This window comes from Pinus tabuliformis, chromosome 6, assembly GCF_031772625.1.
Source record: "Pinus tabuliformis cultivar Carrire ecotype Pingquan chromosome 6, CPIR1, whole genome shotgun sequence".
In the NCBI taxonomy this organism is placed as follows: domain Eukaryota; kingdom Viridiplantae; phylum Streptophyta; class Pinopsida; order Pinales; family Pinaceae; genus Pinus; species Pinus tabuliformis.
In genome coordinates, this window is record NC_142292.1 from 1239160185 (window position 1) to 1239304363 (window position 144179).

The window sequence follows — 144179 nt, forward strand, 5'->3', positions numbered from 1 at the left end:
GACTCCGGACTTTGATCCGGAAATGGACATTCCAAATGCAGTTCCAGTATGGGTACGGCTCCCTCACTTGCCGCTTCATTGCTGGGGAGATGAATCAGTAAAGGCAATAGGAAATGCAGTAGGTAAATACATTGATAGATCTGAGCCAAGGGAGAACATGCATGCGTGCGCGAGGATCTGCGTGGAAGTAGATCTAGGGAAAGGTCTGCCGGAAGCTATCAAGATCAAGGTGGACCAATGGACGCATATCCAGCAGTTGGACTACGAGCAGCTTCCCTTCAAATGCAAGGTATGCCACGAGTATGGTCATTTTGCAAATAGATGTAGTAAGTCAAAAATAAATGAATCTGCTGATAATGAGGAAAATCCTGAGGGCTCATGGGAACCAGTAAAAAGGAAAAAGCCTTCCCCCACCCAAGGACCCAACTCCAAAACCCCTCCGGAATCCCTTCCCCCCCCTCCTCCTCCCCCCTCCAGCTCAGCTTTCCCTTCATCCTCCAACCCCTTCGAATCCTTGTCCGTCGAAGAACCTTCCTCCCCTCCCTCTTCCCCCCGTGCAGCTCCCTCTTCCCCCCGCACGATCCCTCCCCCTTCCCCCCCTCCTACCATTGAGAGAATCCTTACCAGAAACAAATCGAAAGAAGCTAGTCAATCCACAGACCCTCCGAGAAAACCTGGCCGAAAGTCAAATAAAGAGCTCAGAGATGAAACAACGGCAAAAGAGATGGCAACGGGAGCGCAGCAACCAATGGACTCATACTTAGGCAAGCTAAAAGGGAGTGGAGAAAAAGTAAAGGAGAAGAGTGGACCTCACCCAACAAATGGTAAATAATGATCTTGGTCTCTTGGAATTGTAGGGGGATGGGCTCTCCCTTAAAACTAAAAGCAATCAGGGATTTATTAAAACAGGAGCAGCCAGACCTTCTCCTCATCCAGGAGACCAAAATTACTGAACAGGACTTTCAAAAACAACTCCAAAACTCCAAAAACTTCACAGGTGTATCAATAGGTTCAGAAGGCGCCTCAGGAGGAATAGGAACAATATGGAATAAGAATAAATGGGAAATCATCAATTCTCAATTCTGCAACTGGTGGGTCAGAACAGACTTGAAAAACAAAGGAACTCAGGAAATCTACTATATCTATAATATATATGCCCCAAACCATTATAGGGACAAAGGCCGCTGTTGGGACACCATTGCCTCAGATCTTCAATCAGTGCAAAACAGGAATATAATTTTGGGAGGAGACATGAATGTAATAAGAAACGTGGATGAAAAGTTAGGAGGAAACTACATTGCAGATCCCTCAAGAGACATGCTAGAAACCATAATACAGTCTCACAATCTGATTGACATTCCCCTATCCAACGGGAAATACACATGGAGTAATAAAAGATCTGGCTACCACAACATTAAAGAGAGATTGGATAGATTTTTGCTACAGGAAGGAATTGCAGCAAGTTTTCAGTCCATTAAGAGTCAATTAATTCATGCTTCGGCCTCAGATCACAAACCTGTGATTCTAAATCTGGACAAAGGCAGAAACTTGGGGCCACTCCCCTTCAAATATAATAAAACTTGGGATCTTCAAGAAGAATTTCGCACCCTCATTCAAAACCAGTGGGCCAAGGAGGTAAACGGATCGCCCTACTATATCTGGGAAACGAAATTAAAATACCTAAGAGCAGTCATCAAACAGTGGGCAAAGGAAGCAGCGATCTTGGAAAATAAAAAAAAATCAGATCTACTCACGAAGATGGAGCAGTGGAATAAAGATAAAGAGAACATACAATACACAAGTGAAGACTTAGAGCAGGAAAAAGAAATGTATAGGGAACTCTATCGACAAAATAGAGTAGAGGAAGAGGATCAAAGACAGAAATCCCGGTGCCTTTGGCTGAAAGCCGGAGACAAAAATACATCCTTTTTCCACAACAATATCAAACTCAGGCGAGCTGGAAACCAGATAGATAAAATAGAGGCTGAGGGAAAAGAGATCATCGACCAAGAAGAAATTAAAGAAGCAGCATTCAATCACTTTAAATCCCTTCTTTCCGCTGCTCCTCAGCAAACGGACAGCTCTGAATTCCTTAGTGCAGTAGAGAGCAAAATATCAGATACTCAAAACAAAGAGTTGGACCAGGACATTACAGAAGAGGAAATTCGAGCAGCAACCTTTAGTATGCAGCAGGATAAGGCCCCGGGTCCGGATGGGTTCACGGTTGCCTTCTATCGAAATCATTGGGAAACAATCAAAAAAGACTTGGTGCGGATGGTAAAGAATGTTTTCAAAAACCATAAGATGGGAGAAAATACCAAGTCTTCCCACATAGCCCTGATCCCTAAGGAAGCGAATCCTCTCTCGTTTGACAGGTTCCGCCCCATATCCTTATGTAATGTTTCTTACAAGATTGTAACAAAAATTCTAGCCAATAGGCTAAAAAAACTCCTTCCTCTCTTAATATCTGAAAACCAGGGAGGCTTTGTTCCGAGCAGGCAAATAACCGACAATGTCATATTGATCCAAGAAGCTATCCACAACAGCCTAAATAGAGGAGAACGAGGGATGATAATCAAACTCGACATGGCAAATGCTTTTGATAGAGTTGACCACTCCTTTCTAACAGCAGCACTCAAAAAATTCGGGATTTCAAAAAACTTCATAAGCATTATCAATGGGTGCATCTCCAACCCTTGGACCGCTCCCCTGATTAATGGTCGCCCCAGCAAATACTTTAGAAGCTCCAGGGGGTTGAGACAAGGTTGTCCTCTCTCCCCATTCTTATACATTATAATGGCTGAGACTCTGAGTATTCATCTAGAACATCTTCGCAAACAAAAAGAGATCACTGGAATCTGTATCGAAAGAGGGATCAAAGAGATCAACCATTCGCTCTTCGTGGATGACACACTTCTCATTGGTGGAGCTTCCAGCTTAATGGCAAAACGATTCAAGAAAGTGTTGGATTCCTTTCTGGCAGTTTCAGGAGGGAAGTTGAACAACAGAAAATGCAAGATATATACTTGGAATGTCCCCCTTCAAATACAGCAAAGAATATCTTTGATACTGGACATTCCAGTGCAAAGGAACTGGAGCTTCTTTTCCTATTTAGGTCTGCCTCTTGCTAAAGAAACAGTCAAGGCTGAGATTTGGGTCAAACACATAGAAAAGATGAGAGGCCTCCTTCAGAGTTGGGGAGTGTCTTGGCTCAATTTGGCAGGCAGAACGATCCTTATTAAGGCCATTCTCTCAGCCCTTCCTATTTATCAATATGCGGTCATCATGGCCCCGGCCAGTACTCATAAACATATGGAACTCATCTTGCGAAGTTTTCTATGGCAGGGAGGAAAACAGGAGTCCAAGAAATTTAGCCTTGTCAAATGGGATCAGGTAACCCTACCATATGAAAAGGGAGGCCTATCCATTAAAATCCCAAGCCTCTCCAATCGGGCTTTGGGTTTTAAATTGATCTGGAGAATTCTTTCTGGCAAAGGATCGTGGTGGGTGGAGGTCATAAAAAGGAAATATCTCAGAGGCACGAACTCTAATCTTCTTACTGAATCAATAGTTGACAGATCCTGCACCCCGGTATGGAAACTCATTAAAAAAGTGCTTCCCCAATTCCGAGAAAACACATCCAAACTCCCTGGAAATGGTAAGGACACCAATATTTGGTCAGATAGAATTATGGGCTCTAAGCCGAGAAACCTTCTCCAAGCTTTTCGACCTCTGCAGATATGGATGGAAGAAAGAAATCTAACCACCTTGTTCGATATATCAATATGGAACCAAAACAAATGGCAGGACTGGAAGGATCTTCAAACCCCCATTGACCTCAGAGATCTTTGGTCCAATCTCAAGTCCTCTCTCTCTGGTTCCGCGCCTATCAATATTGGGATTGAAGACAGGTATATTTGGGACTCCAGTGGAGGGAAATTCACGGTAAAAGAGGGATACAAAACATTGCAGGCCACAACTCATTCAGCAAATTGGAACCTCTTCACAACTGTCTGGAAATCAGAGTGTCTTCCAAAGATTAAACATTTCAATTGGACCCTCCTGAAAGGCAAGATCCTTACTGCTGAGAATCTAAGGAAAAGAGGAATCTTGGGACCATCAATGTGCTGCTTCTGTCGTGCAGAGGAGGAAAACATTCAACACATTTTCTTACTCTGTCCCTTTGCTCAGAGCTGCTGGAAGCAGGTGACAAGCCCCATGGAAATTAGTGAAAGTTTTGATCAGATCTCCTCTCTTCAGAAAAATTGGGGGAAATGCTATCCCTTTCCCAGGAAAGGCAAACACAACATCAGTAGAATGTGGAAATGTATTCCAGCCACACTATGCTGGCATCTTTGGCTAGCCAGGAACAACTATGTCTTCAATAACAAAAAGCCCAACATGGCCAGTATCCTTGCTAAAACAACTGCCACCATCTCTGAAACAATAAGCACAAACTTCATAGCCCTTCCAGATCAATCAAGCTGGCATCAAGAAGAGATGGATTGGTACAATAAATTCAGCCTCAGTCACACCAAAAATCAATATTCCCAAGCAAAAGCACACAAGAAAAGGATGCACTGGAAACTCAGAGGATCCAAGGAAGAGGTTAACCAGTGGATTCTAGACCAGAAGCGCCCTACACTCCATTTTGATGGCGCCTCCAAGAATAACCCAGGGAAAGCTGGAGCAGGGGGCATCATAAAAAACCATAATGGGAAAACTATCCTAAGCTATGAATGGGGTCTGGGGAAAGTCTCCAACAACGTGGCTGAAGCGTACAGCCTCCTTCTCGGCACCTCAATTCTGAATAGATTGGGAATCAGAAATGCAATCATTCTGGGGGACTCGGCCATTGTTATCGCAGCCTTGGTTTCGGGAACAGAGTTTAATAAAGCAGCCCTAAACAATATAAAGCTTAGGATACAGGACAATCTCAGGAATATGGGAGAACCAATGTTCAAGCATGTCTTAAGAGAAAACAACACTGAAGCGGATTTTTTCGCCTCCAAGGCCGTCAGCAGACAGAGTGGACAGATCAGAGAAAATGAGCGCATATATGTCAAAGCAATCCCATAGCAGTATAAGCTGTCAGACAACTCCTCTGAACAGCAACATCAGTATACTTCTGAAAACAAGTCATATCAGCTGTCATGCACCTCTTGACTTTCTCTCCCGCAATCTCGACAAGCCAATCCCAACCCGCCCCATCGAGAACTGTGTAACATCTCCCTTCCATTATACATCCTGGCTTGCTCCAAAGACCCGATCACACCATGTTTCACGTGATCCCTTCTCTCGGAATCCTGGCAAATGTCCCCCCTCAATCCTTATCGACTGCACCAAGGATTTCACGAATGATCCGGAGTCTGCCCAAATCCATGAAAATATTTTGCACCTCCAGCACGCCCAGCCTTCCTTGATGTTATATACTCCCCCTCCTCCCCTCGCCCACCTCAGAACTCTTTCGCCCTCTCAGAAGCAGAGCAGAGAAGCAGTGCCCGGCTCCCTGCCCTCAGAAGCCCTCAACAACAGAAGCAGTAAGCAGCCTTGCTCTCCCAAGCATCCTTCGTCACACATTTGGATCCAGAAGCTCTGCAACAAGCGAGGCAGCTCCCAAAGCAACATTGAAGTGCGCTTTCCTTCTAAAGCATACAGGTATAACTTGTGTTATTTACAGGCTCATTTATCGCTGACTCTCCTCTCCTTTAAGGTTGTCTTCCTAGCCATGGCAGAGACTTCAGAAAACAGAATGCAGAACGAGACTCAGGAAGGCCGAGATCATCCGGAGAACCCGCTGGATCGTGTGCTTGGCAACAATACTTGCACACTCTGCAAACAGCATTGTTTCATGATCGCTAGGTTCATCAAGCACTTTAATGAACTTAAAGAAGACTTCCAGGCAGATAGTCGATCCAAGAGGAAAAAACTGGAAAAGCAAAGAGCCGAGATCGAGAGCCTTAAAGAGAAATGTAAGCACATGGAGGAGGCTATATCTCACATCAAGAACATCACCCAGAGCATGCAAGCTGAGGCATCAACCAAAGCAAGCATCAAAAAGGAACCTCAGGTCGAAGACTCGGTCAACCAGTTTTGGTAATCAGCCAAATGTCCAGTAAATTTTGCCTACTCGCTGGTCTTTTTGTCAGGCAATATAGCCGCTACTTATTTCAATTTATCTTTTTCAAGTTTAATCTCAAGAAGTCAGGGTCTGCGCACCCATTTTGGACTTCCTCTCTTTTTCCTTTTTCACTCTATGTAACAGCACTTGCTACTAGCAGTTTTTTTGCAATATAAAAGTATCCGACCGCGTTAAAAAAAAAAAAAAAATGCTTTACATGACTGGAATTCCTATCTTAAAAAGTTTTATGAATCTCCATATGTCATGGATAACTTTGAAACCCTGCTCACAACAAAAGAAGTTTTATCATTAGAAGACATTGATTTTGGGGTTAAACGCTTAGCAAATGGGAAAGCTAAGGACATTGAAGGTTACCAGGTGGAAATCTTAAAAATTGGAGGTCATGTCCTCATCCCCCACATCCACAAGCTTTTCAATCAAGCGGTCAATCAAGGGTTCCCCAAACCATGGACTCAAAGCCTCATTATCCCTATTTTTAAAAAGTGGGGATACAAGTAACCCCTCTAATTATCAAACAATTATGATCATCCCTCTCTTAGCCAAGTTATATGGTATTATTTTGGAAAAGAAGTTGAGCATATGGCTTGAAAGTGAAAGTAAGCAGGCTAAAGTCCAAGCGGGTTTTAGAAGGCAACACTCAACAACAGACCACCTTGTTACACTTAGGATCATTGTGGAGGAATGCCACAATGATAAATCCAATCTCTTTTTTTGCTTTGTGGACTTTAGAAAGGCTTTCGATACAGTTCCTAGAAACAACCTATGGAATAGATTAGAAGAGTTAAAGGTTCCTTTCAAGTTTAGAGTTGTCGCTATAAGGTTATACGAGAATGTAATTGTCAAGTTAAAGAGAAATGAGGGGTGGTCGAAAGATATTAAGTGTAATATCGAAGTTAAACAAGGTTGCCCCCTCTCCCCTACCCTATTTGGCATTTACATTGACAAGCTAGAAAGTTGTTTAGAGGAAGTAGGCTGTGATAGCAAGATTTTAGCTAGGATAGTCATCATCCTTCTTCTCTATGTTCACGATATTGTTCTTCTCGCGAGGTGCCCATCTGATCTTGATAAGCAACTTAGACTTCTTAAGGATTTCTACTCTACCATGGGTATCATTGTTAACACTGACAAAACAAAAGCTATGATTATCAAATCCAAGAAGGACACTTGCGCTAATTTTATGTATGACAATAGTAACTTGGAGGAAGTGTCTTCTTGCACGTACGTAGGAATTGATATTCATCACAAGCTCAACTGGAACTATAGCATTGAGAAAAGGATTAATGGGGGGTGGAAAACCTATTTTCGTCTTGAAAATAATTGTAAAATGACAAACCTCGTAATGTGGGATACAAATAAGTTCATCTTTGAAACTTTAGTCACTCTTGTTATCTTATATGGATGTGAGGTTTGGGGTTGTGGCATCTCTAGAGAATCCTGGAGAAAGATTGAACAAATCCAGAAGCGTTTTATAACATATAACCTCAAAATTAAAATCAATACACCCTATCCTATTCTTCTTATAGAAGTGTGTCTTTCCCCTATCGAGAGCCTAGCTATGACTAGGCTTCTGTTGTACAAGCACAAACTCAATAACATAAGAGACCATAGACTTCCTAAGCTAGCTTTAAATTCCAGCCAAAACCACCTAAGGCTCAAACAAGGTTGGTATAAAGACACCAGGGCCTCGCTAAACCATTGGGAGATCGACGAGAATGTTGCATTGAAAAACATTAATAACATTAAAAATATTATTACTTCTAAGTTCAAAGAAAAATGTGGTGTGAGAAAAATTTAGGAGCTAAAAGAAAATTAATATATTATAAGGAGGTCATCAACCCCACCCTAGAAGATCAAAAGTATCTCTCTGTTTTAGCTAGCTCAAAGAATAAAATTAATATAGCCAAGATTAGAATGAACTCTCATGAGTTCCATAGTGAAACGGGCCGTTGGGCAGTTCCTAAAACACCATGGATGAAAAGGATCCACCATCTCTGTGAGAATATGAATATCGAGGATGAAAATCACTTCCTCTTAGATTGCCCCATGTACAACCACATTAGATCTCAGTTTCATAATCTTTGTTGCAATAATGACCTTCCTAGCCTTTTACAATGACAAAATTATAGTGAACTCGGAAGGCTTCTCTCCATGCTTTTTGAGCATAGGAATAAAATCCTAATCAAACTAAATAATTCGTCTTCTTTTAGGTTCGATAGACCAAAGTATGGTCTCAATGGACGTTAACCATCATCATCATATTTTTGTTATGTTTTTTATTTTTTATTTTATGTTTTATTCCTTCTTATTACTATTTTTTAAATTTTGTGTTTTTGTTTTTTATTGTTTTTATTTTTTTGCAATATTTGAAATTTTGTTTTCTTGTATTATTTCTTGTGTTTTTTTTAATATTTGAATTATTTGATTTTATTTTTTACAAGTTAATTTTTATTAATTTTTTTTGTTCAAGGGTTTTAGTTATATTTTTTTTTCTCCATAATGTCATGTTTGAAATATTTTGAAAACCTATTTTTTTTTGTAGTCATAATCTTTGGTTTTAATTTCATGGTTGAAAAATTGTCAATATTTTAATGTTTTTCTAAGTCATGAATATTTTATCTTTAATGCTATGGTTGAAAACAATTATAAGTATTTTTTCTCAAGTTCATGCTTGAAAATTGTTGGAAATTTAAAGATTTTCATAGTGATGATATTTTATTTTTAACGTCATAATTAAAAAATGTTGAAAATTAACCTTGAAAAAAAAAGGCATTATTCCAACATCAACATTTTTTCAGGGAGTTTTTTGCACACAAAAATTTGGTTTTTACTGCCATTTTTAAAAAATGTTGAAAATGTACCCCAAAAAGAATAAATATGTTTCCAGCATCAACACTTTTCATTTTCAGCCTGTTTTTTCATGTTTTTTTGGGGGGGTTTTGGGCTAGAGTACCCGTTTTGAGGTAATAGTTTTCGTTTGATCAGTAACTATCTTCAAACCTCCAAGTCCGGGGATGGCCTAAAAATCGACTACTCGAACGAAGAAATGACATGTGTCATTGCGTTCTTGGAGAAAAATTGTGAAATGTGCATATAAAAATGACCCCTTTTTGCCTCGGTCAAATCTAGGCTCCCCTAGAATCTCAAAGATTTCTCAAAGATTCTCTTATGAGGGTTGAATGAAAATTTGTGGCTCAAATGAAGAAACTGATTGCACCATCACATTTCTTACGAAAAATTGAGTAAGATGAGTATAAAGTCGACCTTGTTTTGAAAATGTCAATTTTGGGTGTCATGAAATCTAAAAGATTCCCTACATATTCTTGCGTCAAGGTTCCACCTTCGTGGTTCTACTTTTGAAGGTTTGTATCTAGAAAAATTACTACTTAGATTAGAAAACTGTTTGCACCATCAAATTCTGGGCGAAATTTTGGTTAATCTGAGTATAAAGTTAACATATTTTTGCCACTGTAAAAAATAAGCTCCAAGGGAATCTAAAAGATTCCTCCAAGATTCTCTAGTTCATGGTTCCACCATTGAGGTCATGGTTCCACATCTCAGCCTCTATGCTTGTGTCGTGCCTCCTACTTGTGACTCTTTCGCAACCCTCCTGGTCGAATGGTATGAAATATGGTTTAACTATAAAATTTGCCAACGAATTAAACAAGGCCCACGTGGGGCGCACCAACTGGCCCATGGTTGGTATACTTTTGGGTGGGCAGAGGTCCCTTAGTCGACCCCCCACCGCTCTATTTTTAACACATGGCATATGATGGTTTCGTTACATTTCTTGTGGCAGTTGTTTATATCATGGTTTCATTGTTTTATTACAAGGTTTAGTGTTATATTTGGGGTTGTCGGTTGGTGGGCCAACTCGAGCTGATGTGGGTTCAACTCCCGTCAGCCTCGCACAATGCGGCATGGCCGTTGGGCCATTGACCCATAATATAATTATATATATTTAGTGATAGGGTTGGCGGGTCTGCTAGTCAGGTGGCTTGCCACCCCATTTTTTTTTTTTAACAGATTATTCAAAAAGCCGTCAACGAATTTTTAGGGTCATCGACATAATTAATTAGGCAACAATTTCGCTAGTTTCGACCACTGCGTGATGCCAATTTGTCGCTAAGTTAACAACCGTGAAATTTATCAAAACCTCTAATTTTAGTGGGCCTGCAAATTTAGTTAGTAACCCGCTAAATTTAGCTAATGTGGCCAAGTTGACCAAAACATTGACTACAAATATCTTGAGCATACGAACTTAAATTTGAGTGTTGTTCACGTTGTTGGCATCAAGAAGACGAGCTCTACATTCTAGCCCTCGTTTCGACAAAATCGAAGACTTTGAATTTTGAGCATTTCTGGAGCCACTTGGATCATTCCTCCCCACTAAGGAGCTTATGGTCCTCCCAAAGCATGAATACTATCTGCAATATGTTGTACTCCCTCGTCTGCAGAATAAGTTCCCTAACAAGCCACACTTCATTCTCCTTCACCTTTTTATTTTGGAGCCATATGTGATGAATCGACACCCTGCATTTCTGGGGCCACCTGGATCATTCCTCCCCACTGAAGAGCTTTTGGTCCTCCCAAAGCATGAACACTATCTACAATATATTGTACTCCCTCGTCTGCAGAACAAGTTCCCTAACAAGCCACACTTCATTCTCCTTCACCTTTGTACTTTGGAGCCATATGTGATGAATCGACACATGTACTTTATCCAAACCTATAGTACATCTTGCAAAATACATGTTCAATTACATGACCTATCATGACCCAAGAAAACCCCATGTTTGCCAAGAGTTTATAACACACTCTTTGGTCAAGTTTACATCAAAATCATACAGAAACCAATACTCCAACTAAAAAAAAAATACCAAAAACATCATCATGTTGCATTCATAAGCGATGACAAACACTTCATCACTTTTACAATCATTTTGCAATACATGATTTACAAATGTCGCCAAACTCGGCTACTGAAAAATACTACCCATCTCATACCCAACCAAGTTGATGGGCTCTCTTCCTATATATAGCTTTCTCATTGATTTGCTTCACTAACAGGTTCCTTCTGGTCTCCTTCGGTCACTGCTCTGGATGGATCTCCCAACATGTGGCTCTTTGATGTCAACTCTTGTTGCAATGACTGCGAAAATTCTTCATCCTGTAGATCTACCTGACCTTCTCCCTACCTTGATGCGGAGAAGGGTTTTCATGTCTTGTCCTCTTCCTTGCTGCCATTCTTTTTCAACACTTGGAAACAACATGGTTATAAAATCCACAACAAGTACATGGTTTTCTATGCCACGAGTTCTGCTCATCATTAATCTTCTTGTAATCTGTAGAAATTCTCATTGCAGATTAACCTGATAATGCAATATAACTAAAGCAAAATACTTAATCTACTTCTACAATCAAACTGGCGGAAGCTTAATCGATTTGAGGAAGATCAAGCAGAACACATATAACAAAGAAGAAGAATCAATACACATTAAACACAAAAGAATACTCTGGGGAAAGCCTCAGCTAAAAACCCTACTATCTGTATTATCATACAAGGTGGAAATACATCAATATTACATAAAGCTTTAACTCTCACAGCTAACCAGCTCTCAATACAATCCTTCTAGATGCTCATAGGTAAACAAGGCTTCTCACAAACCTTCTCCTTTGCCCTCCAAGCCTCCTATTTCCTTGCGTTGTTTCTCCTAGGTGATCCTACTGTTACTAAGTGTAACACTGATCACTCGCACTGATCTCACACCGTGTAAAACTGTGCAATCCTCAAGGAACCTTGTTCTTTCTACATGGATAAGTTTCCTTTATAGGAAAATTCCTCCAAGTGATAGTACAATGTCCCTATCTTTAATCTCAACTGGGTTTTTCTCTGAACTGACATGCATGAGTTATTTATGAGAGAATCCTCAGTTATCTGGAGTACACTAGTTTCATGCATGCATGCATTAACTGACTGAACTCACAAATAGTTCCTCAAACTGTTTGGAACTAATTTAACTGGACTTAACTCAGTTAATTGAGCTAAATTACAACTCAAATACAACTCAATCTTATCTCCTTAATTAAGGGATAATCTTCTTAATTTTAAGGGATAACTGTTGCATGACTTTAGAAAGACTTCTAGCTTAATTTCTCCAACTAATTAATCCAAGATGAATTAATTAATTATTTTTCAAGCAGTTGGTGAGACTAAATTTCTCAATTTTAATTCAAGGACAAATTAAAATTAGAATATACTGAATGTTATTTTTAGCATTTCTTGTTGTTATTCTCAACACTCCCTCTCAACAAGAAAGGAATTGAACTCAATCCCAATCCTAAACCTTTGGAATGTTCTGCATGCAACACTTCTCTCTAATGTTGTTGCTCTAGCAACTCCAAAAAAAAAAAAAAAAAACATCCAACCTGAATTAGAATGATGCATCTATCATCAAAGTATCTGACTGCTATTGCCTCTGTCGACTGAAAACTTTGTGCTTCTACTGACTCAGCCTTTCTGTATTGTTGTCAATCCTTCTCTACGCTCTTCAGTATCTGACTGCTCTAGCCTTGATCACTTTGATCTCTGACTGCATCAATCCCACTAATTCCTCTCGCTACTATGTACTTTGGGCTCCTGTAGCAAGGTACAATCCATGAGATAAAACCTCTCAATGAACCTTGCCCAATTTCAGCCTTCTTGAGACTATCACTTCACATCGCCCCACCTCACACTCAAAGGTATGGCTGCATGTGATCCCTCTGCCCACTTGGCTCGAAATTTCCCCCTACTAGAGGCCTTTGCATGACTGGATGCCTCCAATCAGTCTCCTCTTGGCTTCTCCAATTGTGGCTCCTCCACAATTGTCTAAGACTTCTTATGGGGCTGCATGTTGAGAGGTAATTTACTCTCCCTCTCAACCACCAAGTCTTTAACATTTGCCTTTCTCCTCAAGGCTTTGCATGCATCTTGAACCTCAAGAGCATACAGGTTTTGTACCCATGAACCGATATGTTTCACTTGTCCCTTGGTGATGTGTCTAAGGAACACCTTTCCTTTACTGAAGAAAACATCATAGCCTTTGTCCTCTAACATCGTGATCGATACCAAATTCTTATTCAGTCTAGGCACATACTTCACATCTATCAAGGTGATAAGAGCTCCATGCTCCCTCTGAAAAGCAACTGTGCTCACTCCTGAAACACTATACCTTTCATCGTCACCCATCTCTATGCGCATCTTGAGGTCTTTCTCCTCCAAGGTACTGAATAAACTTTTATCATCAGTCATGTGGAATGACGCTCCACTGTCAAGATACCAACCACAACCCATCATCAATGACACCATGCATGCGATGAGGGTGAAGTCCATTTTGAACTGAGAGGCTAATGCCTCACCTTCCGATCCTTCCGAGGATCCCTTCTTGGACTTCTTAGATGGGCAATTAGTCGCATAATGTCCCATCTCAATTTTTTTTAAAGTATGATATGAATTCGATTTGCACCTGCAACCTCGAACTTGAAACTTTGAATTCTCTTCTCCGTATACTATTCACAGCTCCGATAAACTTGGCTCTGATACCATGTAGAGATTCTCACTGTACATTAACCTGATAATGCAATATAACTAAAGCAAAATACTTAATCTACTTCTACAATCAAACTTGCAGAAGCTTAATCGATTTGAGCAAGATCAAGCAGAACGCATATAACAAAGAAGAAGAATCAATACACATGAAACACGGAAGAATACTCTAGGGAAAGCCTCAGTTAAAAACCCCACTATCTGTATTATCATACAAGGTGGAAATATCTCAGGATTACACAAAGCTTTAGCTCTCACAATTAACCAACTCTTAGTACAATCCTCCTTGATGCTCACAAGCAAACAAGGCTTCTCAAAAACCTTCTCCTTTGTCCTCCAAGCCTCCTATTTCCTTGTGTTGTTTGTCCTGGGTGATCCTACTGTTACTAAGTGTAACATTGATCACTCACACTGATCTCATACCCTGTAAAATTGTGCAATCCTCAAGGAACCGTGTTCCTTCTACATGGATGAGTTTCCTTTATAGGAAAATTCCTCCAAGTGATAGTACAACATCCCTGTCTTTAATCTCAACTGGGTCTTTGTTTGAACTGAAATGCGTGAGTTATTTATGAGAAAATCCTCAGTTATCCGGAGTACACTAGTTTCATGCATGCATGCATTAACTGATTGAACTCACAATTAGTTCCTCAAACTCTTTGGAACTAATTTAACTAGACTTAACTCAGTTAACTGAGCTAACTAATTACAACTCAATCTTATCTCCTTAATTAAGTGATAATCTCCTTAATTTTAAGGGATAATTGTTGCATGACTTCAGAAAGACTTCTAGCTTGAATTTATCCAACTGATTAATCCAAGATGAATTAATTAATTTTTTTCAAGCAGTTGGTGAGACTAAATTCGAATTTAATTCTCAATTTTAATTCAAGGACAAATTTAAATTAGAATATACTGAATGCTATTTTTAGAATTTCTTGTTGCTATTCTCAACATAATCAAAACTCACATTAGAATACCTAGACCTTTTATACTTTGCATGGTTGCCTCTGGTGCGAATTTTGTGAGAAGAAATTCCGTTAGCTCTTCTTCTGCAATGATCATTGTCATGGGAATATTGTGATGTGCTTACATCATCCTCTTTTCTCAATGGTTTCGGCAATGGCTTGGATTCTTTATATGAATAACCCCTTACTTTTGTTGCCTGCAAACACTCTCCTTCAATGTACCTCAATCCTGAAAATTGAGACCTTTGTACAATCTCTAATGGTTGAGTCATTCCTTGGCCATTAACACCATGTCCTCCTCCTTTTATCCTATGTTGGTAAGGAGTCTCATGCCGGTTCTTGAAATGGGTAACTCAATGCTTCTAACAGAAATAAAATCATGTGAAAATGAAACTGAAGAACTATCAACAATGTTTACCTTAGCGGTTGATTATGAAGTAGGTGATGATGGCTTTGTAAGCCTTCGTTGCACTTCATATTTTCCAAGGCCTCTTATGTGGCTCGTAATTGAAGTTGCAAACTCTTCTTCTCCTCTTCTGCTTCTTGTAGAAGTTTCCTCAACTCAAGATTCTCCGCTTGATGGCTCTCATTGATCTTTTCATTTGAAAATTGAGAAGAAGACAAAGAAGAATAATATTCACCCAAAGATGGAGATGGAGCATTGTCCTCTGCTCTCTTTTTCCTCTTTTTCCATTTTCTCCTCATAATCAGCGAACAATATATCTACCATGTTTTCCATTATGTAGAAGGCCTCGTAGAGATCTTTGTTATCCTCCATTTCCCTTCTTGTTGCACGCTCAATTCACAATCCCTGGCAAAAGGGTCAAACTGCTCTGATACCACTTGATCCGAGAATTTTTTGTGAATGCTTTCAAATAAAAATCCCCATTATATAGGACCTTTTACTGACACTTACATTTGCTTGTGAAATCATGAGCAATGCATGTTCTAAACAACTTCAACAAACCATCATCATGAAATAAGAAACAAATAATCATGAACAACCATAAACACACAATATGATAACGAATTTCACGCAGTGTGGGTTACGTCTTCAAGCTCAATATCAAGAGTGGGAAGGTCGCTTGCTTAGTTGATGCAAGAAGATGATGAGTACATGATGTAATATTTGTCAATACAAGGATGAACCCCCTTATCTATAGTGGCATGTTTTCTCCTGGGAGACACTTTTCTATAGGAACTCTCACTCATTAAATTTCTCCTTCGACATGACAAAATAACAATATCTCACATAAAGTGGCATACAATTATCCCCTCACAAAGTGGCATACATGGATCTCATAATCAAATAATCATCTCAACAAAAATCAAATGAACACATGGCAACAATGCACCTTATACTTCCAAGTCTGAGGATGACCTGACAATCAACTACTCAGATGAAGAAACAACATGCACCATCCCGTTCCTAGCAAAAAATCATGAAATATGAGTATAAACATGACCCCTTTCTGCCTCGGTCAAATTTGGGCTCCCTAAGTATCTCAAAGGTTCCTCAAAGATTCTCTTTTGAGGGTTGACTAAAAATTTGTGGCTCAAATGAAGAAACTGATTGTGTCATCACGTTCCTCGTGAAAAAATTAGTCAGATGAAAATAAAGTTGGCCTGATTATGAAATTGTCAATTTTGGGCCTCATGGAATCTAAAAGATTCCCTACAGATTCCTGTGTCAAGGTTCCACCTTCGTGGTTCCATTATTGAATGTCTATCTCTGGAAAAATGGCTTCTCATATCAGAAAACCGCCTGCACCATCAGATTCTTGGCGAAATTTCAGTTAATCTAAGTATAAAGTTGGCATATTTCTGCCACTACCAAAAAATCAATGCCAAGGGAATCTGAAATATTCCTCCAATCTAGTTCTTGGTTCCACCACTGAGGTCATTGTTCCACATCTCGGCCTCTCTTCCTATGCACATGCCTCCCACTTGTGGCTCCTCTATGACCCTGCTATTCTAAAGGTAAAGAACATGGTTTAAATACAAAATTCACGAGGGCGTATGTTGGTTCTATTACATTTGTTGTGGCAGTTGTTTATATCGCGGTTCTATGGTTTTGTTACAAGGTTTGGTGTTATATTTGGGGCTGCCAATTGGCGGGTTGGCCCTCGTTGGTGTGGGTTCAACTTCCACCGACCTCGCATAACGTGGCATGGTTGTTGGGTCGTTGATCCATAATTTATTTATATATATTAATATATATTTGGTGAGAGGGTTGGCGGGTCCGCCAGTCAGGTGGCCAACCACCCCAATATTTTTTATTTTTTTTTTAAATAAATCATTCAAAATCTCGTCGACGGATTTTTAGGGTCAACAACAAAATTAAGTAGGCGACAATTTTGCTAGTTTCGACCACCGCGCAGTGCCAATTTGTCGCTTAGTTAACAACCACCAAATTTAGCCAAACCTCCAATTTTAGTGGACCTCCAAATTTAGTTAAAGACCTACTAAATTTAGCCAGTGGGGCTAAGTTTACCAAAAATTTGACTGTGAATATCGTGAGCATACGAACTTGGATTTGAGTTCCATTCACTTTGTTAGTATCAAGACAAGGAGCTCTACATTTTGGTCCTAGTTTCGACGAAATCCAAAGACTTTGAATTTTGAGCCTTTTTGGAGCCACATGGATCAAAGGGAATCCCTTCACTACTCTATAGTCCCTTGATGATTTCCTGCCTCTTAATTGTATTCTCAATAAGCACAGATCAAATCATGACCCACTCTACCCAACTATAGTTCAAAGCTCTTTTGAAAATGTTTGATAAGAAAAAATCATTTTTAGGGAGCCCAAAACACACCAACATCATTGCAATCTGCGATTGGTACTTTTTCAAGCATATTTGGGCACCCAAAACATAGTTTAACAACCCATAATTCTTCAACCATCATTATAATCAGGATTGACAACCTTCAACTCATAATTATCACGACTCAGGAACTCGTGTGTCTCTTCACTCTGTAGGTGGCTCTCTTTATGCATGAATGATTGTTTCACTCCCTTTTCCATTCATGGATCTCTACTCTCTACCATATTTTTCCATAAATGTACTCTGTTATTGCCCAACATTTACATCAGTCCCCCAAGGAATCTGTGGCTCAACTTCAAAATCTAGGAATGTACTCAACCCATTTCTTCCATTAAATTCTATATCAGTATTGCAGTTGCCACCACAACTTCCATATTTATGAAGGTGACTATTCCAACTACCTAGTCATTCACAATCAATTGGTTCATGGGCAAGAGGGAAAAATCTCATATTTGAATTTCAATTTCATTACAAGGGTTTGGCAAGACAATTCCTCTCAACACCCTGATCGTTTTCCCACTTGTGATATTATAATCGTATTAGTACTCATATAAGCTCATATTTAAATTTCAATTTCATTACAAGGGTTTGGCAAGACAATTCCTCTCAACACCCTGATCGTTTTCCCACTTGTGATATTATAATTGTATTAGTACTCATATGTTCCTAGTCTGTTGCTCATTTTTTTAATTATTAGAGGAATATTTACATACATATTGTTCTTAAGCGTTAAATATGGTTTTTTGCAATGAAAACATTTAAATGTTGATACATGCGATATAATATCATTAACATAATTAATTACAATTTAACTTGAGGGGTTAAGATATGGATGTTATATATATGTATTACCAAATAAACTAGTGTTTTCAATTCGACCACTCCTTATACTTGTACTGTGATTATGACTATTACCAATGCCACCACTATTCCCTCCAAAAAGAGGTTGACTATTGTTTAACATCATATTATTACTAACATAATGCTATGATGGTACCTAGTGATATTTAAGATGCGCAAGGTGTACTGTTGGTGTCGGGATGGCTCCACTATTAATTTAATACATCATGTCCATTATTCTTCTTAAATAGTTGGAATACAACCATCAACACATCATTAGGTTGTGCATTTTCGTTAGTGTCCGCATCCATGGGTTCTTTGAAGGACTACTTGAGTGTAACCTTATTTTGTAGAGGATCTAAGCAATATGTTTGTATGCAACATCAATGTGCAATATACTTCAAGTTTGTCTTTCAAACCTCATAGATGTACCTCCACAACTATTCCTCCTTGTTGGACTCACATCCAACATCAACCCTCTTTCCTACAACCACTGGCTAGCTAACTCATCCTTTTTCTTCAACTTCTTCAACCCTCGCAACCTCACGTTATTGCTTACCTTCTCATTAATCTCCTTCAACAACTTCTTGCTATGTTCCACGATTGCATGCATCTAGTTAAACGACTACCATTTAGTATCTTCACTCTTTTTAAGTTTGTTTAGCTCTCCCATTATTCTTTGTGTTCTCTCTGATACTTATTCATTGAAACCATCATCAATTATCTTGACAAACCCACAATGTAAGGCTTCTAAACTACCATGTTGGTTGGGTTAAAGGATAAAATACCCTCTTCCACCAATAGCATTTTATGCGAAGTAGGAATCTTGTTTAACAACTTTCCTCGTGATTCTCATTTGAATTCCTCCTTATCTATTCAGTAACAATGGTATCCTTCTACCACAAACTCAACAATGTATGCTTTCGTCATTTTCTTCATCCAAAAATATATAGATCAACTAATTATGTGTTCAAACTATCGTAACGCTACTAGATTTGGAAGGTTCCCCTCAATAATTTTTTTCCTTTTCAATCTATAACCTTGCATCTCCTCAAGTCGTTGCATTCACTCATACAAGCTTATTAGGAACTCAACCAATAAACTATCCTATTCATTCCTTGTAGCATCTCCATACAACACCATCTCTCTACAATGATTGACATTCCATCCTTGTAATGTAGCTCCATGTAAATAAACTTCCTAATCTATGCCTCAAACCAATCTTGCAGCTTTGACTTAAAGAATCTCTACCTCAACCTGTGGAAACTCTACACTCATGATTAAGTTGGCTATCAACAAAATTATTTGTCGACACTAATTGATAGACTAGAATCCAAGTAGGAGTCCAACAAAATCAATGTAGTCTAGTGTCAACATTGTGAATCCTTGTAACATAGAAGGTATCACCCTTGGTACATTGCCAACACTTGTTATAGGTGGGTAGTGTCCTAGATTGATGTCAATGCAGCGAACCACAAATTAATTCATCAACAATCTAAGTTCACTCCATTACTCTTAGTTTCGCAACATTTAAAGTCATGTCATTGATTTATATACTAACCAGAAAAGAAAATTCAAATAATAACACATATACATCATCCAAATTAATAATACAAATTCACTCTATTACTTTTGCAATATTTAGAATCATGTCATTACTTTATACACTAACTAAAAAAAATTCAAACAATAACACAAAAATTTCATCCAAATTAACCATAAATATAAATAAACAATATTAAAAATTACCATTTTTTTTTACAAGATCGGTTAAATTTTATATTTCCAAAAGGAGAGGGAGGCGCTAGCTCCTATTACATTTGAGATTGTTTGGAATCAAGCCATAGGAGGAGATGATGGGAACGCAGTCCTTGAATCCTATATGCTTGATTCCCAAAATTCTAGAGGAGCCTAAAACTATTATGGCATATTTCCTTACAAACTGAAACAGTAACAAGATACATTTACATAACGTACTACTTAGAGACCTTTAGAAAACTTGATACCTAATTAGTATTGATTTACAGAGCGATCTTGCTAAGACCTCTACTTGTTTCCCTGATATGTTGAGTTTTCTCCCTCCTGGCTTAGTGTGGTGTTTTTGAGGAATGTAACAGCCTCCTCTAGATGAACACATTTGTTTTTGGGAGCAATAATTTCATATTTCTGACTCTCAAACTGCCTCTTTTGATAGTTGATCTCCATCTTCATTTTAGATCTAAGATCTTGGATTGTAGAAATTTCATCGTAGATCACCTGACAATGCAATATACTAAAGCAAAATACTTGATCTACTTCTACTATCAAACTTTGCGAAAAATTAATCAATTTGAGCAAGATCAATCGGAACACATCAAACAGAAAAGAAGAAATCATACACATGAAACACAAAAGAACACTATAGGGAAGCCCCAACTAAAAACCCCGCTATTTGTATTATCATACAAGTGGAAATATCTTAGGATTACACAAAGCTTTAGCTCTCAAGCTTTCCAACTCTCAGTACAATCCCTCATTGATGCTCATAGACAAAATAGAAAACACATATGTCTTCCTTCAGTCCTCCAAGCCTCCTATTTCCTTGCGCAGTTTCTCTTGGGTCCTCCAGCTGCAACCTGTGTGATTCTCACCTCACACACAACACTGACCTCTGAAATAACTGAGCAATCCTGAAGGAGATCATTCCTTCTGCATGGATGAGTTTCCTTTATAGGAAAATCCTCCAACTGATAGTACATTGTCCCTTCCTTTAATATCAATTGGGTCTCTGTCTGAACTAACATGCATGAGTTATTTATGAGAGAATATTTAGTTATTTGAAGTACACTAGTTACATGCATGCATGCATTAACTAACTGAACTCACAATTAGTTCCACAAACTGTTGGAACTAATCTATCTGGACTTAACTCAGTTAACTTAGCTAACTAGTTACATCTCAAATACAACTCATCCTTATCTCCTTAATTAAGGGATAACTTCCTCAATCAAAGGGATAAATGTTGCATGTCTTCACATAGACTTCATGTTTGATTTTCTCCAACTAATTAACTTAAGATGAATTAACTAATTATTTTTCAAATAGCTGCTAACACCAAATTCCAATTTTAATTTAGGGACTAATTAAAATTGGAATCTATCCTGAAATGCTATTTATAGCATTTCTATTTTATCATTCCTTGTTGCCATTTTCAACACTGGTACCTAAAATGCTATTTATAGCATTTCTATTTTTAGCATTTCTTGTTGCTATTTTCAACACTCCCTCTCAACAAGAAAGGCATTCAACTCGAACCCGATCCTGAACCTTTGGAATGTTCTGCATGCAACACTTCTCCCTAGTGTTGTTGCTCCAACAAATCTAGAAACAAAAATATCCAACCTGAATCAGAATGATGCCTCTGTCATCAAAGTCTCTAATTGCTATTACCTCTGTCGACTGAAAACTCTACACCTCTATGCCCTTCAGTATCTGACTGCTCTAGCCTCTGTCACTTTGATCTCTGACTACATCAATCACATTGATTCCTCCTGCTACATCCGTGCTGCTGCTGGCCCTGTCTCCCAACACTACACCTCCTCTCATCATGTTGCAGCGTGTTGCCCACTGCTGCACTGCAACTCAGTTACTGAGAAATAAGTAACTGATCTCCCAACTGACCTCCCCGTTGGGCTAGAAACACCCTTTGATGCTGAAGCTCCCTCTGTCGCTGACAAGTGCTCCCTCTCTGACATCTACGTTGCTGCAACAAATCCCTGCATCTCGCACCGTTGCACACCTCTCTGTGCCATCATGCACTGGTGCAACACTCTTGTGCCTCTCGCATTACTACAGCCTGCTAGCTCTGTGTTGTCTTGGGACTCCTGCAATGTAGCTCTCTCTGCCCCTCCATCCGCATCCATCTCTATCCACTTAGCCAGTCCTGCTACTCCTCGTCGGGGCTCCTGTAGCAAGGTCTAATCAAAGAGGCTAGGTATCTCAAGGATCCTGCCCCTATTTCAGCCTTCTTGGGACTATCACTTCACATCGCCCGACCTCACACCTGGAGGTACGGCTGCATGTGATCCCTCTGCCCACTTGGCTCGAAATTTCCCCCTACTGGAGGTCTCTGCATGAGTGGATGCCTCCACTCAGTCTCCTCTCAGCATCTCCAATTGTGGCTCCTCCAGAATTGTCTGAGACTTCTTCTGGAGCTGCATGTTGAGAGGTAATTTACTCTCCCTCTCAACCACAAAGTCTCTAACCTTTGCCTTGATTCTTAAGGCTTTTCATGCATCTTGAACCTCAAGAGTATACATGTTCTTGGCTAGCACACCAATCTATTTCATCTTTCCCGCCGTCACGAAATTTTCTAGGAAAAAGAGCTAATTTTAAATCAACGATATCTCCCTCATCTGACCTTTGGTTCAGCCAATTTTTTTTTTGAATTTGGGTCTTTTTCCGCAAGGAATCCAGATCTGCTATTTGTTTCTGAAATTTTTGCACAAAAATTTTCAGATCTGCTTTGCAAACTCGTGACCCTATATATATATATATATATATATATATATATATATATATATATATATATATTACTTCGAATTCTTTTCTTCGTATATTGTTCACTGCTCCGATAAACCTGGCTCTGATACCATATAGAAATTTCACCCTAGATCCCCTGATAATGCAATATACTAAAGCAAAATACTTGATCTACTTCTACTATCAAACTTTGCGGAAGCTTAATCAATTTGAGCAAGATCAATCGGAACACATATAAAAGAGAAAAAGAAATCATACACATGAAACACAGAAGAATACTCTGGGGAAAGCCTCAGCTAAAAACCCCATTATCTGTATTATCATACAAGTGGAAATATCTCAGGATTAAACAAAGCTTTAACTCTCAAGCTATCCAGCTCTCAGTACAATCCCTCATTGCTGCTCATAGACAAAATAGACAACACATATGCCTTCCTTCAGTCCTCCAAGCTTCCTATTTCCTTGCGTAGTTTCTCCTGGGTCCTCTAGTTGCAACCTGTGTGATTCTCACCTCACACACAACACTGACTTCTGAAATCACTGTGCAATCTTGAAGGAAATAATTCCTTCTGCATGGATGAGTTTCCTTTATAGGAAAATTCCTCCAACTGATAGTACACTGTCCCTTACTTTAATCTCAACTGGGTCTCTGTCTGAACTGGCATGCATGAGTTATTTATGAGAGAATATCCAATTATCTGAATTACACTAGTTACATGCATGCATGCATTAACTAACTGAACTCACAATCAGTTCCACAAACTGTTGGAACTAATCTAACTGGACTTAACTCAGTTCACTGAGCTAACTAATTACAACTCAAATACAACTCATCCTTATCTCCTTAATTAAGGGATAACTTCCTCAATCAAAGGGATAACTGTTAGATGTCTTCACATAAACTTCATGTTTGATTTTCTCCAACTAATTAATTCAAGATGAATTAATTAATTATTTTTTAGACAACTGCTGAGGCCAAATTTGAATTTTAATTCAGGGACTAATTAAAATTGGAATCTATCCTGGAATTCTATTTATAGCAATGCTATTTTTAGCATTTATATTTTATCATTCCTTGTTGCTATTTTCAAGACTGGTACCTAAAATGCTATCTATAGCAATGTTATTTATAACATTTCAATTTTTAGGATTTCTTGTTGCTATATTCAACATGGATTGTTTCTTTAATTTTGCCAATCATGAATTTATTTGCTTTGCAAGTGGCGCAACTGTCATTTTGGGATGCTTTCTCCATCAGGTTAAACTCCATTTCTGTAGTTTGGTTCTCTGTGGTATTGTAATGCTTCCTGAAGTTCCTACTTGTGCATAACCTTAAAAGGCTTTCACTTCCCTTGAACAAATGACACCGCTTCTGCTTTTTGTAGTATGGATGTCTTTTTTTCCTTCTTGGAGTTGTTGATAAGGACTGTAATAATCCACCAGTGTGGTGCTTGACTAAAATGTTGGCTTGTTGAAGGATTGAGATGATGACAACATATTCGGAGAAGCGCACAACCTATATATTCTTACAATACAAAGGATGTATGTCTAGCAATTTAGGCAGAACACTGACAATAGTCTGCACGCATAAGGGAGAGGAATAGTAGCACTAATAATTTGTAGATGACTTGTTAAGAGAAATGTCCAGGATTCTCAGCTAGGTTATGCGAGAGGGCCAAGGAAGTAAGTGCGAAGCAGAGGCTACAAGGTTAGCATTAAGAGATATGCATATGCGTAAGGAAATGGAGGGCTCGTAATTTAAGGAAGGTAGAAGGGTGAGATAGTGATCATGAAAATTGCTATTCATGCATATATGCAAGGGAATAAGTGGTTGTACATCCTTGAACTTCGAGCTATGACTGAGCCTTGATTTTCTTAGGATTTTTTGATAGAAGTCACGAGACCTCCATGCTATTTGAGCTATTGGTATATCTTTGCAATGATTTTCTATTTTCCTTCGAATCTGCCTCTTTTTGATCTTCAAATTTGTTTGGAAAAATGTGTTTTTTATCATGGTTGTTGGTTCGTCAGTAACTATGGAATCGAATTATGATAAACCTCCTTATTTTCTCTTACTTCTCCTTCCATTCTGGAAACTTCCATGTTAGCATAATGATCCACCAAGCTATTGTTCTCACACAAGATGTGCTTGAATGTGACATTGCCCAAACTTGCCAGATTGTTCCTAATTCTTTTAAGAATCCTGTTCATGGTTGCATTTGATGGATTTCTCTTGTTGGCCATTGCTTCAATAATGACTGTCGAATCCCCCAAAATTATTGGGTCTTTAATCTCTTTTTTTAAGGATCTTGGATCCCATTAACAAACTGTAAGCCTCTGCCCTGTTATTTGAGGTTTCCCCTAGACCCCATGTTATCAGGAAAACTAGTGTCTATGTAGAGCTGCTAGTCCCACTAAGGCTGGTAGATACCTTAGAAACAAACAAACTAAAACTACTTTCGTTTTCCCTTATGAGAAATAGATAAGAGGGGAATAAGGACACCAACCTCTGTCTTGCGCTTGGTTCCTTGCTCGATTCCTCTCCCTTCTGATAGATCTTTGCTACTCGCTTCCTTGTCTACCCAGCTTCACAGAGCACCTGTAGAATCAAAGCAGCATAACACTATCCAAGAACATAGATCTATTATCATAAACAATATAGGACTAGATATATATTGACCACACAAATGCATGTAACATCAATCATACAAGAATGTGGAGGAAAACTTGAATAACTTTATTGATAATCAAGAAAGAGCAAAGAGGATTACAACCAATTGTTCTGACCCAACATCATCCTCTCGGCAAGAAAGCCCTTCTTCACCTCATGAAAAGCTTAGATCACCCAACACTATGATATTGCACCAATAAACTAGCAGCACTTCCTTACAAGATACACAATTCCAGCCTCTAGATCTCTGGGATGAGGGATCCATATATAGATGTTTGCAAGGGGATGAGTCAGCTTTTGAGATTTTATTAGTGTCCTCTCTCTGATAGTTCTTGAAACCACTTGGAGATTGATGATCTCTTACTCATCCCTGGGCGAATGCAGAGAGGCAAGTGTCACAGGAGAAGTTTCTAGAAGATTCCTTGCTCCTCCACCTTGCAGATTGACCCTGCCATTTGTCCACTCTCGCCCATCGCACCCCATAGAAGGGATTTTCAAGATGCATCACACCTCCCGTGAGTATTTAGGTGGGATGCAGCACACTTTGACCATGGAGCAGGTGAGATGGTCCAGTTTTGACCAGTTCTGAGCAATTTTTCATGGAGAACTTCTGGGAGAAGATGTAATCAGTTGACCTTGTTCTTTTAGAGGTTGGAACAACACTTTTAGGGACTTAAGAGCCCTTGGTTTATGGACATTTATGATTGGGGTTGCAGTGCCCAAAAATGTCTATAACAGTTGCCCCCTAAAGCATGAGGTCGTTAATTTGTTGATGTCGGGTGAAATGCTTTATCATGAGGATCTGAAGTTCTTTCAAGCTGGAAGGCGACCTGTAATAAGATACAATACAATACATTATCTTCATAACATTTTCATGATCTAGTTGAGGCGGGCATTCCCATGCTCAACATTATAAATTCATTTTCATGTACATAAGACAGATAATCGTCTGAGTGTAGACTGATGATTCTGGTAGAGCCATCATCCCTTAGGTTGGATGATTATCTGTGTAGTAATGATGTACATTTGATGTCTTTATTTTCCTGAATATATATCGCAGCCCAGATGGATGAAACTAGATCCGGGGTCTTCAATCTCGTTCGATCTTCACTCAAAGTACAAGTCGATCCATGTGAGAGATGTTCTAGAGTCGAACATGGAAAGACATCGCCTGATTACCAGCCAATGATGTAAGCTGTTAACAGGCGCGAGAGGAATCACCGATAATGATGATGACCCTCAAGGTACTACAGTACAATTCACGTGGTGTGAATAAGGGACTTGGCGTCGAACACCATGCAAAATCTTTCGGTCGAAGGCCATTGATGTAAACCTGTCGCCGGAAGTGAGAAACTTGCCATTGAGGCATGCAAGCTTCAAAGTACTGAAAGGGTTGTTCCTAGAACGACTTCTTGGATAATGTGCTGATGTCGACAAGAAGCGATCCATCATAGGAGGGCCTTAATGAATCCCACATCAATGACACGGAACTGAGCAAATTATTTTAATGGAGGTGAAAACGATATGGTGATATAAGGTTCAGGGTGGCGGTCATGAAAGAATGGAGCGTGAATGTATTGTAGTGGGTGAGACACAGGTGAATTCTCTGAACGAATTCTCTTGAACATATCGGTGACACTGACATGATGGATTGGTAGCATTAACCCCAAATATGGATGTTGTGACGGAACCATGGTGATGTGACCAGTGAATGGAACAACCCAACCTGACTCGGATGCGGAGCGAAAGTGTCATGTTCAAGAGCGACTTGCTACCGATAAAGTTTCTTCAAGTTTTCTTCCCAATTTTTCCCCATTCATTACTGACCAGTACCTCTTTATTTTTGTCAAGCTTGAGGAGGATAACATATGCTTGTTCTATAATTTGCCCTTCGGGCAAACCCATCGCTATGTTTTAACGAGCCTAGCGATAGTGAAACTCGTTCTTGTCTGTATGGACAAGTTTGTCACTATTCGGTTTTAACGAGTTTAACGACAAGGATAACTCGGTCCTTTTCAATTTTAGAGAGTCTGAAAAGGGACGTAAAGAAAACTCCAATAATCCTTTTTCGTCATATAATCCCTCGAGTCCGAAAAAGTATAAAACAATACAAAAGGGATGAATTTTCGGTACTTTTAACGAGCCAAACAAAACAAGCGCTCGATCTTTTTGTGTAATAATCCCTCAAGTCCAAAAAGATTAAAATCTAAAGGAGGGATAACACTTCCGGTCCCTTTAACGAGCTGGAGAGGCCAATTGCTCGGCAATATTTTCATATTTTACGAGTCAGTTGAAAAGAGCTTAAAGGAGACTCGTTTTTTGAGGAACGAGTGATAAATTCGGGTAGCAGCTGATTCCAGGTAAGGTTTGGAATTTTCCAATCACGACAGTGTCACAAGGAAGGCTAACAAGATCACTCTTCGCAGCTGTTCCTCAAAAAGGGTAAACAATCAAATGGAGGTGAATGATCGGCCAAAACAAAGTGGAGGTGATGATGAGAACACAACCAAGGCTTCAAAGGCTGATGGTAATACATTCACGATGGTTATTTACCAGAAAATGGTTCATTTTTTAATGAGCTTAAACTTTGGGGGAACATTTGCTCATTGCTTATGTTTATTTTTTAACGAGCTTGAATTCCGCGTTAAAACTGCTCGATTAATCCAGTCGTATAATAAGGATGTCTCATATCAAAACGACATTATTTCAAAGCTTTGCCCCTCATCCTTTCTTTATGCAAGTTAGGAAACGACCAATCCTACGAGTTTAAAGGGTTAGAGGACCTATAAATTTAAAAAAAATAAATGGTCGCTCTTCGCTTGCATGCCCCCAGGTATAGCGAAGTAGAGTTTCCAGGTTACCCCTCAATTTGCAGACAAAACATTTGTTTTATTACCTTTTCAGGTTACCTCTCAATTTGCAGACAAAACATTTGTTTTATCCGGAAATGCCTACCTTAACAGAGGTATCTTATTCCGGTCTAATCCCATTTTCCAAAATGGACGGGTGTGTCAGGCTAGTCATATACTCTCCGCGAAAACCTACCCTATACCCAAGTTTTTCCTGTCGAAATAGGTCAGGGTGCATGCCCCTTGGATTTCAGTCATATCCTCCGAATCACTCGTGCTCATCAGGAGGACGGACTGGGGATTGATGAGACATTCCTTGCGTGAAAAGACCATTCAGGGTTGGTATATGATTATTTTCTATGTGTGAACCGGGAAATGAAAGCTGGTCTACGAGCTTGACCACTCTTCCTTCATGCGGAAAACACATTACTCTAAAGAGTGAGGAGACAATCGCTCCCATGCAATAAATATAGTCTCGTCCGAGGAGTAGATTATAATCCAGGGGTCCTTGGACTACCATTACGTTCATGTGAACGGTTTTCCTTCTCAACGTTATCGGCACATTGGGAAGGATCCCTAACGGTCGACTGGTTCCTTTGTCAAAGCCTGTTAGATTTCTCATCTCAGGCAAAAGCGATGGCGAACCAAGTGCTTTCCAAGCAGTTGAGGAAAGGATACTCACAGAAGCCCCTTCATCTATGATGGTACCGACCATGACCATTCTATATATTTGAGCGATGATTCGAAATGGTACACTAGCCGGTAAGCGGGGTCTGCCTAGTAGATTCCAATCGAAGGAAACAACTAGGTTGCTTGGAGGTGGGACCGAATAGACGGCCGGATATGACTCTGACGAACTTCCTTCCTGCGGTAAAGGAACGGGTAGGCTGCCCCCATGTTCATCGGAGTCTGTACTTACGAAAAGAATTTGGACGCTGTCATCCTTGTTCTTTTCAGTGACTGTATCATCTGAAGATGGATCCTCTGAAGGCAAGACCGGGTCAACTGCCGCCTCGACCTTTTGACTTTCATCTGGTGTGGATTCAGATGGTTTATCTTCAATGATAGACGCTTCGGCCGACCACAAGGGCATGTCAGCCGAATTTTCAACTAGTGACGGACTCGGCAAGAGCTTCTTATATCCCGGAGGAAGACGTAACGGTGAAATCGGACGGTCGTCCAAAACTCTTTTAGCCTCGTCTAAGAAGGGACAACGGTGGACGGCGTGATCACCTTCACACAATTTACAAGGAAATTTACATCTTCCTTTTTGTCCAGGGGCTTCACTTTCACTAGTTGACGGTGTACCTTCAACATGATCATCAGAGGTTGACGACACCGGATTGTGCAAACGAGGAGACCAGTCCCTTAAGATCCGAGGGATGCAAGGACAATCTCAATGATAGTGGTCTCCTTTGCAAATGACACATGGCGATTTAGGCCTAGTCGGTGCAGTGTGTGGATTTTCGCTAGACGATGCTTGGTTGCCCCTTTTCGCCTTTGGCTCCTTCTTCTTCTTCTTCTCCTTCTTCTTCTCAGTTACTTGATTTTTGGCTTTACTAGCTTCATCAAGCGAAGAGGAAGGAGGAGAGAAAGAATTGGACAAAGTAGAGGGTTGGGGGGAACTTTGGTATCGTTTAGTTGCTGACTTGATTGTTCAGGAATCATGGGGTTCTAAACGACAGAGGTTGAGAAGAGCCATACGGGCAAGCTGATTGTCAATCCTGGAAGCGACAATGTGGCCATATGGGGCGCACCAACATCTCCCCAAGAGGAGAAGGGACTAGGATTTCCCCCAAGGGGAATTCCTTGGTTGGTGGGCTCCATTATTCTCAACCTGAGACCAACGTAGGATAGGTGATATTTATTCCGTTTAAAATAATTTTTAGACGCTTTGACACAACTTGTTTTTTCAATTTTTAAGAGTCGAGAAAAAACAAAAGATGATTGTAGTCGCCTTCGATTTTTAATGAGCCTAAAGTGACAAGTGCTCAGATGGACCTTTTCCTTTAAGGAGTCTGAAAAGGAATGAAAGGGACTGCTCTGGAAATCTAGACAGAGGGAATACCAAACAAATCGCAAAACTGCAGAATACTTTTTACGGTACGGCAGTCAATCTTCCCGAATGTTGTGTTCAGTGCATTGTGATCGATAGGGCGGTAGACACGGCTTCCTATGGATAAAGGATAAAGCCTATTATGGTCTCCCAATATATACTCGACGGTACATGGGAGCACAAGTCCGTACTAGCACTTATCGTCTCAAAGTGGAGGAATCACCCAACCAACAATGAGAACAACAGTTACCAGGCTTAACGATGCCGGAATACGTCTCTAGCCTAGACTTCTAGATGTTGTGCGTTAGGTTCCAAAGCATTTTTAGATTCATTAAATTTATTTTACAGTTGATCTTGCTTAAGAAATTTGCCTTTCAGGTTCACCGTGTGATGTAGATGTACAATTCCTAAAATGCAATCTAAGATGATAAATAGTCGTTTAATATTCTTTTTGCAATGAAAATCCTAGCTACTAAGGAAAGAGAGATGGTGTTCTTTCAACATAGAGCAAAGAGCACACACTATATGCACTGTCCTAAATCAAACCAACAAACAGTCTAAATGCAAATGCACGTGCATGTATTTGTTTTCAGCCTTCTTAATGTGTGAATGATAAAAAGAAAGCTAAGTGCAAATCTGAATTATTTTTCAAAGTGACGTTACTAACAAGTTTCTTTTCAAGACAAAATGAGGACAATGACGACACTTTGCGATTTGGAAATGAAAACTTGCTTTCGACACTTGAAAAACTACTAATTCAAATCAAATACAAGAGTAATAGTGTAATCGACAATCAAGAACAATAAGATTCTCTTCTATGACTGAAAACGACACTTGCGACACTTTCAAATCAAGAAATGATTGTACCATTACGCTGCTTCTTTATAAAAGAGAACTGAAAATGGCTCAAAATACATAAAAACATTTACAGTCCTTTGCACAATAGAGGCGGAATAATGGCAAGGAAGGGGGTTTCAACAGAGGTGTACTGACTACAGGCAGCAAAACTCTTGAATAGAGCTGAAAAGAGTGAACACAGAAACCAAATCTAGGAGCAGGAAAGGCCTTGTCTGATCAGCGCACCTGTAACACAGTGAACTGGAGATGCAGCGCACCTACTACACTCGGGAAGTGCGATGCATCTAGAATTCACAGAAGAGACAGTGCGCTGGACCAGGGACGAGACTTTACTGGGTTTCGGGTCACAGTTTGCAGCTCAGTTCAGGGATTTAGGCCGAGCAAGTGGTAATCAGTAAATCAATCACAGGGGTAGATCTAAAGAGGTTACTAAAGCCACCACAAGGGCAATTAGAGAGTTTGTAAATCAATTGTTCAGTTCATAAACAAAACCCGGAGATAGACTGAAGCAGCATTGATCTACTTTGCACTTGCATAGCAAATGCAGTTCGAAGGCTAGCTGGCTTAACTTCAGGCTCCATCTGTAAGTTTATAAAGTAAACAAATGCAGATAAACAAACAATCTATTCGCTCCCCAGTGGAGTCGCCATTTTGTTATCGGGAAAACTAGTGTCTATGCAGAGCTGCTAGTCCCACTAAGGCTGGTAGCTACCTTAGAAACAAACAAACTAAAACTACTTTCGTTTTCCTTTATGAGAAATAGATAAGAGGGGAATAGGGAGACCAACCTCTGTCCTGCGCTTGGTTCCTTGCTCGATTCCTCTCCCTTCTGATAGATCTTTGCTACTTGCTTCCTTGTCTACCCAGCTTCACAGAGCACCTGTAGAATCAAAGCAGCATAACACTATCCAAGAACATAGATATATTATCATAAACACTATAGGACCAGATATATATTGACCACACAAATGCACGTAACATCAATCATACAAGAATGTGGAGGAAAACTTGAATAGCTTTATTGATAATCAAGAAAGAGCAAAGAGGATTACAACCAATTGTTCTGACCCAACATCATCCTCTCAGCAAGAAAGCCCTTCTTCACCTCATGAAAAGCTTAGATCACCCAACACTATGATATTGCACCAAGAAACCAGCAGCACTTCCTTACAAGATACAAAATTCCAGCCTCTGTATCTCTGGGATGAGGGATCCATATATAGATGTTTGCAAGGGGAGTGAGTCAGCTTTTGAGATTTGATTAGTGTCCTCTCTCTGATAGTTCTTGAAACCACTTGGAGATTGATGATCTCTTACTCATCCTTGGGCGAATGCAGAGAGGCAAGTGTCACAGGAGAAGTTTCTAGAAGATTCCTTGCTCCTCCACCTTGTAGATTGACCCTGCCATTTGTCCACTCTCACCCATTGCACCCCATAGAAGGGCTTTTCAAGATGCATCGCACCTCCCATGAGTATTTAGGTGGGATGCAGCGCACTTTGACCATGGAGCAGGTGAGATGGTCCAGTTTTGACCAGTTCTGAGCAGTTTTTTCATGGAGAACTTCTGGGAGAAGATGTAATCAGTTGACCTTGTTATTTTAGAGGTTGGAACAACACTTTTAGGGACTTAAGAGCCCTTGGTTTATGGACATTTATGATTGGGGTTGCAGTGCCCAAAAATGTCTATAACACCCCATTCATAGGAGATCAACTTTTTCCCTCGAGAATCATTTATGATGCCTCCAGCACCTGCCTTCTCATATTATTTTTGGAGGCCTCGTCAAAGAAGAGGCAGAATCTATTTTGATTTCCTTTCCAAGTTGTAAACTCTTCCTCACTTAATCTAATTTTCCAATTCTGTGTTGGAGGTCTCTCCTTGAGATTTTTATTTCCATTATTTCTTATTATTGCCCTGTTGATCCAGTTCCTTTCTTCTTGTTGAAGAAGACTATTGTCAATTGTTGTTGTGCCCTTTATATTTAAAATTCAGAGGTAAGTACCCATGTTTTTGACAATATCTTCTCAATTTTTGGTGCCTGATCTTTGAAGATGCTTTTATTCCTTGAGAGCCATATCTGCCAATAGAGGACAGCTGGAAGGTTATCCCAAAACCTTTTAATGGTTGCCTTGTTCTTTGTTGAGTAGGGATATGTTTTTCTCCATTCTATGAAAAAATCATTGAAAGTTCTGGAGAAATTTAGTTCAAGTTCCAAAGGACTGGTTAGTAGCTTCCAACATTCTTTAGTGACAATGCAATCCAGAAAGAGGTTTTGAATAGATTCTTCTTCCTTTAAACACATCAGACACCTTGACTGGGCAAAGAATCCTTTTCTCTTGAGATTTTCAGCAATGAGTATTTTCCCTTTTAGTAGGGTCCAAATGAAAATTTTGATATTTGGGAGACTTTCAATTTTCCATATGGACTTCCAATGAGCTCAGTCTTGTTGATTTTGTTGTGCTTGTAGAGCTGTATATCTAGTCTTAACTGTGTAGCTTCCTCCACTCAGGTCCCATACTATTGTGTCTTCCTCCTCCATGCTTGTTGGAGCTGATCCTTTAAGGTGGTGCAGTAAGCTATCCCATTGTCTTTTTAGATTTGGAGGGATACCTAGAATATACCACTCTTGCCAAATTCGATTTTCCCAATGAGAAATGGAGTGAAGAGTTGTAATTCCTTTGTCCTCCATCCAATTTTGAATGTCTTCATGGCCTGCAAGAAGGTTTAAAGGATCCTTCCCCATAATTCTGTCTTCCCATACCTTGATATTTTTGCCATTACCTGGCATTTTTGAGATGTATTTGCTGATTGTTGGTATCATTTTCTTAACAAGCTTCCAGACTTGCATGCACGGTCTTATTGGTACATTTTTGGACAACATATTTTTTCTTGGATGGTTCATATATTTTGAAGCTAGAGTTTTTTTCCACCAACTATCCTTGCCTATAATCATTCTCCATATGATTTTAATCCCTAGAGAAACATTTACGAAGCTAGACAACCTTATAGATAAGCCTCCTTTATCATAACGCAGAGTTGCTCCCATTTTACCAAACTGAAATTTGTATTCTCTTGTTTCCCTCCCTGCCAGAGGAAGCCTCTTATGATTAGTTCCATTTGCTTGTGTGCACTAGCCGGAGCCAAAATTGTGGCATATTTATATATTGGAAGCGCCATGAGCATAGCTTTAATTAGAATTACCCTGCCTGCCATGTTCAACCACATCATTCCCATTTTTCAACTTTCTCTTTCATTTTTTCAATTTGTTTACTCCACAACTCCGCCTTCAGATTTTCTTTGGATATGGGTAGTCCAAGGTAGAAGAAATGGTTCCAACTTTCTATTATAGGGATCTCAAGAATTTGTGATATTCTTTGCATGGTTCAAGAAGAGGTGTTCCAACGATATATTATGCACTTAGCATTATTTAAGAGGCCAGAAGAGACCTCCAAAAAATTATCAATGATTTTTTTAAATCTTTGAGCAATTATGCATGAGGCACCTTCCAACAAGAGAGTATCATCAGCAAACATGGAGTGATTGATACTTTTAATTCCCTTCGAGATTTGCAGGCCAGTTAAGATTATTTCTTGCCCTTTTTTGTCCAGTTCTCTACTTAGAGTGTCAGACATTATTATATATAAAAATGGAGAGAGAGGGCATCCCTGCCTCAGTCCTCTGGAGCTTTGGAAGAAGTCATTGGGTCTTCCATTTATAAGTGGTGCTATCCATGGATCAGTTATACAAGCCTTGATGACCTCAATAATTTCTTTTGAGAACCCGAATTTCTTTAGGACAACCATGAGGTATGGGAGGCTTACCCTATCAAAAGCATTGGCCATGTCTAATTTTATAATAATTCATTTTTATTTCTTTGCATGCTTGAATGAATAGCTTCCTAAACCACCAATACATTATCAATGATCTGCCTGTTTGGGACAAAACCTCCTTGATTTTCCGAAATTATCTCTAGGAGAACTTTCTTTATTCTATTGGCTATAATCTTTGTTACTATCTTGTAGGAAGAATTGCACAAGGAGATTGGCCGAAATCTGTTGAAAGTGGAAGGATTAGCTTCCTTTGGTATTAAGGCCAGATAGGAAGATTTAGTGTTGCCTCCCATTTTTTTGTTTTTAAACACATTCCTTACCATTCTTAATAAGTCCTTTTTTATTGTTTGCCAATGCTGCCTATAGAAGGCGATTGTGAAGCCATTCAGGCCTAGTGCCTTATCCAGATGAAGGCTGCATACTGCTGCCTTTACTTCTTCTTTTGAAATTTCTTTCATTATTTTTGCATTTTGTCCTTCACTTATCTTGTTTGGAATATGTTGCAGAAAATTATCATAATCTACTGCTTCTCCATTTGCTGTTAGTAGATTTTTAAAATGTTTGTGTGCCTCTTTTTTTAGTTCCTCTACTCTCTTAATTTCTTGTCTGTCTACTTGGATTTTATCAATTTGATTTCTTGCTCTTCTCATTTTCATGGAGTTTTGAAAAAATGTTGTGTTTTTATCCCCTACTTTCAACCATAGGCTTCTTAACTTTAATCTCACCTCTTCTTCTTCTTTCCGATTTTCTCTATATATTTCCCAAAAAAGTTCCTTTTCTTGTAGATGATCTTCTTTATCCTCCTCCTTGTCTTCATTTGCCTCTTATAAATTCTCCATCTTTTTTATCATCTCTACCCTTCTTTTTTTATTTTGTTTTTCATTCTCTTGCCCATATTTTCACTTCCTTTCTCAAATTTTTAAGCTTGGTTTCCCACACAAAGTAAGGTGATCCCGTGACCTTCTGAGACCATACATCTGAAATTAATTTTATGAAATATTCACTACTGTTCCATATTGGACAATATTTGAATGGTAACGGTCCTTGGTTGTCCATTAGTCCCAAAGTGATTGCAACCGACTTGTGGTCAGATGCCGTGGTATGTATAATTTTTGATCTTGCTGAATTAAAACTGGAAATAATGTTTTTTTGTACCAATATTCGGTCCAATCTTTCTTTTATGTTACTTTTTCCAACCCTTTTATTATTCCACATGTACTTTCCATTACTTGGAGGGATATCTATTAGCTTGTTTTGTTCCATGATTGTTTCAAGAGCATCTCTGGATGGGTCTACGTGGTAGGTCCCTCCAAATTTCTCCTCTATGTTTAGAACCAGAATGAGGTCTCCTCCCAAGATTACTTTTCTGTTGGGTGTTTCATTTAAAGTTTCTTGTACCGTGTTTGATCCGGATCTAAATAGGAACACAACAAATTACAGAAATAACCATAAATACAAAGGTGCAACAGAAATAATACTTCATTTCATTAATGTAAAATACTGAAATATGCTTGCAAGCAGAAATGGGGATAAACCAATTAGGGCGATGGTAGCTTATCTCTAAGAAGAGATGTGGCGGCTACATGTCTCTGAACTGTCTTACAATGAGGCTCGAAGGCCTATTTATTGTTGAAAAATAATGGAAAACTCTAAACATCCAAAAACCTAACCCTAGGAGATGAAACGCCAAATATGGGCCCTGTTTTGGGTAAATTGGTACATCAACTTCCCAAGGTCATAACTTTGGCATACGATCTCTGTTTGACGCGCACAATACCTCGTTAGAAATATCTATTCGAGGACTACAACTTTGGGATGAGCATCATCGGTCCATGGACCCATGTTGCTTCCAGTTTTCCCCAAAAATGTCGTTTAGGGCCTCAAAACGGCTCCGAAGTTCATGACCCAAAAAATTGCCAAAAATAGTATATTGTGCTCCAATTAAGGAGACTGAAAAACTGAAAGAGATAGTTGTGGGGGTCCCAGTGGGATAGGTGGGTGGCCACCAACATTCACCTAGATCAGTGTTCCAACATTGCTCTTTTTCCCTGTAATGGTTGGGAGCATATATGTTGATAAAACAAAATTGCTCCTTGGTGTTTGTTTCCTTTAAATATGTTCGGATCTAGTATTGTTCTTTTTTTTTGCTGTAGCATTTCCCATCTTCCTTTCCTCCATAGAGTATAAATTCCTCCAGAGGCCCCTATGGCTTGTTAAGTTGTTCCTTCATAATTTTTAAAGTTTTTTATCATTTTTTTTTGCTTCTTGGCAGCTTGTTTTGGTCTCCTGGAGCATAAATATATATGGGTCTTCCTTTGCTAAAATATCTCTTGTTGCATTTACTTTGAAGGGTGTTCCCACACCACGACAATTCCAGGAGACCACAATCATTGTTTGTTTGTTTGATGGGACGAGGGACCTTTCCCTCTTTGCTGATTTTGATTTTTCTCATTGTTCTCGGAACTTTTCCCAAAGAATGAATCCATGGGCTGCTACGTTCCTAAGGCCATCTCTTTAGCTGCCGCTTCATCTCTAAGCTCCTTGTTGGATTTTCTGCATGCTTTCTTTCGGTGTTCAAGGGTTTGGAGGGATTCCTTAGATTGATTTCTCGTTAGTATTCTGTCCACAGATGGAGGAGGAGGGGTGCGGTGGATAATAGGGATTGATGGCGTGAGTAAATGGGAGGAGGAGGAGAGGTGAGGAGAAAAGGGGAACAGAGGAGAGTTGAAGGCTCTTCCAAGGGGCTGAAAGGGTTGGAGTTGGAAAGGGATGAAAGGGAAAGAGGAGGAGTTGTCTGTAATGGGAGAGGATGGGGAAGGATTTGGGGGAGCCTGAGGTTGGCTTGAAGGGGGAATGGACTGTTTGTTTGTCGATTTTTTTCTTTTGACTCGTTTCCATTTGAATTCGGGTTCTTCTACATTTTCATTTTCTTATTTTTTTGGACATCTATTTGCAAAATGACCGTATTCATGACATACCTTGCACTTGAAGGGAATCTGTTTGTAGTCCAGCTGTTGTATGTGCGTCCATTGATCTACTTTGATCTTTACTACCTCCGGAAGACCTTTCCCTAGATCCACTTCAACACAGATCCTCACACATGCATGCATGTTCTCTTTTGGTTCACATCTGTCAATGTATTTTCCCACAACATTTCTGATAACTTTCACCGATTCATCTCCCCAACAGTGAAGAGGGAGATGGGGTAGTCTTACCCAGACCGACACTGTGCTGGGTACATCCATTTCAGGATCAAAATTAAAGGTCCATCTGTTTAAATATAACCCTCGCATGTCCATGAAGTATGGACCATTTCTGAAGATTAAATCTTGGTCTTCCTTTGTTTCAAAATGGAAGGTATAATACCCTCTTCCGCAGAATCTTATGGAGATTTTCCCAGTTATTGAAGAAGTCCAGTTTCTTTCGACCCATTTTTGAACAGATTTAGGGGATGGCCATAAGCTTGTAAACTGTCCAACTAGTCCTCTTTCTGCTAGAGACAGTGTTGCACAACGGGGAAGAGTCGGAGGGAGGGATATCTCAGTAATATCATCAATTTTCTTCACAAACTTAGATATTGACGGCCTGGTTTTAGGAGGTCCAATGGCAGATATTAAAAATGCGAAGGCATTTGCAGTTTCTTCCTGTTCCTGTTGTCTATCTGTGTGTGGATCTCCATCCTCTGAAGAATCCATCTGCTCCATCGATACGGCAGGAGGCCGCAGGAGGGCCGGCTTGGAACCTTGTGCTCACCAGGGCTAGGTTGTGCGCGTTCAGTAGTTGCAGCGACACTGTGTTGTGAGACTTTGTTTTGGAGGAGATTTTTACCTAAGAGTAATAACATTAAAAATTACCATATCATTACATTAAAAAATAATTCATAAATACATAACCCTTTTTCACAAAAACACATAGCAAAACATCTGTACAATATATAATTAAACCCATAATAAAATAGCAATAATATTAACAAACATGGTCCCAAAATCAAAACCCTAACCCTTGGCACCCACAAAATTGGAGATAGTTTCCCACAAGTTTTGAATTGATTAACGCCATGGAAGCCGTCAATATTCCCCCTCTCATGTCACCTATGACATACACTTGGGGTGCCCATTATCTATACATAATGTAGATTCTGGTTTGCCCATGTGCATACATGATGTAAATTCAACTAGTCTACTCCCCACAAATTAGAAAAATCTTCAGAACAAATAAAAAAAATATGGTGAATAAAAGTAGAGTACATTGAGCTAAAATTAAGGAAATAAAAAAAATACGGTGAACAAGAGTAGAGTACAATGAGCTAAAATTAAGGAAGAACTCGAGATTTTGAGCTAAAATTAAGGAAGAACTCGAGATTTTGAATAAAAAATAATATTTCTAGGAATACTCGTGGAAAATAACTTTTGCTTCGGTCCGAAACCAATATTTTTTTTTTTTGAAACCAAAGTAAATAAATATATTAATCTAATTCCATGGAAAAAAACCAAAAAAACAACTAGTTGTACATATTAAATTTAAGAAAGCAATTCATGCAAGACAATGGGCGTTATTTCAAGTAAGCTGAGTCTAAAAGACTCTCAATCATGACGTCTTTCTCAAAGTCAAATTCCACAGTCATGGCGACTTTCTCAAATTTCAGTCAGCAGCGACAGGAGTTTCTTCCGTTTCAGGGAATCAACTGGTGGAATGGCAATGGCAAACTGATGACCTGCGTTGGCGTTCATACGATGCTTCATGTAGTGCAGCCATCGAGGCCGCGCATGCCCGGGGTGAGTCCTCGGTTGAGATAAGCGTTGACCAGGCTACGACTTCCACTTGCGTGATTTACTTCCAGAGCCAAGCCGTCAGACAGGTAGGATGCTTTTTCGTCAATAATTTTCACTGTTCTAAAAGAATTTTCAACACATTGTAATGGTAAGGTTCAAATTAATGTGCATATTTGTTGAATGGGCCTGAAAAACGCTCCTCCACGTGGAATTTACCTAAGTTTAGTCGTTCTTTCCTGTGTTTGTAATACGTGGGTTGATGAGCTTTTTCGGTGAGGGTCACTGTAATTTAGGTGAATTTATGCTATTAGTTTCTTAATCTTTGGTCGCATTCATGTTCCAAGCATGATCACTGGATTTCAGGTTGACTTTACCAATTTGTAGGTTAATTTCTCAACGGATTCCCTAATCTTTCGTTCGTTTTACGTTACGGTTATAGACTTTGATTACAAGGACGGTTATGGACTTTCACCAACTATGAGGTTAATTGTGAAATAAAGAAAGTCATTCTTTGAGAGTGCAATTGAAAAAATTGAAGCCAATTTTAGAAGATCTTTGGTAACTTATATATTATGACTGGCTTCACCAGTTTTTTTTTCTTGCCTTCAAAGATTTTACGAGTTCTTTTGTCTGTTTTACAAGATATTTCCAACTCTTTTTTTTTTTCTTCGTAAATCAGCTGTTTTATATTAATTCATAAAATACATAATATACAAAATGGTCTTCACGCACAGACAAAGCTAAAACTTCCTTGCATGCTCAAAATGTCTATGAGTCGCTGAAACCTCATCTACTGACCCCGAGGCTAACCACGTAGGGCTGCCTAAAGAGGAGCTTGAAACAGCAAAACAATTCATCACTATGGGCGACTGGACAATAGTACCAAAAGGGAAGATGGAGGACCAGGAGGACCTCTACAGTTACGAGAAACCAGTATCGTAGGAGCCAGGAACAAAACATACCAAAACTAGAAGAGAGATCAGAAACAGAGAAGCCATTACAGCTTTAAGATTACATAATCTTTACTGGGAGCACTCGGGCCGGCCGTTGCAGTCATTTTCTCAGGCTGCAGATTCCTCTGAGGAGTGGTGCGCTTCCCTTGACTAGTGTCGGTCACCTCCTCCGTGACCTCCACTGCAGCCGTGGATCCCTGACGCATGGAGTGCCTGAGGAGACTGATGAGGACACTTAGTTTCTGCGAGAGGACTCCGACTTCCTGAGTCAGGGCACTGAGATTGAATTCCATGGCATCAAGCCTAGCCAAATGCTCTGTCGAAACGAGAGAGATGGCCTGGTGAGCTTTTTTGATGTCTTCGGCCTGCATGCTGAGTGCCTTGGCCAGCATGGTTTTCATCCTCCACATTTCTCCCTGGGTTCGAACAAATTGAGTTGCTCTAGTAGTTGCAGTGCCTGGATCATAAAGCCATTCCACTTCCTTCTCCAGATCTTGCGCTTCCAAATGTTCTTCCTCCTCTGTTACCGCCGCTTCGAGCTCTTCGATTTTGCGCTTTTCTTTTTGGGTAGTTCGGGTTTCATAGGCCTCTCGGGCCTTCTGCAGGTCCCGGTTAGCCGAAACATTCCGACTTCCTTCACGCACCATAATGCTATTGTAGGTCACGGACACCCTGAAAATCCTAGCAGCATTGCGATTTCTATGTTGCAAGTCGTGAGAGAGCTGTGTTTTGATCTTCTGGTGGGAAGCTTTAGATATAGTAGAGGGTGGCCAGGTTTGGCCCGAAATCTCCCACTTCGCCGTCGGATAGGCGCTGATCCTGCCATAATAACTGCTATTACGAATTCCCAATTCCTGTTCATGATACGTATCCAGAGTCTTAACTCTGCCACGCTTGAGCCTATTTGTTGAATGCCATGTGTCCTCCCTTGTGATTTGATGACGACACTGATCATATTTTTTGTTGGTTGTCCGCCTCGTTCGATGCACCTTGTCCTTGTGGATGATTTCCCACTCTTCCTCATGTCCTTCATGGGTCTGTCGCCTGATGTTCCTTCGATTGGCTATCTTCATTCGCTATTAAGGCGTGATCCTTCGTACCCCTACACCACTTCTTCCGTTAACTAATGTCTTGTCTCGAGAGAAGTGAGCACTTATTCCGAAGTTTGGTGCATGTGACATCATGCCAACAGGTGTCCGGGTAGGTGAAGTGATGATCGATCCCGTAGTTGGCCAGACAATCAGCCACTGTGTTTGCCTTTCTTCTCACTGCTTGCAGGATGATTCCGTCAAGGCATGAGAGGTGCTCCGCTATGAGCTCTGTGACCTTGGCCAGCCTCCAATGCTTCGTTACCTTACTCAGTTTCGCCCCCATCTGCATTCTCCTTGCTGCATTGATAGCCAAAAGAGAATCCCCTTCCACCACTGTGGCTCCTGTTTTCAGGCGAATTAGAATTCTTAACCCTTGCTCTAAAGCTGCAAATTCCATTTCATTGTTGGTTCCTTCACCCAACGATTGACTGAAAATATGTTGTATTCCCCTTTGTGATCTCGCAGAACACCTCCTATACTTGCAGGCCCAGGATTTCCACGAGAAGCCCCGTCAAAGTTGAGTTTGTGAAAGCCTGTCGGTGGTGGAGACCAGGCATTCACGGAGGGGCCTTGTTGTTGTCGTGGATCTGAAGAGACAGTGATGGATCCTATCTCTATGCCAAATGCCTTCAGAATTTGTAAGTCAGAGACTGAGAAATCCTTGTTCTATTCTGCTTTCCCTCTGGTGAGAACCATTTCTCTCATGTTTTGCAGAATTGTGCCTTTAATAAATTCTATGGTTTTAGTCTCATTTTGAAACACTCTTCTGTTTCTTTCTTTCCAAACCGTCCACACTATAAACCCAGGGATAAGTTTCCATAATGTATTGACCGTTTGGGTTTTGGAAAAATTACTTCTCTAGTTCCCTATGCTTTCCTGAATTGAGTTTCTTTCCCTGCTTGTTCTTTTAAATATGGCTTCCATCCAATTCCATAAGCTTTTTGTCCATTCACAAGTATTGAGGAGGTGATTCATGGTTTCCTCCTCAATTTCACACAAGGGGCAGCGTGAGGGACCTATGAACCCTTTTTTCCGAAGGTTCTCCTAGGTTAGCGTTCTTCGGTGCATCAAGAGCCACAGGAAAGTTTTAATCTTCGGCCACAGCTGAGCATCCCAAACTTTACTGTACCAATTAACTTTTTCCTTATGTTCATTTTCTTCTATATAAACTCTTGCTTCTTTGAGTGAGAAATTGCCCCCCTTGAGCTTGCCCCAACGCAGTTGATCTGCATCCCGTGCATTCCTTATCTTTCTTTTGTCTAGCTCTGTCTGCAGTGCTCTTATACTGTTATCTTCCTCTTCCGGTTGTTCTGTGTCGTTGAATATCCACTGTTTCCATGCTTGGTTATTATCGTTAGGTTTCCAGTAATGGTTTACTGTTGTCCTCCCTAGCTCCTGGTTTCTTCTTTGAATGGTTAAGAATTCAGGGCTTTCCAGCTTGGGTAATTGCTGCCAAGCATCTTCCCAGAACAGGGCAGTCTGTCCATCTCGGACTTCCCAAAAACTCTGTTCCTGAATTATGTGCCGATTAGTTCTGGCAAGGTTCCAAATTGGAGATCCATCAGGGGTTTCTTGCATTCTGATCAAATTCTGCAGGCTGTAGTTGTTAGCATACTTTGCTTTCCAATGTTTGGCCCAGGGTAAATTCGGTTCCTTTAGCCACCTCCACCATAACTTGGCACCACAGGCTCGGTTGACGGTGAAGGGGTCCTGAAGATTTAACCCACCCAAATGTTTGGGTTTGCAGATCTTATCCCATGCCATTAGAGACCACTTCTGTTTCCCTGAATTACCCAACCAAAGAAACACTTTCTGGATGAGTCGGATTTTCTGAAGAACACCTTTAGGTGCTGGGAGAATAGAGAGCATGTAATGCGGAATAGCCTGGAGGACGGATTTGGTGAGGACTAGGCGGCCTGCAAAGTTGAGGGTTCTGTGCGTCCAATGATGACATCTTTTCTCTAGGTTGGCAATAATTCTTTCCCAATGCATTTTTTGCCAGGGTTTATCAGTCAGCGGAATGCCGAGGTATCTTGAAGGGAGGTTGCATCTCTTGAAACCTAGGATGGTAGAAAGATTCTTCTGGACTGCTAGGTGCATATTAAAAAAGAAAATGGAAGATTTAGCTAGATTAAGTTCCATACTTGAGGCCAGACTGAAGCGATTGAGAATATTTTTGAAACCAAGAGCTTCTTTGACAGAGGGCGAGCCATGCAGCATTGTGTCATCGACAAACTGCTGATGTGTTGTTGCAGGGCTTGAGGGCAAGGGTTGGAGTCCCTGAATAATTCCATCCTCTTTTGCTCTTCTGATTAACTGGCTAAGACCTTCCATTAGAATAACAAACAGAAAGGGGGATAGGGGGTCCCCTTGATGTAAACCTTGGGAGGGTGTAAATTGGGTTGTGGGAGCTCCGTTAACTAGGATGGAAAATCTGGTAGACTTAACCAAGGCTAGGATCCATATTATCCATTGTTTCGCAAAGCCAAAGGCATCTAAAATAGCCTCCAAATAGTTCCAGTTGACTTTATCATAAGCCTTTGATAGGTCCAACTGCATTAGCATGCCCGCTTTTTTCTGAGTTCGGAGAGTATGAATCATCTCTTGAGCTAGCAAGATGTTGTCCATAATTTATCTCCCTTCTACATAGCCTGATTGTTCTTCCGAAATGATACCTGGAAGAATTGGTTTTAGTCTGTTGGCTATGACTTTAGAAATAATCTTGTACAAAACATTGCACAATGTGTTATGTAAAAAACTAGTTAATTTAGGTTATTATTTAATTTTAGGTTTAGTTAGACGAAAGGGCACGATCATAAGATCATGCCCTTTCCCAAAGGGTGTCCATGGCGGTATATAAGCCAGGAACCCCATTGTAATCAATCATCATCTGTAATTTTCATCTCTTTAATAAAATATTTATATATATAAAATTCTGTGTATCTTAAAGTTCTCGTTCTCTGCTTCATTGGTATCAGAGCGGTCGAATCCTCTAGCCTGTGCTGGTTCACGCATCCATCCACTGCTGTCACTGTACGTATCATTATTCTGTCTGCTGCCGTATTCACCCTGTCTACGCACTTCCCGCCTGGACTGCTTTCGCTGTGCGTATTTCACCTTGAGTGATACGTTGAAACATTAACAGAACCAGGGACGTGACACGCGAAATCAACAAGACACCTGTGTCATTTTTCCTGTGTTCCATTGCGTGGGCCTTGCGGTTCCATTACGCTGCGGATACACTGAACTGTTATTTTTTTTCCTCCCTATGGTGATAACACTAAATTGTTGCGTTCCTTTTAATTGCGGTGATAACGCTGAAGGGGACGGGGATAGGGATAATAACGCGGGAAAAAAAAACTAAAGGTTTGAACAGTGATTGGTTGACATTTTCATTGGGACGTGACTGTCCATTAGGTGACTGTCCATTTGGTCATTTAAATAATTATAGGGTAATACGTGCCTGTCCATAGAAAACACACATATAATATATATATATAATATATGATATATATAAGTTATATGTAATATATATTATAATTTAATAATAAATTATATAACATATAACTTTAATTTAGTTATAAGTTATCTATATATATATATATATATATATAAGAGATATAACTTTAATTTAGTTATAAGTTATATATATATATATATATATATATATATATATATATATATAAGAGTTAATTTAATTAATTAAAATTATTTTAATTAATTAAAAAGTTATATATATATATATAAGTTAATTTAATTAATTAAATTTATTTTAATTAATTAAAAGTTATATGTATAAAATTTATGTTCGCTAATAAAAAAAAAGAGGAAAAATATTTTTGCTGGCAAATAAATACACGCCCCCGCAAACCCGCTCAATGTCGACAATGACAATGGCGGATTTCCAAAAAAAATTGTTGGATGCAGAGCATAAGATAAATAGCAACCACGATGAGGTCAATAAAATATTAAATGAATTCAAAATCAAGCTTGGGGAGCAAGCTGATGAAATCAAAAATCTTCACGATACGACAAATCGAATAGAAATAAAGATAGAAAATTACCATGTTCAGACAGAAGTAGGCATCAGAGAGGTCTTAACAATGCTAAAAACTCTGTGTAAAAGGTCGAATTGTACACCTAAACAACTACTAAAAGAAGGTGAAGAGAATCAAGAACATATCTCGTCAGATTCAACAAAGTCAATAGACTCTCATGAAAAAGTTGAATCCCCAAAAAAATCAGCAACACCCACCAAGAAGCGAGTAACACAGCCTTTACAAACAAGCAACTCTGGGATAACTTTGCCAATCAACACGTTTTTTTCGCTCAACCATTAGCAACATACCAGCGAAGGGCCAAAGTTGAGATGCCTAAATTCGATGGAAACAAAAAAAACAATGTTGCATGGATAAATAAAGCAGAAGAATACTTTGAGATATATGACATCAATGACGATGACGAAAAGCTCAGGCATGCATCCATGAAAATGGAGGGAGAAGCATATAACTGGTATATGTGGTGGAAAAAGACAACACACGTCATTAGCTGGAGGAAATTTAAAGATGCATTCTTCAAAAGATTCCAAGGTGTAAAGGAAGAAGAGTTCTTTTCAAAACTCATCAAATTACGACAAAAAGGAAGTGTGGATGAATACATTCAAGAATGGGAGACCTTAGTAACACGAGTACCTGGGTTATCAAAATCTCGTCTAATTCAGTCATACATCTCGGGACTCAAAATCCATTTACAAGCAGAACTTGAGATGCATGACATTACATCTATAGAAGTAGCAAGGCGAAAAGCAAAAACAACCGAAAAGAAATCCGAACCAATATTTTGGTCAAAAGCGGAAAAAACTTATGCAAGACGAAGGATACCCCAATATGTGGACTCAAATAATACAAGATATGTTCCACCACATCGTCGTGAAGATGAAAAATCTAATGTGGAAATGCAAAGGATAAAAGATGGTAAATGTAAACGCTGTGGTGAGAAGTGGGATCCCAAACATAGATGTGCTAAAAGAAAAGAACCAAAGAACCTATATAATTGTGAAGCAACCAATGATTCAAACAGTGAAGATTATGACATAGAAGACACAGAAGACGCCCCAGAATTCTCACCAGAATTAGATGACGGAAGTATTCCGCAAGTGTCATTATCAGCTATGACAGGTATATCACAACCTCAGACTTTAAAGTTAAAAGGACACATAAAGAAGAACAACGTAGTGGTTCTCATCGACTTAGGTAGCACACAATTTTTTAGATGCAACCGTGGCAAAGAGACTCAATATCTTTTCATTTCCCTTGCCAAACATGAAAGTGATGGTAGCTAACGGTAAGAAGATTGAAAAGGTGGGAAAATGCCATAAGGTCAATTTGCAGATTCAAGACTTTAACCTAGAGTTTCCGTTCTTCATGGTACCGTTAGGAGGAGTAGATGTAGTCTTAGGTATCCAATGGCTACGAACTTTAGGTACTTATGTCGCTAACCATCAAGTACAATTTATAAAATTCAAATGGGGAGGTCAGAAGTACAAACTACACGGATTCCAAGCTCCAGAAAATCAAGTTGTATCATCATCTCAGATGATGAAGCTGAGTCGAAAAGGAGCACCTGCTTATGTAGTACAATGTCACCAATTAGAAATGTCATCTGCAAATATGACCAGTGAGGAGTAACCAGAGATACAAGATCTAATTAGGAAACATGAAGAAGTATTTCAGGACCTACCTATGAAGATGCCACCTAATAGGGAAATTGAACATAGAATAGAAGTCAAGGCAAGGTTAGATCCCGTCAACATCAAGCCATACCGATATCCACATCTCCAAAAAGCGGAAATTGAGAGATTAATCCAAGATCTTTTAAAGTGTGTGACTTTGATCATCTTGGAGTATCTGATCAAGTGGAAGAACTTACCTGAAGAAAACGCTTCTTTGGAGAATGAAGCATTTTGTCAACAACATCCGTCGTTACATGTGCTTTGAGGACAAAGCATTCTTTCGAGAGGAAGGCAATGTTATGTAAAAAACTAGTTAATTTTAGGTTATTATTTAATTTTAGTTTTAGTTAGACGAAAGGGCACGATCATAAGATCATGCCCTTTCCCAAAGGGTGTCCATGGCGGTATATAAGCCAGGAACCCCATTGTAATCAATCATCATCTGTAATTTTCATCTCTTTAATAAAATATTTATATATATAAAATTCTGTGTATCTTAAAGTTCTCGTTCTCTGCTTCACAATGCAATTGGCCGAAACTTTGACGGAGTGTTAGCTTCCTCCTCCTTTGGAATAAGGGTAATGAACGCAGAGTTGAGGGATTTTAGGATGGAAGAGGAACGCCGGGAATCCTCCACCACTTCCCAAACCTCTATCTTGATTATTTCCCAACAGGGTTTGTAAAAGTTGATGGTGAAGCCATCCGGCCCTGGTGCCTTACCATTTGGCATATCTTTCACAGCTTCTTCCACTTCTTCCAAGGTGATGTCTCGATTTAAAGCCTTGTTTTGATCCTCTGTGATGAGCTTGGGGATAGAAGTCAAAAGGTCCTTAATAGCTTCCTCTCTGTCAATATCAGGTTCCCGCGCAATCTGGCTGAAATGATTTATGAGAAGGCTCGAGATTTCATGATGAGTTTGTACCAAGGTGCCCTGATCATCCTTTATTCTCAATATTTTATTAGCACCTTTGTGATCAATGGCAGATCTGTGAAAAAATTTAGTGTTCTTTTCACCTTCCTTAAGCCATTGAATCCTAGATTTTTGTTTCCAAAGCATTTCCTCCTGTTGGCATCCGATCTCCCAGTCCTGCATGAGTTTTTGTTCTGTTTTCATGGTTTCTTGGTCAATATTTCCTTGGATCCATTCCTTGTGAATTTGTTCCATTTGCTCCTCCAACTTCTTTTTTTCTTTAAATATGTTGCCAAAGACTTCTCGATTCCAGGATTTTAGTCTGGCTTTGATGTGTTTAAGTTTAGCTTGTAGAATGAACATTTTAGTTCCTCTTATGCCTAACGGTTCATTCCACCATTGTTCTATCTTCGAAATGAACTCAGGATGACTGAGCCAAAACTTTTCAAATCTAAAGGGCTTGTTCCTAGGGGTACCTTGGATAGCCGCATTCATTATTATGGGCCAGTGGTCCGACCCTCCACTTGGTAGTATGTCTGACTCCACAGTGATCCCTTCCAGAAGAATGGTTTCTGTTACTAAGAACCTGTCCAGTCTAGAGGCGATTTGCCTATCACCCCCTCTTTTGTTGTTCCAAGTGAAAGCTCCACTCTTGGGGAAGATGTCTACCAGCTTGGCCGATTTAATAAAGTCTTTGAAAGCTTCAGTATCCCTGTTGAGCATTCTGATACCTCTTTTTTCCGTGAGCGAAGTGATCATATTAAAATCACCTCCGAAGATAGCTTTTGCTTGAGGATATCTCTGCTACAAGTTGGATAGAGCTCTAAGCCATAGCAATTTTGCCTCTAGTTTCTGAGGGCCATAGACATTTGTGCATAGATAGGTGGCTGGATTCCCTACTATTTGGACTTCTATTGATATATGAGATCTGGCAGCTTCAGAGGAAATAAGCTGGATAACCTGTGGATTCCAAAGAATGGCCATGCCCCCTTCCCATCCACTGCTTGCTGTTTCTAGGTAGTCCATTCGTTTACCTAGTTTTTTACTGATGTTAACCATTGTTTTGCTGGAGCATTTAGTTTCTTGCAAAAACACTATGTCTGGTTGTTCCTTTTGGACTTTTTTCTTTAATAGACGCTGTTTTTTAAGGCTATTTAGCCCTCTAGCATTCCATGAAAGTACTTTCATAATTAACAAGGTTTAGGAGGTTAGTGTGAACGCCTCAAGGGCTTTCATCTTACCTGAATTTAGGAGCATTTGTCCCAGTTCTTGTAATGCCTCATTGTTAGTCCTTCTTCCTTGTTTTTTCCGGTACTTTGAGTTGGTGGTGGTTTGATGTAGTCCATGCGCTCTTACCCCTAGCCCTTTTGTTGTTCCCAAGCTCTTCCTCTGCAACTCCAGTTCTGCTTGTTGTCTTGCTATGAATAAGTTGTTGATTCTGTTTACCTCCTCTTCCGATATGTGTTCCATGCCTTTCTTTTTCCAATTTTCTACCATGTTCGGTAGATCCATACCTTCTTGCTCAAGCATGTTGCTTAGTTCCATATCCTCGAGCCCTATTTCGCTGGTTATCATCTCTGAATCTTCTTCTAATCCTTTTGTTGGTCCCTGAGCTTGTGGGATGTCTGTCGATGGCTTAGAAATAGGTTCTTTCGTTCCTGGTGTGGTTGTGGGCTGGCTTTCTCTCAATGACTCACTCTCTGGATTGTTTTCCTCTGAATCCGTGTCTGATTCTAACACCTCAAAAGCATTGCTTGTGTTTCTGAGGGAGGTGCTTGCTTTATTTTGTCGTTTTTTGTTTGCTCTCTGTCTAGCATTAGGTCGAACAAAGGCCTCCTTATTCTTATCTTCTCTGTTCTCCTTGGGTTTCTACGTCGTTCTGTTCATTGGGCATTCTTTGATCAAATGTTCATGCTCATGACATTTTTTGCAGCGGAATGGGCTCTGCTCATAGCCTATGGCTTGAAAATACACTTCATCTCTGTATTCCAACCATAGGCCCTCATGAAGCGCTCTCGAAACATCCATTTCTACACAGATTCTAGCACAGGAGGTATATCTTTTCTGTAATGTCGCTTCTGAGGCTTTGATGAAGGTGCCTAACTTGTTGCCTATCTGTTCCAGTGCTGCATGTCCCCAGTAGTCAATCGGTAGAGAGAATAAGTGAATCCAGACCGGTACCTGTTTGAAGGTTTCCTGTTCTGGTGCGAAGTTGGGTTTCCATGGTCTCATGTAAAGACCTGCTGAGGCAAAGAAATACGGTCCTCCATCAAATATTCGATCCTTGTCTTCCAGATTGGAAAAAACCACTGTAAAGAACCCTTTGGCTCCTAAGTGGAGTCTTACATCCCCTTTGGGTTTCCATTGTTGCTTTATCCACATGCACAGGGCTCGTTCTGTTGGCCAGAAACCCATGAACCTACAGATCACTGCATGTTCTACCATGTGGTCACGGTACGCCTGTAGTTCTGGGTCAGAAATTATTACCCGTAGGGTATCAGTAGCTTTGGGCTTGCACGGTCCCTGGGTTTCTTTCTTCTTGGCTGTCGTCGCTATTCCTTCCTGTCCTACCTTGGCTTGGTTTAGATCCTCCTTCTCTTTTGATTGTTCATCTTCAGGCTCGTTTTCTTGCGAAACCGTTCCTCCTTCTCTGTTCGCTGTACTGTTGCTTCCAATGATTTCTTTTTGTTTCTAGGTATCTTTGCCCTCCTTGTTTCGCTTTCCTTTGTTGGTCAAATCTTCCTTGCCTGACTTCTCAGAACCTAATATTTGCACTCCGTCCAGTGCAGTTTTCTCCTTGTGCATCATTACCTGTTTGTATGATGGGGTCCCGATGGACCCCGCGTTTTTCATCTGTAGGGTCAGAATCTGCACTCTTCTGTGAAGCTCTGCCGCTGTCCTCCTCCAGAGTTGGTACTAAGGCTGCAGTTGAACAGGTCTCTGTTAAACCCTAGCCGCCATTTGCCCAGTCCAGTGAGCAGGTCATGGAACACTAAGTCTTTGAGAAAGAGCCAATTTTGCCTTGAATCCAAGTTCATGAAGTCAACTTTAGTTAGTCTTAGCCGCAACCGTAGTTGCCAATTTTAATCACAATATATTTACAAGAAAATTTGAATCTTTGATTAATTATACTCGAGGAGTACTGGCATTGCGACTTTAGGTTTTTAAGAAACCTCGAGGTTTATTATACAAGAAATGTTCCAAACTCCAGTGTAAATCATTTTAGATGTAATGACTAAAATTTAAATTAACGTTATTAGCTCATTGATCTGATTTGGATCGGTGAAATTCAAATAACACAATTGGCTATGTGCTTTAGTTTTATGGGGATTGACAATCAAAGTTTGTGACTATGGATGAGGTAGGAGACAGGGTTGATGGTTTAAAGGGCCCTATGCCATTATGGTTGTATTCACAACTTCATTTAACGTTGTACTCGTCATGTATGTATGGAAAAATTAAAACAGAAAAGAAACGCTTGGTAACCATAATGGCATGCTTGGTTACATGGGAAAAGAAACGCTTGGTTACATGAGTGTTTTTTTTCCATGTAACCAAGCGTTTATTTTCCCATGTAACCAAGCATCTCACCCTCCAGCACCCATAGGCAAAGGTAGGATATTCTTCAGGGCTCAAATGTTGTACAACAAGACTCATTACAAAAATATTCTGGATAAGCACTTATGAGTGTTAAACCTGGGTAGGGAGGATAACATGCATTCTTCTCCGTGAGAATCATACCCCAAAGTTCCAGTTGAGAAAAGATAAAGGAGAGACCAAAGCTGGGCTTTGGGAAGCTGAGGAGTTGGGGAGGGGATGCTTAGCCTTTCAGTTAACCCGTAGCTGAGCCATTTTCCTATTTATTCATGTGCAGCACAATGGGGAAGGGATTCTTTGGCTGAAATTGAGAGTTATTGCTGGCCAAATTCCCTTGTGAAGACAAAATGTACCAGAGAGCTAGAGGATATTGTAACTTGCACATTTTCCAAGAAATAAAAGTCTGACTGAAGCCAATAGAATGCTTGCTTTCCCATCTGGGTTTCTAGGTTAAATATCATGTCTATTATATCTTGAATGGTTTTGATATTTCCCTATGTGCTGTGTTAAATTTGGTGTTAGGTTCTGTATGTGGGATAAGGAAGCTCTTCTTTGCATTTAAAACGCTGCCTATGGTTATCTTCAAGGTTAAAATGAGTTCCTCATTGAATTCCTGTTAGTTTCGCTCAGAGTCTTTGTTCTCCATTTTTTCTCTGTGAAGACAACAATTATGCAATAATCTCTGTTCATTCAATGTTGAATTTGAGATCAATAGTTGTTGTTGTTAATTAGCTGAATTTCTAATTTTGTTATTAAAGATCAGCAAATTAAGATCTCGAGACAGTTGGCACCCAAAACCAGCTTGCACGCTGTGTATTTGTCTTCCTTGAGGGTGTGCACCTCCATATGGGCTATCTCTCTCTTTCTTGAGATGATCTTGTAGATGACGTTACAACAAGAAATCAGTCTATAGTCTTCATAAGAGGAAGCAACCTGCTTTTTTGGGATAAGAGCCAAATGCAGTGTGTTAAGAGACCCTAGGGTTTTTTAGATCATTTGGACTTCTGCGCTAATCCGAAGAGGTCTTGTTTTAGAAACTTATTAAATCCTAGATAAAACTCTATGGTGAGTTCATCAGGACCTTGGCTTTTCCCTTTTTTGAGGGAAGAAAGAATGGCAAAAATGTCTTCTTTTGTGACTTTAGCATTCAAAGACTTGTTCATATCCTTTGTAAATGTCCTTGGGAAAAGGTTAATCACTTTTAGAATTTCTTTGATAGGGCAAATGAAAGGCTTGTGAAAAATCTTTCCAAAAAGGGTCGTGTTGACCTTTGCCTTTATCTCGAAGGATGATGACGAGATAACCTTAAGATTTGGAATCCATGTAGTAAGAACCCCTCATGGCATCTCATTAGAGTTTATGGAGCTAAAGGACTAGTCCTTTAGCCAAGGCGAGAAGAATTCCATGGCCTTGGAACCTGAGGACATTGTTTCTTAAATCATGATTACATTTGGAGCACAAGCTTTGACAAGCCTTTTGAGGGCTAGAGACTTTAGGGCACCCCCAACCCCATGTGCATTAAACTAGAAGCAAATCATGGTGTAACTTGTTGCGGGCTTTCCTTGCTCCAAGGGCCTAAATAATCGTTGACTCTTTACCACATTGAATGTCCTTTTTTTTCACCCAAATTTGAGCTAAGGAGAGGTGGAACTTATGTCCTCCTTGTGACCCCTGGGTCATCTCAACAACCAAATCTCTTATGATTGCCCCATCCTCCTTAGGCTTCTAGCGAGGACGAATGTCGTAATCAAACTTTAGAGAGGGATTCACCATGCTTCCTTTTGAAGTGTCAGGCATGGAACTTGAAGGAGGAGAGGAGCTACCATCCTTGTCCAAACCCACCTTCCTGGGCGACACATTGAATGAAATAGAGAAAGCAAGCGAGGGAACACTTGCTCCCATTGGGACAACTTTTTCTTGAAAGGGGACAATAGGGTTTAGGGAATAAAGGTATTGTACACAACCGAGAAGCTCACCATGCATAGGGGGAGAGACTTCTAATGGTGAGGCTTTTGGGGGTTGAGACTCTTCTTTTCCATTTTTCGTAAAAGTGAAAATAAGAGGAAAATTTGACTTAATGGAGATATTAATTGCCAAACCATTGGAAGTCATGACATGATCCACCATTTCTTTGATTGCAAGGATTGTTTCTTTGTCCTATAAGTCAACCACCCTAGAAATCATCTCCTCACCCTTCGGCTTCTCATCCACTATAATCTTTTGTGAATCCTTAATCTTGCATATTTTTCTAAAGGGGATCCTTTGGAATGAAAGTTTATTGCCCTATGCCTAAATATGGCCAATTTTGTGGTAGCCATAACATTTGAAGGGAATTGTCCAATAATTTGTCTTCGAAGTCCAGGAGAAGCTACCACTTACTCGATTTGTTCTAGTAGGCCTTCCTTTACATTGACTTCTACTTACACCTAGGCCCAACTAATAAACTGCTTTATTTAATTCCCTATAAATTCTAGACTCTCAATGTGCCAAAAAGTTTGAGGGAGGCCCAAAAGAATTGCCCATATGTACATTGAAGAAATCAGTTCCCCCCCCCTCGAGGTTGAAGTTGACCCTCCATACTTTTAATACCAAACTTGATGGTCCCGAGCTCCAATTATGCTTCATTATAGAATTTGTGCCCTCTCTTGACCTAAATTTGAAACATGGCTTGCCTTTAGCCAAGACATGGAATTTGGGCAGTAGCCTAAATTAGGAAGCCAATTTTCTTCCAACCATTTTTTCAAGGATTCGAGGCACACTGACTTTTCGTAGAATCTACTGACAACAGCTTTACCCAGCAACGCAGGAATTTTCTCCAATATAATGTCTTCACCCATGACCATTTTAACTTTATCTCTTTGTGTAGTGCAATAATATGGCTAGGATATCCATGGGTGAAGCTGCAATGATTCCATGTGGGTGAAGCTACACTATCCCTGGGATTGGAAAGAGAGGGAATGGGAATGGGAATGTCTTCCACATGGATTGGAGTCTTCCTACTATGGCATCAATGCTTCTTGAATGTTTGACTGTTGGGTTAGGGGGGAAGTCCATTCTATGCTTGAGAATCCTTCAAACCCTAGCCTTAGTTGAAGACCCTCTTCATTTATTTGTCTTTGTTCTAGAAACCCAAATTGTTCTTGGGATATGAACTTATCAAATGACTCAGGTTTATTATTTTGGGATAAGAGTTGTTGCCCCCTTCAGTGTAACACCCCTAGAGACATACTCTTATGGGGGTGATGTTGCTGGTTGCAAGAGCTCCTTGCCCACAATTGTTGTCCATTCATCCAGATTACTCATTCAACTTCTCATTCACCTACATGTATAACACAACAAATGTTTTCCTCACTTTCAGATGGCAAATGCAGTTGTATTCCCATGCAAATTATTGATGATGTACACATTTGAATTGGATGTTGTTGCGACTTTTAGTGGGTGGTGACATTGGTGTTTACTAAAGTAGGACTTACCAGCGTTTCATAATGTATAATTTATTTGTTTGCCCCATTTTATTGTGATTTATTAGAATATGTCTATTTAGTGTTTAATGCTCAGTCTTCTAGCTGTTGCTAATTTTATTCTTTTAGCAGTTTCTTAGATGAAACTGTTTGTACATAGAAACCTGATGTTTCTATTATTGTAAATATCTTTGTATTATCATTGAGCTGTTTGCTCTTTGTGAATTAATTAATTCGATATTCTTTCACATGCGTGTTTCGCACTGTTTTATGGTATCAGAGCACAAGTTTCTTTCGAAATAATTTTTCACTGTTTGAAAAATTTTGTTTCATTTCGAAATTGCTCTTTAGGGGTCTGAATTTTTGTTATCGTGGCCACATTAGAAATTTTTTTTTTCCAAGGGTTAGCGTCTCCATTTACAAAGAACGCTTGTTCATGGTCTGATTGGTCTGAGATCTGAAAGCTATTTTTTCCTCTCTGTCCGGTTACGGGTTCGAATCTCTAAGTGGATGCTGTCGACTGAATGAGATAGTTCAAACGCTACAGGTTCTGACGTGACTGCAATGGTGCGGTGAGCGTGGAGTGAGAGAGGCTCAGACGTCGAGAGAAAAGTTTAAGGCCCGCCCGCGGCCGATTTTCTTAGCAATTTACCTTTGAAGAACCAAGATTCGAAACCCCGGGGGGGGCCCAAGTTCTAAAACGGCAAACCTCCAAGCGTCGGAGCAGTCGTTAGAACACGTGAAGCATATCAGCGGCATCAAAATACTGAGCAGTCTTTATAACGCCCGAAACAGATCAGCGACACCAAATTCGAAGCATATCAGCGGCACCAAATTCGACCCGAGTTTCGAAGAGAAATCCAGCCAAGGTGCCGTCGTCGACTTCGCTGTCTAGAGATTGTAATTCGGGGTTTTCGTCCTCGCTCCAGACTGCTCGAGATTCCTCGCAGATTTTAACAGTGGTGGATGCATCCGTTGTGTAAAACCGGAGTAAAAACCTGAACGCCGTATCGATCTTCCGTGGCAACACAGTTTATATGCCCGTCGCTCACACAGTCATAGTCACGGGAATATATCAGTGTTATCAGTGTTACAGTTTTCATGCCCGAATTCTTGTTTTTCAAAACGACTATGGTGTGCGAGGTAGCAAGTTCGATCAGCCGCAGGACCTGAAAACGAGCACGAAAACAGCCTCCGTGGTATTACATTGGCCGTCTTAAGTGCCTGAACCGAAGCGTTTGCGTCCAAAGCGTTTGCGTCTTCCTCGCGTGTTTTTTTGGCTCACGTTTTTTCATCAGATCGAGATCCTCTCTTACCACGCCCCGACATGTTTCAGAATTCTTCCGGTTTCCCAATCTCTCAGCTCAAACAGTAACTGGAAATTGACGGCAGTTTCACGTAACGGCAGTTTCATGTGACGGCAGTTTCACGTACAGGTATTTTCCAGATTTACATATCTGCTTAGCAATTGGATCAAAGTTTATTGTGAATTTTATTTGAAGCGGTGGGACCAGAATAGCATCACAGTCATTTTTTTGAAGAGGGATCAAAACCAGCATTACAGTCATCTTTAAAGTGGCGTGATCAGATCTGAGTTATTTTTTGGTCTAGTGTTTTTTTTTGATCTGGTGCACTAATACAGATCTGAGTAATTTTCTGTGTGCAAGCCTCTTTCTTTCACAACAGAATTTGTTAAGGTTTGGTACAGTCATCTTGAAAGAAGTTTTTTAAGCAGGCAGCACTGTCGACTTACTATCAGTGGCTTTTCTAAGAACTGATATTTGAATTTCCGGCTTTTCTAAGAACTGATATTTGATTTCGAAATAATTTTTCATAGTTTGAAAAATTCAGTAGTTCATTTCGAAACTGCGCTCAGGGAGATTTCTTGATCAGCTAGCTTCTTCGCATCCTAATCTCTTGAGTTCTTTCATTCCTTTCTAAGGTCGAGCCCTCTGTAAGCCAGGTAGCCTTCACTGAGTCTTAGCCCCGGCTTTGCTCACTGTGATAAAAGCTTACAGTCGTCTATCTCGATACAGAAATGGATTCTTCTCTGTCTTGTGAGATCTCCACAATTTGTTGATTCTTTCTATCTAGTGTTTGTTTAAAGCAAATTTGTGCTTCTTACAGTAAATCAGTTTTCTTTGGGAATCATTTCATATTTATATCAGCATCTGTCAATTTCTGTCTGGAGCAGCCAGCATCCTCATTGAAATCCGTGCAGGATTTTTTGTATTTTTCCATATCTTGGGAAACGTGCAGATGGCTTCGCTAACCAATCTCATGTTGGAAGGCAGTCAGGAATATTCCGAGCAGACAGAATCTGCCTTTTACGCCTTTATGGCTAAAAGGTCGTCAGATCATGTACCGTCTTCTGCTTGGTACATTGACTCTGGTGCATCACGCCATTTCTCTCACAGGCGTGACTGATTTATTGACCTCTCACCTTTCAGTGATTCCGTGGTATTTGGTGGAGGAGAAAAATACACAGTAGCTGGCAGGGGTACAATTCAAATTCATTCTGGTGGACGCACGCTCATATTTCTAAATGTTTACTATGTTCCTGGTATGGAGATTAATCTGCTATCTGTCAGCCAGATTATGAGGAATTCTCCTCAGCTTGATGTTATGTTCAGTGCACACAAGTGCTCCATCATTGACAGGGAGACCAGTCTAACAGTTGCTGTTGGCCTAGAGGACCATGGTCTATACAGGCTACTTGACACTGGTGACTTTCCAGAAGTGGCTCTAGCAGCACGTGTCTCTCCCATCAGCACTCTATGGCATCAACGATATGGGCATCTAATTATGCAGTATCTCTCTCAGCTCTCTCGGGAGGGACTTGTATCAGGATTACCTGATATTCAGACTCAGCAGTTGGGGGTATGCAGCGCCTGTCAAGTGGGAAAGCAACATCGGTCTTCATTCAAAAATGGAGAATCTTGGCGCGCATCCAAGGTACTTCAGTTACTTCATGCTGATATTTGTGGTCCTATGAATACAACCTCTATCACTGCTTGCAAATATTTTTTACTCATTGTAGATGATTTCAGTAGAAAGATGTGGGTGTATTTTCTAAAAAATAAATCTGATGCACTTAGTACCTTTCAGAAGTTTAAAACTTTAGTTGAAAAAGAGTCGGGCTGTAACATCATGACTCTTAGGATCGACAATGGGGGGGAATTTTGTTCCTCAGCTTTTGCCAACTTCTGTGATATTCATGGCATCAAACGTCAATTAACCACACCTTACACTCCCCAGCAGAACAGTGTTGTTGAGCGTCGCAACCGCACGGTTGTTGAAATGGCTCGTTCCATGTTACAACACAGGAGTGTTCCAAACAAATTCTGGGCTGAAGCAGTATTTACTGCTGTTTACCTTCTTAATCGATCACCTACTCAGGCTGTTAAAGGGAAGACTCCTGAAGAAGTGTGGTCTGGTCGTAAGCCTAAGATCAGTCATCTCAAAGTTTTTGGCTCAGTTGCATATGTTTGGATTCCATCTGCTAAGCGCTCTAAGTTGGATTCCAAAAGTCAGAAACTCATGATGACAGGTTACAGTGATCATCACAAGGCCTATAGGCTGATAGATATAGCCACTGGTCGTCTTAGCTTCAGTCGAGATGTAGTATTTGATGAAGACAGCGGATTCTTTCAGTCTTCTTCTTCTGAGCAGCGTTCTGAGGATCCGCCTCACAGTGTTCTTCTCCCAGTCAGTCCACCTGATGGGAGGGATGATGTAGCATCAGGATTTGATACTACTCTATCTGAGCTTCCTCCAGAAGCTAATCCTCCTCTTGCTGTCCCGATTGCTCTTGAGCCTTCTTCCCCTCCTCCTGATATTGGTTCCTCTAATCCTGATATTGGTTCTTCTTCTCTTCGGCCTAAATGGTGGGCTAAAACCATAGGTGATCTCCGGGATGATGAGCTCCTTGCAGGTAGAACTTCTAGACATAAGAACAGACAACAGTCTACAGTCAATTTTGCTCTTATGGCTAACCTTCACAGTATTTTTGAGCCTCAAACCTATTCAGAGGCTAAGGGTACATCTGAGTGGGAACAGGCTATGGAAGCCGAATTCCAGAGTCTTCAGAAGAATCACACCTGGACACTTTCTGATCTTCCTGCCGAAAAAAAGCCCATAGGCTGCAAATGGGTGTATAAAGTAAAATACAAAGCTGATGGAACCATAGACAAGTATAAAGCTCGTCTTGTGGCTCGAGGGTTCTCACAGAAGGAAGGCATCGATTATGAGGAGACTTTTGCTCCTACAGCCAAGATGAGTACCATAAGGCTTGTTCTTGCCCTAGCAGCTCAGTTCAATTGGAAAGTTCATCAGATGGATGTAAAGAGTGCTTTCCTAAATGGTGATCTTCAGGAAGAAGTCTACATGACGCAGCCTCCAGGATTCAAGGTTGCTGGTCAAGAACAGAAAGTGTGTCGGTTAGCTAAAGCAATCTATGGATTGAAACAAGCTCCTCGGGCTTGGTACATGAAAATTGATCAGTATCTGACAGATCAGGGTTTTCAGCGGAGCCCATCTGATGCAAACCTGTACATCAAGCATACTGGTGCTGATATCTTGTTGGTCGTTGTCTATGTGGACGATCTTATCATTACTGGCAGCTCTGCACATTTGATCCATGGGATCAAACAAGATCTATGTAGAAATTTTGAGATGACAGACTTAGGACTTCTTCATTACTGTCTGGGGGTTGAAGTTTGGCAGACTGAAAATCAGATTTTTCTCTCTCAGTCCAAGTATGCCAAAAATCTTGTGGAAAGGTTCAGAATGCAGGATTGCAAACCGGCCACGACTCCTATGGAACCAGGGCTCAAACTTTCAGCACAGTCATCCTCTCCCCTTGTGGATGAAACTCTATTCAGGCAATTAGTGGGCAGTCTCATCTATCTTACTGCTACCAGACCTGATATCAGTTTTGCAGTAAGCTACATTTCTCGCTTTATGTCAGCTCCTAAAGCTGATCATTGGATAGCAGCAAAGCGGGTGCTACGATATGTGCGTGGTACTTCTGATTATGGCCTCTTATATACTCGCAGCTCCAATCCTATTCTCAGTGGCTACACTGACTCTGACTGGGCCGGTTCGGTTGATGACCATAAATCTACAGCTGGGTATGTGTTTAGTCTAGGATCTGGTGCTGTTACTTGGACTAGTAAGAAGCAACAGGCAGTGGCTCTCTCCTCAACAGAAGCAGAGTATCGGGGAGCAGTTAAGGCATCCTGTGAGGCAGTTTGGCTTCGCCGTATGCTTGCAGATATGCATGTTTTCCAGACAGGGCCTACTTCTTTGTTTTGTGATAATCAGGGAGTGCTCAAACTTGCCAAGAATCCAGTCTTTCATGAACGAACAAAGCATGTGGAAACTCATTGCCACTACATTCGCCATCTGGTTGAAGACGGCTCAGTTCAGTTGCAATATGTTCCCACAACAGAGCAGCCCGCTGACATTTTCACCAAGCCGCTTGGTCCTGATAAATTTGTAAAATTCCGAGGATCTATTGGTGTTGTAAATAGATTGAGCATTAAGGGAGGGTATTAGAATATGTCTATTTAGTGTTTAATGCTCAGTCTTCTAGCTGTTGCTAATTTTATTCTTTTAGCAGTTTCTTAGATGAAACTGTTTGTACATAGAAACCTGATGTTTCTATTATTGTAAATATCTTTGTATTATCATTGAGCTGTTTGCTCTTTGTGAATTAATTAATTCAATATTCTTTCACATGCGTGTTTCGCACTGTTTTATGATTGGACATAGTTTACTTTTAGAAGTGTGTCATCTCTCATGTTGAAGGTGTGCTACTAGCTGACTTACTAAGTTAGTGCTTCATATCCCAATTCATACATAACACTTTCCACCCTATTCCCTTCACCTCCATTGCATTCATGGAAACCACCCTATTCCCTTTACCTCCGTTCCATTTATGGAAAAGGAGTTCTTCCCCTGCACATCAGCTCCAACATTGAAGAAGATAAGTGTCAACATCCACTTTGTACACATGACTGATGAAAACATTAATTCGAGGAAGGGGCACAACTTGTGCCACATTGATTTGCAATGCACTTACTTTTTAACGTGTGCCACATTGATTTGCTTATCCAATGTACTATTATCAACTCCCACTCAGCGAGGAAGGTACTTCTCGAAGAGCCACTTGGAAATAGCTTTCCCTCTAGTCTTAGTACAATGTCACACACATCATCCTTCACCATGGACTTCCTCCAAACATCCTGGTGTATTGCCTCTTCATTGACACTACTCATCAATGCCAAGTATTTTAGAAACCTCTTTGGAGGCTCGCTTTCCTTGAATGTGCTCTTATGACCCTCCATTGGCTCCTCAACATCCCTCAGTGTTTGCTCAAACCATCAAGGTCTCTTAACATAACTGGTAGGAATTGTTATTGGCCCCTCCTCCCCACTTGAAGAATCATTGAACTATAAGTAGTTGATGAATGTTGCTTAGCCTTCAAAGCCTCTTCCTCCTCCTACACTGTTACTAAAGTGGTTCTTAAGGCTTCCTAGTGCTAGCCCCTCTTGGAACTTCACATCCCCTGCTAACAATTGTCTTCCTCTGTGTTGGAATGAAGATAATGTATGCCTTCAAAGTTTTGTTGCACCCCACAAATATGCTCCTCTCTCTAGAGGGTTGCAACTTCATCCTCTTCTCCATAAGAATGCGGATGTGCATTGGACAACCAAAGATCCTTAGGTGCCTTATCTCTAGCTTTACCCATGTAAATGCTTCCTCAAGAGTCTTCTCCCCCAATATCATGTGAGGACTGCTGTTTTAAACATACATTGTTGTGTTACATGCTTCTACCCAAATAAACTTAGGGAGATCTTTCTTATGTATCATTGCTTTAGCAGTTCTTGTGAGACTAGTTCTCTCTTCACAACCTTGTCCTGCTAAGGGTTGTACGAGATTGCCATCTCCGATTTGATCCCTATCTCCTTGTAGAAATGTTTGGATTTGTTAATCCCATTATTTGACCTCAAGACCTTTATCCTTTTCTCTCTTTGGTTCTCGACCTGGGCCTTGAACTTTTGGAATTGAATGAAGTCCTCATCCTTGGTCTTCATTAAGAAGATCCAAAGTTTTCTTGGAGTACTCATTAATGAACGTGGCATAATATAGTTCTCCTTGCACGAATGCCACTGACATCTGTCCACACATATGAATGGATGTGATCCAAGATCCCCTTGGACTTGCTCTCGCTACTTGGTAGCCGTGGAATTATTTCCAATGTGCGCATCCTCTACACACCTCACTGTTCAACCCTACACTTTGGGAGACTAGTGACAATCTCCCTCATGATTGGTGATGCCTTGTAGTGCAAGTGTCCCATCATCCTATCCCCCAATTTGCACAAGTTGTCACAGTCGTGTACCAAAACTTGAACATGTTTGCCCTTCAACCTATGTAAGTTGCACTCTTTAACGTTGATGTCTAGCACTGTGTCTGGGCTAGTATCCTTTGGAGTCTTTCTTTGTCAGACTGTTAAATAAGTCCTTTGCTTTTGCCATGTGGTGTGATGCATTGCTATTTAAGTACCAAACACTCCTAGTGATGGTGCTGGTGGATAGATATCAGACCAACGAGAAGTCCATTATCTGAACCTTCGCTAATGCTATGACTTCCCCTTCCCCTTCTTCCTCTCTGGAAACTATGATGCATGATCCCTATTTTTGTGGCAAATGAAGCACTTGAGCTTGCTCAAGTCATTCTTCCCTGCCTATGATCCTTCACTGTTACCCCTGGAACCCTTCCCTTTTCCCTTGACAAATAATTCCGATGGCTTGGTGAACCCATTTAGGAGTTTTGTCTCATCCACTCTCACCAATGGATGCAGCTTGATATCATATCTACATGATCTTAACAAAATTACTGTTAACATTATCAGACTGTGACATCTGGATGAATCTGAGCTTGTTTTTCAAGATCTTGTTCTTATTATCACTCTAGAACAGGTCTACGAAAGCCTTAAACATATCTTTGGCCAATTGCTTCTTTGCCAAGTGTGAGATCAAATGATTTTTTTACAACATCCATGATCTCAAGAACTGCCTTTGAGTGCTACATTTTGTTGAAGAATCTAGGGCAATTAGAGTTAACGTGATTCTTCTTAACATGATAACTATTTGTGAGGTATTTTAACTTTTGCTTATTAGCACAATCTCCTTTTTGATATCATTAGTGTATGTATTTCTTACTTCATCAAACAATTACCAAAAGACAAGAGACAAGAACACAAGATGTTGGCTTTCTGCCAGGGCCAAAACTTCTCCCTCTTGGAGAGGAAAACTTGCACAAAATTCTTATAGAGATTCCAATTGACAAATACCAAGAACATGACCCTTGACCTATTAGGCCACTCCAAGACCAAGACACCAATCCTCTTTCTTTGTCAATGTTGAGCTCATCATCATCGCTGCACCATTACTACGCCACTTCATTACTGCTGTAACATCTTTGTTGTCCTTCACTGAGATCATAACCTTTGTGACTGTGTCTCCATCAAGAATGAGATCATAACTATGATAGGACCATGACAACACCTTGATGTATGTCGTGATAGAGTCTGTCACTTATGAGATCCTTAGATCATAATTATGCTGAGACTATGGACGTCCTTGTTACCAAGACTATTGAGATGTTCAACGAGAATGTAACTGTGTTCCCTTTTCACCGAGATCAGGCTTGTCACTGTCATGTCGAGAATACATCACTGTACTTCATCTTATTATGCCGAGACTGTGAAAGTATGTACCCCTGTAATACTCATCCTAAACTGTAGACTCCTCTAATCGAAACATTGTAATACTGTACCATTATACTAGTCCGAGATTCCTGTACTATTATACTTGACCGAGTTCTTGTACTCTACTTGTCCGAGATTCCAGATCAGTGTATCCACTCTGCCATCCGAGATCCTGCACCTCCTGCACCCATCTGAAATTCAGAGTGTCCGAGATTCTTAGTTTCATGTGGTGATCCTTGCGGGGTATTTATAGTGGTTCTTCCTCCATAAATAAGCCATGTCACACTGAATTGTTGTGTCTCCACATATGAGCCCGCTTGTCATTTAAATATATTTTGAGGCCGACATGACTGCCTTCTTCATCGTTTAGCTTGCTGCCTTCTTCAAGAGGATTATGCTTGTCTTGGAGGGATGATCTAGACTCTAGGTTGACTCATATACATTACATATATGCTCAAGAAGAGCTCTTTGACTCTTTGACTTTCCTATAGCACTTCAACATGTGCTGGATCTATGTAATGAGCAAGAAACTCATTTTATAATTATACAAAAATAATATTTCTTTTTTTTACAAGTACAAAGATCAAAATTACATTTATGAAGACCGAAGGTAGTTACACTTTCTTCAACACTCCCTCTTAACTAGGGAGGTATTCATAATGGTACTTGGTCATTCTCAATCTGAAGAATTTCTCATAAGAAGAATCAGATTGGTAATCCCATCTGTGTAGCAAGCATCATATCAACCAACATTATCATAGTGCAAGGCCTTTACTAACAACTTTATCTCTCCACGAGACCATGAGCTACAATGCTGTCAAGACCAATGATTATAAACACCTTCATCATTGTCTCTCAAGGTACATACCCACCCGGGTGTTCACTGAGTATGACCTTCTAGGACTATTCTTATTTTGGGTTCCCAGCCCTCAAAGAATATCGGTCCTCTTGCCTACTCTTATCTTTAGATGCCCTACACATCCTCAAAGAGCATCAGATGCCAAATGATTACCCAATCCTCCATTCTTTCTTCCCAAATGAAGACAAGAATGTTGTGTCTATCTTTCCCTCTCAGCTAGGGAAGATACATCCATCACGTGTCTACATTTGTCTTCACGACCTTCACTAAGATTTACGGCTGTTAGTCCTGGTCTAGTGCATGTATGAAATAGAAAAACACAACTGTCACTCCTTTTTAATTAGCTGTGACCCAATCTAAGCTCCCTCTTGATCAGGGACCTGTCAGAGCTCCCTCTTAATAAGAGGCTCTCCTTTTTCATCAACAGTTTCTTCTTCGTGGCTCCTTCAGTTGCTTGATCAACTTCTTTCCTTAATGTCATGAAATTCAATTGAGCTTCTTCCTTGTAGGGCATCAACTATCGATCACTGTCCTTCTTGGTTTGTCATGCCATTCCTTTCTTCATGGAAAGTGGCCTTCTTGATACATATCTGGAACCTTCTTCATATGACTACTTCTTTCCCATCGTGCTTCTTTCATCCACCACATGAATACTAGTTGTACTTTTACTTACAACTCTTGTTCGAGTAGCCCTGCATGAACTCATCCATATATTATTCAAGAAATCAAAACATAATATTAAACCATACCTTACGAGATGACTCTTCATCATGACATCTTCTTGTAGGTATCAACATCCTACATACATGTTGACACATCTCCCAAAGATATCCATTGTCAAGGGTCTTCATCATCAAAGTCTTCATATATTTCCGGGAGATTTCCTAGTCAAGTTTTCTTGGTCTTTTGGATGTTGATTGCCTTCATCAGGGTTGCATGTCGATCTCTTACTTCCTCACACATTCCATTCCCAGGAGCTTTAAATCAAAGTTTCTTAAGTGTAGTAAACCACCTCATACTTCATATGAGAACATATTATGTTGATTTCATCTAGTGTGACTTTTATGTTTTCCCGCATCCTTTCAAAGGAGGAGATCCTATTTCTCTTGGTCATGCTTCTCAAGATAGAAATTATGATCCATGTTACCTGCAACCATATGACATGACATTATAATTTAAAACACAAGCATACATACCTTATTTTAGTGTTAGGTCATCTAGGCTTCTTTCAATAGCTTCCTTGATTGAAGTGTCTTCAACCCTTTGATCTGCTTCTTCTCTTATGTCACCATAATATGATCCATGTATTCCACAAGTTGGACTTCTTGATGAAACACTTGCTTCCTTTCTAGATTGGTGAAACCTTCTATGAGGATTCCATCATAGAATCTTGTATATCCCCATCTGGCAGATATTTCCCTTTTGATGTATGATGAACCTTGTCTTGGATGACTTCTTCCTTTCTTTCAATGTTCACTGAAGTTCCCAAGAGCTATGTCCTTTAAGTTTGTCTACCATGAATTTTGTCCTTCATGATTCCCATGGTGATGCCACGAGCTCTTGTTTCTAATGCTTCCATGATGCCACGATGCATCTTATTATCATTGTCATATCTTATAATACAAGATTTAGGAGCTGATGACACTACCCTTTTGTGAGGGATACCATCTTACTCATAGTAGAGATTTGTTACTCCCTCTTTCCTTGGCCCTTTTCTTCAGCTTCCTCCATCTTTCTAGTGATATGAGTTCTTTTCTATAAACTTTCCATAACATTGAATCTTAGCTATACTTATTCTGTTTGCTTGAGGACCAACCTTGCCTTCCCTTTCTGCACATGTTTGAGTTCTTTTGCCATCAACTTGTCTTTCTCTATTTAGCATAGAGACGATAAGTTATCGAATGAGGTAGCTTTCTTATCTCATGGATATTTGTTACCTTGATTATCTGTTAGTGCATTATAGATCAGTGATGGATATCTTCCTTCCTAGATCTTGTAGATGGGACCTTATGAAGATATCCCACATCCTTTGATACCCTTTTACTTTCATGAAGTTCAGATTTCATGTGACCTTCTTCATTGCATCTTTAAAGAATGAGTTTATCATATACATCTCTTTGATGTCTCCAATGTTGCTATATGAGGGGATCTTTCATAAGTATCCCTTTCCATGAATTCAGAGGAGACCTTTTGATATGTTTAATGACTGCAGCTACTTAGAGGACTATGACTATCCTCCTTTTTCATGCAAGGAATCTTGATGACCCATCCAACCTATAGATGTCTTTGCAATCATGAAGTCATTTAACCAAACTTGATTATAGAATGAAAAGATACTTACTTGTCATGTGAAGATGAAATCTTCACCTTGATCATGTTGATGATGGTTGAAGAAGATGTATGAGGGCTTCTTCTTGGATGATCTTCTTTCAAGTGAGAAAGCCTTTCCTCAATAGAAAAGGTTTCTCCCTTTTGATGAGGATGATTTTCTGCTTCCTCGGATGGTCTTCTTCTAGGGCAAGGAGATGATCCTTGCTTGCTTTCATAACCTTGGAGATGACTGTGCCTTCTTGCCTTCAATATGGTTTGCCTTCTTTTTAGATCAAGACTACTTCATGGTGTCAAACTGTTCCAAGATGATGTGCTCTTTGATTTTGAGGTCCTTTGAGTTACCTTGCTTTGTAGGAAACTTTGATGAGGGTCTAGGTGGCCTTTTGATGATGACTATGGAGATAAAAGCTCTTGCTTTTGTAGACCCTCTACTTGATTGCAAAAACCCTTGCTGTTGTACACTGTTGTTGTAGACTAATCCTTCAATCTTGACAAGGCTCCTCAACTTGCTTTGATGCCCTTCTTGAAAACTGATCCTTGTATGTCTCTTTTTTCTGCCCTTCCTTTGACTTCAGCACCTTAGCTCTAATACTATGTTGAAGAATCTAGGGCAATTAGAGTTAATGTGATTCTTCTTAGCATGATAACTATTTGTGAGGTATTTCTTTTGATATCATTAGTGTGTGTATTTCTTACTTGATCAAACAGTTACCAAAAGACAAGAGACAAGAACACAAGATGTTGGCTTTCTGCTAGGGCCAAAACCTCCCCCTCTTGGAGATGAAGACCGGCACAAAATTCTTCTTATATCCTTTAAGTTTGTCTGCCATGAATTTTGTCCTTCATGATTCCCATGGTGATGCCACGAGCTCTTGTTTCTAATGCTTCCATGATGCCACGATGCATCTTATTATCATTGTCATATCTTATAATACAAGATTTAGGAGCTTATGACAGGACCCTTTTATGAGGGATACCATCTTACTCATAGTAGAGATTTGTTACTCCCTCTTTCCTTGGCCCTTTTCTTCAGCTTCCTCCATCTTTCCAGTGATATGAGTTCTTTTCTATAAATTTTCCATAGCATTGAATCTTAGCTATACTTATTCTGTTTGCTTGAGAACCAACCTTTCCTTTCCTTTCTGCACATGTTTGAGTTCTTTTGCTATCAACTTGTCTTTCTCTATTTAGCATAGAGACCATAAGTTGTTGAATGAGGTAACTTTCTTATCTCATGGATATTTGGTACCTTGATTATCTGTTAGTGCATTATAGATCAGTGATGGATATCTTCCTTCCTAGATCTTGTAGATGGGACCTTATGAAGATATCCCACATCCTTTGATACCATTTTACTTTCATGAAGATCAGATTTCATGTGACCTTCATTGCATCTTCAGAGAATGAGTTTATCATATACATCTCTTTGATGTCTCCAATGTTGCTATATGAGGGGATCTTTCATAAGTATCCCTTTCCATGAATTCAGAGGAGACCTTTTGATATGTTTAATGACTTCAGCTACTTAGAGGACTATGACTATCCTCCTTTTTCATGCAAGGAATATTGATGACCCATCCAACCTATAGATGTCTTTGCAATCATGAAGTCATTTAACCAAACTTGATTATAGAATGAAAAGATACTTACTTGTCATGTGAAGATGAAATCTTCACCTTGATCACGTTGATGATGGTTGAAGAAGATGTATGGGGGCTTCTTCTTGGATGATCTTCTTTCAAGTGAGAGCCTTTCCTCAATAGAAAAGGTTTGTCCCTTTTGATGAGGATGATTTGCTGCTTCCTCGGATGGTCTTCTTCTAGGGCAAGGAGATGATCCTTGCTTGATTTCATAACCTTGGAGATGACAGTGCCTTCTTGCCTTCAATATTATTTGCCTTCTTTTGTAGATCAAGACTACTTCATGGTGTCAAACTGTTCCAAGATGATGTGATCTTTGATTTTGAGGTCCTTTGAGTTACCTTACTTTGTAGGCAACTTTGATGAGGTTCTAGGTAGCCTTTTGGTTATGACTATGGAGATAAAAACTCTTGCTGTTGTAGACCGTCTCCTGTTTGCAAAAACCCTTGCTGTTGTAGACTAATCCTTCAATATTGACAAGGCTCCTGAACTTGCATACTGAAATCCAGATGCATCATGCCTTATACAAAAAGGATAGCTGTAAGTGTCTCATCAGTGATCACTCACTAGATACGATGATCTAGATTAGGTCTAACTACATATGCACAAATGGGTCTACATTCTCAGCATCTGAATAGTTCAACTTTGCATCATGATCAACTTGTCATCTTCCTTGAAATCTGTCTTAAAATCTAAAAATTCCCAGGTAGTTATGTTGGTAAATGAATATGGTACACTGTTTGAGAACATGTTATAATCTGTTTCTGGGTTTGAAGGATCCATTTACATGGCAGATCCTACAAGATCTGGATGGATCCATATCGGTATCTGAAATGTAGATCCGTGGATCCAACATCAACACCCTGAGGATCTGGTAAAATAGTTCTTGGGTTGAATCCAGAGTAAACTGGAAGAAACCCTACCTAGGAGAGACAGATTGAACTTATGTTTTGGTTTCCAGTATTCCATAATCCATGACAGAAAGGTTCTCTGATTTGCAAAGGATGCTTTTGGATTTGAGCATAGCTATTGATCCCATGATTTTCATTGGATCCACACTATATCTAGATTTGTGGTTACTTTCACTAGATCTGTGTTTTCTCTGGTGCTCTCACCTTCCAAATGATCATAATGTACTACTTTATATATATATATATATATATATATATATCTAAGTCACCTGACACGGGGATTCGGGACACGTAAGATTCGGGATTCGTGGTGTCGGATTCGGGACACGCTGACCCCCCGGAACAGGACACGTTATATATTATTTTATTAAAAATATATATATATATATATATATATAATATATTTCAATATATATATATATATATATTAAAAATTAGATATTATCATATTTCTTACACAAATTTTAATTAATGATACAAATTTATTGATTTCAAACATAGATCTTGATTCTTCATCTATAGCTATGCCTATTAGTAATTACTAATTAGCATGCATAGTACATACAAAATTCAAATAAATGTCAGTGGTACTGGTCACATAAATGATAAATTTATTAAAAATTTAAATCATGATTCATAATTCATAACTGAAAGACAACTTACAACTAGATTTCACCATTTTTTTTAAATGGTGCAACCCTTTCAAAAGAACCAGATAAAAACTGAATCAATCAAGGTGGCACATCATGCTTGTTTGACCTCTAAATATCAACAATAATATTTGACCACTTTTTTCTCTGTAAATAACGTTGTTCCCTCCAAGCAAACCAGATTCAAGATGAAAAGATATAATGTTGTCCAGACTCCAAACCTTAGGGTTATATATCTCACATCTATACTCAGGAAAAACTGAAAGCAACCACTTCGTCAAATGCTTGCTTTGATATTAAAATATTGAACTCCATGCCAATCTCAAGCAAGGAATCTCAGTGAACCAAATCCCATTTATTACAGCAGCATTTCTTTAGCAGCATTTAGCATCTCAGTGAAGCAAGGGTTGTTCAAATTTGGCTCTTGAATATGCAACTACATTCAAGACAGAGGCCATATTTCATTAGAAAATCATCCAATCAATCAAAGAATAAAACCACCATTTCACACAGTTAGGATATGGAAGATACTAGAATAGGCCTTTCTTTTCTGGCAACTTATAATCGATTCATTAATCGCCAATCTTATGAACAGTACAAAAGAATGCTGAAAACTCTGGCTTGACACGTCCCAAAAACAGGACACGTCCCAAAAATCGCGACACGCACTGCAAATTCAGGACACGTTATAGGACACGACGTGTCATAAAAGGACACGACGTGTCCTGAAGTTTGGACACGAATCCGCAGAGAATCGTGTCGGATTCGCTGGATTCGCGATTCGACAGGGCTTTTGGACGAATCCGGTATCTTAGATATATATATATATATATATATATGGATGAAAACAAGTCTTGGCATAAGTAATTACAATGGGATATATATATATATATGGATGAAAAACAAGTCTTGGCATAAGTAATTACAATGGGATAAGGTTTAATGGACAAGAAGAGAACACCCTCAATAGTCATTGCATCATGCTAAAATGCAACTGCAAGCGTGTCTTCTGCTATGGGGAACTTGATGTTGTATTGGCAATGGTGAATTGATGAGCTATGCTGGTGTTCGTATACTGCTTCAGGTAGTGTAGCCATCTAAGCCATCATTTTTGGGCGACTTTGGGTTTGAATTCTCTGTTGAGATAGGCAGCAATCAAGGTTTGACTTCTAAGCACCTTGTTTACTTCCAAGGCTAAACCCTTACACAGGTAGATTGATTTTTCCTTGTTATTTTTTGTTAATATCGGAGGATTTTGTCTAACACATTCTAATACTAAAATTAATGTGTGCATTTGTTGGATGATGCTGACAACCTTACATTGCATCAAATTTACATTAGTTTAGACAATTTCTCAATATGTTGATTGATGAATGATTTGGAGAGGGTTACTGGAATTGACGTGAATCATACAAGAGTTGCTTGTATAATTCATTAGACAACCATGATCACTAGATTTCAGTTTAACTTTACCATATCTGAGGTTGATTTCACAATGGATTCCCTATGTTTGTCTCATTTTATGTACGACTTTGGACTCCAGGTTAGATTACAATGATGGCTATGATCTTACACCAACTATGAGGTTAATTTATCAAGAGCATCCTTGACCCACAATAATATGAATTGAAGTCAATTTTTGAAGACTTTCTAAATATTTGGTCAATGTTATATCATATTTTTTAACCCTGAAAAAGTTGTAACCTCTATTCAAAGCATGAAAGGAAGATATATTTTTTTGTGCTACCACACTACTGGAACCAAAATCCAGAAAAGTCAAAAGGCTAGTAAACTTTCTTTCTTTTTTCCAGTGAAAAGAAGATGCCAGCAAACAACAAACAGTGTTCTTATACTGTCCACTATAATATTCCATAGAACCTTTACAGTCCACATTATTATGTTGAAATATGGGAGCAACAGAGCTTTCAAAACTGCCCAATCGTGCAAAATGATTGCAAACATTTTAAGAACTGGTCTAACAAGACAATACTAACTAGAATCTAAAAGTTGATGAGAATCTATTCTTGAATTTATGCTATTCCTAGGAATCTTCAGCAGTCCTTTTTTGTTTCTAGGTAACATATCCTGGTGAAAAACCCTGAGTACTTCCCCTCATTTTGATGGCACTTCTTCTAGACAATAATAACTTTGGTGCTGTCAGCTCCACATAGCTTTTATGTCAGAACCCAGACCAGCATTAAACTTTATATAGTGTTAATCTGAAAAGTTTAAAATCATAAAATGCCTCCAGCACTACCAGAGTCTCAATGGGACTGGGGAACCCCACTGAAAAAACCCTGAGCTCATGACTTGTCAATTGTCAGTTCTTCCACTACCCTAGGGACTGGGACACTTTGAGGAGCTGTGTCCCTGATACCAGACGCAATAGATTGTACCTGAGCTAGGACCTGAAAGGAAGGGATATGCTTGTCCTCAAATATCTAGGCATTTCTGGATAACTATATCCCCCATATAAGAAGACAAGGCAGTGCTCTAGGATCCTTAAGTTATTTTTTCAGAGAACCATTGTCTTAAGCATGCTTCCATTGAGACCTTCTTCCTTACATTTTGAAAATCTGTTATTGTCCCTGCGTCTCTTGACAACTGGCTTGAACAAAGACAGTGAACTAGTGAGTTCTTCTTGGATCTCCATCCTTGACTGCTTGCCCTATGCTATATCATATTATCTTAACCTTTGGTTAATTTTACCAGCTCTTATGTTTGTTTTACAAGATATTTTCCAATCACTACATAAAATCAGCTACAAGTATAATTGCTAAAAAGTAAAATCTACAATGGTTTGCTGCCAAGAAGGCTAGAATCACTTAATTAGGAAGCTAGAAAGATTGAAGCCAATCCAAAGAATGAAGGACACAGCCAATTATGCATAACTTATAAAAAAAAATACCCCACTTCAACTTCAATAAAGTAATTGAGCCACTTGAATGGTTTAGTAAGCTTAAGGTAATCCTTGGTCACAATAATGTAGCAAATGATCACAAAAGAGTGCAAATAATGCTAAAAGACATGGAAGGATCAAATATCATTTTGAGGAATATATTATTGAAGGTCCAGAATAAACTTACTATATATTTCAAGGAAAATATTGACAAGCATAAGCTTGGACCTGGAAAACTCGAACAAACTCGGCAAATAACTCAAAAAACTCTGAAAAAATTGAAAACATTGAGAGAAATTAGAGATATTTCCAACACTTGACAAACATTCAGATGGGGTTCAAGATGGTTGGAAAGTAATAATATAATTTTCAAACCCATTGAGGACTACTAATGTGAATAATGATAATCATGTTGAGAGAAAATTGTTGATATTAAGAGAAGAGTACTACTTCCTAACCCTAACGGAAAAAAACCCAAACCCTCTTGTCCTCATGATAATCCATGTGAAAAACTGGAGAAGTCATGCAAAAAGTATTTGGAGTTAGGGGAAGTCGATCCAAGGGTACTGCAAGTCCCTTTTGTCACTATGACAACATTGGGAAGGTTGGATGCTTTTAAGACCCCTTAATAAATTTGGGTGCTTATAAAGTTTGATCTATACATGTCCCTATGCATTTTAGATAAGAAACATGTTAAATATGTAACACTTCATTTTGATACAAATGGGAAGTTCTCAATTAGTATGCCATGGCATAGATACATACGATTTCAAGTAGTATAAGATGCTGATTCAAAGTTGTAGACTATACCTTGAAAGGATTCTCTTATGTCATAGATATAGGAGATGTCTTGTTTAACAATTGGCAGTGGATCTGTGCATACACCTCATAATTATGTACAAAGCTTCACCTCGTTCAAATAGAATGAGTAGATAAAATGAGATAATCTGGATTCTGGATTGTGCAGTGTGTTGTTGCCTGCACAGGGTGCCAATTGCTAGGGCCTGTATGGCCTTGTCAAATTTCTATTATGGGATATGGAACAACAATGACATTGTGGTCTCTCTTGGAACTTGCAAGTATGAATAGCTCCCCTGAGCCAGCATTTATCTAGAATCGAGAGCCACATTAACAACAGTTTGTCTCTTGGTGCCTCTCCTAGAAGGGAGTACCTGGAAGAAGGAAGTGATCAACCAATTGGAGTCTGGTCTAGGGGGTGGCCAGAGAATCTGGGACTGAAGTCCCAGAGCTTCTTGAATATATATAGAACCAAGCAATGCTGGTTGGAGAATCATAAGAATTGAAAAGGTTTTGAGACTCCCTAAACAAAGAATGGAACCAACTTTAGATCTTATAATAAATGGGGCAACAAAGATGATTAAAGGCCTAGGACTTAAGAAGTCCAAGATAGGAAGTTCATGCCATTTGACCTTTTATCACACAGTCGTCCTGGCAAGAAGTTGACACAAAGCTCTTTGAGGTTTCTGAATTAAAGTGGGTATCCTTCAAAAGCTGGCAAATAAGGGGCATTAACTCCAGCAAAAGACTCTCTCTGACCTGCAATAAATGTTGATTTTTCATAAGATCTTTTAAACCGATAATTACTTCTTATGATACCTTTAGTTACTCTTTTTCTTGCATTCATATTTATCATAAAACAATTACATAGAAGATCTCAACAGTAGCAACTAAATGCCAGTAGGATCATAAAGAGACAGCCAAACAAGAACACAAACATTTATCTTGGGAAAACCCACATGGGGGAAATCCCAACAACCTTTTCCTTAGAGAAATTCTTCAATTCAATAAGAGACACACCTAGATCTTCTACTCAAACACAAGGTCAAACAGACCAGCGATATAGACTTGGTCAAACCTGGTCCAACAGCCTCCTAGTCAAGTCAAACAGCTGCTCAAGAATCTCGTCCTGATTTGATCTTCAAGGGCAGAAATTTGACCTGCTTCTGCACCCAAGAGACTCAGTCCTGCTGCCTTGTTATGTCTCAAAAAGAGAATTTCAGCCCTCTTCTGCAGTAGTAAGAATTTGGATCTGTTGCCCTGAGATGCCCAGAAGTTCGACCTCTGATTTGTCCTTGCTCTGCCTTAGATTGTCCAAAGTGCTGCCTCAGATTCGTCTTGTTCTCTGCCTCAGAAGGTCCCATTTGCTTGAAGATGAGAGATCTGAAATTGTGCTTCTTAGGAGGAGGTCACTTCTGGCTGGCGGAATGGTTGCCCACTTGACTGGAGCTGACTTGACTAGGAGGGTTGACTTGGCTTGTTTGGGAGCCAAAAATTCAAATATTAAAATTATTATTATTATTTTTTTTTTCTTTTTGAAATGTACATGAACAACACGCCTTATATTTTGTCTTTTGACAATAGCATGAATAACATGCTTTATATTTAATATTTACGTATACATCAAGGGCTAAAATTTTAAATGATGAAAACTGACCATTGCTACAAAATTCAACAATAAATTCATTGAACCTGCATGTGTACACTTCATTTCAGTAAGAAATAAATCCAAATATACAATAAGAACTCCTTAAAATGTGGTAAAACTTAGTGATGTGCAATTGGACTTCGCAGGCCCGCAACAGAAACACATCGAAAACAGTAAAACTACTCTGCAGTCTGCAACTTTTGACCCTTTGCATCTCTGAAGTTCTACACCCGAAATCAGTGAATAAACTTAAAAAACAGCAAATGAACTCCTCAAACACATGAGTATAAATTTTAAGATTTTTACTGATGTTGGTAACTTTTGAGAATACAGTCATCTTGAAGAGATAACATTATACAAAGAGATGTAGAGTAATTTCTCATCTTTGTTTGGAAATTTATTCACTGCAAAAGATACTAACTGTAAATAATCATTCTTGTAGGTCAATCTCAGAACTCAGTGGCAGCGGATGGTAAGTAGGCATGCCATAGGGCAAGGCTCAACTGCCATTTGGCAATGGTGGGAAGCAGAGAGTAACTGTTGGCGTAGATATGATCACCAAATGGCATCAAATTTGAGACAACATGGCTTGAGTCTAGAGCCAGCCAACGAAGTAATAAGCTAGATTGCCCAGCCGGCATATTATTTAAAGTAAACGGTCAAGATTATTCTGTGTCATTTGAAGCAGATGGAATGCAATACAGTGTAAATGATTCGTGTTATAGGAGTGTTTGAAGATGCATATATCTCCCAAATCAACAGCCATCATCGTCAGAGTCCCCAGCTATGGAACAATGCCATTCTTTGAATGCAAGTACAGTTTCACTGGAACAGGCGAGGAGTAATAAATCAGAGCAGCCCAACATTTCAAAGGATGAACATTCTTACCTGATTGCATGTCCAACCCGTAATGACGGGGAAAATTGTTCAGTATGTCTTAGCAGTTTGCAAGAAGATGAAGCTGTAGAGTTGGCTAAATGTCACCATTTTTTTCATATAGAATGCATCACACAATGGTTTAAAACTTGTCCTTCTTGTCCAGAATGTTTGACAATCTATGGTGTGATTACGGGTACACAGCCTCCAGGTGACATGACCATCCGATACATTCCAGTTAAAAGGCGAAAGGGTTGGGATGGCCTTGAGGGATATCCAGGCATTGATATCAATGAAATCACATATACATTTCCGGATGGAATTCAGGTATTTATGATTTAAATTTTATGGTGACTTGAGGTTACAAATAATGCATAAGTTTATGTTCTTTGAGCTTTGCATGTTCTGGTTTATGGTTGCTTTTAGGGTTGGAATAGGACAGATGAAACCGGTTGATGTATTTTAGGTCTAAAAGTATTACTTGGTCATCATTGTTACTTTCCTTACTGATATATTTATTGTTTTGAACAGAATGCTAGGGTATGGTAGGTAAGCTATCGATGTATGATATTCTAATATAATGTTATTAGTGACAGGGATGAGTTGTTTAATGAGATGTCAGGATCCTGTTGTTGTCCTTGACCTGCTCTATCCCCCGTGGCTGAACGATGGTTTTTGTTTGTTTGTCGTACTGTGATGTTGCTGGTATCTGCTAGGAGCATAAAAGGCTCATGAACTCAGAAGCTGGCAGTATGCCTGTGCTTTGATACCACTGTAACAATTGAAGGAAATTTGTGCCCTAATTTTTTCCCTAAGCAGCCAGGGTTTTCACCCAAATTCTTCTTCTGCTCAGAAAATGAAACAAATATTCCAGCAAAACAGTTCAGATATAACAAATCACATAGTGCAAGTTTATACATTCAATAATCCAGTAGTGCTAACACAAACTGAATTCAACTATCCTGGTTAACCAGTTTGATTACAATCCTAAATTTTTTTAATTCTGAATTCAACAGAGCTTAATAACTAACCACTGTACTCTATTGATTGATCCCAACTACTCTATACTGTTTATGCGATTCTTACTAGGAGGCTTCAGGATGAAACCCTCGACCTGTTACAGAGAGTAACTGCAATATTGTTTTAACTCAAGAAGGGTTTGTGAGCTGCTTCAGGTGGATAGTAAAGTAACTAGAAGGATAATCGAGCTCTGATTTTGCTTAGAATTCTTCGAAAGATTTGCAATCAGGAACTCCTGAACCTTCTTTAGGAATTGCGGTCTGCTCTTGCCCTACATCCAGCTTCGATGAGATTGCGGTCTGGCTTGAAAGCTCTTCTCTTCATGCTAATACAACTGCGCTGGCTCACAGAATGGCTTTGAACAGATTCGTCCACTATCCCAGCCTCCGAACTGTCCAAAAGAGTTGCAGCCCACTTCAGATGTGCTTCTCCTTTGCCACAGGATAACTTCACATGGTTTCAAGGTCTCGGAAATTTCAAGTCTGATCAGGAGTTTGCCTTAGGAAGTCTCAGCTTGTCTCAAAATGACATCGCTACCTTACAAAGCTACTTTGCTGCTTCAGAGTCTTAAATCTGATCATGAGTTAGCCTCAGAAAATTTCGTTTAATCCCAAGAGACTTGACTTGCTGCTTCTTAGATAGAGAATTCCCTATGCCAGACCAAAGTAAAAAAATAGAAAATAGGACTAACCAGGGTGGAATCTTTCACCGCCCTGAGAGCTATAGCTCAAGAGAGCAGATGATTTGATCCACAATTTGATGATGCCTCATTTGATCTCAACCCTCTTCTATTTATAGGTTTTCCATGGGCTCCAAAATATGAGAGGTGGTGTGTGCAAGTCCTAATTTAGCCCCAGCCGACCCAATTTTTGCTCAATGTTGCCACAACATAAGAAGAATTGGGGTTTTACCCCTTTAACAAAACTATAGCCTATGGGGTCAGACAAGCTAATTCATCCTCAATTAGCCATCAATTCGGTGAGGAAATTACAGTTCCCCCTTCTTGAAATTGCTTGCCCTCAAGCAATTGCAGATTGGGATGCTATACAACTCGTTCTTCTTCCCATGTGGCGTCTTCTTTTGGTAGATTCTTCAATCTAATAAGATATTTTGAAATTACGCTGCCTCTTAGTTTCTTTTCTTGTACTGCCATGATTGTCTCTAGAATTAACTCCAGTTGTCCTTCATCCAAAGGGGGCAGTTCAATTATAGTGACCTGCTTCCGGACTACCTTCTTGAGACAGGAAACATGGAAGACATTATGAATTTTGCTTTCCTTTGGCAATTCTAACTAATACACCACCTCTCCTATTTTTTTGAGAACTTTGTAGGGTCCATAAAACGTCTACTCCAGCGTTTCTGCACCATTCTTCTTGTGTAGATTGTCTATATGGTTGCAATCTCAGAAATACAAGGTCTCCTACCTTAAAACTGCGTTTTGTTCGGTGCTGGTTTGTGTACATCTTTTGCCGATTTCGTGCAGCCTGCATGTTTTTGATTTGAGAATATCCTGGCTTTCTTGTATCCAATCTTTAGCTAATGGGGCTCTGCTGTCTCCAAAGTCATGCCAAGAAAGGATGGGGCATCATAACCATACAGTGTTCTGAAAGGTGTCATCCTAATAGACATATGATAAATAGTATTGTAACAATGCTCCCCCAGTTATAGCCATTTGATCCATGCCTGCTGCTGACCATTCACATAGTTATGTAAGTATCCCTCGATCCATTTGTTCATGATCTATGTCTGACCATTTATTTGCGGATGATAGTTGGTGCTTGTGGTTAATTCTGTCTTGACTAACCTGAAGAGTTCTTGCCAAAATGGCTCCATAAATTTGCTATCTTGATCATTGACTATATTTTTAGGCAGTCTGTGAAGCTAAAAATTTCCTTCAAGAAAAGTTTTGCTACTTGTTTGGTCAAATAATCAATGGGAATCACAAAGAAATGTGCGAATTTCGTCAACCTGTCAACCACTATATAGATGTAATCTTTGCCTTATGCTTTGGGTAGGCTTGTAATGAAGTCCATTGAGATGCTATCACAATTTTGTTTGGTAAAGGTTGGAGTAAATTTGCAGGATACGAGTGCTCAAACATTTTTTGTTGGCATGTCATCATTCCTTAATGCATTTTATATGTCATCTTTGTGACCTTTCCATGAGAATCATTCCCTTTATCTGTCGGTAAGTTTTGAAGAATTCCTGGCGCCTAGCTGATGATATGTCAGGTGCAACCTTCAAAATTTTCTTCTTAAGTAAGTATATCCTGTCCTTATAGTAAATAATGTCGTTAACTATCTTATACTTGTCATTAACTATCTTATACTTGTCATTGTGGATGAGTTTGTCCATTAGAGCATAAGCGAATTTATTCTTGGAATATTCTTGGGTCATGGTTACCGCTATCTTTTGTGGTGGTCTTTTTGTTTCCAGGAACGTTTGGGTTTCTTAGGAGTTGAGCCATTAGCTGATTGATTTGTTGCTGTCCTTGATCTAATACCGGAGCTATATCCTGTTGTCCTTGCTGTAATATGCCAGTGATTTGCTGCTGTCCTTGGAGTATTGCATTTAGTAAGATGCTAGGATCCTGTTCTCCTTGCCCTGCTCTATCCCCCATGGCTGAACGATGGATGTTTCTTTTTTTTCTTACTGTGACGTTGCTGGTATCTGTTGGAAGCATACAAGGCTCATGAACTCACAAGTTGGTGGGATGCTTGTGCTTTGATACCTGTGTAACAATTAAAGGAAATATGTGCCCTAATTTTTTCCCTAAGCAGCTAGGGTTTTCTCCCAAATTCTTCTTCTGCTTAGAAAATGAAACAAGTATTCCAACAAAGCAGTTTAGATAACAATGATCCTGGTTAACAAGTTCCATTGCAATTCTAAATAATTTTTAATTGTGAACTTGACAGAGCTTACTAACTAACCACTGACTCTATTGATTTATCCCAACTACTCTATATTGTTTATGCTTTTCTAACTAGGGAGCTTCAGGACAAAACCCTGACCTGTTACAAAGAGTAACCACAACGTTTTTTTAACTTAGGAATGGTTTGCAAGCTGCTTCTGGTGGACAGTAAAGTAACTAGAAGGATAATCGAGCTCAGATTTTGCTTAGAATTCTTAAAGGATTTGTCACCAGGTCTCCCGAACCTTCTTTAGGAATTGTGGCCTGCTCCAGCCCTTTGTCCAACCCCAATGAGGGTGCAGTCTGGCTTTAAAGCTCTTATTTTCATGCTAATACAACTGTGCTGGATCACAGAATGGCGATCAACAGAATTGTCCACTATCCCGGCTTTAGAACTGTCCAGAAGAGTTGTGGCCGGCTTTAGAACTGTCCAGAAGAGTTGCAGCCCATTTCAGACGTTCTTCTCCTCTACCACAGGATAACTTCACATGTTTTAAAGGCATCGGAAATTTCCAGTCTGATGAGGAGTTTGCCTCTGGAAGTCTTAGCCAGTCTCAAAATGACATCACTACCTTACAAGACTAATTTGCTGCCTCAGAGTCTTAAATCTGATCATGAACTTGCTGCAGAAAAAACTTGGTTTAATCCCAAGAGACTTGTCTTGACTTGCTGTTTCTTAGATAGAAAATTTCTTGTGCCAGAACAAAGTAAAAAAATAGAAAATAGGACTAACTAGGATAGAAATTTTCACCATCGAAATTAGTAGGTGAAATGAGGTCTTAAAACCCACAGAGCTATAGCTTAAGAGAACAGATGATTTGATCCACAATTTGATGATGCCTCAATTGTTCTCAACCCTCTTCTATTTATAGATTTTCCATGGGCTCCAAAATTTAGCCTCAGCAGACCCAATTTTTGCTCAATGTTGCCCCAACATAGGAAAAATTGGGGTTTTACCCCTTTAACAAGGCTATAGTCTACGAGGTAGGATAGGCTATTTCGTCCTCCATTAGCCATCAATTCGGTGAGGACATACACTTGTAGGTATGTGACCAAGCAATGAGGATAATGTGGACTTTGAATACATGAAAAACATGTCATCCATCAGAACAAACCCAACCTTGCATTCGCACCTGCACGTGGGCCCGAATCCCATGGCCACATTCACTAGAAAATAGAGATTTATTCTTATTAGTAGGAAAGATTTATGATGTATCCCTTCATAGAACGAGTAATTGAACCAAAAGGCCAATCACTCGTGCTATGAATCCTTCTTGTAAGAGCTTGCTATCCCTTGCGGGGCTCGCCCCTTTTGGGGGGCTGTAAAGCATAACTAAAATCAAGTTCCACCCAACCCTTAGCAGGAGTCATTTTCGCTTCTTTAATTCTTCCTTAAGATCACACATTATTGCGATGTGTCCTCCTTTCAGCTAGGGCACTGAAAGCAAGCATTTCACCTTTGACCACGTCTTCTTTGTCTTGCAATGGGCATTGAATACTTCTATAAGTGGAGCGCTCTTTTAAATAATGAATACTTGGCCATGTCTTAGGTTTTTTGTATGCCACTTGTCCTTTTAGCTGGGGCATTCCACATGCAAAGTTGTCCAATATATGATTCTATCCATGTTTGTAGGAGCTCCAAAAATGTGCCAGAACAAAATGATAGTTTATCCATGTTTTTTTAATAGATGATCTTCTACACTGCACATCAATATTGTTTCTTTCCATTGTCCAATACCATTCTCTAGGGGTGAATTCTGCTTTAGTTGATGGTAACTGTTTGTATTTTTGATCAATCTGTTACGGAAGTTTCTCAAAAATACAAGTATAGCATTCCTGTTGTCATCATTATGGGATGCAACAATAGATGAACTGAAATGTATAGGAATTTATGGAAATGAAGCATACGAATAGAACGAGTTACTTATAGTGGACCTTAAGTTAGTGTTTCTGTACTAGGCTATGTAATATTAATCAACATGTGCTAACCTTTATTTTAAAGTTGCCCTGATTAAATGTCCTAAACCATCAGAAATTTCTAGCCATGTTGAACTGTTGAAAATAATTAGTGGCATTTATGCCAAGAATAATATTTGTTAAGCCTACCTACGTCAAAATTTCTTAAATCACACAATGGTTCATTTCATAAACAACATTAGTCCATTTATTCCACTCGGGCCATTTTCTAATTTTTTTTATTAAATTGAAAACTTTGACTAGACTGCAGAGCATCCAAATCCTGGAAACCGATACATCGGTACAAGACGGGTTGCTTACTTGCCGAATAACAAAGAAGGAGAAGAAGTTCTTGAACTCTTGAAGACTGCTTGGAATCGTCGTCTAATCTTCACTGTGGGAACATCTGTGACAACTGGAAGAAGTAACCTAGTATGTTTTTTTTAGGGGTTTAAAACCGAAACATAGAAATAAAATTTAGAACTCTATAGCTAATGCATACATCGTCCTAGTATATTAATATTCTTTAGTGAATCTGAGCCCTGAGTCAATAGGGTCTGATTTTACATGGGACAATTTACTGAAGTCTACAAAAACTGTATTCGATATTTTCCCAGATGTTGCTACCTTCATAAAAAGCCCTAGAATTCTTATGGCTTTACAAATATTCATAAACCAGAGACTCAACCAAAAGCGTGAAAATTTTTGACCTCAGATAATTTGACCTTTTCCAATCAGACTTCTGATGAGGGGGAGTGCTACTAGTGCATGTCCATTGGCTCTCTGAATTGGTGCATTGTGTCATCTTCTTTCAGCTTTGCTTTCCAAGGTCCTTGTTGCATTCAGAGCTAAGTTTTAGAGCATACTACATTCAACTTCTAAAATATCCGATCTTGTCGTTTGTTGCACGAGCAAGTTCATTATGTTTACTTTTTCGGTGGCATAATGCTATTTCTCTTGCACCTTAGAGGTGATAAAGGGTAACAAAGCTTTGTTTCCTTTTTTGTTGTCCATTATTGCAATGAGGAGTCTCAGGCCTTCAAGCTAAATCTGGTTCTAGCAAACACTATTTGCATTGGATTTACGACCTTGAGGAGAGGAAGAGGTGGCCATTGAGCCTCTTAGAAGGTAGTCTACCAGTTTAGAGATGACTAAGTTTGCTAATCTCAAAATGGTTAAGAGACCATCCAAAGGCTAAAAATTGAGACCAGAAAACACAGTCAACCCGGGTACAAGATCACTGGCTATAGCTCAATTCATGATGTGGTTCTCACTAGTGTTAAAGTTTATTATCCCCAATGTCTAGAAATTTATCACCTAGTAAGTTTTCTTTTTAAAAAAATTAATTTATTGCAAATCTATTGAATGAATGCATTGTTGGAATTTTTAATAGGCAAGTAAAAAATAAATAGCAGAAGCAAAACAACCAATCTCATACACCCAAATAGAAAATTATACCTTTCAATTCTACTATTAATTAACGTTAGCTTTACAATGTACAAGGGTTTTGCCAATTGGGAAAATAAATGTCCATTGAAGAAAATTACAAATACAAATCTGATTTTTTTCTAGCTGATAACTCTCAAGACCCGCTTTTTATCTTGTTGGCCATTGGAACTTTCTCCCTTATTGCCCCTTGTTCTCTTCCTGTGGAATTTGCAGACTTTGAAGAATGTCTTTCTCCACTCAATCACTAAGATCTCACTATCTCATTGTGTTTTGTGCTCATTAATATGTCTTTTACCTTGGTCTTTTATCTCACATTTCCTTATAAAAGTCAATTGCTTTAATTATTCCTTTAATTAAAGTAATTTGCAATGTTAAAAGTCCTTTGGATGACTTCCAAACATCTAGACACTTAGATTCGTGGGGAAGTGCTTGTCCAATGTACTATTATCAACTCCCACTCAGCGAGGAAGGTACTTCTCGAAGAGCCACTTGGAACTAGCATTCCATCTAGTCTTAGTACAATGTCCTTTGCATCATCCTTCACCATGGACTTCCTCCAAACATCTTGGTGTACTGCCTCTTCATTGATGCTGCTCATCAATGCCAAGTATTTTAGAAACCTCTTTGGAGGCTCGCTTTCCTTGAATGTGCTCTTATGACCCTCCTTAGGCTCCTCAACATCCCTCAGTGTTTGCTCAAACCATCAATGTCTCTTAACATAACTGGCAGGAAGTGTTATTGGCCCCTCCTCTCCACTTGAAGACTCCCTGAACTACAAGTAGTTGATGAATGTTGCTCAGCCTTCAGAGCCTCTTCCTCCTCCTACTCTGTTACTAAAGTGGTTCTTAAGGCTTCCTAGTGCTAGCCCCTCTTGGAACTTCACATCCCTTGCTAACAATTGTCTTCCTCTGTGTTGGAATAAAGATAATGTATGCCTTCAAAGTTTTGTTGCACCCCACAAATATGCTCCTCTCTCTAGAGGGTTCCGACTTCATCCTCTTCTCCATAAGAATGCGGACGTGCATTGGATAACCAAAGATCCTTAGGTGTCTTATCTCTAGCTTTACCCATGTAAATGCTTCCTCAAGAGTCTTCTCCCCCAATATCATGTGAGGACTGCTGTTTTAAACATACATTGTTGTGTTACATGCTTCTACCCAACTAAACTTAGGGAGATCTTGGTTATGTATCATTGTTTTAGCAGTTCTTATGAGACTAGTTCTCTCTTCACAACCTCGTCCTGTTGAGGATTGTACGAGATTGTCATCTCCGACCTGATCCCTATCTCCTTGTAGAAATGTTTAGATATGTTAATCCCATTATTTGACCTCAAGACCTTTATCCTTTTCTCTCTTTGGTTCTCCACTTGGGCCTTGAACTTTTGCAATTGAATGAAGTCCTCATCCTTGGTCTTCATTAAGAAGATCCAAAGTTTTCTTGGAGTACTCATTAATGAACGTGGCATAATATAGTTCTCCTTGCACGAATGCCACTGACATCTGTCCACACATATGAATGAATGCGATCCGAGATCCCCTTGGACTTGCTCTCGCTACTTGGTAGCCTTGGAATTATTTCCAATGTGCGCACCCTCTACACACATCTCACTGTTCAACCTTGCACTTTGGGAGACTAGTGAAAATCTTCCTCATAATCGGTGATGCCTTGTAGTGCAAGTGTCCCATCATCCTATCCCCCAATTCGCACAAGTTGTCACAATTGTGTACCAAAACTTGAACATGTTTGCCCTTCAACCTATGTAAGTTGCACTCTTTAATGTTGATGTCTAGCACTCTGTCTGGGCTAGTATCCTTTGGGTGAATAAACAACTTCCCATTTTTAAACATGACCTCAGATCCTCTACACTCCATCACTATGACTGAGAGTAAGTTCTTCTTCAATCCTAGTACAAATAGCGTGTCCTTGGCTTTCAATGTTCCTCTTGATTGGGGATGGAACTTAATGGTTATCTCTACCTTCATTGCATACTCGGTAGCATTTCCGAGCTCCACATGCACTTTTGAGTCTTTCTTTGTCACACTGCTAAATAAGTCCTTTGCTTTTGCCATGTGGTGTGATGCATTGCTAAAGTACCAAACACTCCTAGTGATGGTGTTGGTGGATAGATATGAGACCAACGAGAAGTCCATTATCTGAACCTTCGCTAATGCTATGACTTCCTCTTCCTCTTCTTCCTCTCTGGAAACTGTGATGCATGATCTCTATTTTTGTGGCAAATGAAGCACTTGAGCTTGCTCAAGTCATTCTTCCCTGGCTATGATCCTTCACTGTTACCCTTGGAACCCTTCCCTTTTGCCTTGACAAATAATTCCAATGGCTTGGTGAACCCATTTAGGAGTTTTGTCTCATCCACTCTCTCCAATGGATGCAGTTTGATATCATATCTAGATGATCTTCACAAAACTACTGTTAACATTACAGACTGTGACATCTGGATGAATCTGGGCTTGTTTTTCAAGATCTTGTTCTTGTTATCACTCTAGAACAGGTCTACGAAAGCCTTAAACATATCTTTGGCCAATTGCTTCTTTGCCAAGTGTGAGATCAAATGATTTTTTTACAACATCCATGATCTTAAGAACTGCCTTTGTGTGCTACATTTTGTTGAAGAATCTAGGGCAATTAGAGTTAATGTGATTCTTCTTAACATGATAACTATTTGTGAGGTATTTTAACTTTTGCTTATTATCACAATCTCCTTTTTGATATCATTAGTGTGTGTATTTCTTACTTCATCAAATAATTACCAAAAGACAAGAGACAAGAACACAAGATGTTGGCTTTCTGCCAGGGCCAAAACTTCTCCCTCTTGGAGAGGAAACCTGCATAAAATTCTTCTTATAGAGATTCCAATTGACGAATACCAAGACCATGACCCTTGACCTATTAGGCCACTCCAAGACCAAGACACCAATCCTCTTTCTTTGTCAATGTTGAGCTCATCATCATCGCTGCACCATTACTGTGCCACTCCATTACTGCTATAACATCTTTGCTGTCCTTCACTGAGATCATAACCTTTGTGACTATGTCTCCATCAAGAATGAGATCATAACTATGATAGGACCATGACAACACCTTGATGTATGTTGTGATAGAGTGTGTCACTTCTGAGATCCTTAGATCATAATTATGCTGAGACTATGGACATACTTGTTACCAAGACTATTGAGATGTTCAACGAGAATGTAACTATGTTCCCTTTTCACCGAGATCAGGCTTGTCACTGTCATGCCGAGAATACATCATTTTACTTCATCTTATTATGCCGCGACTGTGAGAGTATGTACCCTTGTAATACTCATCCTAAACTGTAGACTCCTCTAATCGAAACACTATAATACTGTACCATTATACTAGTCCAAGATTCCTGTACTATTATACTTGACCGAGTTCCTGTACTCTACTTGTCCGAGATTCCAGAGCGATGTATCCACTCTGCCATCTGAGATCCTGCACCCATCTGAAATTCAGAGTGTCCGAGATTCTTAGTTTCCTGTGGTGATCCCTGTGGGGTATTTATAGTGGTTCTTCCTCCATAAATAAGCCATGTCACACTGAATTGCTGTGTCTCCACATATGAGCCCACTTGTCATTTAAATATATTTTGAGGCCGACATGATTGCCTTCTTCATCGTTTAGCTTGTTGCCTTCTTCAAGAGAATTATGCTTGTCTTGGAGGGATGATCTAGACTCTAGGTTGACTTATATACATTACATATATGCTCAAGAAGAGCTCTTTGATTCTTTGACTTTCCTATAGCACTTCAACATGTGGTGGACCTATGTAATGAGCAAGAAACTCATTTTATAATTTTACAAAAATAATATTTCTTTTTTTTACAAGTACAAAGATCAAAATTACATTTATGAAGACCGAAGCTAGTTACACTTTCTTCAACTCTCCTTCTTAACTAGGGAGGTATTCATAATGGTACTTGATCATTCTCAATCTGAAGAATTTCTCATAAGAAGAATCAGATTGGTAATCCCATCTGTATAGCATCATATCAACTAACATTGTCACAGTGCAAGGCCTTTACTAACGACTCCATCTCTCCATGAGACCATGAGCTACAATGCTAGCAAGACCAATGATTATAGACACCTTCATCATTGTCTCTCAAGGTACATACCCACCCGGGTGTTCACTGAGTATGACCTTCTAGGACTATTCTTATTTTGGGTTCCTAGCCCTCAAAGAATATCGGTCCTCTTGCCTACTCTTATCTTTAAATGCCCTACACATCCTCAAAGAGCATCAAATGCCAAATGATTACCCAATCCTCCATTCTTTCTTCCCAAATGAAGACAAGAATGTTGTGTCTATCTTTCCCTCTCAGCTAGGGAAGATACATCCATCACGTGTCTACATTTCTCTTCACGGCCTTCACTAAGATTTACGGCTCTTAGTCCTGGTCTAGTGCATGCATGAAATAGAAAAACACAATTGTCACTCCTTTTTAATTAGGGGTGACCCAATCCAAGCTCCCTCTTGATCAGGGACCTGTCAGAGCTCCCTCTTAACAAGAGGCTCTCCTTCTTCATCAATAGTTTCTTCTTCGTGGTTCCTTCAGTTGCTTGATCAACTTCTTTCCTTGATGTCATGAAATTCAATTGAGCTTCTTCCTTGTAGGGCATCGACTATCGATCACTTTCCTTCTTGGTTTGTCATGCCATTCCTTTCTTCATGGAAAGTGGCCTTCTTGATACATAACTGGAACCTTCTTCATATGACTACTTCTTTCCCATCGTGCTTCTTCCATCCACCATATGAATACTAGTTGTACTTGTACTTACAACTCTTGTTCGAGTAGCGCTGCATGAACTCATCCATATATTATTCAAGAAACCAAAACATAATATTAAATCATACCTTACAAGATGACTCTTCATCATGACATCTTCCTATAGGTATCAACATCCTACATACATGTTGACACATCTCCCAAAGATATCCATTGTCAAGGGTCTTCATCATCAAAGTCTTCATATCTTTCTGGGAGATTTCCTAGTCAAGTTTTCTTGGTCTTTTGGATGTTGATTGCCTTCATCAGGGTTGCATATCGATGTCTTCCTTCCTCACACATTCCCTTTCCAAGAGCTTTAAATCAGAGTTTCTTAATTGTAGTCAACCACCACATACTTCATATGAGAACATATTATGTTGATTTCATCTAGTGTGATTTTTATGTTTTCCCGCATCCTTTCAGAGGAGGAGATCCTATTTCTCTTGGGCATGCTTCTCAAGATAGAAATAATGATCCATGTTACCTGCAACCATATGACATGACATTATAATCTAAAACACAAGCATACATACCTTATTTTAGTGTTAGGTCATCTAGGCTTCTTTCAACGGCTTCCTTGATTGAAGTGTCTTAAACCCCTTGATCTGCTTCTCTTCTGTCACCATAATATTATCCATGTATTCCACAAGTTGGAGTTCTTGATGAAACACTTGCTTCCTTTCTAGATTGGTGAACCCTTCTATGAGGATACCATCATAGAATCTTGTATATCCCCATCTGGCAGATATTTCCCTTTTGATGTATGATGAACCTTGTCTTGGATGACTTCTTCCTTTCTTTCAATGTTCACTGAAGTTCCCAAGAGCTATATCCTTTAAGTTTGTCTGCCATGAATTTTGTCCTTCATGATTCATGGTGATGCCACGAGCTCTTGTTTCGAATGCTTCCATGATGCCACGATGCATCTTATTATCATTGTCATATCTTATAATACAAGATTTAGGAGCTTATGACAGGACCCTTTTGTGAGGGATACCATCTTACTCATAGTAGAGATTTGTTACTCCCTCTTTCCTTGGCCCTTTTCTTCAGCTTCCTCCACCTTTCCAGTGATATGAGTTCTTTTCTATAAACTTTCCATAACATTGAATTTTAGCTATACTTATTCTATTTGCTTGAGGACCAACCTTGCCTTTACTTTTTGCACATATTTGAGTTCTTTTGCCATCAACTTGTCTTTCTCTATTTAGCATAGAGACCATAAGTTATCGAATGAGGTAACTTTCTTATTTCATGGATATTTGTTACCTTGATTATCTGTTAGTGCATTATAGATCAGTGATGGATATCTTCCTTCCTAGATCTTGTAGATGGGACCTTATGAAGATACCTCACATCCATTTATACCCTTTTACTTTCTTGAAGATCAGATTTCATGTGACCTTCTTCTTTGCATCTTCAGAGAATGAGTTTATCATATACATCTCTTTGATGTCTCCAATGTTGCTATACGAGGGGATCTTTCATAAGTATCCCTTTCCATGAATTCAAAGGAGACCTTTTGATATGTTTAATGACTTCAACTACTTAGAGGACTATGACTATCCTCCTTTTTCATGCAAGGAATCTTGATGACCCATCCAACCTATAGATGTCTTTGCAATCATGAAGTCATTTAACCAAGCTTGATTATAGAATGAAAAGATACTTACTTGTCATGTGAAGATGAAATCTTCACCTTGATCATGTTGATGATGATTGAAGAAGATGAATGAGGGCTTCTTCTTGGATGATCTTCTTTCAAGTGAGAAAGCCTTTCCTCAATAGAAAAGGTTTGTCCCTTTTGATGAGGATGATTTGCTGCTTCCTCGGATGGTCTTCTTCTAGGGCAAGGAGATGATCCTTGCTTGATTTCATAACCTTGGAGATGACTGTGCCTTCTTGCCTTCAATATGGTTTGCCTTCTTTTTTAGATCAAGACTACTTCATGGTGTCAAACTGTTCCAAGATGATGTGATCTTTGATTTTGAGGTCCTTTGAGTTACCTTGCTTTGTAGGCAACTTTGATGAGGTTCTAGGTGGCCTTTTGATGATAACTACGGAGATAAAAGCTCTTGCTTTTGTAGACCGTCTCTTTGATTGCAAAAACCCTTGTTGTTGTAGACTAATCGTTCAATCTTGACAAGGCTCCTCAACTTGCTTTGATGCCCTTCTTGAAAACTGATCCTCGTATGTCTCTTTTTGCTGCCCTTCCTTTGACTTCAGCACCCTAGCTCTAATACCATGTTGAAGAATCTAGGGCAATTAGAGTTATTGTGATTCTTCTTAGCATGATAACTATTTGTGAGGTATTTCTTTTGATATCATTAGTGTGTGTATTTCTTACTTGATCAAACAGTTACCAAAAGACAAGAGACAAGAACACAAGATGTTGGATTTCTGCTAGGGCCAAAATCTCTCCCTCTTGGAGATGAAAACCGGCACAAAATTCTTCTTATATCCTTTAAGTTTGTTTGCCATGAATTTTGTCCTTCACGATTCCCATGGTGATGCCACGAGCTCTTGTTTCTAATGCTTCCATGATGCCACGATGCATCTTATTATCATTGTCATATCTTATAATACAAGATTTAGGAGCTTATGACAGGACCCTTTTATGAGGGATACCATCTTACTCATAGTAGAGATTTGTTACTCCCTCTTTCCTTGGCCCTTTTCTGCAGCTTCCTCCATCTTTCCAGTGATATGAGTTCTTTTCTATAACCTTTCCATAGCATTGAATCTTAGCTATACTTATTCTATTTGCTTGAGGACCAACCTTGCCTTTCCTTTCTGCACATGTTTGAGTTCTTTTGCCATCAACTTGTCTTTCTCTATTTAGCATAGAGACCATAAGTTATCGAATGAGGTAACTTTCTTATCTCATGGATATTTGTTACCTTGATTTCTGTTAGTGCATTATAGATCAGTGATGGATATCTTCCTTCCTAGATCTTGTAGATGGGACCTTATGAAGATATCCCACATCCTTTGATACCCTTTTACTTTCATGAAGATCAGATTTCATGTGACCTTCTTCTTTGCATCTTCGGAGAATGAGTTTATCATATGCATCTCTTTGATGTCTCCAATGTTGCTATATGAGGGGATCTTTCATAAGTATCCCTTTCCATGAATTCAGAGGAGGCCTTTTGATATGTTTAATGACTTCAGCTACTTAGAGGACTATGACTATCCTCCTTTTTCATGTAAGGAATCTTGATGACCCATCCAACCTATAGATGTCTTTGCAATCATGAAGTCATTTAATCAAACTTGATTATAGAATGAAAAGATACTTACTTGTCATGTGAAGATGAAATATTCACCTTGATCATGTTGATGATGGTTGAAGAAGATGTATGAGGGCTTCTTCTTGGATGATCTTCTTTCAAGTGAGAAAGCCTTTCCTCAATAGAAAAGGTTTGTCCCTTTTGATGAAGATGATTTGCTGCTTCCTCGGATGGTCTTCTTCTAGGGCAAGGAGATGATCCTTGCTTGATTTCATAACCTTGGAGATGACAGTGCCTTCTTGCCTTCAATATTATTTGCCTTCTTTTGTAGATCAAGACTACTTCATGGTGTCAAACTGTTCCAAGATGATGCGATCTTTTGATTTTGAGGTCCTTTGAGTTACCTTGCTTTGTAGGCAACTTTGATGAGGGTCTAGGTGGCCTTTTGGTGATGACTATGGAGATAAAAGCTCTTGCTGTTGTAGACTGTCTCCTTGATTGCAAAAACCCTTGCTGTTGTAGACTGTTGTTGTAGACTAATCCTTCAATCTTGACAAGGCTCCTCAACTTGCTTTGATGCCCTTCTTGAATACTGATCCTTGTATGTCTCTTTTTGCTGCCCTTCCTTTGACTTCAGCAGCTTAGCTCTAATACCATGTTGAAGAATCTAGGGCAATTAGAGTTAATGTGATTCTTCTTAGCATGATAACTATTTGTGAGGTATTTTAACTTCTGCTTATTAGCACAATCTCCCTTTTGATATCATTAGTGTGTATTTCTTACTTGATCAAACAGTTACGAAAAGACAAGAGACAAGAACACAAGATGTTGGCTTTCTGCTTGGGCCAAAACCTCTCCCTCTTGGAGATGAAAACCGGCACAAAATTCTTCTTATAGAGATTCCAATTGACGAATACCAAGACCATGATGCTTGACCTATTAGGCCACTCTAAGACCAAGACACCAATCCTCTTTCTTTGTCAATTCTGAGCTCATCATCATTGCTGCACCATTACTGCACCATTACTGCACCTCTTCATTACTGCTGTAACATCTTTGCTGTCCTTCACTGAGATCATAACCTTTGTGACTATGTCTCCCTCAAGAATGAGATCATAACTATGATAGGACCATGACAACGCCTTGATGTATGTCGTGATAGAGTGTGTCACTTATGAGGGCCGACTTGGCTTGTTTGGGAGCCAAAAATTCAAATATTACAATTAAAAATTTTTCTTTTTGAAATGGACATGAAGAACATACCTTATATTTTCTCTTTTGACAATAGCATGAATAACATGCTTTATATTTAATATTTCTGTATACATCAAGGGCTAAAATATTAATTATAAAAACTGACCATTGCTACAAAATTCAACAATAAATTCGTTTAACCTTCATGTGTACACTTCAATTCAGTTTGAAATAAATCCAAATATGCAATAAGAACTCCTTAAAATGTGGTAAAACCTGGTGTTGTGCAATTGGACTTTGCAGGTCTGCAACAGAAACACATTGAAAACAGTAAAACTACTCTGCAGTCTGCAATGTACTTTGCAAGCCTGCAACTTTTGACCCTTTGCATCTCTGAAGTTCTACACCCGAAGTCAGTGAATAAACTTAAAAAACAGCAAATGAACTCCTCAAACACGAGTATTAAATTTTAAGATCTTTACTGATGTTGGCTACTTTCGAGAATACTGTCATCTTGAAGAGATAACAATATACAAAGAGATGTAGAGTAATTTCTCGACTTTGTTTGGAAATTTATTCACTGCCAAAGATGCTAACTGTAAATAATCATTCTTTTAGGTCAATCTCAGAACTCAGTGGCAGCGGATGGTAAGTAGGTATGCCATGGGGCAAGGGTCAACTGCCATTTGGCAATGGTGGGAAGCAGAGAGTAACTGTTGGCGTAGATATGGTGACCAACTGGCTTCAAAATTTGAGACAGCATGGCTTGAGTCTAGAGCCAGCCAACGAAGTAATAAGCTAGATTGCCCAGCCTGCGTATTATTTAAAGTAAATGGTCAAGATTATTCTCTGTCATTTGAAGCAGATGGAATGCAATACAGTGTAAATGATTCATCTTATTGGAGTGTTCGAAGATGCATATATCTCCCAAATCAACAGCCATCATCGTCAGAGTCCCCAGCTATGGAACAATGCCATTCTTTGAATGCAAGTACAGTTTCACTGGAACAGGCGAGGAGTAATAAATCAGAGCAGCCCAACATTTCAAAGGATGAACAATCTTACCTGATTGCATGTCCAAACCCTAATGATGGGGAAAATTGTTCAGTGTGACTTAGCAGTTTGCAAGAAGATGAAGCTGTAGAGTTGGCTAAATGTCACCATTTTTTTCATATTGAATGCATCACACCATGGTTTAAAACTCGTCCTTCTTGTCCAGAATGTTTGACAATCTATGGTGTGATTATGGGGACACAGCCTCCAGGTGACATGATCATCCGATACATTCCAGTTAAAAGCCGAAGGGGTTGGGATGGCCTTGAGGGATATCCAAGCGTTGATATCATTGAAATCACATATACATTTCCAGATGGAATTCAGGTATTTTTGATTTAAATTTTATGGTGACTTGAGGTTACAAATAATGCACAAGTTTAGTGTTCTTTGAGCTTTGCCTGTTCTGGTTTATGGTTGCTTTTATGGTTGGAATAGGACAGATGAAACCGGTTGATGTATTTTAGGTCTAAAAGTATTACATGGTCATCATTGTTACTTTCCTTACTGATATATTTATTGTTTTGAACAGAATGCTAGGGTATGGTAGGTAAGCTATCGATGTATGATATTCTAATATAATGTTATTAGTGACACGGATGAGTTGTTTAATAAGATGAACGATTTTTTTTTGTTGTACTGTGATGTTGCTGGTATCTGCTAGGAGCATAAAAGGCTCATGAACTCAGAAGCTGGCAGGATGCATGTGCTCTGATACCACTGTAACAATTGAAGGAAAATTGTGCCCTAATTTTTTCCCTAAGCAGCTAGGGTTTTCACCCAAATTCTTCTTCTGCTCAGAAAATGAAACAAATATTCCAGCAAAACAGTTCAGATATAACAAATCACATAGTGCAAGTTTATACATTCAATAATCCAATAGTGCGAACACAAACTGAATTCAATTATCCTGGTTAACCAGTTTCATTACAATCCTAAAATTTTTAAATTCTGAATTGGACACAGCTTACTAACTAACCACTGTACTCTATTGATTGATCCCAACTACTCTATACTGTTTATGTGATTCTTACTAGGAAGCTTCAGGATGAAACCCTCGACCTTTTACAGAGAATAGCTGCAATATTGTTTTAACTCAAGAAGGGTTGGTGAGCTGCTTCAGTTGGATAGTAAAGTAACTAGAAGGATAATCAATCTCTGATTTTGCTTAGAATTCTTTGAAAGATTTGTAATCAGGAACTCCTTAACCTTCTTTAGGAATTGCCTTCTTTGGGAATTGCGGCCTGCTCTGGCCCTACATCCAGCCTCGATGAGATTGCGGTCTGGCTTGAAAGCTCTTCTCTTCATGCTAATACAACTGCGCTGGCTCACAGAATGGCTTTGAGCAGATTCATCCACTATCCCAGCCTCCGAACTGTCCAAAAGAGTTGCGGCCCACTTCAGATGTGCTTCTCCTTTGCCACAGGATAACTTCGCATGATTTCAAGGTCTCAGAAATTTCTGGTCTGATCAGGAGTTTGCCTTTGGAAGTCTCAGCCTGTCTCAAAATAACATCACTACCTTACAAAACTACTTTGCTGCTTCAGACTCTTAAATCTGATCATGAACTAGCCTCAGAAAATTTCGTTTAATCCCAAGAGACTTGACTTGCTGCTTCTTAGATAGAGATTTTCCTGTGCCAGAACAAAGTAAAAAAAATAGAAAATAGGACTAACTAGGGTGGAATCTTTCACCCCCCTCAGAGCTATAGCTCAAGAGAACAGATGACTTGATCCACAAATTGATGATGCCTCATTTGATCACAACCCTCTTCTATTTATAGATTTTCCATGGGCTCCAAAATATGAGGGGTTGTGTGTGCAAGTCCTAATTTAGCCCCAGCCGACCCAATTTTTGCTCAATGTTGCCACACCATAGGAAGAATTGGGGTTTTACCCCTTTAACAAGACTATAGCCTATGGGTTCGGACAAGCTAACTCGTCCTCAATTAGCCATCAATTCGGTGAGGAAATTACAGTCTCCCCTTCTTGAAATTGCTTGCCCTCAAGCAATCGCACATTGGGATGCTATACAACTCATTCTCCTTCCCATGTGGCGTCTTCTTTTGGAAGATTCTTCAATCTAATAAGATATTTTGAAATTACGTTGCCTCTTAGTTTCTTTTCTCGTATTGCCATGATTGTCTCTAGAATTAACTCCAGTTGTCCTTCATCCAAAGGGGGCAGCTCAATAGTAGTGACCTGCTCCCGGACAACCTTCTTGAGACAGGAAACATGGAAGACATTATGGATTCTGCTTTCCTTTGGCAGTTCTAACTAATATGCCACCTCTCCGATTTTTTTTGAGAACTTTGTAGGGTCCATAAATCCTCTACTTCAGTGTTTCTGCACCATTCTTGAGTGTAGATTGCCTATATGGTTGCAATCTCAGAAATACAAGGTCTCCTACCTCAAAACTGCGTTTTGTTCGGTGCTGGTTTGTGTACATCTTTTGCCGATTTCTTGCAGCCTGCATGTTTTTGTTTTGAGAATATCCTGGCTTTCTTGTATCCAATCTTTAGCTAATGGGGCTCTACTGTCTACAAAGTCATGTCAAGAAAGGATGGGGCATCATAACCATACAATGCTCTGAAAGGTGTCATCCCAATAGACATATGATAAGTAGTATTGTAACAATGCTCCCCGAGGTATAGCCATTTGATCCATGCCTTCTGTTGACTATTCACGTAGTTATGTAAGTATCCCTCAATCCATTTGTTCAAGATCTCTGTCTGACCATTTATTTGTGGTTGATAGTTGGTGCTTGTGGTTAATTCTGTCTTGACTAACCTGAAGAGTTCTTGCCAAAATGCCTCCACAAATTTGCTATCTTGATCATTGACTATATTTTTCAGTAGTTTGTGAAGCTAAAAACTTCCTTCAAGAAAACTTTTGCTACTTGTTTGGTCGAATAATCAGTGGGAATCACAAAGAAATGTGCGAATTTTGTCAACTTGTCAACCACTATATAGATGTAATCTTTGCCTTGTGCTTTGGGTAGGGTTGTAGTGAAGTCCATTGAGATGCTATCCCAATTTTGTCTGGTAAAGGTTGGAGTAAATTTTCAGGACACGAGTGCTCAAACTTTTTTTGTTGGCATGTCATGCATTCCTTAATGCATTTTAATATGTCATCTTTGAGACCTTTCCATGAGAATCATTCCCTTGATTTGTCGGTAAGTTTTGAAGAATTCCTGGTGCCTCGCTGATGATATGTCAGGTGCAACCTTCAAAATTTTCTTCTTAAGTATATCCCGTCCTTATAGTAAATAATGTCGTTAACTATCTTATACTTGTCATCATGGATGAGTTTGTCCATTAGAGCATAAGCGAATTTATTCTTGGAATATTCTTGGGTCATGGTTACCGCTACCTTTAGTGGTGGTCTTTTTGTTTCCAGGAATGTTTGGGTTTCTTAGGAGTTGAGCCATTAGCTGATTGATTTGCTTCTACCCTTGATCCAATACTGTTAAATTATGGTATGTTCTATGCTTAGAGCAGTTTACTTCTTTACTTCTTGTTAGCCACTGATTAACAATCACATATACATTAAGTAAAGTGCAAATAGAACATTAAACGATCGACAGAAAACAAGCTAAGACAAGAGACACAAGATGTGGCGGCTAGCTAGGGACAAACCCCAATGCGGGGAAACCCTTTGATCAAATCTTCTTTTATCTTCAATAGTTCAACAGAGAGAAATGGTACAAAATCAGAATTCTGTAATTTTATATCAGCAGCAGCAAACCCTAAATCAGCAAAGTCAAACTTAGTCAAACGAGATGAAATTGACCTCCAATACGCTTGGTCAATTTATCGGTCAACTAGTCTTCGAACAGCCTGAAGAAGCAACCCTTAAACAACCCCTAATACACAGTCAAATTGCAGTTGACTGAAGTCAACATGCTGCCCCAAACTAGGGCAGTCAACGCTGTTCAAAACTGAGGTCAGATTGCCTCTATTTTCATGCCAAAAACTGCAGCTTGCCTAGGAGAGGCAACCACACCAAAACCGCACTCTTCTAAGGTCAACGCTGGTCAAAGAGACCTTTAGCGGCTTCTACGTTCTCCTTTCTGCATCCTCCTTGCCCTATTGCGTCCTCCTTCTTCCCACGTGTGAGCTGCTTCTTGTGTTACTCAAAGATAAGGAGAGAGAGAGAGAGAAGAAATGAGTGAGATGAGATGATGAGAAAATGAATCAACCTCACTTGTATTTATATGATTCACTGGGCATGTGTGCCACACATTTAACCGCTGGCCGACCTTGACAATTTGTCAAGTAAATACAAATAAATTTATATCTCCATAAATACTTGTCGGAATCGGATGATCTTTAGATCAATCCTACACCTCTCGACAAGAGGAATCTAGGAAAATATCAGCTGCCATAAATGAGATGACCCACATGGAATTTGGCCCTAGTTTCCAATTCTAACACTCCCTCTCAACTAGGGAGAACTCCATCTGCTAATCCGTTTGACCGTCGGTACTGTCCCAGCCATCAAATGCGCTGCTGGCTTTGCTTTGCTGAACTATGAAGAAGAAGAAGTAATTGAGGATATATCATACCATCCTCCACTAACCCGAAGTCAGTCTCAGAGTGTGTCATACCACTCTCATTGATCCCAAATCAATGGAGGTCACCCTAGCATAGGGAGTGCGGTAGATACAAAGATGCATCCATCGATAGTACTGCTAATGGTCCCTAACCCTATTTCCCTACTCATTGATCACATGAGAGGTACTTCCCATGAGTCCCAGACTGCATGGGTAGGATGCCTTGACAGGAGAACTAATCATCCTGTCCACAGAAGAACGAATCATCCTGTCCAATAGTTGTTGCAGGAGAACTAATCATCCTATCCACAGTCGCCACGGGAGAACTAATCATCTTGGCCCATAGGAGAACTAATCATCCTGTTCCACAGTTGCCACGGGAGAATTAATCATCCTGGCACATAGGAGAACTAATCATCCTGTCCTATAGTCGCCACGGGGTGTCACAGGGGAAGGTTGAAACTTTCACCCTGTACATAGTGCACCACCAGGGGATGGTTAGTCGCCCTATGGTTGCATGTCGCTCCAAGAAGTACCTCGCGCCCCCTGGAGCTCCCAGAGCTCAATATATCATACACGACCCTCATAAGAGGGTCTCTCAACTACACCAAGTCGTTCTCGGAAAGTTAGGAATTTGACCTTTCCCAGGGGCTTCGTCAAAATGTCGGCGACCTGTTCATCTATACCGATATGTTCGAGCCTTATTGCTCCCTGCTGTACCATATCCCGGATATAGTGGTACCTGATATCGATGTGCTTGGAGCGATCATGAAATACGAGATTCTCTGATAAACGAATCTTGCTCTGGTTGTCACATAGGATCACAGTAGTATCCAATTTTAATCCAGATAGCTCATTGAAGAGCTTCCGCAACCAGACCGCCTCACAAGAGGCCATACTAGCAGCAATGTACTCTGTCTCGACGGTGCTCAAAGCTACCGACTTCTGCTTCCTGCTCATCCAGGATATCGAGACAGATCCCAAAGAGAAACAACACTCGGAAGTGCTCTTTCAGTCCACCACATTGCCTGTCCAATCAGCATCGATATATCCATGTAGTCTCACATCTCCGGCAGTGTATCTCAAACCATGTGTGATTGTGCCACGAAGATATCTCAACGATTCTTGGCACCAATCCAATGTGTGTGGTGAGGCTCAACCATATGTTGACTCAACGTGTTGACTACAAAGCATATATCCGGATGGGAGTTCACCAAGAACATCAATGCTCCGATGAGTTGACGATACTCGGTAGCATTTCGTAAAACAGGTTCGGCAGCACTACCGCTTAACTTCTTGAAGTCAAGCTCCATCGGGGTAGTCACGGGCTTGCAATCCACCATATTGAACCTTTCCAATATCTTCGCCACATATTTTCCTTGAGATAGGAAAATCTCCCCTAGTTTTTGCAAGACTTCCAGTCCTAGGAAATAGTGCATCAGTCTTAGGTCCTTCATCTCAAACTCAGAAGCCAACTCCCTCTTACATTTGTGAATGAGAGGGTCTGCACCTGTTAGAAAGAGGCCGTCAACGTACAACACCAGTATGAGAGGTTTGTCATCTTCAACCTTAAAGTAAAGGTTGGGGTCGGCTTCACTTCTAGTGAATCCTAGCTTCATCAGGTAGCTATCAATCCTCTCATACCACGCTCGGGGTGCTTGCTTCAGCCCATAGAGGGCTTTCTTCAACCTACACACGTGAGATTCCTGATCATGAATCTCAAATCCTTCGTCTTGTTCCACATAGATTTCCTCTTTGATCGAACCATGCAAGAATGCGGCCTTGACATCCATCTGATGTAGGTTCCATCCTTGCGAAGCAGCAAGGGTTATGATCGAGCGGATGGTGGTATATCGGGCAATAGGTGCAAATATCTTGTCATAGTCTATACCTTCCTTCTGAGAGAAGCCACGAGCGACAAAAAGAGCCTTATACTTTTCAGCACTTCCATCAACTGCATGCTTTATCTTGTAAAGCCATTTCGAAGTGACAACTGCTTTGTCTTAGGGTCTGGGGACCACATCCCAGACACCGTTTTTCATGATGGACTCATATTGCTCAGTCATAGCATCCTTCCATACTTAATGCTTGACAACTTCTACAAATGATGCAGGCTCATTTTGGATGATCATGCTCATGATGGTCAAGTATCCCTGATACCTGGCCGGCTTCTTACTTTCCCGGAAAGTCCCTGTGGGTGCAATGTGTCCTTTAGCATCATCAAGTGTCCCCCTAAGCCATGAAGGCCTTTTCCTAGAAATGGAAGGCTCTTGCGGAGGAGGATCAATAGGATCCATAGGTTCTTCCACATTGGGCATTGTCTCATCTTCCTTTTCCTTCGGTTCTTTGGTGTCAACTTCTTTAGATCCCCTTTGAGTAGGAAGATTGTCAACTTTGCTAAGAGCCATATCTTCGTCAAAGGTGACATCATGGCTAATCTCGATTTCCCTTTGACTAGCCACATAGATTCTATAGCCCTTAGTATTTTCGCTATAGCCCATGAAGATTCCTTTCTTTCTAGATGCACCCAATTTATACCTTTTCTCCTTCCGCACATGAAAATATATAGGACTTCCAAAAATTCTAAAATGAGATATGTCAGGTTTCTTACTAGTGAACATCTCTTCGGGAGTCTTGGAACCCAATGCTTGATGAGGGCATCGGTTTTGCACATATACGGTGGTATTCGCAGCGTCGACCCATAGAAACTTCGAAAGTCTTTGATCATGGAGCATAGCACGGACAACTTCCACAATCGTACGATTCTTCCTTTCCGCCACACCATTCTGCTCAGGAGTATATGGTGTTGTAGTCTCCCTCTTAATGCTAGCCTCTTTGCAAAAGTCATGGAACTCATTGGATTCATACTCAGTCCCATTATCAATCCTTAAGATCTTGATCTTTTTTTCGGTTTGATTCTCGATCAAGGCTTTGAAGTGACGAAACCACGTGAACACTTCATCCTTCTTTTTCAAGAAGTATATCCAAGTCTCGCGAGAATAATCATTCGTAAAAGTGAGGTAATATAAATATCCTCCCAAGGAGTTCACAAGCATCATACCAGATATGTATGAGTGAATCAACTGCAATATATCGGAGGTCTTGCTTTGGCTTGAGGGGAATGGTCCCCTTTTGAGCTTCTCTTTGGCACATCTAGGACATACACCTTCTTGCTCTACTCGGAACTCGGGCATCCCTGTCACCATTTGTCTTGCATTGGGTAGAGCTTTATAATGAAGGTGAGCAAACCTCCGATGCCATAGTTCGGGCTGAAGTGATGTGTCACAAGACATGACACCCAACAGACTTCCTTCGACCTGATATAATGAATCGACTCGAAACCCAAGAGTGAAAGCTTCTTTAAAATTCTTTTTCCATACATGTACCTTGCCATTGATGAAGGTCACCTTGTAGCCTTTGTCTTCCATTGTCGAAACGGACACCGAGTTCTTTTTGAGATCAGGTACATATAGGATTTATTGCAAATGGATTGTATTACCTTGATTCAATTAAAGAGTGACATTCCTTATGTCTTTCACAGGATATTTTGTGTTGTCCCCAAGAATAATTTCCAAGTTTGTCTCCTTCTCTATCAGATTAGAGAGAGCTTCTTTGTAACAAGTGAAGTGCCTTGAGGCACCATTATCAATAAGCCAATTTCCCAGCGAGTCTGGGGGAGTAGTAGTAGAGGGGGCCGCTGGTAGACAATATTCATCTTGCTTATTGTTAACAATGTTAGAGTCATACTTGGAGTTTCTTGCCTTCTTGAAGGGTTGTCCTCTTCCTTGATTTCCAACATTTCTTTTACCTCTGCCATTGGACTTGCCATTCCTTTGATTGCCTTGAGAGTGATTTGGTCATCGTCATGGTGTGAGTCCCTTTTATTAGGGCACTCCCTCGCATAGTGGCCCATTCTGTTGCAATTGTAACATTGTCCTTTTCTTCCACCCTTCAGTCCAGCCTTTCCTTTAGATTTAGCCCCAGAATTGTTTCTTCTTTTAGCATGAGAAGAAAAGGCAGAGGGATTGCCTTTAAGTGCGGGCATTTCTTGCTCTTCCATCCTTGTTTCTTCTTGAATACGTCTTGCCATCAATTCCTCAAATCCTGGGATGACATTAGTGTTGAGAAGAGTAGTCCTGAATATATACCATTCAGGTGGTAGTCCACCAAGAGTTGTGATAGTCATTTCCTTGTCAGGAACTACTTCCTCGATAGATAGGAGATCATTCTTGATCTCAGTGATCCTTAAGAAATATGTTTGCATACTCTCATCTTTGCCCTTCTTAATTTCCTTCAGCTTATTTCTAAGGAACAAAACTTGATTTGCATCATTAACTTTAAATAAACTCACCAATCTATCATAGATTTCCTTGGAGGTGGTCAGTTTGGAAACATAGGTCACCAGGCGCTTGTTGATAGAGTCCCATATGATCTTCTTTGCTTTGACTTCTCCCTTGGTTCACTTGCTTCTGGCAGCAGTGGATGCATTTGAGGGAGGCGCAACAATATTGCCTCTCACATGGTCCAACACTTCCTGATCTTCTATAGTCGGATCGAGAGACATCTTCCATCCATGATAGACAGACTTCTCACGGAGCTTGTCTTTGGCAGGGAAGAGTGTTGAGGACCCCATGAAGTTTTTAGGATAGCCTTGCAAACCTTCGGTGATTGCTCTTGCTCTTGCTCTTGCTTGGGCTTTGTCTTCACCTCAGCTCTGATACCATCTTTAAACTATGGTATGTTCTATGCTTAGAGCAGTTTACTTCTTTTCTTCTTATTAGCCACTGATTAACAATCAAATATACATTAAATAAAGTGCAGATAGAACATTAAACAATTGACAGAAAACAAGCCAAGACAAGAGACACAAGATGTGGCAGCTAGCCAGGGACAAACCCCAATGCGGGGAAACCCTTTGATCAAATCTTCTTTTATCTTCAATAGTTCAGCAGAGAGAAATAGTACAAAATCAGAATTCTGTAATTTTATATCAGCAGCAGCAAACCCTAAATCAGCAAAGTCAAACTTAGTCAAACGAGATGAAATTGACCTCCAATATGCTTGGTCAATTTCCCGGTCAACTAGTCTTCGAACAGCCTGAATAAGCAGCCCTTAAACAGCCCCAAATACACAGTCAAATTGCAGTTGACTGAAGTCAACTTGCTGCCCCAAACTAGGGCAGTCAACGCTGGTCAAACCTGAGGTCAGATTGCCTCGATTTTCATGCCAAAAACTGCAGCCTGCCTAGGAGAGGCAGCCACACCAAAACTGCACTCTTCTAAGGTCAATGCTTGGTCAACACTGGTCAAAGAGACCTTCAGCAGCTTCTTTGCCCTTCTTGCCCTACTGCGTCCTCCTTCCCACGTGTGAGCTGCTCCTTGTGTAACCCAAAGCTAAGGAGAGAGAGAGAAAAAATGAGCGAGATGAGATGATGAGAAAATGAATCAACCTCACTTGTATTTATATGATTCACTGGGCATGTGTGCCACACATTTAATTGCTAGCCGACCTTGACAATTTGTTAAGTAAATACAAATAAATTCATATCTCCATAAATACTTGTCGGAATTGGATGATCTTTAGATCAATCCTACACCTCTCGACAAGAGGAATCTAGGAAAAATATCACCTGCCATAAATGAGATGATCCACATGGAGTTTGGCCCTAGTTGCCAATTTTAACAAATACCTGAGCTATATCCTGTTGTCCTTGCTGTAATATGCCAGTCATTTGCTGCTGCGCTTGGAGTATTGCTTTTAGTAAGATGCTAGGATCCTGTTCTCCTTGCCCTGCTCTATCCCCCATGGTTGAACGATGGATGTTTCTTTTTTTTCTTGCTTTGACGTTGTTGGTATCTGTTGGAAGCATACAAGGTTCATGAACTGGCAAGTTGGTGGGATGTTTGTGCTCTGATATCAGTGTAACAATTAAAGGAAATATGTGCCCTAATTTTTTCCCTAAGCAGCTAGGGTTTTCTCCCAAATTCTTCTGCTCAGAAAATGAAACAAGTATTCCAACAAAGCAGTTTCGATAACAATGATCCTGGTTAACAAGTTCCATCGCAATTCTAAATAATTTTTAATTCTGAACTTGACAAAGCTTACTAACTAACCACTGACTCTATTTATTTATCCCAACTACTCTATATTGTTTATGCGATTCTGACTAGGGAGCTTCAGGACGAAACCCTTGACCTGTTACAAAGAGTAACCACAATGTTGTTTTAACTCAGGGAGGGTTTGCAAGCTGCTTCTGGTGGACAATAAAGTAACTAGAAGGATAATTGAGCTCAGATTTTGCTTAGAATTCTTTAAAAGATTTGTCACCATGACTCCCGAACCTTCTTTAGGAATTGTGGCCTGCTCTAGCCCTTTGTCCAACCTTGATGAGAGTGCGGTCTGGCTTGAAAACTCTTCTCTTCACGCTAATACAACTGTGTTGGATCACAGAATGGCTATCAACAGAATTGTCCACTATCCCGGCCTTAAAACTGTCCAGAAGAGTTGTGGCCCACTTCAGACGTTCTTCTCCTCTGCCACAGGATAACTTCACATGTTTTAAAGGCCTCAGAAATTTCCGGTCTGATCAGGAGTTTGCCTCTGGAAGTCTTAGCCAGTCTCAAAATGACATCGCTACCTTACAAGACTAATTTGCTGCCTCAGAGTCTTAAATCTGATCATGAACTTGCCGCAGAAAAAACTTGGTTTAATCCCAAGAGACTTGTCTCGACTTGCTGTTTCTTAGATAGAAAATTTCTTGTGCTAGAACAAAGTAAAAAAATAGAAAATAGGACTGACTGGGGTAGAATTTTTCACCACTGAAATTAGTAGGAGAAATGAGGTCTTAAAACCCACAGAGCTATAGCTTAAGAGAATAGATGATTTGATCCACAATTTGATGATGCCTCATTTGATCTCAACTCTCTTCTATTTATAGATTTTCCATGGGCTCCAAAATGTGAGGGGTTGTGTGTGCAACCCATAATTTAGCCCCAGCAGACCCAATTTTTGCCCAATGTTGCCCCAACATAGGAAAAATTGGGGTTTTAACTTTTACCCCTTTAACAAGGCTATAGGCTACGGGGTTGGATAGGCTATTTCGTCCTCCATTAGTCATCAATTCAGCGTGGACATACACTTCTAGGTATGTGACATGCAAAGGCAAACATATTACACACAAAAAAACTAGATCAACCCCAACCTTTATACCAAGCGATGAGGGTAATGTGGACTTTGAATACATGAAAAACATGTCATCAATCAGAACAAACCCAACCTTGCACTTGCACCTGCGCGTGGGCCCAAATCCCATGGCCACATTCACTAGAAAATAGAGATTTATTCCTATTGGTAGGAAAGATCTATGATGTATCCCTTCATAGAAAGAGTAACTGAACCGAAAGGTCAATCACTCGTGCTATGAATCCTTCTTGTAAGAGCTTGCTATCCCTTGCGGGGATCGCCCCTTTTGGGGGGCTGCAAGGACATAACTAAAATCAAGTTCTACCCAACCCTTAGCATGAGTCATTTTCACTTCTTTAATTCTTCCTTAGGATCACACATTGTTGCCATGTGTCCTCCTTTCAGTTAGGGCACTGAAAGCAAGCATTTCACCTTTGACCACGTCTTCTTTGTCTTGCAATGGGCATTGAATACTTCTATAAGTGGAGCGCTCTTTTAAATAATGAATACTTGGCCATACCTTAGATTTTTTGTATGCCACTTGTCCTTTTAGCTGGGGCATTCCACATGTAAAGGAGGTGTCCAATATATGATTCTATCCATGTTTGTAGGAGCTCCAAAAATGTGGCAGAACAAAATGATAGTTTATCCATGTTTTTTTAATAGATGATCTTCTACACAGCACATCAATATTGTTTCTTTCCAGTGGCAAATACCATTCTCTAGGGGTGAATTCTGCTCTAGTCGATGGTAACTGTTTGTATTTTTGATCAATCTGTTATGGAAGTTTCTCAAAAATACAAGTATAGCATTCCTGTTGTCATCATTATAGGATGCAGCAATAGATGAACCAAAACGTATAGGAATTTATGGAAATGAAACATACAAATAGAATGAGTTACTTATAGCGGACCCTAAGTTAGTGTTTCTGTACTAGGCTATGTAATATTAATCAACATGTGCTAACCTTTATTTTAAAGTTGCCCTGCTTAAATGCGCTAAACCATCAGAAATTCCTAGCCATGTTGAACTTATGAAAATAATCAGTGGCAATTATGCCAAGAATAATATTTGTTAAGCCTACCTACGTCAAAATTTCTTAAATCACACAACGGTTCATTTCATAAATAACATTAGTCCATTTATTCCACTCGGGCCATTTTCTAATTTTTTTATTAAATTGAAAACTTTCACTAGACTGCAGAGCATCCAAATCCTGGAAACTGATACACCGGTACAAGACGGGTTGCTTACTTGCCGAAGAACAAAGGAGAAGAAGTTCTTGAACTCTTGAACACTGCTTGGAATCATCGTCTAATCTTCACTGTGGGAACATCTGTGACAACTGGAAGAAGTAACACTGTCGTGTAAGTTTCATGTCTTAAATCTATGCAGTTTCTGTTTTTTTTTTGCTTTTGACCAATTGTCATGCATAAATAATCATGTGCCTGTTTTGAAACGTAATTTGTACAAAACTTTGGGCTGTTTTTCAATTATTCATTACACTTCGGTTATATTTGAATTTTAACTACAATCATCCGTCAAACTGGATGCTAAATTTTTGACGAAGTTTAATCTGACATGTTTATGGTCCCATGTGCTTCTTTGCTACAAATTATCTTTTGGGTTTTGATTTAAAGTTTTTTCAAGCGGTTGAACCTTGAAAATACTAAGCAGCTCTTGTATATTGATTGTGTTGGAGAAAATCTGCATTCCACATGTGGGGTAGTCATTATGCTGCGTGTTTTTTGTAGCTGGCTTGATTTTCGTTGAACTTTGTTCATGGTAGAGGTCAAGCGAATTTTCACTTGGATGCATCAGTGGGGTTGCACATCAAAAGAAAAACACACTCAAATAGCCAATGTGATGCAATCATACACACTCTATGCACTCTTTTGCTATATTGTGCTTCCTTTTTGTTGTTTAAGGTTCCAATCTTTCCTGTTAGTTTTCTATTCACATTTTCTTGCTTGCCCAGTGAACTCTTGCTTACCACTATCTCATGGTATCCTCATTCACCATAGATGCCTATACCACAATCAGTATTTGACGGTATCCTTGCAATTATTTTTGCACAACCTTCAGATATGATCTGTTGGGTAAAATGAAAGGCACACAAACTTATTAATTTCCAGGATGTAAAGCTGGCATTCTTGGTCATACTTGTCTGTGGACTCTATAACAAATTGAAGATTAAAGGAATCAAAATTAATTGTCTGACACAATCAAAATTAACTGTCTGACACAAGTCAAAGATTAAATGCTAGTCAAATACTCAAGTGCATAGCTCTTCAAAGTCTTTCAGCAAACTAATTCAGGCAGCTTTAGGGCAACCCGATTCAGTATTTGATTTTTGAACCTGCTATCTACTGGATGTAACCGTGTGAAATGTTCATTTATGTGACTCACCTCTTAATATGGAATTGATTGTTTGTTACTTTGATTTTAGATACTTTTTAACGCAAGTTTATTGTTTGATAGTTTGATTGAAGCCCCCTTATAATGCTATTCTTTCAACTTGCATTGAAAGATTTTTTTGCCTTTAATATGTTTCCCCTAATCAAATAACAGAAGATAGGACCGGATATCAACTGCAGCTTTTCTTCAACTTGTATGTTGTTTTGATTTTGTTGATTGTGGCTCGATGTGTTCAGCTAAATTTTCAGCTTGGTTACTTGATCTAACTCATGTTTTGGTATCTTTAGCTGGGCAGGGATCCACCATAAAACCCAAAAATACGGAGGTTCCAGTAATTATGGTTATGTAAGTGTTGTTTTCTTATATTTCTTATTAGTGAAATTTAAATCTTAGTGTCTACTATGTAGTCTAATCTCTGTTCTCTCTGTATTGAGAATTGTAACCAGTTTATTTATATTAGTTTGATTCAATGATATGTGATCTTTTCATACCAAAAACAAAATGTTGACAATATGAAGTTTGTATTTTTGCAGCCAGATGAGAGCTATTTTGACAGAGTGAAGAAAGAACTAGCACTTGTTAATGTTATTTAAAGCGAGAGATTAATTGTTTCCAAAGTGCAGCGTTCTTGAGAGGCATTAATATTTCAGGCTCCAGGCTGCCCTATGCAAATTTTGTTGGATAAAGATGGTTGAAGTTATTGCTTGAACTTTAATTATGAAGTTAATATTTAGTGTAGGAGCTAATATTCATATTAACTCATTTTCCTTTGGTTTAAGTGTCACTGAACCATCGATATGTTCAGTCGGTATTATGACAAGGAATATGCTAATATAGGTTGCTCTATTTAAGAATTGCATTGTAATACACATTAAATTCCGTAGCAGTGGTTCCCTTTCAATGCAATTCAAATTAATATTACCATAAATGTATATAGAAATAATAATACAATTTCTTGAAAGGTTGGTGAGTAGAGAAGAAGATGATTATTGCTGTATGATGTGAATATGAAATCACTGCAGTGAAGTAAATTGAATAAATTGAAGACATGGAAAAATGTTTACAAAAATGATGATGATTGTTAACATTCATTGAGGCCAACTTTGGTCTATTGGACCTTGAGAAAAAATGGTTTGGAATTAATTGGTTAGCCTTATAATTTTATTTCTATGCTTGAAAGTATTATTAAAAAGCTCTCCTGAATATCTATAGTTTTTTATGAGTTAAAAGGTTAGGAAGGTATGTATTGTCGCAAGTATTTTGACATTGAAATTTGACGTGGCCGTAGGTAATGCATTCTAAGAGAGTGTTTATCATCCTCTACTTTCTTAGTATCACAAAGATGATAAATTCTTTCATCCTATGGCATTTTATGAATTTTAAAATACCGTGTTTCACTATTGAGCACCATGAAAATTTGTTCTTATTTAAAAATATCGATCTTCTCATTTTATGTTTTTTTAGGGGTTTAAAACCGAAACATAGAAATATAATTTAGAACTGTGTAGCTAATGCATACATCGTCCTAGTATATTAATATTCTTTAGTGAATCTGAGCCCTGAGACAATAGGCTCTGATTTTACGTGGGACAATTTACTGAAGTCTACAAAAACTGTATTCGATATTTTCCCAGATGTTGCTACCTTCATAAAAAGCCCTAGAATTCTTATGACTTTACAAATATTCATAAACTAGAGACTCAACCAAAAGCGTGAAAATTTTTGACCTCAGATAATTTTGACCTCTTCCTATCAGACTTCTGAAGAGGGAGAGGGCTACTAGTCCATGTCCACTGGCTTTCTGAATTGGTGAATTGTGTCAGCTTCTTTCAGCTTTGCTTTCCAAGGTCCTTGTTGCATTCGGAGCTAAGTTTTAGAGCATACTACATTCAACTTCTAAAAATATCCAATATTTTCGTTTGTTGCACGAGCAAGTTCATTATGTTTACTTTTTGGGTGGCATAATGCTATTTCTCTTGCACCTTAGAGGTGATAAAGGCTAACGAAGCTTTGTTTCCTTTTATGTTGTCCATTATTGCAATGAGGAGTCTCAGGCCTTCAAGCTAAATCTGGTTCTAGCAAACACTATTTGCATTGGATTTACGACCTTGAGGAGAGGAAGAGGTGGCCATTGAACCTCTTAGAAGGTAGTCTACCAGTTTAGAGATGACGAAGTTTGCTAATCTCAAAATGGTTAAGAGACCATCCATAGGCTAAAAATTGAGACCAGAAAACACAGTCAACCCGGGTACAAGACCACTGGCTATAGCTCAATTCATGATGTGGTTCTCACTAGTGTTAAAGTTTATTATCCCCAACATCTAGAAATTTATCACCTAGTAAGTTTTTTTTAAACTAATTTATTGCAAATCTATTGAATGAATGCATTGTTGGAATTTCTAATAGGCAAATAAAAAATAAATAGCGGAAGCAAAACAACCAATCTCTTTTTCCACTGGAAAAATCCGTAATATTTCATTATAAATATGAAAGATTACATATGTAGATGCTTTGTCGCATATGCCAAACTGTTCAGTGCATTTTCAAGATATTTGCAGATCAGTGCTGTATATCTGTCTGTTACATTTACAAAAATTGTGCAAAAATGGTGCCATTTAAGGCAAACCTCGATCTATTTACATATATATCATATTGTGCAGTCAAATAACAAAAAAGACTGATTGTTAAGTCGCTTGTAGACCCGCAGTAGGATATGACGGGTCTATATATGGCCGATGGTGGTATTTCTGCTCCTGCTGTTCCAAAGATTCAGTGATTTCCCATAAGCCATTTTCCATCACCGCGGCCTCCTTGGAAAGCTTGTTAGCAGTCTGGTTATGTTCTCTGTATATATGAGATATGTGAAATGAGTTAAAAGCCTCCATTAGTATAAAGACTTCATCAAGCAGTATATTTAGAGTGTGTGAGTGACATGTAGTAACTCTATTGACCCATTTAACGACAATCTGAGAATCTCCATAGATGTTGATGCTGGTGCAATGATGGCTGAGTGCAAAATGAAGTAAGTGGCGGAGAGATATGAGCTCAGAGTAATTGTTTGTGCCAGCCCCCAGTCCTACTTTGATGTGATAGAAGTGCCTCAATGATTTGTGTATAATGATGCCCCCTCCACAGCCATGTTCGTTTGCAGCCCCATCGAAGAAAGCCCAAGGTGAGCTCATGTCGATATTGGGAGGAGGGGTCGGCCGTCGCTGTTTTGGGGGAGGGGGATTCGGTAGTTCGTTATATGCTGTAATGATACCAGCTTCAACGAGAGACCATGTAGGCTCCCATCCATCGAATATCATTCTGTTCCTAGTCTTCCATATAGACCAATTTACAATGATCGGAAGGTTTACAGATTTCGAACCACTGTGTCTGTTCCCCCAATCCATCCACGCGTTGATAAGGTCTGTACCAGACCAATCGCCCGAAAACTGTAAGTGATGTTTGATATGATGCCATAATTGATTTACAATGGGGCATCTTAAAAATAGGTGTTCGGTGGTCTCTGTGTCTGCTTTGCACAGCACACAACGCGAAGGACCGGATACCGCCCTGCGCTTGAGGTGTTCGTCAGTGGGAATGCGGTTGCGAAGGACACACCAAGTAAATAACTTAGACCTGGGCGATGCATTAAGCTTCCAAATCTGGTGCCACCATCTATCAAGCACCTCCGGCTTTCTGTGAGAAATAATGACTTTGTATCCCTCACGAGGAGAGTAAATCCCACTATCAGCAATCTGCCAGATGAGTTCATCCGGTCCATCCACAATTCTGATATGGGATTCTGAGAGGGCGTCACAGTATGCTTTCCATGGTTCGTGCCATCTGATCGGGATGTCTAACTGTGTGCCAGATTTCCAAGCCTGATGCAATATGTCCGAGCCCTCAGGGTCAGCGATCTGCGCAAGCACTCTAATGCCACGGGAGTTTAGGAGGGCAATCAGGTCTGAGTGAAGTCTGTGTCTTCCTCCGCATCCACTCCATGGATCCATTCCGATGCGTGCTCTGTTCCCACTTTTTATGCGCCATATGATGTTGCTCCTGAGGAGGGGGAGGGAGTGTAGGAGGGCTTTCCAAATGGAAGAGATGCCCGTTCTGTTCCAGATTGGGAGTCTGGCCCAATCGATGATGTCGAGAGGCCAGATGTACTTATGGTATACAATCTCTGTCCATAAACTGTGGGAAGTCAGCAATGCCCAACCCATTTTAGCAGCGAGGGCTTTTGCAAAGGATGCCAGGTCCTTTAATCCCCAGCCCCCCCACTTCTTAGGGAGGGCAATCTTACTCCAGGAGATCCAAGCAAAGGTGCGCTTCTCTTCCTTTCCAGCCCACAAATATCTGTTGCAGAGTCTCTGAATCTTTGAGAGAATGTTTCGGGGAATCCATGCTAAAGCCATCCAAAAAACAGGAGTTGCTTCCAGCACAGATTTGATCAGAGTTAATCTGCCTGCTCTGGATAGGTATCTGAAGTACCAACAAGTTATTTTCTTTTCAATCTTGGTGACAAGCCATACCCAGTCGGCAATTTTTTGGTTTGTAGGCTTTAGCCAATATCCAAGGTATTTAAGACCTCGATCCAGAGGTTGTGTGATAAATGGAAAAGCCTGCATAGCCGATTGTGATTCAGCTACAGATGTACCAACCATAGTGATGGAAGACTTCTCATGGTTGACCACCATGCCTGTGGCATGTGAAAAAAGATTAAGGATTCTGTTGAATGATGAGGTATCCCGAATACTTCCATCGAGAAGTATAAGGACATCGTCCACGAATAGAAGGTGAGTTAGGAAGCAAGCTTCTGAGATCTTTAGGCCCCGGATAGTTCCATCCCTCTTTGCATCAATGATGAGACGACTGAGCGCTTCTGTAACCAATAGGAACAAGAGGGGGGAAAGGGGACATCCTTGACGAAGTCCCCTTTCAGAGTGGAAGAAATGGGATGCAGCACCATTTATCAGAATACTATAAGTAGGAGAGGTAATGCATGCCATAATCCAAGTGATAAGCTGATGTGGAAAGCCCAGGTGAATGAGAATCATTTTGATGTAAAGCCAGCTGACTCTATCGAAAGCCTTTGAGAGATCGATTTTGAGAAGAATACTCTTGAGGTGCTTGGTCCAGATAGAGTGAATGGCTTCCTGGGCAGAGCCAATGGCTTCATGAATCTGCCTGTTTTCCAAGAAAGCAAATTGCTGAGGAGCAATGTGATTGGAAAGGATGGGTCTGATCCTGTTGGCTATGATCTTGGATATGATCTTGTAGAGTACATTGCATAGCGAAATGGGACGAAAATCAGCAAAGGATGATGGCGAGTCGGACTTGGGAATAAGCGCAATGAAGGTAGAATTTATAGCATGATAGATCTGACCTGAGGTTCTGCTTTCCTCTACCACCCTTAATATGTCCTCACCCAAGATGTCAAAAAAAGCCAGATAGAATTCAATGGTCCATCCATCAGGGCCCGGGCTCTTTTCCTTCTGAAACCATTTAATGGTGTTCTCCAATTCAATCATGGTGACAGGAGCATTTAGATCCTCCAAGTCTTCATTGTTAACGAACCTCGGGAAATGGGAAGCGACACAGAAGATTTCAGCCAGGTTGGAGCCCTCAGGGCATTTGAAGATGCCTTTGAAATAGGAGGTACCCATGCTAGAGAGCTTGTTGAAAGAGTCTGCCAGACCCCCATCCGGATAGGGAAGGTTCCAGATGGTATTTGCAACCCTCCTCCCATTTGCAAAATTATGGAAGAATCTGGAATTTTCATCCCCAGCCTTGAGCCAAGTAGCTCTACTTCTCAGCCTGATCGATTCTTCTCTGAGTCTGAGAATGCTAGACTTCTGCTCTTCTAGATCAACCAACCTATGCTTGCTATCCACAGAGATAAAGCCCAAGTTTTGTTCATCCAACAGGGCGTGTATGTCTGCTTCTATCGTGGTGAGCAGTTCATCTTCCCTTGCCTTTTTCCTCTTGGCCCATTCAATCACAATATGCTTGAGTTCCGTCAAATTTTTTACAAATCCCCTGGCCAAAGAGGGTTCTCTGTCAATAGGGTGAGCTGCCCAAAAGTCAGTGACCAGCTTAGAGAAACCAGGGTCCTGTAACCAATGATGGTTGAATTTAAAAGGAGCTTTTGGTTTAGGGTGAGGGCCCAGAATTTCCATCAGGATGGGAGAGTGATCTGAGATTCCCCCCGAACTTACCCACTGTTTATAGTGATGGAGATTGCGGAGCAACGGTCCCTTGATCAGATAACGATCAAGTCGACGAGCCAAGGCTGCTGATCCGATCCTTCGGTTCCTCCATGTGGGAAGAGGGTGATGCATAGGGATGTCGATGAGATCGTGCTGTTCAAGCAGATGCCTCATGAAGTCTGAAATGGGATCTAATTGAGCAGATGAGCCCCAAGATTCACCATATCCCAAGGAGAAGTTTAGGTCGCCTCCAATGATCAGGTTTTCCTCTTGCAGCAAAGAACGATTAAGGAGGGTGCGCCAGAATCCTTCCCTCTGCTGACAAGGACCATAAATATTGATGATGCGCAGTGGCATCCCAAGGTCTTTTGAAAAAATGTCAGCACCCAAATATCCTGGTCCGCCCCATGAGGAGTCCAATCTGATGGAGAGAGGGTTGAGCCCAATGGCCAGACCACCTGAACGGCCCATAGCATCCAACCCCATGTATTGCCACTTTGGCGCAATCGATTTCAAGGCAAGAGATATGGCTTCTGCAGAACCCAGGGTTTCTTGAAGGAGGATGATGTCAGGATTTTCGACCTGAAAAAGTCGTTTTAGGGCTAGCTTTTTCGGGGTGCTAGCTAGACCCCTGCAGTTGAATGAGAGACACTTCATGGGGGAACCCTCCGAGGGGGGTTTGTAGCTCTAAGGGCCCCGACAATGGTGGATTGACGTCCCGAAGCAACTTCAGCCCCAGCACGCCGAATGGCTTTATTCAAATTGGATTTTCGACCCCTGGATGAGGTGTGACCAGGTTCAGGGGGAATAATGCACAACCCCGAGGTACCCTCAGATACAGATTGAGAGGGACGGGGCCGGAGTGAATAATGGTGAGGCGGATTTGATCCAGAAAGAGGCACATTGGGGCGAGATGGGGACAGGGAGCGATCATGGGTAAGGGAAGGGGGGATAGTGGCAGTAGTAGGAGGGGGCGGCGGAATTGAGCATTGAGCCTTAGATACAGAGATAGAGTGAAAGCAATCAGATGTAAGGGAGAGAGATTGTGATAAGGGAGGTAAGTCAGTACCTGATTTCTGATAAGCTGCCGCAGCTGCCCTTTGCCTCGTCATGGGAGGAGTGGCTGTGCCCTTTGCAGAAGACGGTGGATGTTGAAACCCTCCCTGTGGTGTTGATGAAGCCATCTGAGGCGGGGAGATCTGTGGCGCCGATCTTCGGGAAACAATGGAAGTATGCTTTGGTGGACTGTTCCCACGATTATTGAGAGGGCAATCCTTATAGAGATGCCCTACCTGGTGGCATCTGTTGCACCGAAATGGGACACCCTCGTAGTCCAGAATCTGGATGCGCTTGTGCCTTCCCCATTGCAGGGTGATGTCCTCCTCCAATCCTTCCCTGGTGTCAAGATGTACCAGGATGCGAGCCAAGGTTCTTCTCCGAGTGTCTATATAAGAGCGGTCATGATCCAGGTATGTCCCCAGAGCGTTTCCTATTTTGATGAACGCCTCCTCATTCCAATATTGCCTAGGGAGTCCAGGCAATCTTACCCACAGAGGTCCAGCAGCGATCTGCTCCCGCTCAGGGTCAAATAGCGGGGTCCAGCGTTTCAGGAGTACAGGGGCTGTTTCTATGTGCCAATAGTTCTCAAGTACGATGTTCGTGTGATCTTCGTGCGCAAATTGGAGTGTAAACCATCCCCGTGGGAGTACCTCAACCTCTGGGAGCTTTGGAAGCAAAGAGCCCCAGATTTCCTTCACCCATCGAATCAAACGATCAACCGAGAATGTGCGCCCTCGCACGTGACCCACCAAGACGGTGCAGGCGAGCGCCATGGTCTCTTCGAAGCTTGTCGAATTCCCAAAGGTAACGGTGGTGTCCTTCCTGATAGCCCTAACACATCTTGCCTTCGGCTTCTTTGTTCGCGGGGCGGATGGATGTTCAGAGAGGGGATTTGTATTGCCCGCCGAGGAGGACCCCGGAGCGCTAGAATTTATCACTGGTGTGCCAAAGCATCCAGAGGGCTTTGACCCGGATGACGCAAGAGGGGTAGCCGGGTTCGACAGCGGGGGCACATGAACCCGAGGATCCGGGAGTGAGGAAGGAAGAATAATCGGTGTGGGAGGAATGTCATCCAGAGTCAGAGTCTCTGGGTATGAAGATGCGAGCAAGTAAGCGGTAGCAGGCGATAGGGGAGGTGCCTCGAGACCCTGATCAGCAGTGGAAATTGACGACAAGTTTGCCCTAGACAGGAGGTCAGAATCTGTAACAGTTGCCTGAAACGGAGATGAGAATATAGGGTCGGTGAACACCGCCTGTCCGGATAGCGGATCCTCGGAATAATCCACGAGGTCCGTTACCGGAAAGTCCTCCATTGCGACCGAGAGCGAACAGCAACCGTCGACGTCGAGCTGTCACCTATTCAAGAAACCCTAACTCCCGACCGAAAACAACCGTTCTGTGGTCCTGTGTCCGATGCGTTGTTTTACCCGAAACCGTCGCGGTCTTCTGTGGAGCGCGGTTTCAGAGCCATCGCGCCTTCGCAAAACAACCAATCTCATACACCCAAATAGAAAATTATACCTTTCAATTCTACTATTAATTAATGTTAGCTTTACAATGTACAAGGGTTTTCCCAATTGGGAAAATAAATGTCCATTGAAGAAAATTACAAATACAAAATCTGTTTTTTTTTCTAGCTGATAACTCTCAAGACCCGCTTTTTATCTTGTTGGCCATTGGAACTTTCTCCCTTATTGCCCCTTGTTCTCTTCCTGTGGAATTTGCAGACTTTGAAGAATGTCTTTCTCCACTCAATCACTAAGATCTCATCATCTCATTGTGTTTTGTGCTCATTAATATGTCTTTTACCTTGGTCTTTTATCTCACATTTCCTTATAAATGTCAATTGCTTTAATTATTCCTTTAATTAAAGTAATTTGTAATGTTAAGAGTCCTTAAGATGACTTCCAAACGTCTAGACACTCAGATTCGTGGGGAAGTGCTTGTCCAATGTATTATTATCAACTCCCTCTCAGTGAGGAAGGTACTTCTCGAAGAGCCACTTGGAACTAGCTTTCCCTCTAGTCTTAGTACAATGTCCCATGCATCATCCTTCACCATGGACTTCCTCCAAACATCCTGGTGTACTGCCTTTTCATTGACGCTACTCATCAATGCCAAGTATTTTAGAAACCTCTTTGGAGGCTCGCTTTCCTTGAATGTGCTCTTATGAGCCTCCATAGGCTCCTCAACATCCCTCAGTGTTTGCTCAAACCATTGAGGTCTCTTAACATAACTGGTAGGAAGTGTTATTGGCCCCTTCCTCCCCACTTGAAGACTCCTTGAACTATAAGTAGTTGATGAATGTTGCTCAGCGTTCAGAGCCTCTTCCTCCTCCTACTCTGTTACTAAAGTGGTTCTTAAGGCTTCCTAGTGCTAGCCCCTCTTGGAACTTCACATCCCTTGCTAACAATTGTCTTCCTCTGTGTTGGAATGAAGATAATGCATGCCTTCAAAGTTTTGTTGCACCCCACAAATATGCTCCTCTCTCTAGAGGGTTGCAACTTCATCCTCTTCTCCATAAGAATGCAGATGTGCATTGGACAACCAAAGATCCTTAGGTGTCCTATCTCTAGCTTTACCCATGTAAATGCTTCCTCAAGAGTCTTCTCCCCCAAGATCATGCGAGGACTCCTGTTTTAAACATACATTGTTATGTTACATGCTTCTATCCAAATAAACTTAAGGAGATCTTGGTTATGTATCATTGCTTTAGTAGTTCTTATGAGACTAGTTCTCTCTTCACAACCTCGTTCTGCTAAGGATTGTACGAGAAGGTCAAATAATGGGATTAACGAATCTAAACATTTCTACAAGGAGATAAGGGGATCTTTCATAAGTATCCCTTTCCATGAATTCATAGGAGACCTTTTGATATGTTTAATGACTTCAGCTACTTAGAGGACTATGGCTATCCTCCTTTTTCATGCAAGGAATCTTGATGACCCATCCAACCTATAGATGTTCTTGCAATCATGAAGTCATTTAACCAAACTTGATTATAGAATGAAAAGATACTTACTTGTCATGTGAAGATGAAATCTTCACCTTGATCACGTTGATGATGGTTGAAGAAGATGTATGAGGGCTTCTTCTTGGATGATCTTCTTTAAAGTGAGAAAGCCTTTCCTTAATAGAAACAGTTTCTCCCTTATGATGAGGAGTATTTGCTGCTTCCTCAGATGGTCTTCTTCTAGGGCAAGGAGATGATCCTTGCTTGATTTCATAACCTTGGAGATGACAATGCCTTCTTGCCTTCAATATGATTTTCCTTCTTTTGTAGATCAAGACTACTTCATGGTGTCAAACTGTTCCAAGATGATGTGATCTTTGAATTTGAGGTCCTTTGAGTTACCTTACTTTGTAGGCAAATTTGATGAGGGTCTAGGTGGCCTTTTGATGATGACTACGCAGATAAAATCTCTTGTTGTTGTAGATTGTCTCCTTGATTGATAAAACCTTCGTTGTTTGTCGACGGTCATGGACCCGCCATCATGTCAGGGGATCTCCCTGGTAAGAAGTCCCAATTAGACCTCAGACTGTTTGCTGTAGGAGTCCCAGCAGTGGGTCATATGGTAATGCCTTGACCGCGATTTCACACAGAGGCAAATAAGATAACTCTTTTGGTAGCAAGGGTGTGACAGTTGCAGTGAGTCATGGAAGGTCCCTGAGAAATTCTAACACACGGGTGTTGAGATGAGCGCGCCCCTTGGAAACCTATGATAACACGTAGTTAAGAAGGGAACACACGAGCAAAGATACATCACAACATGGAAGGCAAGGTAGCGAGCAATCCAAAGTGATGGTTAAACCAACAACACATTTCAGAAATATTCATACATGCTTATACTGAATAGTCTATACATGCATGCGTAAGCAAAACAATACATATATCATTTAGAATAAACCAGATAGCATAGAATACAATACAACATATGCATGAAACGTGTTGGCTCTTGTTATCTTAAGAAGTGTAAGTTCTAGTCATACAATACATCCATGTCCAACCATTAGTCCCAATAGCGGGAAGTTATAGCCACAACCACCTGCTCCTCCAAAGAGATGTACTAGGTCTGTGCAGTGGAGAAGCCAAGGCTCGTTACAAAACTGTCCAAGCTTTCTCCAAGATAGTGAATCGGAAGCTTGGCTGACCAAAAGCCTTTACAATGAGTTATGAAGTTCTATTTATAGCAAAGGGTGGGGCGACCCTTGACATTCCCCTTTGCGATAGTTCATCTACCCTCATGACTCTTTATCTACTCTATGACTGTTACATCCAACTACCGACACTTGAAATTCTACTTGAAAAGACGTTACATTATAATGCACATGTGCTCATGTGAGACAAAATGGCTTGAGCAAGCCATGCAAGACATCACTGACATTCGGTCCGTTGTGATGAGACCAACTCTTTGACATGCTTATGATGGTGAAGGTGGTGAGCTGATGCCAAGCTTGGTCGTCCGTGATGGTGTGCATGCACTCCATGGTGACATCTTGCTGAAGCGAACTCTTTCTTCCGTTGCATCCGGGTGCATTGGTATGGCTCCTCCATCCAACTCGTCTACTAACATGCGCTTGGTATTCTTGGGTGCCGCCGAACCGGCAACACACTTATGCATAATATCCGTGCTAATCTTCCAGTGTGTGCTGGTGGTCATGCGCATCAACTGTCAACTGCATGTTCAGCTCCAGCCGAACTTTCTTTTTGTCTTTGCCTCGGTGAGTGTGTTGAATGTGTTGATCGCATGCGAACGCACAATGACATGCATGCTACTGAGATCCCTTGCATGTGATGAACAACACCACTCACCATGTCTGCTTCGTGCCTCTGTGTTGTCAACAATCTTCCTCTTGCATTCATTGCATCCAGTATGCTACCTTTAGTTGTTGTTCATGATGTTGCTCGATGTGATGCTGCTGTCGTCATATGCTGATGCCCTTGTCTATGAACAACTTGTGTTTTCGTGGGTAGGCAAGTCCATAGACACTTGATCGACTGCATATCCAAGTGTGCTATGAACAATGTCTTCAACTGTGCTCTCTTGGAATCCATTGTCCCTGTACTACTAAGAGGCAGATGAACACTTGTAATACTTGGAGACATGGCAACACTCATGGCAATAAATTTGTTAGTCGAAAACCAAAATGAACTTGAGAACTGACTTGCAACATACCTGTGTGACTGATCATGAAGGTTGCGCATGTTCTACCGGGAGGTCGCAGGACTCTCTACCAAGACTACACAAGGCACAGTCTGGGCTGCTGGGAGGCTAACTGACTGCTGGAACTGTGCAATGTACAGTTCAATCTGGCTGCTGGTTGCTGGTTGCCGATGTATCATGCACTGAAGAAAATAAGTTATTACATAAGGGAGTGGAAAACAGATAACCAAATGTTGATAGTTGTACAAGTCCTCTTATACTTTACCCAGCTTGTTTCAAGAGTCATACATGGTTTCATGCGAAACTAACCTACGAACAAAACAAGAAAACAAACCAAAAAGAAAAGCAAAAGCAGAACAAAAACGAAAGCAAAGTGAGTAAGAAAACAAGCAAGCAGACAAACAAACCAACAAAGCAAGTAAGCAAACAAGCATGCAAGAAAATAGATTGAAATCAAACATTACTCACACTCCTACGCTAACGGTGCATGGGCCATCTCACTTGAAGTGATACTTCCAATGCAACGACTAGTGCATTTGTTGACCCATGTTGATGAAGGCATGGTTCATGAACAAGACAGTTGTGCGAACCATCAAACAAGAAAGATGTAACAGTGAAGACAAACACACTCTGAGTTTAAAAGTGTCCACAAAACAAAAAATGAGCGAAAGAGCATGACATGCACTCTGTGGACTTGCCATGGTGTTGTGCTATGCTGCGTGCAGATGTCGAGTGTATGCATTCTCTTGACTGTGACATGAAAGCAAACGTGAGAAAGGTAGACCACTTATGGTGTGCATGTGTGCTTGCTTTGTAAGATTCCTCCGACGCATGAGCGATGGAATCATGTAGTTCGAGTGGAGGAAGCGAAATCTGGGTGTTTGATTGATCTTCAATGAAAAGGAGAGAGTGATGAGGAGCCTTGAGCGTTTCAACTATTTCCTGACTGGAAGTGAAACCAACCTCAAGACAGCGAGGGCTTGAGATAACCATTAGCTCGGGCTGAAGTGCCTCGACAGTCTGCGAGGTTTCGACTTTGTTGAAAGATAGATCATTGTAGACCAGTTTCTTAGATAGAGTAACAACAATTGAATCAACATCATGATCAGATGAATAAGTAGAGAGATCACGAAAACCAAGATCATAAAATTTAGGATGTTTATCGACATCCTCATGATTTGATGAATTGGGCAGAGGGGTAGATGAGAAGCAAATATGTTCACCCTCTGTGTTTTCAGAAATGACAGATGACAGAAGGGACAGATTTCCAGAGGAAGATGTGTCCTCTCCACATTGTGATGATACACTGACCTCTGACGTGTCTTGTGAATGATAGGAAGTAGAAACATTCGAGAATGGGCTTTCACAGGGGAAATCAGCAGTGGCAAAATCACAAGGGATGTTAGGATGAAGCGGATGAGGCGCGGCTGGAAGGGAGTCATCCTTCACCGCGGGTTCTTCTTTATATTCCCACACATACTCATCATGAATGATGGTGCAGGTTGGCTGTAGAACACCAACTTTGTCGACAACTTGATCCTCATTCACAGCAGGTGAAGGGTCCAGAATAGAAGAACATAAGACAGTACAATCCAGAGGATCAATAGAACGTGGGGATGAAGGTTGAGGGAACGAATCCATGTGACAACCAATAGGCTTGCAAGTCAAATCTGCACAAATATCAAGAGCATGTGGGGTGGGAGGATGTGACAATTCAACAGATGTGTGTGTGTGATCTTCCACATCACTCCGCGGTGGTGGAGCTGTTTGATGAGGTGAAGGCATACAATCACTTCTGACAGCAACTGTGCCTGCCTGTGATTGCACAACTCCATCACCGAAGTGTGTTGAGCGGGGTTCGGATATGTGAAGAAGATACTCAAATATTCCATCGATAAATTCCCAATCAATATCATCTTCAGGGAATTAGTACCCAAGATTACAAAAGCACGTGTAAAACTGTTCAACGGATTCATCGGGTGCTTTTTGTAATTTCAGAATTTCTTTGTTGAATGCTTTACAGTCAAAGTGATTGAAAGTACGATCTATCTCTGCGACTAGATGAGAAAGAGATTGAATAGATTTTCCAAGTAGTGTGGGAAACCAGTGCATTGGGTGCCCTCAAAGCGTTTATACGAACAATGCGCAACTAATGTATTCTTCAAAGAATCCATGTCTTTCGCATGAGCGTAGAAACCGGACCGCATGCCTAACCAAGGCTACATGGCCTCCACCATCACATGTTTTATGGGACAAGCCGAGAGATTTTCCCAGATAATGGAGTCCTTTCCATAAGACATACATTCCGGAAGAGCAACTCTGTAGTTAGTCATGATAGATGTGTAGAGATTCAAAACAGATTTGACAACTCAGCTTGTCATTTGGCCCGCTTTCTAGTGCCAAAATGTTAATGGTGCTGGACCCGCGAACATCTCAGGGGATCTTCCCGGTAAGAAGTCCCAATTAGACCTCAAACCGTTTGGTGTAGGAGTCCCAGCAATGGGTCGTACGGTAATGCCTTGACCGCGATTTCGCACAGAGGCAAGTAAGATAACTCTGTTGGTAGCAAGGGTGTGACAGCTGCAGTGAGTCAAGGAAGGTGCATGAGAGGTCATAACACACGGGGGTTGAGATGAGTGCGCCCCTTGGAAACATGTGATAGCACGTAGTTAATAAGGGAACACACAAGCAAAGATACATCATAACATGGAAGGCAAGTTAGCGAGCAATCCAAAGTGATGGTTAAACCAACATCACATTTAAGAAAGATTCACACATACTTATACAGAATAGTCTATACATGCATGCGTAAACAAACCAATACATATATCATTTAGAGTAAACCAGGTAGCATAGAATACAATACAACATATGCATGAAATGTGCTGGCCCTTGTTATATTAAGAAGTGTAAGTTCTAGTCATACAATACATCCATGTCCAACCACTAGTCCCAATAACAGAACGTTACAACCACAACCGCCTGCTCCTCCAAAGAGATGTACTAGCTCTGCGTAGTGGAGAAGCCAAGGCTCGTTACAATACTGTCCAAGCTCTCTCCAAGATAGTCTTATTGGAATATTTGCTGACCAAAAGCCTTTACAATGAGTTATGAGGTTCTTTTTATAGCAAAGGGTAGGGTGACCCTTGACATTCCCCTTTGTGGCAGATCATCTACCCTCATGACTCTTCATCTACTATATGACTGTTGCATCCAACTATTGCCACTTTAAATTTCACTCAACATGACGTTACATTACAATGCACATGTGCTCCTGTGAGACAAAATGGCTTGAGCAAGTCATGCAAGGCATCACTGACACTCGGTCCGTTGTGGTGAGACCAACTCTTTGACATGCTTGTGATGGTGAAGGTGGTGAGTTGATACCAAGCTTGGTCATCCGTGATGGTGTGCATGTGCTCCATGGTGACATATTGCTGAAGCGAACTCTTGCCTCCGTTGCATCCGGGTGCATTGGTGTGGCTCCTCCATCCAACTCGTTGGCTAACATGTGCATGGCCTTCTTGGGTTCGCCCGAACCGACAACACACTTATGCATAATATCTGTGTTGATCTTCCAGTGTGTGCTGGTGGTCATGTGTATCAACTATCAACTGCATGTTCAGCTCCAATCAGACTTGCTTCTTGTCTTTGCCTCGGTAAGTGTGCTGAATGGGTTATCACATGCGTGCACACAATGACATGCATGCTGCTGAGATCCCTTGCATGCAATCATCAACACCACTCACCATGTCTTCTCTATGTCAGCTGTTGGGATGAATCTATAACTTGTACGGGCGCAGTTTCATCTGTTTGTGCATGTTGCGCCCACTGCTGTACCTGTACATGCTGCAACTCATTCTCTTGTCTATGTATCTCATGTTCTTCTTTGAGTTGCTGCTTGAGTGCATGCAACTCCTTCTCTATTCCGTTCTCTGCCTTCATGTGGTCCCCATGTTGCGCCATTACCTCATAGCCTGAGTCTCCAAAGTTGCTTTCACCACAAGTGGATCTACTTGAGCTTGCAACTTTGTTCCACCTTTGTGTTGTCAACAACCTTCCTCTTGCATTCATTGCATCCGATATGCTGCCTTTAGTTGTTGTTCATGATGCTACTCGTTGTGATGGTGCTGACGTCATATCTTGATGTCCTTATCTACGAACAACTTGGTGTCTTCGTGGGTAGGCAAGTCCATAGACACTTGATTGATTGCATCCCCAAGTGTGCTTTGAACGGTGTCTCCGACTCTGCTCTCTTGGAAACCATTGTACTTGTACTGCTAAGAGGCAGATGTACGCTTGCAATACGTGGAGAGATGGCAACACTCATGGAAAATAATATGTCAGTTGAAAACCAAAATGAACTTGAGCACTGACTTGCAACATACTTGTGTGACTGATCATGAACATTGCGCAATTTACGCTGAGAGTTTGGGAGACTGTCTGCCAAGACTGCGCAAGGCACAGTCTAGATTGGTGGTAGGCTGACTAACTGCTGGAACTACGCAATGAACAGTCCAGTCTGGCTGTTGACTGCTAGAATTGCTTAATGTGCGATCTCAGTTGGCAATGGTTGTAGGCTCAGTGATTGCATTGCGGAATTTTCTGGGCCAATAGTGATTGTCCCTCATAATTGCACAACGCAAGACTGGAGGATAGCCACTGGGTAGAAAGGAACATTTCCTGAGTGGAAGATAGAGCCTTCCTTCACAGAATTGCGCAATGCAGTCTTGGTGAGGCAGAGTCTAGGCCAAGGCTGCCCAGACTCACTGACGGGCAACTGAAAGCGAAAGTAAATGCGAATGCATGGTGATACTGTGTGTAAGCATAAGTGAATGATTGTGCATGCAAATCGTGAATGACAGATTCAGAAAACGGAACAACATGCATGTGGGTGAGGCGAGTCACCGAATCAACCATTTTTCGTGAAAAATAATTTCATGCATACGACAGTAGTGAGATTTAACGAAAACTGAAACGGTGCTAGTACAAGCTAGTATGTATCAAAATGACAGCAAGCGCGCACTGAAATCAAGCAGACATCATTCATATGAAGCGAAACACAAAAAGCGCTAGAAATGTAACACAAGACATGGGAAGCGAGCTTACCCCAAAACAGTTGAGCTGAATGTGTCTGCGGCTCCTAGATGCAATGTGGAATGTCAGAGCTGCAAGGTTGATGTTAGGAATAAGCTCTGCAACATCATGTTCATGAGCTTTGATAAAATCAAAGATGTGACGCGCATGCCACAAATCTAGGAAAAGCGACACTTGGTGGGAGGTTCTTGAAATGATCCTTGCATGTAACCTCAGACTGCTAAAAATAGATCCCTGAAACAAGGGATGCCTTGGCATGCTGCCTTAGGCAGAGTAGCCCATGCATGCAAATTAGTTTTGCTTAGTCCTGGAGGGAACCAGTCAACTCAACTGCACATGCAAGATGCTGCTGAACTGCTGGGAGAAAATGTGCATTTCTAGAAGGGAGATGGGCTGGCTGCCCAAGAGATTTGCACAATTTTTGGGCAGAGCAGCTGACTGCTGCCCAGGCTTGCGCAATTCCTGGGCTGAGGAACCCTGCTAGGAGGAATTGCACAATTTTCTAGATGAAGCCTGACTGGCAGAATTGCGCAATTCTGGAGCCCAGCAGGCTACTAGACAGAATTGCCCAATTTCTGGAGGGAAGGGTGGTTTCCCTCCAGAATTGCGCAGATTTTTGAGGGAGCTGCTCAGCCTGCAGTTGGACCAAGTCCAGAGGAACAACTTGTGAGGGGAATGAAATAAGATCTGATGGACATGCGGTCATTCTGCAAGAAAATCACTGAAGCTGGTGTACTTAACGAAGCAAGACATGTTGCTGTGAAAGGTTGGTAGGGAGGCTCCAAAAAGAAGCTAAGTCAAAATTTTGGAGAGTGGTTGTAGCCGCTAGAACACTATTGTAGACTAATCCTTCAATCTTGACAAAGCTCCTCAAATTGCTTTGATGCCCTTCTTGAAAACTGATCCTTGTATGTCTCTTTTTTTTGCGCTTCCTTTGACTTCAACACCTTAGCTTTGATACAATGTTGAAGAATCTAGGGAAATTAGAGTTAATGTGATTGTTCTTATCATGATAACTATTTGTGAGGTATTTTAACTTTTGCTTATTAGCACAGTCTCCCTTTTGATATCATTAGTGTGTGTATTTCTTACTTCATCAAACAGTTACCAAAAGACAAGAACACAAGATGTTGGATTTCTGCTAGGGCCAAAACCTCTCCCTCTTGGAGAGGAAAACTGACACAAAATTCTTCTTATAGAGATTCCAATTGACGAATACTAAGACCATGACCTTTGTCCTATTAGGCCACTCCAAGACCAAGACACCAATCCTCTTTCTTTGTCAATGTTGAGCTCATCATCACTATTGCACCATTATTTCACCACGTCATTACTGTTGTAACATCTTTGCTACACCATTACTGCTGTAACATCTTTGTTGGCCTTCACTGAGATCATAACCTTTGTGACTATGTCTCCATCAAGAATGAGATCATAAATATGATAGGACCATGACAACACCTTGATGTATGTCGTGATAGAGTGTGTCACTTATGAGATCCTTGCATCATAACTATGTTGAGACTATGAGCATCCTTGTTACCAAGACTATTGAGATTGTCAACAAGAATGTAATTGTGTTCCCTTTTCACCGATATCATGCTTGTCAATGTCATGCCGATAATACATCACTGTACTTCATCTTATTATGTTGAGACTGTGAGAGTATGTATCCCTGTAATATTCATGCTAAATTGTAGACTCCTTCTCTAACCGAAAGATTGTAATACTGTATCATTATACTAGTATGAGATTCTTGTACTATTATACATGATCGAGTTCCTATACTCTACTTGTCCGAGATTCTAGAGCGGTGTATTCACTATGCCATCCGAGATCCTGCACCCATCCAAAATTCAAAGTTTCCGAGATTCTTAGTTTCCTGTGGTGACCCGAACGGGGTATTTATAGTGGTTCTGCCTCCATAAACACGCCAACATGTCACAGTGAAATGTTGTTTCTCCACATATCAGCCAACTTGTCATTTAAATATATTTTTAGGCCGACATGACTGCCTTCTTCATCTTTAGCTCGCTGCCTTCTTCAAGAGGATTTTGCTTGTCTTGGAGGGATGATCTAGACTCTAGGTTGACTCATATACATTACATATATGCTCAAGAAGAGCTCTTTGACTCATTGACTTTCTTATAGCACTTCAACATGTGTTGGACCTATGTAATGAGCAAGAAACTCATTTTATAATTTTACAAAAATAATATTTCTTTTCTTTTACAATTATAAAGATCAAAATTACATTTATGAAGATCGAACCTAGTTACACTTTCTTAAACACATTTGTTGGTATAGGGACAATATTCTTTGTAATTTCCCACGGGTAAAGAAAGGCCACCCTTGCCTTTTAGGACAAGAAGTTAGATGCTCCATGCACTAAGTCTTTCTAGCACCCACAAGAATAATAATGTTGTTGGTTTATAGATTTGCTAAGATCTCCTTGTAGATTTGATACACATGTGTTTTGGTCCTTTAAAAAAATACCCACAAAAATTTAAACCTGCCAAACTCTTGAATGGTACAGTCTCCCTCTCTCCCTCCAAACCATCACCTTCACCAATTTGTTGGCTTATCTATGCAAAACTTAAAAATTGGCCTCTCTTTCAGAGTGCAAGCTTTGATACCATGCTAAATTTTACTAGTCCTAGTTACTCGCAATTTATCACCTAGTAAATTATATTTCTATAAATTAATTTACTACATATCTATTGAATAAAAGCATTGATGGAATTCTTAAAGCAAATATAATATAAACAACGAAATAAAAACAATCCATCTCATATACATGCATATAGAAATTATACCCTTCAATTTTGCTATCCATTAACATTAGTTTTATAACATACATGGGCTTTCCCAACTAGGAAAATAAATTCCCACAGAGGAAAATCACAAACGACAAAACATGAATTTTTTCCAACTGATAAAAATCTCGAAACATGTCATTTGATCTTGCTTATGATTGAATACTTATCCTTTCTAACCCCTTATTATCTTTCTTTGAAAGCTACACACTTGCATGAATGTTCTTCTCCACCTAATCATTAAGATCTTGTTGTCTCACTATGTATTGTGCTCACTAATGTGTGTTTTTCCTTAACCTAGCCTTTTATAAGTTTGAGTTATTGACTAATCCACAACCCTAATCTTCGAAGTGGTTAACAGTTGAGATTAGTTCTCAACTTCACTTGAGATCAATAGTTGAGATTTATCTAATTCATTAATGAAAATGATTTTTGCATTTCATTAGATTAACTCTCTTTTCCTTATAAAAATCAATTCCTCTAATAATTCATTTAATTAAATTAATTTTCTAAGGGTAAGGGTCCTTTGGATGACTTCAACACATGTAGACACTTAGACTTGTGTGGAAATACCTAGTCAATGGTACTATCGTCAACTATTAGTACCTTGGGAAAACTAAAAGACTAATGAAAATAGAGGGATAAATTGAATCCCAATAATTCAAGTGCAAATAAACCAAAGCTAGGCACTATGCCCTAAGGCACCCGCTTTCCAAGTAACCTTTGCAATTATCCCCCCAATGTAACATATTCAAATTTCCAAACTTCTTGCTTGAGTCTCGTGCCCTGAAAACCTAATCATATATAGAAACAACCACAACTACTAATTCACATTGTAGCTAATTGCATAAACCCATAATGTCAATGTATTACCACACAAGAATTTCTATATACATGCATATAGAAATTATACCCTTCAATTTTTTTATCCATTAACATTAGTTTTATAACATACATGGGCTTTCCTAACTAGGAGAATAAATTCCCACTGAGGAAAATTACAAACGACAAAACATGGATTTTTTCCAACTGATAAAGATTTCAAAACATGTCATTTCATCTTGCTTATAGTTTAATCCTTCTCCTTTCTAACCCCTTATTATCGTTCTTTGAAAGCTACACACTTTCATGAATGTTCTTCTCCACCTAATCATTAATATCTTAGTGTCTCACTATGTATTGTGCTCACTAATGCATGTTTTCCCTTAACCTAGCCTTTTATAAGTTTGAGTTATTGATTAATACACAACCCTAATCTTCAAAGTGGTTAACGGTTGAGATTAGATCTCAACTTCACTTGAGATCAATATTTGAGCTTTATCTAATTCATTAATGCAAATTATTTTGGCATTTCATTAGATTAACTCATTTTTCCTTATAAAACTCAATTCCTCTAATAATTCCTTTAATTAAAGTAATTTTCTAAGGGTAAGGGTCCTTTGGATGACTTTGACACGTCTAGACACTTAGACTTGTGTGGAAGTACCTAGTCGATGGTACTATCGTCAACTATTAGTACCTTGGGAAAACTAAAAGACTAATGAAGAATAAAGGGATAAATTGAATCCAATAATTCAAGTGCAAATAAGCCAAAGCTAGGCACTATGCCCTAAGGCACCCGCTTTCCAAGTAATCTTTGCAATTACCCCCCCAATGTAAAATATTCAAATTTCCAAAATTCTTGCTTGAGTCTCGTGCCCTGAAAACCTAATCATATATAGAAACAACCACAACTACTAAATTATTCACATTGTAGCTAATTGCATAAACCCATAGTGTCTAAATGTATTACCACACAAGCCTTCAATATGGAGAATAATATGAACTAGGTCATGGAAACAATAATGAAGAGATGAGCTTTGTCATTTAACTCTAATTCCCAATCGAGTACTGAGTAATATTTAACATTGAGCTATGTGATTAATAAATGTTGAGTGGCTTATAATCAAAGATTAGGGAATAATATAGATGGATGTCTCCCCATTTTGTATGTAAGGCCCTTTTGGCCTAGTAATTCATTTCTTGGTTGAATTCCCTATTTTCCACATGGTAGGTGTACTTTGTAAACATTTTTAGCTTCTTCCCTTGTCTTGGCTAAGACCAAAGATAGCTTAGAATTCAATTGGATGGAGTCGCCAATTATAGTTTTGATAGTATTTAAAGAGCCTCTCAACATAATTAATGACCCACACTTGCTTCCTTGGCTAATTGGTTTAGGTTCAAAGTGCATAAGATATTGCTAGGTTGTTTGAAGTTGTGCCAAGACCTTAGGTGAATGTGGCTACTATTGTTTCTTTGGGATTATAGAGCATACCCTGTACACTTGTTGTCCCTCTTCTTTACACAAGTTATAACATAAATATACTTTTGATATTATATATTAGAGTTAATGATCTCTCCATGTATTTTTACGCCCTGTATAAGCCCCATGTTAATCCAAAAACCCCTTATTAAGCCCTAGATATTGAGTGATTAGTTTTCTATTTTTATATTGTTATGTAGGCTAGAACCCCCCATGATTGCATTTATTATAATTGTACCATTTGTCTCTTATATATACTAGGGAAACCTAGTCTAATGAACATCAAACATTGTCGTGTACATTGTATTGATTGTAAAAGGAGGTTTCTCCCTCAAAGAGGACTATAATATTGGTTTATTACCATTTTTAAGGCACAAGGATCATAACATTTTGTATCAGAGCTCACGATCTTAGAGTTTCGCTGCTTCAAACATGTCAATATGACATTTTATATATAACTATTTTTTAGACAGGTTTTAGATGGTGAAACTTGGAGAATTGTGAGAATACATCTGAGGAAATATCGAGTTCAAATTGTAGACCTTGGTTCACTATATTTTCGGAGATATGCTCCAAGACAGTTAGGGTTTCTATATGCTTTTGAAATCAGTCTCAAATAGGTTAGTTCACCATTTTCGCTATTTTTTGTGAGGTTTCAAATTGAGAAACTTGGACCATAACTTTCAGTGGGCACATCGAATTGAGTTCACGCCTTTGGAATTGCAAAAATTACATATCCAAGTATTATAATATAATTTCTTAAATCCAAAAGGTCTCATATCTTAAAGATATATCAATAAAGCTTCAACCATTATGATATTCTCCAAATTATGGTACGTGACTTACTAGTGACCTAATGGTTAATTGGAAGATTCTTTTTTTTGTGACTGAAAGTTTTTTTTCTGAGTAAGGTTAAATCTATTAAAAAAGAGGAAAAATATTTACATAAGGACCGAAGTCAGTGCATTGCTCTGAAAAGAGCCAAAATTCCCAAGAAAGCAGATATGAAACCAGTAGCAGAACCCACGCAGGGGATCGGGATGAAGCTTTTCTGGAGAACCACATGAACCCAAACAGCAAAAACATAGGCAGACCATCGCCTTTCTACAACAGAACTATAGTAGACATGCCCGAAATAAACCATTACAAAACCAAAAAGACAAACCCACGTCAGCGAGAACAGACTAGTCAGCAGGCGGTTCTTCCACGATTTGGCACCAACCGAAATCTGGCACATCATCAACAGGAGCAGCGATCTGATTGGAGGGTCCGGGATCCGCTGGCACCATCTCAGCATCCTGAGTGCTGCATCCTGGGGCTTCCTGAACATGCAACGGTGCGACTCCAATGCCGAATTGGATTGCAGAGGAAGGACCAACAACTGCTCCCGAGCCCCCCGGATGAGAATCTGAACCTTCCAGCTGAGTTGTTTCATAGAAGAACACGGATATGTGGGCAGTTATCCAGGGCCGATGCAGAGAGCTGTTGAAAGTGAAAATGGCTGAGCCTGTCGAGGATGGAGGCCCATGATAATGGCTGGAAGCCTGCCGTCTCCCGCGCCCACTTCGGGTTCCAAGATAACGACCAGTGAAGATTTCACTGGTGGGGGCGGGCGAGTCTAAGGGAGAACCAGTTGGAGCGCGTCGAGGTTGCCCTCTACGGCACCCAATTCTCTGACATAGACGAGCCATTGAAGAAGGGGTAATGGGAAGGTTGCAGTCCGCCTGGTGCTCAGAACAAAAAATGCGCGGGGACCCGGGAGAATGCCTTAGCATACCAGATAGATTTCCTAGACCAATCTCCCTCCCTCCCAGCTTGAAGACCGGGCAGAAGACGAAATTGTGGAACAGGGGGACGCAAACTGTAAAAGATTACTCAGGCGCATTTCGTAAGAGCTGGCGGCCAGGATAGAGAAAACAAGATTATATACCAACCCGAGAATCTTCAGACTTAGACCCAAAGCCGTCCCATGGAACGATATGTGCCAAAGGAGCTCCCCTTGGAAGGCCAAATAGAGCTTCCTTGTCAAAGGCTCAGGAACTTCCGAAAGAACCAGAGTTTGAACAGAGGCGATGGGATGAGCCCAAACAAACAATTCGCAAGGAATGAGCTTGAGCGCAGGGCATTGCCACTCCTTAAGCTTGCCAAACCTGTCACAAAAAACCACATTCATAACTGCTGCATTGATGATCGCCGTCATCTCTTGCAAGTAGCAACGTGCGGGGGGAGGATCCGTTGCAGTGGGTAGAGAGAATGAGCCCGAATCACTTGACGGGGAGATGTAATAAACCTGCTTTGCATTTGATAAACATATACAATGGGTCATATGGTTTCCCTTGGCAGAATGGTGGTGCAACACATCCTTCCTTACTTCATAAAAAATTTCACCATTTATAGCACTTTATGGATATCATCCTCCATCCATCACATCACCCTTGAAAGGGAATATAAAGGCTCAAGAGGTAGAGGACCACATACATCACCAACAATAGGTTCTAAAACTATTGAAGGATTGAACTTGGTTCTGGCACAAAATAGGATGAAACAACAAGCAAATCAAAATCGCAGTGAAAGGGAATTTGAAGTGGGGGATTAAGACTTACCATATAAACAAATGTCCCTCAAGCAACAAAAGGACAATAAATTAGCTTTGAGGCATTATTTGCCCTATAAGGTGTTGCATAGCATTTGAAGTATGGCTTACAAATTGTAGTTACCTCCATCTTCACATGCACATCTAGTTTTCGATGTTTCTTGAGTAAGAAGATAATCGGTGACAAGATCCCATTACAAACTATTCTACTAGAGATTAATGAAGAAGGGAGAATAATACTAGAACCAATTTTTTTTTTAGAAAAAAAAAAAGACTAAGTGTTATGAAGCCAGCTCACAAAAAGATAGAAAAGATAGATGAACGCCTTAGAAATAAGCCTCTTCGAGGGGGCAACCTCCTTTACATTACACAAATGAACAATTCTTGGATGATACAAATGACAATACCTACTTTCTATATATAGGAGTCTAAGGGGTCATAATATAATCAGAGCCGACATAACAATAATAATGTAAGGGCACAATAATAACAATAGTGGGCTTCTATGGGGCACAATAATAAAAATATGGGGACTACAGGGGTACAACAATATAATAAGGGGGTTGTACTAATAACAATAAGGGGTTACATTGATAGTATAGGGGCCTAACATGCCCCTCTCCTTCAAAAAGTGTTGTCCTCAACGCTTGAGTAGTTCTTGATGATTTTGTATAAAATTCTTGTCCCCCCATGTGGAATATTCAGTGGGTAATTTGTTCCACTTGATGAGATACTCTGAAATTGATCAATTTCATAGCTGTCGAGTTCTTGTTTCTATGACTGCTCCAGGTTCCAATATGATTTTTCCTTCCTCTTCAAGTTCTAGAAATATTGTTTGAATTGGGATATTCTGCAACTTTTGAATGAATGGTCACACTTCTTTGTCATTCTTCCATTCATCCCTTGCTTCATTTATCCAATCTGGTTGGATAATAGAAATAGCACAAAAAAATACTTCCACATCCTCATCCTTTCCTGAGAGTGCATCTGCAATAAAATTTTTCTTCCCTTTTCTGTAGAATCATGATGTCAAAGTCATAACCCAACATATTTGTGACCCATTTTCTCTGTTCTTCTAAAGATAATAATTGTTCTAAAAAGTATTTAAGACTATCATGATCCATTTTTACCTTGAAGTTTCTTGCCATTGGGTAAGGTCGCCATTTCTTAAGTGCATGTAGTATTACCAACATTTCCTTCTCATAAATAGCTTGCTTGAGATGTAGCTATAAAAATATCCAATCATCTACATCAAAACATTTTTCACTGCGATGTTGATCTACTTGTTGTTCCATTCAATTCTGCACCAAAGTGGCGTTATCCTTTAAAAGTTGGAGAACTTCTTGTTGATGCTCGATGTGATCTTTCATTGCTTGAACCTTTTTCTTCTTGATATGTACTTCTATCTTGAGAGTTTGAGGAGTGGTAATTTCTTCCAATGCTTTACAAGATATGGTCGGATTCATTTCTTGATGCTCAATGTGATCTTTCACTTCTTGAACATTTTTCTTCTTGATATGTCCTTCTATATTGATAGTTTGAGGAGTGGTAATTCCGGCCAATGCATTACAAGATATGGTTAGATTCATTTCTTCTTTCTTGATGTGATCTTTCACTTCTTGAACCTTTTTCTTCTTGATATGTTCTTCTATCTTGAGAGTTTGAGGAGTCATAATTCTTGCCAATGATTTCCAAGATATGGTCAAATTCATTTCTTCTTTATCTAGGGTTGGGTCCTAACGTATATCTTCTTCTTTTGATGTTTCTTGATCATTTTCTTCCTCCTCTTCATACTCTATGCAAAATAATTTCTTCTCAGCACACTTATGACCTTTAGTGCATTTGCTATCACAATTGTAACAAAGCCCTTTTTCTCTTTTTTCTTCCAATTTTTGTGGTGTAAACCTTGTAGGTTGTGGAAGGCTAGGAGAAGAAACACTTCCATAATTATAGTAATGAGTGGTGGGATTCCTTGTTTCCATAATTTCGCTTTCAGTTTTTCTTTCCCACCTGAATGCCTTCTCCAATGAATCACGTTCCCAAAGACGAACCTCATGTTGAATGTTAACCTTTAAAGTACCTATGAAGACATCAATCCTTTGCTTCTCTTGAATATAATTTATCCTTATATTCAATTTTTGAAAGTACTCAATGTACTCTACCATTGAAAACTTTTGTTTGAGATTTATCAATTGGCTAAATAAGGTGTTTCTCTTTGTATCCTCATAATGTTCTATCATTTCCTCTGTGAAAATTGACCACGTAACAAGTGGTTTACAAGAAAAAAGCCCTTTATACCATAAAAATTTATCTGGTTCTAAATATGAAGATGTAATGCGTACCTTTTGTAATAGTTTCACCTCTTGTAGATCAGAATATTGCTCCATCTGTAGTATCTAATTTGCCGGATCCTTGCCATCAAACTTCCTCATATCGCCTTTTTTTGATTTTAGAGGCTCGATCTTGAAACAACTATAACTCTGTAATTCGGCTCTTCCAGTTCTGAAATTGCAACTTGCGGTAGCCATCTGTGTCATCTTTCTAATGCGACTAGTCTAATCAAAATTGGATTCTCCAAGAAATAGTTATGCACAATCTCCCAAGATGATATGATTATATACCTTTTTAGAAGAGCGAACTTCTATGAAGTTCCACATCTCACTATTTTGACCTTTGGTTCTGAAAAATATACACATGAAACTACAGTCTGTCCTCTTTCTATAACTTCTTATGAAATTTCAATCTGATGCTTAGAGAGACATCTATGACGATTTTCCCAAGGTGACCTGTTTGGAATGTAATTTAGGGGTCTGCAAAAATCCTAACTTCCTCAGACTATATCTCTGCTACTATAGTGAGACAAGATTTGAAATTTGGAGCAGAGGTTCAGACCGATTTCTTCTCAAATGGGTGTTTTTTTTAGCATTTGAAACTTCATAGTGAAATAGTTATAGTGAAAATCTCATGATGACCTGTTTTAGTTGAAATTCTGGAGCTTCCAAAAACCCTAACTTCCTCATATCATATCTCTGAAAATATAGCGAGACAAGCTCTGAAATTCGAACTCGAGGTTCAGAACTATCTCTTCTCAAATGGGTTATTTTTTTAGCGTCTGAAACTTCGTAGCGAAAACGTTATAGCAAAAATTCCATGATGACCTATTTAGGAGCAGCAAAACCCTAGAATCCAAAGCTCTGATACCAAATGTTATGAAACCAGCTCACAAAAAGATAGAAAAAGTAGATGAACGCCTTAGAAATAAGCTTCTTCGAGGGGGAAACCTCCTTTACATTACACAAATGAACAATTCTTGGATGATACAAATGACAATACTTCATTTCTATATATAGGAGTCTAAAGGGTCATAATATAATCAGAGCCGACATAACAATAATAATGTAAGGGCACAATAATAACAATAGTGGGCTTTTATGGGGCACAATAATAACAATATGGGGACTACATGGGTACAACAATATAATAAGGGGATTGTACTAATAACAATAAGGGGTTACACTGGTAGTATAGAGGCCTAACACTAAGTAATTAAGAAATCAAGCAATTATTGAGCACCACGTCAAAAGGAAGAACCTACTAGTGGAAGAAGCAACATGGGAAGATGAGTTGTTTACACAGAAACACCCATAGATAGTCAATTGTTGATGAGAACACTTTTTTGAAGGGGAGGGACATGTTAAGCCCTATATAAGCCCCATAACCCCTTATTAAGCCCTAGATATTGAGTGATTACATTTATATTATTATATAGTTATGTAGGCTAGAAGCCTTCATGGTCCCATTTTATTATAATTATACCATTTATCTCTTATATATGAACTAAGGAGACCTAGTCTTAGGATCATCAAATATTGTCTTGTACATTATGTTTGTTGTAAAAAGAGGTTCCTCCTCAAAAAGGACTGTAATGATTGGTTTCTTATCATTTTTAAGGTATAAGGATTATAACGTTACCTTAAGTTTGTATTACCTAATAATTATTTATCACACCACAATTTCTCATTTAGAGGTGATAATATTTCTAATGGTATCAATATTTTGTAGAGTGACCATTTCCCAATAGATAATTTAAAACTTGGAATATTTATGCCAACACATTGTAAGCAATAGGTGGCCTTGATTGGAATTTGAAACACTCTTAGGTAGCATATTGTCTTTATGTTGGTCGTCTTGTGCTTGTACACATATCTAGTGATAACCATATTCTTAATGAGAGAAATATAAATTTTTATATTTGTCATATTTTATAAAATTTGTTATCAACATATTGATAAGTATGCTGAAATTGACCATCTACATGTGGATATGGGTATTTAAATAAAATGTCAAAACATTTGGTAAGGTGTCCATGTCGTTAATAAAGCTTCAATGTAAAATGTTGTATGTGGGGTTGCAACAACGCATGACTACAATTGGATGATTCATTTCTTAAAATTCTAGACTAGGGAATATGACAAGTTACCCACACGATTGGTAGAAATCCAACCCATGGTGTTGCATGTAGAATTGTAGGATGCAGAGACTATGAGGGGATTAGATTTCATACCATCTCCTTGTGAATATGGGTCCTTAACCAAAATACTAGATAGAGGTATTCAACAAGATACATATGCTATTGACAAAAACTTATCCCATGGCATTGTATGTAGAGTTGTAGTGATGCCCAAGCACCACGGGGTAGACAAATTGCATTCAAGACAAACTTTTTGGTGGAAAAAATGTCCTCAACCAAATTTCTAGGTCATTGTCTTTAGAGAGTCCAAACTTGGTATGAATAAATCTTTATTTTATAAGATAATAAAAAAAGGACTAATAAGAAAAAAATGAGTATTCAAGTTCTTGGTAGTACATGCTATGATGAGTCTAAGTTAACATAGGTATTGACTAATTTATGGGATGGAAACTTATGGAGCTAACTTAGAAATGAATTCATACACTACAATTTTTCATTAAGAGCATTAGAGAATAAATTCCTCACTGAATTTTCATTAATTGAACAAAATTGTACAACAATATACATACATGAAGCTTACACAAAAACATGAATCAACCTAAGAATCAATTAATTTGTGCAAAATCTTAGGGTTGAGTTTAAATAATCAAATGTAATATAAATCAATGTGTTTTCACATGTTTTTGTGTGCAACTTGTTGTAACATATTCTTGTCAAGAAATGCTACAATTTGTTTTAAAATTTGCTAATTTGTTTCTTGGAAGACTCTTGGGTGTATGCAAATTCTTGATTAATTTGGTCAAAATTTAAATTCTCGAGTTAAAAATTTGGTCTTTATATGACTATGCATGGTCTCAGATTCATACGATTCATATGCAGGGCTAATATTATAATGTTCTTCTTATTAAAAAATATTGGGTCAACACCTAATCTCCAATTCCAAGTCTTTTTTAAAATCGAAGCCCACCAAGTAGTTACCAACATCAACCAAGTCAAGCAACGCTCAATGCAACAAGCACCAAGGCGGAGGGAGGAACCCACAAGGGCAAATACATTGCACAACCCGTCAGAAGGCCTTCTATGTAATGTTACATATAAATGCCTTGAATCCTTGTCATTTGAAAAATGTAGGATATATATCCCATGCAAACAAAAAAGCGTTGAAGTTCATACAAGCCAGGTGTTAAGAAAATGCTTCATGCCAACGTTGATTGCAAATGTGTTAAAGCACACAAAGATTCCTACAAGTGCTATTATCAATCAAGTGTCCAAATGCAATAAATGAGAAGTCGAAAAATCATATGGTATGCTCCACACATTGAAACAACACTTAACCATCACCATACATAACCATTACAATCTCAAGATTCAATGCGGATGTGGAATGAAGTCACATGGAAAACCAATTTATACAACAAAGCAAACATAAAAAAGTACTTCAGAAAAAAGGGCACACATTGATCCAAGTCCGGGTGTGAAGAAGGACCTTTCCAAGACCTTTTACTTTCGTGATGTGTTAAAATTGCATTTTTAAGAGAACATTAATGAATACATCTGCATGCGGAAAAGAAAAGGAATATAAACAATCATCAACACATGAAAACATAAGCGTTGATAACAGAGTTTGTCCAGGAGGGACTACATCTCCGGGCCCCGTGTCAAGATGGTGTAGGTCGCTGCATTAAGTGTTGTCAATAGAGGTGATGTACATAGAGATGATGTCTCGATCATACAAGGAAAAATTCCCTCATGTAGGAGTAGCTCTAAGAGATATCCCACAACTTGGAAATCTCAATCAAACTCCTATCAGTATGACACAAAAACATGCATGGAGAGCATCCCGCCAACATGGCACGAAAGGGATGTCAAAACAAAACACATGCATGACGACATGTAATAAACAAGAGTATCCCAGCAACATACAGTAAGGGACCTCAAAGCATAACATGAAGAGTTATGACAACAAGTACATCATATCGAAGATTCCGCATCAAATCAGCAAGGAATCATGACAACAGATAATAAACAAGATCTTGCCTCAATATCAATCAAGGATCTATGCAGCATAATGGAATAAGAAGAAATACATGAATAAATCATATACCTCACACCACAAAGGGCACATGAAGAAGTGGATGTTCATATCCTTAGCGAAACAATCCACCGTGAATGCGTTGTTCACATTGTCGATGCGTAGGCACAACCCACTACCAATCTGTCACGGCCTCACTACGAATGGCCATATGAAGAAGCAGGGCATCTGAAACAGAAACTGTCACAATGTTGAACCATTGATCTCACAACATCGCTAAAAAAGAAGATTGTTCTGGACTTCTCTGCAATGTAGCTCTCGGGCTATCTGGTGTTTGCAGCGCTCTGGCTACATTACTGCAACTCTGCGACTCTGCCTGACCTATTGGTTCTTTGGCTGCCTTCTCGCGCTGCCTCGATCACGCTTTGTGGCACTCAAGCTCTGCAGCGCTCTGGCTAGCAAGTTTTCCAGCTTCTCTGAGTGAACGCGACACCGTATAGCTACCTCTGGCTATCTGGTCCTCTCGTGCTACGGCTCTCCATCGGGCGCAGCCTCCTCATTGAGGTGATTTTGGAACTCAGCACGGGCTCTCGGGATCTCTCTCCCTCTGGTACGCAGGCTCTCGGTATCACAGGCTCTCTCTGGCCTTTTCTTCCTCTGGCATGCAACCCCTTTGCCTCTCTCATGTAGCCTTTCGCCTCCTCCTCTCCAGGCTCTCTGTGTCCATCGTGTTTTATAACACGTTTGGGACAAGGCCACATAAAAATAGGGGTTGTTTTGTTTAGGAATAGAAGTCATTCAAACTGAAGGTTTAAACGGCGCAACAAAACTACAATAATAGCCTTCTTTCTGTTAAAACAAAAATACACTAAAAAACTGATAAATCCGACCAAAACATAAAAGATCGGATCTCAAACTTTATCAAATCGGATCTATAATTCCATCAGGTTTGCACCTAATCGCTTATCGCTATCGCTTCGCCCCTCCACACGTCCAACACTGCATGAGCTCCTTATGTTTCTCCTCAGATCGATGTCCCTATCCTCTATCAGATGCATTAAACTTCTTAGATGATGCTACATTCTCTTTATTGCCTGTACCCTGAGGTCTTTCTCACTTCTTGTCCAATTTTTCTTTGTTCTTTGCATTACCTTTCCAATCTGGCTCAGCCTCAGATATGTGCTTCAATTGCTCATAGCAATGCTTTAGCTTTTGGATGGTCTCCTCCAATGATATAGGCTCATCAAACTCAATCTTGTCTTTGAATTGAACTAGTAATACACTAATGAACCTTTGAACATTGGACTTCTCCTCTGTGAGGCAAGGCACATACCTCAGTAGCTCGAAGAACTTTCTAGTGTACTCATCATCTATCATAGACCCCATCTTTAGCTCATAGAATTATTTTTCCCTCTCATCAAAGCATCTCTCTGATAGATACTTCTTCTTGAATAGCCTCTCAATCTCATTCTAAGTCAAGTCCTCCTCATGAATACATATGACATTCTTCACATCCTCCCACCAAATATTTACTTTACTTTGAGACTGAATGTAGCTACTGTGGCTTTCATGTTCTCTGAATAGTCATGCAACCTGAAGAACTTCTTCATAGCAATCAACCATGCCTCTGCATCCTGCGATTTCTTCATATCTCCATCAAAAGTAGGAGGCTTTGCTTTTTTAAACTCATATGACAAGTATCCCTTATCACTCCTCCTGTAAGGGTGATAATGATGACGATCGTAGTGCCTATCTAAACTAGAACTAGAATAGTACCTGTCCATCACCTCTCCTATCCGGAGTGTCAAACAATATTCCATATCTCACTGTGTTGTCTCTATTTGACCTGTGACCACCACGAGACCTACTACCATATTCCCCATTAGTTATGTCCTCTTGTTCATGGCTGATCCGATGTGGTCCCTGTCGCTGCAAATCTGACAAACTCTAAAGTATTACTGCATTTACCTGTGCTTGTCTCTCCTGTGCATGTATGATTCTTTCATTGTCTACCTTACAACTCGTTATTTCTGCCTTTAAGCTTCTCAGTGTGTCTTCTAAATCAGAAGAGTGCCCAACACCATGTTGCTCATCTAATCCATAGGCAGAGTCTCGAGAGCTGTAGTCTACCATCTTGCTAGTCATCTTTGATATTCTTCCTGCAAGGTATATCATGTGAGCTAAAACGAAATCACAATAAACCAACGTACCTTAGCATAGTTCAGGGAGGATATCTCATCTTCAAGATCAACAAATCAATGTAATGCATGTATAACATAGTCACAAGAACATATAGAAATATGACTCATAAGCATGTAACCTTATAGCCATCATTTTAGTTAAAATCTAGTCACTGATGCACAACCATGTCAACCACACATACCATGACCTCATGCATGACTACATCAAGCATACCAATTTATGTAGACAAAGCACAACCATAAACGTAGACGATACACCAACACATATGCGAACAACCCACAAGCCTAAACATGGAACACACACATGCATAAACACATATAACCAAGCATAAACAAGCAATACTTGTAGCAATAGGTAGTAACATGTAACCAGTCATATACTCTGACAATGCACTCCACAACAACAACATCAACTTCCACATGGCAACATCACTACAACCATTATCAACACCATGAAAATGCAACAAGAACATGGTCTCACAACACACGAAACACATATGAAAACGATCTAATTCATGACCAACACACCCAACCCATCCAATATGAGGGGTGAACCATGCTCTAATACCACTCCGTAACACCCTCCTCCCACATCTAATCAAGTAACCAGCCAACCGGGGTAAACATGCGATGAGAGGCCACTATGATATGATTCAACCTCCTAAGTCATATTAAGGAAGTGGAACCGATAGAAACACACCATATAAACCTTTAACATCAGCATTAGGACCCTCAGGAACCATCCCAACCTTTCTACCAATCAACCCCTGGGTCCCACTCAGATTTTAGACCACTTGACCCCCGGATGTCCCATGATATGGGCATGAAAAAATCCAGGAGGCTCTAGATGCTCTGGTGACAAGGCATGCCAACGTCCAGGGACTAAATTGCACAGTATTGTGCCAACGTCCCGATGATTTAAGCCACTCTTTTAGCCCCAGATCCCAAGTCACTATCCAGAATTGAATGAAACTCTTAGAACAATAAGATAACAAAGAAATGGAAATACAAATGAAATTACATGAATAAGACCTTGACTGGACCTCTACTAGCCATGACAGGCATTTCGTCAAACATATTATGCATATGCAATCTATGGGTGTAACTGATAGATCTATGCATAGGGGTCTCATACTCATTTGAGAATTGCTAATAAGCATTGATGCCTCAACACATTAGCTTCCATTTCATCCATTAGGTCATAGATACATTGTTCATTCGTTTACAAGTAAAAGCATGATGAAATCCATACATACCGACTGTCATAAAACACATACATAACCAACATAATAGCAACATAAATGCCAAGGAAATCACAGCCATATGATCCACATATCAACCAGTATAATACTCATAAAATAGCAAGGAGAAATAACCTCATATTATTGATGCAATGGCCAACTAGTTGTGGGACTT

General features: G+C 39.9%; 1 pseudogene across 1 annotated transcript; it reads left to right on the plus strand.

Moving 5' to 3' along the window:
* The first annotated feature begins 5728 nt into the window (after window positions 1-5728).
* LOC149263171 (uncharacterized) lies at window positions 5729-109872 on the plus strand (annotated as a pseudogene). Its single transcript, XR_016249597.1, has 7 exons — window positions 5729-5972; window positions 39710-40001; window positions 76616-77376; window positions 94242-95003; window positions 107610-107779; window positions 109118-109175; window positions 109364-109872. The product of XR_016249597.1 is annotated as an uncharacterized LOC149263171 (transcript).
* Window positions 109873-144179: the final 34307 nt, after the last annotated feature.